The sequence below is a fragment of the Cupressus sempervirens genome, chromosome 2, assembly GCF_028749045.1.
Source record: "Cupressus sempervirens isolate cs-2001-9-10 chromosome 2, ASM2874904v1, whole genome shotgun sequence".
Classification (NCBI taxonomy): Eukaryota; Viridiplantae; Streptophyta; class Pinopsida; order Cupressales; family Cupressaceae; genus Cupressus; species Cupressus sempervirens.
The window spans coordinates 757691756-757835934 of NC_143119.1; the positions used below are offsets into that span (position 1 = coordinate 757691756).

General features: G+C 35.7%; 1 protein-coding gene across 1 annotated transcript; it reads left to right on the forward strand.

Annotated features, from left to right (window-relative positions):
- Positions 1-14620: 14620 nt before the first annotated feature.
- Positions 14621-101191, forward strand: LOC149575635 (uncharacterized). The gene is made up of 13 exons (XM_089815401.1): positions 14621-14843; positions 17533-17947; positions 19083-19329; positions 35350-35462; positions 56739-56818; positions 68852-68993; positions 69109-69189; positions 69737-69841; positions 91470-91652; positions 92729-92821; positions 100383-100522; positions 100621-100687; positions 100774-101191. The coding sequence occupies exons 2-13, from the start codon at positions 17555-17557 to the stop codon at positions 100891-100893; spliced, it is 1764 nt and encodes a 587-aa protein (XP_089671527.1). The 5' UTR covers positions 14621-14843; positions 17533-17554; the 3' UTR covers positions 100894-101191.
- The last annotated feature ends 42988 nt before the right edge of the window (positions 101192-144179 follow it).

Here is a 144179-nt window from a genome sequence, read left to right on the forward strand (position 1 = left end):
CAAACTATGGGTTGTCTTTTTCAACCCTTTAACTGAACCTCTCAATGTGCATCCAATGTGGGTTTGTCTTCCCAACCTTCTCCTTCAGACTTAATTTGTGGATTATGAGGGCCTCTCATTCAATGTCATTAGTGCTTCTCTACATGTCATCTGACAACTAATTATTCTCTCTTGCTAAATAAGAGCACTACCTCTTGGTGGAAGGATGCTAATGATTAACATTTGATTGTCTAAGCTTCTAATTCTTCCTTTAATGATGCATCACAAATTGATGAAGACTCTCTTAAGGATGATGCTCCTGCTGCAAATTTCCAAGTGAAGCTCATGATGAAAATTTGGCCTCTATAGCCCTTGTGCCCTCTCCTACTTGTACAATTGGCTCTGGCCCCATCAACCTTTCTTTGTCTGCTACTATCACCCTGATCCAATCTTAAGTTGACAATGTACAACCTTATAAGCACTTTGTCCCTTGTGGTGACATCCTTTCTAATGGGGTTTCATCACTTCCTCCTTGTGGCAAGATTGTTTAGGTGTCTCTAAAATTGCGAGAGTCGATTTGCATCATTCTCCCCTTCTTTTTTAAAAATTTGAACCTGTTAGTTCAAAGCTCATTTACATGAAAGAAAATTTCAACAATTAAGTAACCTAATTGTTATATTTGTTTTATGACATGGGTTTGATGTCTATCCCAAGATGCTACCACATCAAACGTCTAGGAAAGAGTTTGGAGTAGACGATAAACTATTCTTATGACTTTATAAATAAAGTCACAATGTTCCTTCCTCCAATTCAGACATCTCTTAAATCCTTACATTTTCCCTTCTTCTGCTTTCAACCACTTATTGGAATAGAGATCCTCCTCCCTTGCCAAATGGTCTTCTTCCTTTCTTTTCTAGCTCCTCAAAAGACTAACAATCCTCCATTGGAAAGCATTCTCTTTGTAGAACTTGTGCAAGATACTCTTATACCTGCAAAAAAATCACTAAAAATAGAGATAAAGGGAATAAGAACCCCTTGCATATTCTTTCTCCCCTTCTCCACTATACTATTTAGGCGTGTGTTCTATTTCATTTATTATGAGGTGGCTTTTGTTTCTTAACTCAATTAGATATTTCCAAGAGATAAATCCTTTTGGGCATTTCCCTTTATACCATAATTGTTCATATCTTTATTCAAACTCTTTGTCATTCACATTTCCATCCCATGAAGGTGATGATCTTCTATTCCTTTTTCATCATTAACAAGCTTCATAGGACAATCCTCGGGCTGCTTCTTGTAAGGTGTGTTCTCTAAAAGAGATAAATCTTCATCATGTATGGGGTTCCCAATGGTCTCCATCTCTATTGAAAATTCCTCTCTAATCTGGATTGTTTTTGTAAGAATTAATGAAAAATAAATCTTCTAAGCCCAAGAAACTTGCATGCAAAAAACCTATCACAGAGAAGGAGAGATAAGAAAAGTACAAAGAATTTGTTCTGATAATATCCAAAATTGAATAATCAGCCAAAAGAATGAATGAAATATATAATTGATCAATTCATAGAAGTAGATCGTAAAATCTAAAAGGGAAACCCAAAGAGATAAACATTTAATAATTAATATTTAATTAATAAATTGGAATGCATCTGCATAAAGGGAAATCTTAAGAAGAGAGTAAAGGTAATTTAATAAAATTAAATTAAATCAATCCTTTACTTTAACAACCCCCCCTTAAGATGAGCAACAATGCATGAACAAATGAGGAAACTACAATGGTGAAAACTTAAATGGGTCTCGACAACATGCCCTGATGAGGTACCAATCACAACCAAATCTGTGAAAAATGGAGAAATAGGGAAAACCACGTGGGAAAAACCCTACTCCAAAAGGAGATAGAAGAATGCTAAAAGCAAAAGAAGGAAGGAAGAACTCATCACCGAGACCCTCCAAGGACAACTTCCTTCACCCCAAGCATAGAACACAACTGAAATTATTGCAGAGATGCAAAAGGTTTAGTGAAGATGTCTATAACCTGCTCAGTAGTGGGAATATACTCCAAGCTAAGAGAGTCATCCTAAATAAAATGCCTGATGAAGTGCATATTGACGCAGTGCAAGGCAGGAGAATCCCCAAAGGAGATGTCCTAGCCCCCTGCTATAAAACCATGCAGCGAAAACACAACAACGAGAAGTAACAATGCAAGATCTGATACAAAATCATAATAATATATTCATAAAATATAACTGATTACATGCAATGTGCTGGGCTGTGAGGCCTTCCTGGTTATGGCCAAATACAAAGCAAGTAATAGTTCTACAAGATCCCTCAAGATCAAATCTCAAACCCTAGCTAGTCCAGATCTACACTCTAGTAGAAACCTACAAGGAAGATCTCAACTTGTGCTCGCAAGCCCACCAAGCAATCTCCTTATTTTCCAAGCCGCAACTACTAGCACTTCTCCAAATTCGCTCTTCCAAGCTCCTCCACTTCTCCACGATGGATGAATAATGCCTAAAGACTTTCCCACAACCCCTACTTATACCAATCTAAGCCATAGGTCGGCCTAGAACACAAATTAAATACAAATACATAAATTAAATGCCAAAGTCGGCCTCCTACAACAATTAAATTCCAAAATTGATGTCTTGGTAAAATAGCGATATCTCCTAGCTTCGAATGAATTAGAACTCGATCTTCAAACTGTAGTTAGAAATCTAGGCCCTCTTCTATCCTTGAAATTTTCAACCTCTGACTCATTACAGAAAATGAATTACATGACTTGCAACAGGAACCAAATTTCCAAACCCTAATACCTAAACCTTTGAGCCTCCTCCCATGACCTCCAAAGTAGTCACTGAGCAAAACCAAGATGCTCCTGCATCACATATGAAGCTCAATGTGCTTGGTTCGTTGATGCTCAATTGGGTTGTAGGAAATGTGTATAATACTTTGATTATCACACCAAAGAAAGGTGGAACTATCAGGGGGAAATCCAAACTTTGCCATCAACTGTCAAAGCCGTAAAACCTCCTAACTAGCTAGCACAACTTCCCTGTATTCTACCTATGTCAATGATAATGCGTGAGCATGCTGCTTCTTACAAGACCATGTGATAGGACCAAATCCAAGAAAAATAAATAAGGCCATAAGTAGACTTTTCATCATTAATATCACCAGTTCAATCTGAGTCTATATAACCAAAAATGCGAGGATCCCCTATGTAATGACCCTTACTATTAAGGCCACTAAAACCCTCAAACTGAACTGAGACAATTTGTCAAACACTTGGCATGTAACTAAATAGAGCTATGAATAGGGCTAATTGTTGTGCAACGAAACCACAGAGTACAATGCCAATATCGAAATGTAATGTAATGAACAATAACAGTACCAATAACAATATTCAGAATATGGAAACTCTCAGATTTGATACTTTTAGAATATAAGGACTGTGGTGTCTAATACATATGCATATGAATATAGATTGATGACAACATATAAACCTTCATATTCAATCCTATCAATGCATGCAAATCTAATTACAACTGATTATAATGGACTGAGCTGTGCATCTACATTAATGACTGATTTTACAATATCAGATTTAGGGGACTGTCACAACTATGCACTTCTAATACATCAAACCCTTGACAATGCAATGCTATGACATGACAATAACCTAGTTCAGATTATATGATAGATGACTGGTTTACAACAGCAACTAATAACTGGAGATAACCAACAATGCAATGACAGTGCTGACTGTTCAACTATTTGTATGCAACACCGTTGACAATCAAAAACCTCAATATGTGCACCTGGTATTGCTGCTGGAGATGTCTGATGTAAACCGCTGCCAAAGACACTAAATCCTCCACAAATTGCCCCCAAACGAACCCCCAAATTGCTGCTGTTGATTCTACTGGCAAGGTCGTACCCAGGCCAGCATGTACGACCCCTATATAAAAATAATGCTGGGGTTTTGGGACCCCCAAATGCAAGGAATATGGGTGCCTAGGGTTAGGTAGTAACCCTACCAAACCATAAAAAATAACTCCAAGGGGTTGAGAAGATATGAGCAATTATGTGGTTCCAAACCCTGATTTGACAATTCTGAAAATGCACAAATTTTGTCTTCAAACCCCTGCCAAACGCTTCACCAATGCTAGGGTAAATCTGAAACCCTTATTCCAACCAAAATAAACCCTTCAAACAATTTCTCAATGAAGTTCCAATGAGATGGTTGAATACCAACTCCAATTATGCAACCCTTCAGTAGATATTTCACTACCTCAGTTATGCCAATCTAGGGGAGTGATTCATTCCCAAAGATCGAATAATATTTGCAGACCCAAGAGACTACAAATTGCTCCACAATGGAAGAAGTAGAAGAAATCTCAAATCCAAGCATGTCCAAAATGAGAGGCCCAACCCTCTATTTATTCACTTTTCTAAGAAGTTTCTAGAACTTCTAGAAACATCCTTTATAAAATCTCATTATAATGCACTTTTTATAATAAAGTAATTTTATAAAATAAAAAGTGCAACTCAACTTACAATTATAACATGTAGGCCCCAATAACACATAATAATAAAATATAACCTCTTAACACTTCTTCAAGAGCAAGATATGACCATCTGATCCGCAGAATTGACTCTCTCTCCACACCATTTGCCTACGAGAGTCTGGAATAGGCAAAATCCATGATCAATGTCATGTTGAACTAAAGAGGGGACATTACACCCTAATGTATAGTGAATGTCATAACATGCAGTACCCTGAATGTACCTCAAAATATGTTTGACAACTTGCCAATGACTCTCATGAGGATCATGTGAGAATCAAGAGACAAAACCAATCACAAAGGAAAGATCAGGACATGTGTGCATCAAGTACAACGAGCTACCCACAAGTTATCTATATGAAGTGGAATCTGTTGTAGGAGTAGAAAAAGTGGTAGATAAAACAACATCCAATTGAAAAGGTGTGGGAGCAGGCTTTCAATCAAACATGTTCAATCTTTGAAGCATATCAAGAGCATACTTCTGTTGGAGTATGGCTATCCCTTCTGAAGACTAAATAACCTATAGGCTTGAAAAGTACTGCAGAAGTCCAAGGTCTGTCATCTCAAAATGCTCTCTCAAAGCTTACTAGACACTCTGAATCATGGAGGGTGGGCTACCATAATGAGATCATCAACATACAACACAAGTATCAATAGATCATCCCCGTGACATTTAAAGCACATTTTAGGATTTGAATGACAACGTGTGAAGTGTGATGCAAGTAAGAAGGAATCCATCTTCTCATACCAAGCTCAAGGGGCTTGTTTGAGACCATACAAGGACCTCCAAAGTCTGCACACCATAGAAGTCTCTTGCACAAAATCCTAAGGTTGCTCCATATAGATATGCTCATGTAGCTCTCCATGCAAAAAAACACTCTTCACATCCATCTGAAATATTGTGCATCCCTAAGAAACTGCAAGAGAGAGTACAAGGCAAATAGAATTCATCTTAAGGACACGAGGAAAAAAATCACCCTTCGCAACAGGACATGCCTTATACCTATCAATGGAACCATTTGCAACATACTTGGTATGGTACACCCATCTACACTGAAAAAACTTTCTTCCTTTCGGAAGAGGAAAAAGATGCCAAGTGTAGTTCTTCATCAAAGAACAATACTCCTCATCCATAACACTGTCCCAATCTAAGTCTTATGTTGCCTGTGGATCATCTGAAATGACATGACTCAAAATTCTAGTACCAGATGTACGAGCACGAGTGCGACAAGAATCTTAAGGATCTCCTTTTGTAGGTCCAACTGCATCAATAGTATCATGATCCCATTTGGGTAGTCATGAAATATTAGGGGGAGGGGGGGAAGGTGGATCATTGTCAAGATCTTCCTCAAAGGATAAAGAATCCTGTAGAGAAGAAGAGGAAGTACTAGTTATTGAGGGAGAAGCTAATAATGGAGGCCCCATTAGAGGATAATGCTCATCAAGTTGGACATCTAGCCGAAACAAGACCTCTCTAAGAATTAGGATCAAACAACTTGTACATCTTCACATCCTAATAGTAGCCAACAAATATGAGTGATTGACTCTTCCTCTCCGTGGCTTTCCTCTATGCATCTAGAATAAATGGCTAAGCTTGGCTACCAAAAATACAAAATGTAAAAACATCAGGCTTGATGTGAGTCTAAGTCTCTTTGGGAGTCAAATGTTTCAATGCCTTGTGAGGCATATGATTATGAATATAGTTGGCATAATTGATAGCCTTAGCCCAAAAAGAAGGACTTGTATCTTGAGACTGTATCATGCAATTGGCCATCTCTCATAATGTTTTGTTCTTTCTCTTAGCAGCCCCATTATGCTGAGGGGTATGGGGAATCATGAATTGATGATGTAAAACCATGCTTAGTGAAAAAATCTTTGAAATATTGGTTCGCATATTCCATGCCATTGCCAATACGTATACGCCTGATACAAAGACTAGACTACTTCTCCACGAATGTCTTAAATATTTGAAATGAATCAAAGACATCAGACTTGTACTTCAAAAAGTACACCCATGTGCATGTAGAGAAGTCATCTATGAAGTGGGGAATGACACAAGATCATTCTGTATCGATTCTAATGGTGCCTTAGCATGTGTGGATCTAACTACCAGAAAAGGATCTCTATGATGTTTTCCAAGTGCACAAGCTCGATAAACACCGTCTGTACAAGAGATTTGAGGTAGCCTAGTCACTAGCTCCTATGTACTCATCTGCTATAGATATTTGTAGTTGACATGGCCAAAATGCTCATGCCAAAGTTTTCTCAGTGTGTTTGCATGAGAAACACCTCTAGAATCAGAGTTCTTGAAGCCATCAAACTGATATAAGTGAGTGTAAATCAACACTCCCAGTAGCAACAACCAAATTAGAATCATGGAGGTCTTGAATAACCATATCATGTGATGAGAACTCAACTGTCTTACCAGAGCTAGAATGACAAATCTAATAGACAGGCAAGAGGTTCGTAGAAATGGCCAAAACCAATAGAACATCCTGTAGGGAACCACCCTCCAAAGAGATAGTGCTAGAACCTAAAACTAAAAGTTGTGCAGAGTCACCAATTGCAATCTATGTAGTAACACTCTGAGCAAGTGAGGTAACTAAACTAGGTGAGAGTGTCAGATGGTGCGAATCACCTAAATTAATGATCCAAGTAGTAGAAGAAGACAAAGCTCATGTAGAAAGAGCATGGCCTTTCCCTGAAGGAGGAGGTGGTTGTTGGAGAAGCAATATTGTGTTGTTGCATGGCCTCCTTTAAAGCCTCAAGAGGTTTCCAACACCTGGAAACTGGATCTCCTTCCTTACCACAAAAACTGCAAGGATCACATGTAAACTTCTGAGTCTTGGAGGAAGACTCACCAAACATAGAAGATTTACCCCTCAGAGTGGATTTTCATGAATTTGATCTAGGAGATGGCTTAGAGAAACTCTTATTGCTAGCTAGACCTATTTCGAGCTTCCATTTTCGTTTCTACTTTAGCTTCCTCATAGATATCCGAGTAACCGATGCTTGGTTCTTTGATGCTATTTAAGAGTCCATCTACATGTAAGCTTGGCCTACTCTCTAGTCAAATCATCACATAATAACTCAAATTTGAGCATGGTAAATCTAGGACCAAAAGCATCTATAGTGGAATGGAAGGTATAAGATAAAATCTAAAAATTTCATTGAAGCTTCAACAAAATTAGATAAATGCACTCATTATCAATATTTACTTTCCCACAATCGTGTGACAAGGATCTTTATTGTTTAAACTTCATGAAAAATTCCTTAATGGAGGGAAAATCATCAAGTACAAGTGATGTAAGATCTACCTCTATTTAAGGTGCCCTAAACTTATTGATTGTACCAAATAAGCCTTCTAGCTTAGTCCCCATATCTCGAGGAGTAGTGCACCCATTGAGATGAACTTGCAAACTGTTGGATATCTACAAACAAATCAACCCCATTGCCTCATCCATCTTGTTCCTATGCTACATGACCTCAAAGGCCCTCTATAAAATTGGTTGCATGCATCTAAACAAGATCACAATCCTTTTGAACGAAGAAGCCATGTCATCAGGGTTTTCCACGTGTGATAGTTATGTGGGGTCAGAAGTGCTAGACAAGAAGGGATTTCGACCATTTATTTAGAAGGTGTTTGTTTTGACATAATTCAAATTTACTGATGTAAATTATAAAAACAAGAATAAAAAAACACCTTCCATAATGCAAAAAATTGAATCCCAGATGCTAGAAGGAAAGTTTATACAATGAGAAGAGAAAAAAACTTCAAATGAGTATCATGTGTACCTTTGAAAAAAATCTGATGAAAATAACAAAGAATATAAAGAGCTCAAAGAGACCTTTTTGACGCTTCTTCCAGATTGAAAAATGGAGCAAAATTGAACAAGTTATGCCCCTACAATGCAAAAACAATGATCTGGCTTTGATTGCAAAAATAGGTACCCTACTAAATAAATTCACTAGTAAAATCTACACTAATGTATCCATCTTGGAATCAACTTTTTGACGATATCTCATTTGCCCAATTTTGATATCGTATGCTCAAGATATTGTAAAAAAAGATAGGTAGGTATAGGAGGCAAAAATAATCATAAACCCCCTTGAGTAAAAAAAAACTATAGCCCCCTAGTCGCAATAGGACCATCCATTGGGCAAAGAGGGGATTGGGAGCCCTTGAGTGGTGCGACAATGAAGATATGGGTGGAGGTGGTCGCAGAGCAATGCTCAAGTAGAGGTTAGGCGGTGCACCGGTGGGCAGAGGATAGGTGGCGTGGTGGTGGGCGTAGCTCCCAGGAGAGACACATTTTATAAAACACATTGCATTTAAAACACACATTTTTAATAAAAATTTTGCATCAAATGTGTGCCAAGGGTCGTACAACCTTTGTATGCAATTTTTTTCCCTCTTTTTTCCCTCCCTATCAACTGCAGCCAAAATCAAAGTGCTTTATATGAAAATAATGGTTTTGACATCCTCTTAATCCAACCATGAGGTTTGTTTGGACTCAAAGTGCTTTGAATTTCAAAGACCCCCCCTTTTCCACAATAGATGCTTGAAAAATATCAGATCTAATCTAACAAACCCTTGATCTCTATCCCTTCAAAAATTTTGAGCAAGTTGTAGCATATCTAACTCTAATACCATGTAAGATTTGATGAAAAGCAAATCTTCTAATCCCGAGAAACTTGCATGCAAAAAACTTGTCGTAGAGAAGGAGAGAGAAGAAAAGTATAAGGAATTTTCTCTAATAATATCTAAGATTGAATAATCAGCCAAAAGAATGAATGAAATATATAATTAATCAATCCTTATAGAAGAAGATCGTAAAACCTAAAAGGGAAACTCTAAGAGATAAATGACATTTAATAATTAATATTTATTTAATAAATGAGAATGCATGTGCATAAAGGGAAATCTTAAGAAGGGAGTAAAGGTATTTTAATAAAATGAAATGAAATTAATCCTTTACTCTAATAGTTTCAATTGCCACAACATTTTGATCCTCCTCTTGTAATAAGTTGCTTTCTTTTCTATTGTAGTGTTCCAACTCTTCTCTTTGTGCATTATAATATTCAATGGTTTCCCCCTATTTAGAGTAACACAATTGAATAGTTTTCTCAAAATCTATTATCTCCTCATCTTCTCCCATTCATTTATTTCTTCATTGTGTGACTCTTGGAAGATTTCATCCAAGGGTCTTTTGCCAACCACTGATTATGCCAACTCTTCAATGTATTCTTTCTTTCCTTGTTCTAATAGTTCCACTCCTTTTCTAATCCTTGACTAAATGGTTTTTCTCTAAGAATGACTCTTGCCCATGAGGTGAATAATTTATTTCATAATTTTTTTACCATCTCATATCTTTTCAACATCTTTACTTTAGATTTCTTTTTCTTTTCTTGTTCATGATTCATAATCATATTCCTCTAATAGACACCATAACTCTTCCACTTCAATCTCTAATTTTTGCAACTCCTTCAATTGATCATTTGTTAGTTTCATTTTGTCTTAACCTTTTTTCTTTTTTCCAACATAGTTATCTTCTTTCACATCTTGATATAGATCAATAGGTATATTTTCCAACCCCAAAACAAAGTAAGAACTATATTCTCTTCGCTTCTAAATAAATAATCTAGTAACTACATGTCAACTTGCTTTTACTTCTCTTTATCCCCTCAAATAAAGTAACAAAATTTTGAAGGACAAAATGACAAATAAATATTTTGCAGACTTGTAATAGATAACTATAACCTCTTTGAAATCTTCAACTTAGACAACTACATTGAAACACTAATACCCATGGCTTAAAATAATAATAAAAGGCCTCATAAAGTCCACTTCTTACCATTAATACCCTTTAATAGCCACAAGTTACATACTAGTAGTTGTTATAGTTTACAAATTATTATAATCATGAGATTTGTCTACACTCTTCGCAAATCAATGCTACTTAACTTCTTTGTTAACTTAATAGCTTAGAAAAATGTAGTTAGGCATAGAAATTTCATCTTGCTCTTAATATACACAATCATATGAAAATAATTTTCTACCCTTATCTAATAAATACTTCAATGCGATTTCAAGTTTGATTGTCACAGAAGCTTGGAGTTAGAACAATTGTTCTACATAGAGTAAACAAGCAATCATGGACACACCTGAACTGGTTTGATGGCAATATAAATTCAATAGAAAATAAACAATTAAATGAACATTCTTCTCACTAATACCAAAAAGTCCTTCCTCCTCTTACCAATCACACTAATAGATTTATTACGCTCAAACTAGATACAACAACAAAAAGATTGCAAGATATTGACATAACACAATCAACTTATGTTATTTTGAGTATTTTCCTAACTAATAAAATTCCTCCCAAAAAATTCCATCCCCAACATTCTGAAATACTCTGATACCAAACTAATGTAGATAATCAACACTACAACTCAATCAATTCCAACATAAGGAAACAAACTTAGGTGCACAAACAACCAATAACAAAATTGTGATCATATACAAAACTCTGTAACAATATAATTACATATATAGAAGCTTGCGTGGGCTTAAACTAATGCAGAGACTCAACATCACAACTCAACTTAATCAATTGCACCACTAAGAAACAAACTCAAATACACAACCAACCAATAAAATTATGATAAGATATACCACACTATAACAACTTAAGTACATGCACATAAGCTTACATGGGCTTTTGTCTCTTCATACCGTAAAGCTTCACCCCTCTTGTTCTAATTCCCTAGACTAATATATTTTATTTTCTCACAAAAAGCCACATTCCCAGCTGAAAAACAACTCTCTACATTTATTTATCACATGTCAAGTGTTGGAATTATAGATGGAGTAACTAAGAGGGGGGGTGAATCAGTTACCACAAAAACAAATCCACAGATCCCTTAGATGTCAAACAAGTTACTTACTGCTGTCACTCGGTAAACATTCACAAAAATGTTGTAACTTGGTAGATTAACTTGTTACTGATCTTTAAGCATTCACAATTATTAACATGCATGCAACAGTAAATAACATGAACACAAGAGACACCAGATTTAACATGGAAACCCAATATGGGAAAAACCACCAAGTAACTAGCTACCAATTTTCACTCTTCTAAAGTGAGCCCTGTTAGGAGCCAACCCTGTTAAAGGTTACAAAACACACTGTTAGGTGTGACCTTGTTAGAGGATTTAATCACCCTACTAGGAGTGGCCTTGCTAGAGGTCTTTAGAACAATTCAACTGAACTGTCCACCTTGTTAGAGGATTTACAAAATGACTGTTAAACCAACTTTGTTAAGAGATTTAGGAAATATTGTTACAATGGTGAGAAAGTAACAATAAGTGACCTGAATGAGATGCAATTGAACTTTGCTAATACAAATCTCTCCTTTGCTTCAATAGATCCTCGCTGATCAAATACAACTCTGCTTCTTGTCAAGGATATCTGATCCTTCTGTAAAATTCACTTGCACTGCCTCTTCACACAATCAACTCATTGCATACTCGTTTCTTACAATTAGAATCCACAACTTGACCTTTTATTTATACATTACAAATTGTCAAGTTGGCTCAGTTACAAGTTACATTTACCAATAAACCATACATCAATCGGCTACAAATATTACATTAAACAAATAAACTTTATTTTCCGAAACAATAAAAACCTTCATTGGCCAACCCTGCTTAGTAAACACTGCTCTAGAAATAATTTCCTAAGCTAACCATCTCAACTCGGTTAATACTGCAAATTCTGCGAAATCCTTTGGTTGTCGAGTGAACTCAGTAAGAACTGAATCTCCTTCGTTGACCATGAGAACTCAGTAAGAATTGTTCTCTGCCATATTTTCCTTTGATGACCGAGTAAGCTCGATAGACACTAAATTTCCTTTGCTAACCTTGAAATCTCAGTAACAACTGTCTGCATAAGGTAAAGTCTAAGAACGCTCGATAGATGCTGTAAATCTTCTTTGCTAACCTTCTAAGCTCGATAAACTCTGTCTTTTGCCTTGCTGACCAACTGAGCTCAATAGACTCTAACTGATAATTGATATGACATTTGTGTAACATCAAAGACAACACACAATTGAACAATTGTATCCAACAGTCAAGTACTCCCCACTAGTTTGTGTAAATACCAACTATTACTAAACATAACAATTGTGGTTACACTTTTCACCTAAATCTAGGGAATTGGTTAGATTGTGTCCCCTAAATTACAAGAGTTGGTTTGCATCACTTGCATTTAACACTCTAATTGAGCAAGCAATTAGGCATCTTTAAAGTAGTGAAGGAGTGATATGAAATCAAACATTCGAGTTAGCATCCATGATCAAGACTATCTATTTCTTCCATGAGTGAAGACATGCATAAACCTCCACCTAGCAAATCAACCTTTCATGAATCTTCAAGGCAAGAAGATCATAATTAAGGCATAATTTGTTAATTGAATATTTGTTTTAGGTTTTCAACCTTCGCCTATTCAAAGACACATTGTCTTTTTAATCAATATTATTGTAGTGAAGGTTAATTCCTACTTAGGGTTTGGCTTAGGCAAGCCCCTATACAAACCAATACATTTTCCCTCTTTTGTGTGTGTGTGTGTGTGTGTGTGTGTGTGTGTGTGTGTGTGTGTGTGTGTGTGTGTAGATTCTAGATCTAATGATAATGGGTTGTGTATCAGGACTTGAGTAGAATGAGAAAAATAGTTCTAAACTTTGAACAAGTGAAAAACCTTGGTCGATGTTAATCTACTCTAGTAAGTGACTCTTTTTCCCTAAAAGTTTAGGAGGATGATCAACAAAGCATCTTGGGCTATAATTCACTTACAAATTTTGCACAAACACATAAATAGGTTAATAGAGCTTATTGTTATACTTTGACATTTTTAGACTCAAATTGTAGACAAGGGTTCCTTTTCGAGTCCAACATTTGGATTTGTCTTTGAAATTTCTGTCTTTGTTCTATAGCTTATTATTTATGTTATTTTGGTCAACTTTCTAGTATTCTACTTATGGTTCTTGCATTATTTCTTGTCATAGCATATTCAATCATATTAACCCATGAAAAGAGAACAATGTAGCCATTTGCTCAACTCCCACAAGGGACTAAATTTAGGCCCAATTAATCATTCTAAGATGAAACTCACAGGGTCCTAAATTCCACCTATTTCAACTGCACATCCTTTTTGACAATGTTTGGACAAAATTTCGAGCTTCAAATAATCATTTATTAGGGGCAACTTCATTATTGTTATAGTGAGAATGAAATCACCATAGAGATTTTAGAACCTCGCTCGACTGAGAATTAGTAATTTCACTTTGTTTTATTATTTAGGTTATTTACAAGAGCTATACCTATTGAAAGTGGTTGCTTCAATAAGTTATGATTTCTTGATGCTTTATGAATCCTAAAGGGAACACTTTTAGGACCTAAACAATGTGTATTTTCTCATTACCTCACGTTTATTAACTAATGTGAATCTTGAGTTTAAGATATCAAGTATACATGAATATTTCAAATCTAACTTTTTGTTTCAAGATTTAGATTTGAAGTACACATGAAATACAAAATGCATGATGCATAATTTACTATTGGTAATGTAAAGTGTATTAGTTTTAGTTGTCTATAACACTCTCATGATACTTGCCACTGAATGCTACTAGATACAACAAATGATTGATTGTAAGTGATATTAGACACATATTTGAATATACCACTTTAGGTGTTGATTCAAAAGAATTCATACCCAATATTATAACAACAATCCAATTTTAAATACAAATTGACTCAAAAAAAAAAAAAAAATTTCAAATAGAATTAATAAAATCATAATAAGATATCCAAAAAAATTTGAAATTGAAATTAGATCTAAATTAAAAAATAAATTTGATAATTTATATCATTAAATTTACCAAATCAAACCCAAAATCAACATACCTTGTGATAAAACCTAAAATATATAACATATTTTTTAATAAATAAATTTAAAATGTTCACAACATCACATACACACACTTTTTTTTTATACAATCAGAAACCTTCTTTTCTACAATTTTGTTGGAAGGATACGAACATATGTAAGAGCTCCGTGAGCTATAATTTTTCCATAAACATTAAAGGCGATATCGTCTTGTTTCCTCGAACAAACGTTTAATTTCCATTCTTTAATCTTTCATAAATACAGAGGGAGCGGCACTTGTACTTCCACAGATCTGGTCTCTGCCTCAGCAATTCTTCTGGAGAGGCAGCTGTTTTGCCACATCCATCTGTGGGGTAAGTAATTCTATGGTTATTTTCGTTTTCACTTTCAATTATTATGTTTTTTGCAGAGCTACACAATTACAGAGCGAACGGAGACTTGAAAAAGATAAAAATGTTACTGGATCAAATATTTTATAGATGGAAACATCCAGGATGTGTACGTGTTGATTGATTCATCTTAATTATTAACAGACAGGAAGATTTGTTTGAGACTTCGGGTCTCTGCGTAAAACCCTAAAACGGAGATGAATGGGAATTGACACTTGCCAAATGTCTTATTGAAAAAAATGTGCCTGTGGAAACCCCGCCGATGATATTGAAATGTAGCCATACAAATGTAGGAAGAGAATAGCGATTTTTATAAGTAATTCGAACACAAATCGAGGAATCCTAGTCGACAGAGGATTGTTTTCTTGTTTCGTTAAAAAAAGATAATAGTAGTCCGGGACTATGGATCAACTGAATTAGTTAACAGTATTCAAGATACAGTATTTTCGGAGTAGCTAATAATTGCACACAGGGTTGTTGTCCAGTTAGTGAGTAATCCTTGCTCACGAGTTTCCCATCATGTTTTACTTCCCGTTGGCATCAGTGGGTGACTTTGATAAACTGGATTCCCTCCAGCGTGGTCTACGGGTAAATAAAATGTGCTCCGCATAATTTAATTGGATAACTAATCGCGACTGCTGGGTAGTTTTGATGGAGGGAATTGAGTAACTTTGATGTAGGTAATTGGATAATTTTGATGACGAGGACTTCTTTTATGCAAACTCAAAGCGTAGAGAACATATTTTTCCCTTAAAGACAAACTTGCTGACAAGATGCCTGGGTATCTTATAGATGAAGTATATTCCCTTTGTTGTAGCCTAGAATAGGTTTGCAATTTTTCTATGTTAAAAATAGTAGGCAATATTGTCACTCAGTCAAAAGTACATTTATGATGCATTGATTAAGAAGATCTTATTAAATTTACTAGCATGCTTGGAGAAGAAAAACATCTGGAGGATGTTAAGGGACAATATTTTAAGCACGTCCTTTGATGCAGCTTGGAGAAATGGAGGAAACAGTTAATGGTTAATGTAGTTTTACTTGAAACTAGGGCAGTTAATCCCAAGATATCTTGTTATATAATTTGATGCACAATGGAAATACCATATTGATATCAGGAAATAGTTCTGTTTTTCTGTGGGTGGGAATTCTTTCTTCAATTTGAACTTGTTACAAGACTTGAATGATATGACTTACGAGAAAAGTTGATTTCTAATAAATGTCTCTTAAGGATGTCCACGCTTCAGGGAGTCTAAAGATTAAGACGATGAAGATAAATACAACAATGATTAAAGTACTTATGGACATCGGTTGCCAGTTTTCTTCAATTATTGCTTATTTCAAGTGCTATCCAAACTTTAGGCTTGGTTATATTTCTTGCAAACCTTGTGCAACACTAGTTTCTGTATTTTCTTATCAGAAAATAATGACTTTTCTTTATTATTGTTTCTAGGTTATGGTAGAGATACTTCACAAGTTAGAAGATATTAACTTACTCGTATCAATTAAAACAGTAATGGTCTAAGAAACAATAATTTAGTAAAATATCTCAGAAATTTATGAATTGTAAGTTAATTTTGTAAGATCTAGCAAATACTTAGAAGACAAGATCATGGAATGACCACAATTGTAATTCTAAGATTAAGTGCTGAATCTTTTCCTATCAATTTCAAAAAATGGAGTGTTACTCGGGAGCGTCCTTCTGACATAATTTGACCCTTACTGGAAATGCAGACATCCCTGAAACTTGGAAACTTCTGGAAACCCATCCCCTTAATGTTTCAGTTTTGATAATTTGTTTGTCTTCCACTCTCATGTGAACTCTAAACTTTAATATTTAACACAAACATTATATGTTAAGCTTCTATGAATCTATAGTGTATATAGTATACTAATATAAGCATGCTTTATCCATGTTTTCATAAAAATATATAAAATTTCCCTATTTTTATATAACTTGTCCCATTGACCCTTGCTATCCCCTACTCTGGGAAAAAAATTTAAAATATCCGTCCCAGAAACCTGCTTCCCTGTCCTCCCGTCCCCCCATCCCAGAAACCTGGGGTAACATAGGAAAACTGACTAATATTTTTTTTATGGTCACTTTCACTACTTTTATGAACAATTCCTGGCGAATTGAACAAGTTGAATAGCATCTACTTCTACATAGTCTGTCTTTGTCTGTGGTGGCATTCTGTGGTGGAGGTAAATGACCTCGAGCCAAGATCTGAAGATGTGAATTGGAAGCGTAATTTAAACAGGAAAGTCTTTTCTGGATGATAATGGTCAGAGTAATAACAGTTTTGGTAGATTAATTAAAAAAAAATACAATTGAATAATAAAGTCTGTTTAAACATTATGACATGTAAACATGCTGATGCGTAGTAGTAACAATGTTTCTTTGGATCAACATTTATTTTTGAAGCTTTATCGAAATTACATTTATTATCTAAATGCGAAACTATGGAACACCTTACTGGTAAATGATGTTAATAATTTCTTTGATCAGCATAGTGTTCCTTCTTTGTAGTACGGAGTAATGATTAATCTATAATCTCCGGAATATATTTGTAAGTTATTCTTATCAGTTTATGCTAGTCAATCAGACTGTTGCACATATTTCTAATTTTAGTTTGAACGGTTGTTATTCCAGCTTGTCAAATCAGGGCAAGAAAATGGCCATGCTTGATGAGCCACTTTATCCAATTGCCATTCTTATTGATGAATTAAAAAATGAGGACATTCAGCTACGGCTTAATTCTATTCGAAGGCTTTCAACAATTGCCCGTGCTCTTGGAGAAGAACGAACAAGAAAAGAATTGATCCCTTTTCTAAGTGAAAACAACGATGACGATGATGAGGTTTTGCTTGCAATGGCTGAAGAACTGGGAGTGTTCATTCCTTATGTTGGCGGGGTGGACTATGCCCATGTTCTACTACCTCCTCTGGAAACTCTTTGCACAGTTGAGGAAACTTGTGTGAGGGATAAGGCTGTGGAATCATTATGTCGAATTGGATCACAAATGAAGGAAACTGATCTGGTTGACTGGTTCATTCCACTTGTTAAGGTGAATCTTTTTCTTGAAGTTTGCAGCATTAGAATTTGTAATAAATATATTGTTTCCATGCAGGTGCAGTTTAGGCGTGTCAGGTTCCTCGATTGCATATCCTTGAAATGTAAATTAAAAAAATGTGCATAACATTCTGAAGGTCAAGTTTTCTGTTTGATTTAGTTACAAATGTGATGGGTATTTAAATTTATTAATAGTACCTAAAATTGGAATATCTATATATGTTCATTCTATGAATACTCACACTTTGAATTGTTTTTAGCTTTAATTTAGGTGAGCGCGTTCATAATTGTCTTCTGGATGACTGACCTTTGAGTATTTTATCTTCAATGTTGTTCATTGGTGTTTATGTTGAAAACTGATTTGGAATTATGATGTGGTTGATTTGTAGAGACATAAAGAAACATTAAAATTTGTCAATACCTCAGTCACTTACATTATGTTTAATGTATGTATGGCCAAATAATTTTAAGTGATCAGAGAAAATATAGTCTCTGTATCTCCCAGAAATATTTTCAAAATGCTATCCAGTGCCTTTAAGAAATTAAAAATAGCCAACTTCAATAAAAAATTGCTTGTGATTTCTGTTTGTTTTCTCCCTTTATTTGTAACTTTTGAGTAGTTCTTTCTGTACACCATCTAGTACTCACCTTGGAATTTTTCATTAATGTGACTTTTACTTTTGTCATTCAATGCTTTGTATAATATAAAATGTTCCTACAAAATTCATCTTATATTTGGCTGTATTTAATTTTCATTTTGTTTTAGATTTCAATGATTTGGAAGAGCATTCACTGACATGGTAACACCATTGTGGTTCACCGAAATCAATAGGATTTTCCATATCTGCTGGTTTCATGATAGTTTGAATTTTTGAGGGTTATACATTTTTATTTACCAACTATGATATAGTTTAGCAATGCCGATTATTTCTGTTACAATGAATGAAGGTTTACTCATTACTGTTATATATGCAATTTGATAAAAAATTGAGAAGCTGCTAGTGCAAGTTTCTTTAGGTCGTGGAATGTTGTACCCTTCAACTATGCTAGTTATGAATATGACTAGGATATGGTATTTGTTGGGTTTACTTACATGATTCTGTTCTAATGTTAGGTTTCCTTGTATCCAGAGGCTTGCTGCAGGCGAATGGTTTACAGCAAGGGTTTCTGCATGTGGACTTTTTCATATTGCTTATTTGAGTGCACCTGATCTTCTAAGAACTGAGTTGCGATCTATATATGGTCAACTCTGCCAGGATGATATGCCAATGGTTAGAAGATCTGCAGCAACAAATTTAGGGAAGTTTGCCACAACAGTTGAACCACAACACCTGAAGACAGACATTATGTCATTTTTTGAGGATCTTACGCATGATGGTATTATATTTTCCCAAAATGGCCAAGACCTTTATTTCCTTTTCTTCTGTTCCTACGTAGTATTCTTATAGATATTCTTATGGTTAACTACCTACTAAAGCTCTATTGAAATATTTCATGCTTTATTTGAAATATTGTAGATATTCTATTGCCTGCCCATTATGGGGATCCAACAAACCTCTAAAGGATGTCCTCACTGACTTTGACAACTTGATTTAAAAGTCATCATTATCTCAAACATTTTGGATTAATTGTGAAGTAAATCCACTTATGTTGTTTCACCAGCAGTTTGGTTGCTCTTATAATGAGGCTAACAGAAACTAATAATTTGAAGAGCAAGGTTTATCCCAGTTGTGAGATAATGCATTTACAAATGTATTAGTTCTATAGTTATCCACGTCTACAGGCATTGCATTACATGTTTCTGTACCTCATTACACACGGTCATAGGTCATAATAAGATCCGTTGTCAACCGAAATCCCAATTTGGCTTCAAATCCAGTCCTGATCAATTTTCAAATCATAACCTGATAGTTCCAAGTTGAGGACTTAACTACCCAGTAAAAGGTGTTTGTTTCTTTTAGGTTTGAACTCTAATTCATTACTTCTGTTGTTTATTAAACAATCAGCTTATAATAAAATTAAAAACTTGCTACAATCAGCTTATAATAAAACTAAAAACTTGCTACTTAGCAGATTTCCTTTAATTTACCAGCGAGTTCCCAAATCTTTGCTAGCTGTGAAAGCTAGTGAGAAGAGATTGCCTATGTTATCGGTCCTTGTACAGGGATAGGTTTGAGGCTCAAGTATGCCACTACAGCATTATTTTTCTTCCTTGGGTATTGGCACCAGTTGTATATACAAGTATACATGTATATACATGTGTGTGTATGAATATATGTATATGTGTGTGTACATATGTGTACATATATGTATCTATATAAATATATGAATATTTATATAATAAACCAATACACATGGTCATAGCTCGTAATAGGATCCGATGTCAACCAAAATGAAATATCTGTAGCTAAATTTTTACTGAACTATTGAGATGATTTAATTCACAATTTCATGGAGTAATTAAAATCTGTTGCATTAATATTGAAGTCTGAATTACAAACATTGTGTGCACCTGTAAGAGTACTCAGAAAATATATTTGGATCAAAGGGAGCTCCACACAATTAAACAGAGCAATCAATTGTGTAATCTCCTCATGATGTTGATCACTCACTGGTGGTCATGGAAGGTGATGGGTATGAATGTCTTTTGCAACAAATTCCTCTGTTTATGATCCTGTGACTTTCTTGTCTCCAATTTACTGATTGTGGTAGCAATGGTGTCTCACGGTCTGGTGGAGATCTCTGATCTCCTGTGCTATGCTCCCAGTGGTCCTGAAACTTGCTGATTGCCCACTGCGATCTCTTGCTTGTTTCTGATTATTGCAACCTAATGATTCATCCACCTCTAATTCATTCACATCCTAATCAATATGTCCTTGCCACTCTATATCACTCTGATGGTCTTCACTGAAGAATCTCTCAATGGCCTTTGTTTATTTAGAAGGGGACATGACACAAATCTAATTTAGCTTCAAAACCAATTCTCGTCAATTTATAAACTATAATTTGAAAATTCCAAGTTGAGGAGTTTGAGTTCCCAGTAAAATGTGTTTGTTATTTTAGGCTTAAAACTCTTATTCATTATTTTTGTTGTCTGCAAAACAATCGGCTTATAATAAAACTAAAAACTTGCTACCTGGCAGATTTCCTCTAATTCATCAGTGAGTTTTGAAGTCTTTGCTAGCTATATGGAAGGTAGTGAGAACAAATTGTCTAAGCTGTTGATCCTTGTATGGGTACAGGTTTGAGGTTCGGATATGCCACTACAGCATTATATTTTATTTCTCTGGGTATTGGTACGAGTTTGTGCACAAATGTATATCTACATTACTGGGTCCCTTAGTGGAGCCGCCTACTTCTTTTTCCCGGTCTGAACTGGGTCAGGGTCTAGTTTCAGTTCACAATGGGTTTGGATAGGGTCTGGCCATGCTGAACCTGAGAAACAGAATTTGGGTGTCTGCTGGCAGACCCAACAGTATTTTGAAGTTTCTAAAAATAATTTTTAGAACTTTTAAAAACTTTTTTATTTGCCTAAATGGTCAATTCGACTCCTAAACCCTAATTTGAACGCTAAAAACATGAACAAGCTCAAACCTATTTCGTCTGTGCACATTAGAATGTAAACACAGCCATTTTTCTCCATTGCTGAAATTACACTTTTGCTTGCCATTGCTCTAAGCAAGTTGAAGATTGATTATAGCATGTTTTTAGCTAGTTCTTGTGCTATTCCTACGTGGATGCTAGTGTTGATTTGTTCTCAAAAACATTGAAGAGGAAGATACAAACAAAAGAGGTAGTTTTTTGTCATTAATTTTGCTTTACATTGTTTTTAACAAATTTTTAATGTTACCGGGTTCGGACCTTGGAGCTCGGGTCTAGATCCGGATTCGAGCTCGGGTCCGCTATGGGTCTGAGTAGGGTCCCTGTTTGGGATTGTGGGTCCGCCCGGGTTTGTGCATACAGGGACCTGGGCAGACCCACAGTCCCAAATAGGGATCCTTCCCGGACCCACCGTGGACCTGGGCGAATCCGGGAGGACCCGTGGCTTGTGGGGCCATAAAGTGGTCAAAAAACCATTAAAAAATGAGTTTTTTTATAATTTTTTTCTTAAAACCCTAAAGGAAGGCATATTAGATACTTTTCATTCATCTAATCTCTCATTCGCTTTCTCATTTTGCTCTCTCATTTTGGTGTGGCCATTTTGCAAGTTTGAAGAGAAGGTTGTAGAGATTGTTTGTGGAGTCTCAAATCCTTCAAATAATCAGTGCCGAGTGTTCCAAGTATGCATTTGCTCCTTCCTTTTGCTTTTTTCATAGTTTGCTTTTAGTTTTTTTAGTGTTCTAATTTTTTATCAAGTTTTGTATAAGTTCTGAAATATATATATATGTTTTTTTAATAGATTGCAAGAATCATAGAATGAGTAGTCAGAGTTTAGTGGGTGGGGAGGGATCCCAAATATTTAAAATTGATAAAAGCTCTCCTTTGTGGAAGTATACAACAACAATTGAGCAATGTGTTGGAGGGGGAGGGTATATATGGAAATGCAATTTTTGCCAAAGCCAATATAGAAGCTCATATTATTGGGTTAAACATTATTTGATAGGCCCAACAGGTCAAGGGATTAGCACGTGTGAGGGGCCCCCAAAGGGAGGTAAAAAGGGGTTGTCGGCTTCTCAAATAGTAGGCATGTTAAAAGAACAACAAGAGGCTGATAGGTTAGTGTCAAAGGCGAAAAAAGATAGATCAAAGCAAAAGCCACCAACACCACCCTCTCAAACAACCACTAGAACACATCCCTTCCTACCTACTCCATCTATGGATGCAGATGAAATAGAAACACCCCCATCCCACAAGAGAGGCCAATTAGATAAGGCATTTCAAAATGAAAAGAGAGAAATTGCTGACATAAAGGTTGGGTGTTGCCTCATTACAAATGGTGTTTCATTCAACTTAGTGAGACCACCTTATTGGAGAGAGATGGTGCAAGCAATAAATGAAGCACCTCGTGGTTATCAAGCCCCTGGATATGAAAAGTTGAGAACCACCATATTGCATAATGAGAGAAAGAATGTAGAAAACCTCCTCAAATCAATAAAAGATTCTTGGATCCAAACGGGGTTGAGTATTGTCTCTGATGGATGGAAAGATTGCAAAAACTGTCCATTAATAAATGTGATTGCTGTTTGGCCCACATGGACAATGTTTTTGAGGGCAATTGATTGTGAAGGGCAGGTAAAGGATGCAAATTTTATTGCCAAACTTCTCATTGAATCCATAGAGACCGTGGGAGTTGAAATGTTGTCCAAGTAATAACGAATAATGCTAAAGTTTGTAAGGCTGCAGGTGCTTTGGTAGAAGCACGATATGAGCATATATTTTGTACACCATGCACCGTCCACTCCTTGAACTTGGTGATGAAAGCAATTGGCACCCAAATTGAATGGGTGAAAAAATGAGGAGGGTGAGGAGATCCAAATGTTTGTGACAAACCACCATATGTCACAAGCAATTTTCAGAACTTTCTCCCGCTTGGAATTGTTGAAGGTAAATTTTAAATTTTATTTAGCTTCATTTATCATTTTGTGTGATACTTTACATAATTGAATACATATTTTTTTGTGTTGTTTACATATTTGATATTTGAAATGTGTTATTATATTAACTTACAATTTGAATTGACATAGTAATAGGTTGCTGAAACAAGGTTTGCTTCACACACAATTGTCCTTAAACGACTTGTGAGGGTGAAAGAAGCATTTTATCAAATGGTTATTAGCAACAAATGGGGTGGATGGAAGCAAGCCGATACAAAAAGGGCTAAAACTGTAAAGGATATGATTTTGAGTGATGATTTTTGGAATAGGGTGGAATATGTATTAGAACTCAGTGAGCCCATCATGTCTATGCTTCGGTTTGCCGACACTGATGAGCCTTGTTTGGGGGACATATGATGCCATGGACTCCATGCTAGAAAGAATGAAATCGGTAAGTTTAAATTTTTATACAATACTTTATCCTTGTTTATTGAGAGATTTTTATTTTTTATTTTAATTAAGTTATTAACACTACATCAAGATAACTTAGATGTACATCATTTGACATCCCAGGTTATTAAGAGGAGAGAGCAGAATCCTGATGATACCTTGCACAATAAGGTGAAGAAAATTGTTCTACATTGCTGGAAAAGATGACTACAATTTTACACCTCCTGGCATTTGCACTTTTTCCCAAGTATTATAGCGGTGAGATGCTTTCTGTTCTTGGAAGAGTGGCACCATACAGAGATCCTGAGGTTGCTATTGGGTAAAAGAGGGCATTTAGCAGGCTCTTTAGTGATCTTGATGTGGCATCGAATGTTAGGAGAGAGTTTGTAGATTTTGTCTTAGGCAAAAATGCAGACCTTGATGCAATCAATGGCCAAAGTAGAATGGATGCCATTGGATGGTGGTACTTACATGGGCAAAGTTATATGTACCTCCAATGTCTTGCCATTAAGATCTTGTCACAAGTATGTTTTAAAGTTTTTTTCCCTTTTCTTATGGCCACTTAGCTTGTCGAATTAGCACTCTTCAATTCCTATTGTATTGTAAAAGTATAATTTTTAAATTTTGTTAAATTGTGTTGGTTGTCTCTCTAGGTTACGAGCTCTTCTGCTGCTGAGCAGAATTGGAGTACATACTCCTTTATCCACTTAGTGAAGCGTAACCAGTTGGGTTTGAAGAAAGCAAAGGACTTGGTATTTATTCACAACAACTGGCGCCTCCTATCACACAAGGATCCAAGATATAAGAAGGGGCCAGAGAAGTTGTAGGATGTACTACTTGAGACTTCAAACTTGGATATGACCATCTAGGATATATCTAGAATTGCCTTGCTAGATGTTGAGGAGGACGAGGAGGAGGATGTGGTTGCATTTGGGGCTATTGGAACCAGTTTGGGTTCCAATGATGAGGATGAAGCCATTGATCCCTCATACTTTGATGACCCATTTGAACCCTGAAGGGTATTTGCATCTTTGATACTATGAGTCTATGATCATTGATAAACTATTAAACATTTGTCATTGACTCATTTATCACCATTTTTCAAACTTTATTAAATTAAATTATTATCTATCAATCTGATGAAGTAGTCTATGTTTTGAAATTCCATTTTGCATTTTAGTAATTCATTGTATGATTTTATTTACAACATTAACATAGATTAATGAGTGAGTATTTAATGTTTATCTTTGACATTTGACATTGATCAATAATCAAGTAACATTGATATATTCATACTATGAAATGCCTTAGTGAGTTAGTTTTACAACTATGCGAGTTTCTTTTTTTTTGCATATATATATATTATATATATACATTCACGAACCCACCCATGAACCCAAATGGGATTTTTTTTTTGCCTGAATCCGTCCTCGAATCCGAATCTGTCCCCGAACCCGAATCGACAACTTAGAAATTTTATTGTTCATTTTGATTTGTGGCTCTGCGCCTATCCAAAATGTTTATACAATAGCAAGTGCTTCTTAATTTGGGAACCAGCCCTAGAGTAGAACATGTTGAAAGGGTGCAACAACTTCCAGGTGGAGGAGGCTTCACTTGGATTTGTAATCATTGCAAAAAAAGAAATATAAGAACTCATATAGTAGGGTGAAAGCACATTTGTGCTTTATCCCTCAACATTGTTCTTTCATTGCCAGCCTTTTTCACAAGACCTTTTTTATGTCAGTTGCTCCTTCATTGCCAGCCTTATCACAGTCATTTGATGTCGGATCCACGATTGATCTCATATTTATGGGGATTTAGAAAATTGTTTCTTAGATGGGGCCTTTTCCCCAAATTTAGCTGTGTCATGCATATCCTCTGACATCTTGGCAGTCTTACATATATCAATAAATAGTAAAATTGTCATTTCATTTCAATTCTATCTACCATGTTAAGTTGTTTTTGTTGATGTTTGGTAGCTTTAGTTGGATAAGCTATGAGACTAAAGTGAAGATATATAAATATATATTATATATGTGTGAGATATAATATATATCTATATATTAATTAAATAATATAGTATTATGTGAGATATTATTATTTGTTATAATATTAATGCCTAATTATCGAATAGACCTGCCCCATGAAAGGACATGTCTCTTCTTAGCCTTTGCTCATTATAAATTAGAGGTTGCTGCCATTTGAAACACACATACCAAAAAATGGCAGTGCTATTACATTTGCAGCAATCCTCCAAAAAATAACATGGTATTAGAGCACTAGGATGCAAATGTAAAAAAGAAAGAGGAGCGCTGCCATTTGAAATACACATACCAAAACATGGCAGTGCTATTACATTTGCAGCAATCCTTCGAAAAATAACATGGTATCAGAGCACTAGGATGCAAATGCAAAAATAGAAAGAGGAGCGCTGCCATTTGAAACACACATACCAAAACATGGCAGTGCCATTACATTTGCAGCAATCCTCCGAAAAATAATATGGTATGAAGAGCACTAGGCTGCCAGTGTAAAATTAGAAAGAGGAGCAGAAAATTGTAAAAATAATTGCTAAGGGACATGGTTGTCCGCATCAAGGATTAACGAAGAAAATTCACAGCGTGACAACACATTTGAAAGAGGATACTGTGTATTTAAAATACAGATCGGTATTTGAAATGGACTTTTAATTATAATATTATGTTGCCAACGCATTTAAAAATGGTAATGATAGTTCCGTGAGAAGACAAGCAGACGGTTGGTGGTTGGGCATTAGATGCCAATTACCTCAAGCTACAATCTGCACCATGAGTCATTCTCTAAAATATCTTTGAGGGACAATCTTTAAATTACTGACTTAAGAAATATTGCAAGAAGCCGTGTTAATATGAAGCTGGACGTGTGCAGTTGGCTTCCCAGGTTTTAAAAGGCTAGAGAATCTTTTCCTTCTTATCTGCATCTATTTTATTTCATCCCAGATTAATTAGCTGAAATCATTCTTTAAATTTCAATCCATTATTTCACTGCCTTTCATCCGCAGATGACTGGGTTGTGTCAACACTTTCTGCACAGAATCAATGCCCAAAAAAGTTGTGTCTAGTGTTGGATATGGATTACAGGGAGAAGTGGAAGTCTGCAGTTGCATCGGGACAAATTTGTTCGTTAATTTAGTAAAACTGAAAATTGTTAGCTGAAGTTGTGCTGTATTGGATTCTTGAATAGTTGTGTGGAAACAAATAGTAGTAATTAAGAGCTGGTTAGATTTCACATGCATAAGTGCTTTTGAGAGTAATTTTCTTAGTCGAGTGTCTAACGTGGATAATGCACCAAAGTCAATATCATATCCTATGTGGCGATGTTACTGATTATTCGATTGTCCTTGCCTTGATGTTAAATATACTCAGGGTGAATCGCATGGTGGGACTTGGGAAGTAGTCGATGCATGTAGCCGTCTCCATCTTCAAAGTCGCAGATGTAACAAACGAATTTTCATAACCAATTCAAGACATCTTAAGATCTATATCTTCTAACAATTAAAAAGTAACTGATTCCAGTAACATGACAAAGACTTAAGGAAATAACTGTATTAATATTTGGTTGAACGACTATTACTAATCTTTTCATGTTCAGCTGATAAAATGAAAAACATATTCATTGTAAACAATTTAATCATTCCTAACTGATAACATATTCAGCTGAGAAATAAAGCAATGACTATCGTCCTTAACTGAAATCATGCTTAACTAAAAGTATACATATTCTTATTCAAATTTAGATGGCAATTATCTACTCTAATTGAAATAAAAAGACTATCTAATATTCATGCTAAATGATTAACAAGTAAAAGAGCGAAAAGAAACATACAGTAATAACGGAGGATCCTTTTTCTGGTTGTGCAAGCTTTGGCATTGGTCAGAGGAGAAGCATTGATATAGGCTTAATGTCCCAACCTCGGACCATACTTATTCCCACATATCCTAACATATTAGAATGGCCCTCATGACCTCGAGATTGGGCTTGGTATGTTCTTTAGTTCAGCCATCCGAGGTACCAGATGGTTTTGAGTGCCCAATCAGTTATACTTATATAATTGATGTCTATGGACATCAAGTGATCATAGAATGACACATATGCCTATAAACTACCTTGGCCAAGGATTTCCATTTGGGTTCAATGATCCGATCACCACCTCTCGACTTGACAATAGATTCCATTACAGGGACAACATGAGCTATTAAGTGTTTCATTACATAGTTATTCATATCTTATTTCATTCTTGATTCTTGCAGGTCAACTCCATCTCTTCACCATTTCAATTGCTTTTTTGCTGGTGAGTCCTAGGTGCCTGAAAGATTATGATCATTCGGTTTTATTTACACCTCTTCACCATTCCAATGGTTTCATCGCTAGTGAATCCTAGGTGTTTGAGAATCTAAGAGTACTTTGATCTTTGTTTCAGAAATTATGATAGCATGGTTATTGATGTTGGTTCATATAATCATTTAAGTTTCTACAACTACCATTCAAATTCATAAATGATGTTTAATCAGAAAGATATTCTACAAAGATCTTTAATGAACTCTAGGTAATGCAAGGGACCAACAACAAGGTATTGTAAATTAATCTCAGTCTAACAATGCATAGTCGGCTATAGTCGGATATTCTAATCAGATAAGGAAGAAGTTATGAATATGAAAACATATATTGCAGTCCTAGCAATATATAGCCAACTGCAGTCGGACATATACTTAGAAAAAGAAGGAATTTATGAAATGTGATTGTGTATATTCATGACCTGTGATTGGACTTGGATGTGGCTTCTCTCATACTTGGTCGGAACTTCTGTTGGCTATTTGTTCACCCGCTAGTTGAGACTTGATTATAGATTCCAAATGCCGGTAGAGTAAGGGAGAACAAGGTAATCTTGGTTGAATAGTTGGAAAGAAAGTTTTGGCTGAAAGTGATAATGCTTGGCTTGCAATGGGAATGTAGCAGATAATGAAAAGGAGAGAGAGTGATACTGCCTTGGTCGATTCATAGCTTTTTAAAGGCTAGCCGAGACTCCTCAACTTCTATCGGTTTCCAAGATGTCCATTCGAATTCAAAAACATTAATTCGATTTGAAAAAAAAGAAAATAAAGAGGAAAAAGAAATAAGGAAGAAAAAGGAGTTGAAGAGTTATAATTTTTATTTTATTATTATAATATGTTCTTATATACTTTCACATAAGTATATTGATGAGGTGACATCATTACATCATATTATTATAATTAATTGGTGCCATTTCATTTTTATATTTATGTGTTTGTATGTAAGTGTTTATTGTAATGATATGATAAAAATTAATAAACAATCTCTTAAGGTATGTATTATATTTTAAATTAAATTATTTTATGTTTTTTATATTGTTTCCTTAATAGCTCATGCGGGTCCCATAATGTAGCCTGTGGACATGTCATCATATCCCTTCTAAGGAAGTCTAAGTTCATACCTGCCGATCCTGATGACTGAACCAAATGAACATGTCATTCCAATGATCTCGTTTAGCAATGCTTCCCCTCTCTTCAATCTTCTCCTGCAATCAACCATGTAAAACATTCTCGCCAAAATATTAATTCCATAGTAACTCAAAATAGAACATATTAATTGCTAATTTAAATCAACTGCTGCTAATCATCTAATAACAGTTATAGGTTATTAACCATTTCATCACCAGTTAGTACAACGTATATAAATAACTAACTCATTTCACATGATCATGAAAAGAATAATTCATTACTGGCCATATCATCAACAGTTAGTACAACGTATATAAATAACTAACTCATTTCACATGATCATGAAAAGAATAATTCATTACCAACCATATCATTAATAGTTAGTACAATGTATATAAATAACTAACTCATTTCATATGATCATGAAAATAAATAATTCATTAAACCAATAGTTATGATCAAATTAAAAATTGGGGAAAAATTTGGGATGTAATAGCAGAGACAAAAAACTTAAGATACAGTCAAGCAGCGTAGAGAAGACAAGACTCGCATGAAACAAAGACTAGGATACTTTGTGAAGACGTCTGACATGGACCCAATAGAATATAAGGATATTATTGCCTTTACTAAAAGCCCTTTTCATACTGAAATCATGTTTTATCTTCATTAAGAAAAGAAGCGGTTAAGGAGGGCTGCCTAAATTAAAAGAAATATATTACATTGAGAAAACTTAAACATTATGGTAGCATGGAAGGTACATTAATTTAAAGTGGGGATAACAAATAATAAAAGTTTTTTTTTAGGATAAAATTTGTAAAGTGGGAAATAAGGGAGATATCACTTAGCAATAATATCTTCATGAAGCATGAGAAAAGTATAAACATTGACAATAAGAATATATATCTATGAGTTACTAATGGATGGAATAAAAAAAAATCATACATGTAATCGATAAAGGAGAGGAGTCTTCTATTAAAGATGGCAATAGGATAGTGGACATCGAGTGCAAGATTATACAATTCTATGGGTATTGTATTTCATCAAAGTAGATGACTTACAATACCCGACGCCAATGGATAGGTAAATGTGAATGCACATGAGGTGCATACATTTTTATAAGGGATATTGAAATCAATTAAGTATTATTTCTAATAGTATATGAACTTGAAATATATTGTTGAATAAAAATGTCATTTTGAATAGAGTAATTATGTTGCACTATAATGATTATTACGAATATTTGATTATTCCTAATATTATTATTATCCTTGAGCATTTTCAATATACTATTAAGAGCTATTGGTCTTGATCTTTTCTGAGATTATTATTGCAGGGAAAGGGAGATTGATTTTAGACTCAGAGGGGGTTTGACACTTTTTAAAGGCAATTTTGAATGAGGAATTTAAATGATTTATATTCAGAGGGAGTTCCAAAGTCTGTGTGCACCATGCAAAGTATAATCTATAATGATTTGCATAGACATCATAAAATATCCATCTTAATAGAAAATTAAGTTATTGTAAGATCGTCACCTTTTAATAACTTCTGCAAATACAAGTGATGATCATTTGGAAGTCGTCACTTCCTCATGATGTACACAGGGGGTAGGCCCATTAAAACCATATAGTCTTCAATGCTTATATGGTAAGCATTATGAGAATCTGTGTGCACATACCTTATAAACATTTTTTGAGTACATGGTGAAAAATTGATGTTCTAGAGGGCCATTACAGAGAGTACTTGGTGAATATCATGCGACTTGATGTTTTGGAGGCCATTACTTACAATGCTTGGTGAATATTTTGCATCTCAACATTCTGGGAGGCCATTCCTCAAAGATTATTTGGTGAATATCATGTGTTGATATTCTGGAAGACTAATACACATGATATTAGATGTGATATCAAACTTATTTGAGTACCTGTTTAATATCATGTATTGATATTTTGGAAGTCCAATACTCATGATATCAAACTCTATTTGAGTACTTGGTGAATATCATGTGTTGATATTTTGGAGGACCAATACTTTTGATATCAAATGTGATATCAAAATGTTACTTAGAGTATTTGGTGAATATCATATGTTGATATTATGGAAGACCAATATTCATGATATCAAATGTGATAGCAAAATGGTGGATTTCTTCTGATCAAAGATACCCTTGAAATTTGTCCTTACTAATATTACCAATGGTGTAATATCTGTCGTGTGTTTATTCCTCCCTAGCTAAGAGGGAGTGTTGATGTTTGGTAGCTTCAGTTGGATAAACTATGAGAGTAAAGTGAAGATATATAAATATATATTATATATATGTGTGAGATCTAATATATATCTATATATTAATTAAATAATATATTATTATTATTACGATAGTAGATAGTTTCTATTATCTTTGTTTAGTATCTAATGTTTATCTAGTGTAATCTTCTATAAATATTAGAATGTTTCTAATATTTAGTTTTCTGTTTCTAGAATAGAATGTTTCTATTCTTTGTGATTGTTTTATTAAGGAAACAATGTTCAGTCTCTTGTATAAATTGATTTCTTGATCATTGTTAATAATAAGCAAATATTTTCCAAATATGGTATCAGAGCCAATACTCTAAATATATTTGAAAATAATTATAATTTCTTGGTTGAAATTATCTGCCTTTTATTTTCGAAATTATTTGCATGCATATTTGCTTCCAACACTCTCTATAATCCGACTAGAGTTTCCATTTTGAGAGAGCTGAATCCGCTGACTTCTGGTTTGGTTTTGCAACCCATTTCTATCCAGATATTTTTTTTTGGCCATTTTTTGTGGTTTTCTCGTAGCAGGGCCGTTTTTGTTCAAAACCCTAATTTTTGAGTTTGATTTTTTTTTTTTTGGATTCTAGATTCTTTGTGGGTTTTTTGAGAGTTCAATTAGGTTGTTAGATTTTTCTAGGTGCGTCTGTTTTTGTGCCTTAATTTTCAAGGCAGCCAATCTAGAAATCGACAATATATTCTTTTTGGGTTTTTCAAGCTGTCTTCTGGGTCACCCTTAATTTTTCTGGGTAGAGTCTACTTTTTGAGGGTTGCATGTACTTGCATGTTGTTTGCGTTTGCTACTTTACCATGCAAAGTCTTGTGTTTTACCTCCCTTAAAAATTCTGGTGGGTTTTTATAATTTTTTTCCTCAAAAAAAAGAAATTTCTGATGGGTTTTTCATATTTTTTTTCAAATTGTTTTTTTATGGGTTTCTATGAATTTTCCCTTAAAAATTTTCGATTTTGTAATTTGCAAAGTTCTATGAGATCACTTTGTGGGTTCGTAATTTTTTACTCAAAAATTATTTGTTGGGTTTTACCGTTTTTCCTAAAATAAAATGAAGCTTTGTAATGTTGGGTTTTGATTGATTTTTCACCCCAAAAATCATGTTGGGCTTCGAATGATTTTTCACCTCAAAAATTGTATTGGTTTTTGATTGTTTTTTCACCTCAAAAATCATGTTGGGTTTTGATTGTTTTTTCACTACAAAAATCATGTTGGGTTTTGATTGATTTTTCACTTCAAAAATCATGGCTTTTTGCAATTTTTATTGGAGCATTATGCTTATTTGCAAAGTTTTTGAGCGTTATCCAAAGTACTATTAGCAGTCTTCTTAGCAGACATCCTCTGATCTAGATTCAGAAGGCTCCTAGAAGAAGAACATTCAGTGCAACTATTGCCACAAGTTTGGTCACATGAAAGTTGAATGTCGGAAGCGCTTAGCTACCCTATCTAAGCAATCTGGTTCGCAGTCCATAGCGAACAGCGCGGAGCCCCTTGAGCAGAGAAAATTTGCCTTGTACGCTTTTTGATAGCTTCGTGCTCTGGATAGACTAACCATTAAGGGAGGGTATTACAATAATAGATAGTTTCTATTATCTTTGTTTAGTATCTAATGGTTATCCATTGTAATCTTCTATAAATATTAGAATGTTTCTAATATTTAGTTTTCTGTTTCCATAATAGAATGTTTCTATTCTTTATGATTGTTTCTTAAGGAAACATCGTTCAGTCTCTCGTATAAATTGATCTCTTGATCATTGTTAATAACAAGCAAATATTTTCCAATTACTTCGTAATAATTATGTGAGATTATTATTTGTTATTATATAAATATCTAGTTATTGAATAAACATGTCACTGTCTCTTTTTAGCCTTTGCTCATTATAAATTAGAGGTTGCTGCCATTTGGAACACACATACCAAAACATGGTAGTGCTATTACATTTGCAGTGATCCTTTGAGAAATAACAATTTTGACAATTTAATCAATTTATAATTATACAAATTATATAAGGTGGTTTTAAAATCGAACCTTGTGACTTAGCTCCAAATACATAGAGGTGAATTGGGCTATTTTAAATTAGTTACTTGTTTGAAATGATGTCCCTAAAGCCCTCCTTAGGGACCATCCTTTATATGCATGTGTTAAGGCCATCCATAATCTCTTCATTTAACATTTATGAATCAAAGAAGAAAATATTTGGATGGAAGAATGCAACAGCATGAATGTGTTGGTAGTTGTTTGTTCCACCTCCAATCAATAATGTGATAAATATGTTCATACTTTCATGTTTGACCCATACGAATGAGATGGCTTCCTCGGTCTTGTCCATGGCTTCATAGAGGTTACCAACATGAGTATTTTCTCTATCCGTCAACTATATAACCTTGGCCAAAAGTTTTGACACCTAGAACATAAAAGTTTTGAAAAGAATAATATTAAGAAATTTACTTTGAATGTTTGTGTCAATAAAAAAAATTGAAAATGCGAAAATACACAAGAACTTTAAAAACTAAGCAACCTGAATTACATCTTCTTCTGTTTGATCTTGGTTACCACTGTGAATCAATAGTTTTAAATTTAACTACCATAGATGTTTTGTTTCCTTTGTTAGTTTCAGAAATTGCTTTCATGATTGTTGACAATATAAGAATACAAATTCAGGCTTCTATTTTAGCATTTTCTTCAGTTTTCAAGTTAGATTTAAATATAGTTCTGAATGCTGGATTTTGAATGTTGAATGTAATAGATTTTGATGATATTTGAATTTCACTTCAGCACTTAGAATAGTTAATGATGTTTGGCAGTTTACCAATTCAATTTTTTTCAATTGAACAGCTATAAATTTCGTTTTAAATTTTTTCACATATTTTAATAGGTATATATCATTTGCTGCTCCCTGCTATCTCAAAACTCCAGAAATTATTTTCATCCACTTGGAAACACTTCCTCACATTTCACATCACTTCCCTGCATTTCCCTTTTATCCATGGCTTTTTGTTCTGTGCATAAACTTCTTGCTTGATGTCACTTTGCAATTCGCCAGTTATAGAACTGACATCAAAGTTTCAAGCCAGTCTAGCCATGTATGATGTTTTGCGCCAGGTGCAAGAGATAATTCACTCAAGTGGGTTAGTCTAGTTGTGAAAAGTTATAAGGTTATGGCATGCCAATTTGTGGTATAACATACTTGAGTTAATAGATTTATTTGAGAACTGCAAGAGTATTACAGTGTATTTCATGTTGTCTCAGCATTATGCTGACCATTCAGTCCTTCAGCAGAACTTGATATTGTGCACACTTATCAATTCTGATATCAATATCAAAAGTTGACTTGCTGTGGAAAATTATCTTCTACTTATCAATTGTGTACACTATTTAGGGAAGTAAGATTTGAGAATCTTGAAATTTGTTTTCAGATGTGTTATAACATATATAATATTCCACATTGATGATTCTGTAAGGGGCTTGATTGTGGTGCCAATGTTTATTTAATACATTATCTGGTAAATCAGTGTTAAAGCAATATATTTGGAGAAGATTTTTGTTTTAACAAATTTTATGGCTTATTCTAACAAGTCCATCCTTTGTTTTCTGGAATAATATTTTCTTACAGACCAGGATTCAGTGAGGCTTTTAGCTGTTGAGGGTTGTGCATCCCTTGGTAAACTGTTGGAACCCCAGGATTGTGTAACACATATTCTTCCAGTTATTATATCATTTTCTCAGGTGAAAAAATATTATCAGCCTTTTATATCTTTATTTTCATTCGAATGTTAATGCACCAAGCATCTTGAGACTCTTAATTTTTTCGTCCAAAATTAGGTTAATTAATTTGTCTCATTTCACTCTTACTAGATTAATTCATTTTTTGATTTATTTTTGCTTTTGATTTTTAGGATATAGGAGAGCATTCATCTGTAAGTAGAGTTAAAATTTATTCGAAGTTGCCTGTTCAGATTTGGGTTTAGGTTCAAGTTCGTGTTTGGGGATTCTGTTTGCCCATTCGATGTAAAAATCATATGTTTATATTTATAAAACCTAGAAGTATGAATTAAGATTAGAATATTAAATAGAATCATATAAACAACAAGAGTACCATAAACTTAAATGTCATTTAAATTTTGGAATTAAGATTAGAATATTAAATATAATCATATAAACAACAAGAGTACCATAAACTTAAATGTCATTTAAATTTTGCATGATAAATATTTTTGGTTCAAACTTCAATTTCAATATCAATATAAAAATATCGAAATCAAGCTCCAATGGACTCTCTAAATCATCATCCTTAATAACATCATCATCATCATTATCCACATTAGATGATATAAGAACATTAGATGAACCACAAGCAATGCCAGTGCCACTTGCACTAATAGTGTGCTCGCTTTTGTAGTCCTCAAATGTAAAACGCTGAGAGATTGAAGCTATTATGCAGGTAATTGGTAAAATAATGAATGAATTAAATGAATGATAAGATGGTCATTTATAGAGGTACAAAAGATAATGTCTCTATAAAGAAACAATTGTGAAATGGAAAGTTATAATATCTACATAAGTTACAACATTGACCATTAAATAAGAAATATTAAAGATATTATGAAGAGATCATTGTAATACCCTCCCTTAATGGTCAATCTATCAATGACATCAAATTTCCCCCTGAATCTTACAAACTTTTTCGAGCTCAGAGACTTAGTGAGAATATCTGCTGTCTGATATGTAGTGTGAACATATAGTAATTGAACTGAACCATCTTCAACTAGTTGCCGAATTAAATGAGAATGAAGGTCAGCATCCTTGGTTCTTTCACGGAATTCCTGACTCTTGGGCAGTTTGAGCACCCCTTGATTGTTACAGTAAAGGAGAGTAGGATCTATTTGAGACATCTGCATGTCTGAAAAGGATCCTTTGAAGCCAAACTGCATCACAAGCTGCCTTAACTGCTTCTCAATACTCAGCTTTTGCCAAGGATAGAGCCACCACCTAATATTTCTTGTTAGTCCATATGATTGCACCTGGTCCCAAATTGAAAACATTCCTAGATGTTAATTTTCTGTCATCAATGAACCTCCTAAATTTGAGTATGTAAAAACCTAAGTTGCCGGTTCAGATTCCGCTACAGATGCAGTTTCTAGATTTGGGTTCAAAATTCATCCGATTTTTTTTTTTGGGGTTGGGTTCGGATTCATTTTGGGTTTATCTGTACAAAGACATGTTTTTTTAAAATATGTATGTGGGTGACAGTATATATATGCAGCAACAAGCAAGTCCATACATCACTATGCTAATAGTAAATCAACATTGTAAAATACACCACCATATTCATGTTTCAGTTCATTAGGATATTAATTGCATCATTTAGCCATACATACAACATGATACACTTGCTTGGTCACATGCATGAGACATATTTGCATTTCAAGGGGACAATTTGAGAATGACCTGAATCTTACAAACTTTTTTGAGCTCAGAGACTTAGTGAGAATATCTGCTGTCTGATATGTAGTGTGAACATATAGTAATTGAACTGAACCGTCTTCAAGTAGTTGTCGAATGAAATGAGAATGAAGGTCAGCATCCTTGGTTCTTTCACGGAAGTCCTGACTCTTGGGCAGTTTGAGCACCCCTTGATTGTTACAGTAAAGGAGAGTAGGATCTATTTGAGACATCTGCATGTCTGAAAAGGATCCTTTGAAGCCAAACTGTGTCACAAGCTGCCTTAACTGCTTCTCAATACTCAGCTTTTGTCAAAGATAGAGCCACCACCTAATATTTCTTGTTAGTCCATGTGATCGCACCTGGTCCCAAATTGAGAACATTCCTAGATGTTAATTTTCTGTCATCAATGAACCTCCTAAATTTGAGTATGTAAAAACCTAAGTTGCCGGTTCAGATTCCGCTACAGATGCGGTTTCTAGATTTGGGTTCCAAATTCATCCGATTTTTTTTTTTGGGGGTTGGGTTCGGATTCATTTTGGGTTTATCTGTACAAAGACATGTTTTTTTAAAATATGTATGTGGGTGACAGTATATATATGCAGCAACAAGCAAGTCCATACATCACTATGCTAATAGTAAATCAACATAGTAAAATACACCACCATATTCATGTTTCAGTTCATTAGGATATTAATTGCATCATTTAGCCATACATACAGCATGATACACTTGCTTGGTCACATGCATGGGACATATTTGCATTTCAAGGGGACAATTTGAGAATGAAAGGAATTATCAAAAGATTAGTGCAATTATTTGAATTTATATTTTGTATTGATTATAGGATTTCTAACCATGCTAGATCAAAAGTTTGAGATTCAAATTTTATGCACTGGATTCAAAGATATCATATCTTTTTTATGGACATTCCTCTATAATTGTCAATTTGGATGTCACCTATTATCGATTTGGATTTCCTCTATAAGCAAGTTCTCATTTTCATTTGCAAATGCATAAATGACATATAAACCATCTTGTTGGGTCTTTTTAGTGGTCACTTTAGGGTTGGGGTGATCAAATAGACCAAATTAGGCAAAAATAAACACTTTAAAAAAGTCTAAAAAATGTTTTCAGACCAAATTCAGCCTAGGTTTGGCCAGTGGTTTCAAAATTCGCTGCAAATTCTGTCCAGGTTCCTCTGACAGAATTTGCAGCAAATTCTTAGTTCTGCAAGAGATTTCAGGGAGAATTTGACAAGGACCACAATTTGTACAGAGTTGAACCAGAGTTTCAGGGTTGCTGTAGAGAATCTGTTAACTTAGTGTAAAACCATTAAGTCTAGGATTGTGACTTTTGCCGTACAAAAGACCAAATTAGAAGTGCCCTTCACATAATGCATCACACGCTTTGTTTCTGCCCAATGATCAGCCTTGGGGGCTATCATGAAGTGTGAAATATAGCTTAATGCAGAACTGAGCAAGCCTAGTAGCAGTAAGGTAGATAAGACTGCAGTAAGGTAGATAAGGCTGCCCACTTTAACCTTTTCTCCATAAGTGTTGATGTAGGTTTGTAGTCTTGCATCCCAAATGTGTCCAGCAGACTGCAGGCATATGTAGATTGAAATAAGAAGATGTTACCTTCATTTTGCTAAACTTCAACGCGTAAGCAATAGTGAAGTTCAAAGTGTGTCATGTCAAAGGATTGGCACAAACTGTTTTAGATCCAATGATAATAAGGCCATCAACATAGACAAGAAGAACAAGAATATCATCACTAGTGTTTTTGACATACATATTAGAATCAGATTGACTCCTTTGAAAACTATTATTTGAAACAAACTTGTCAATTTTTATGTACCAAGCCTGAGGAGTTTGTTTCAGACCATAAAGTGTTGCACAACAAATGTTCTTTTCTAGCAACCTTGAAAATAGGTGTCTGCATTCTTCTTGCAACTCACTGTTGAGGAAGACATTTAGCTTCGTTTGATGGACTTCCCAACCAAATAGAGTTGTTAAGGAAAGGACAAGCCCTATGGTACTCATTTTTGCTATAGGAGCAAGGTCTCCTTGTAGTCAATGCCTTCTTTTAGGGAGAACCCCTAGCAACAAGACAAGCTTTGTATTGTTAAGGGTTCTGTTAGCTTTGTACACAACGTTTAGACCCATTTGCAGCTAATGGGCTTCTTCCTTGGAGTGAGATAAATAAGGCCCAAATGTTGTTCTTTAAAAGACTATGATGTTGGCTTCCAAAGCTTTGTACCACTTAGGAATCCCTTTAACCTTACTATATGTTTGAGGCTAAAAAATACTATGAATTTTTGACCCTGAGAGCAAAGTTGACTGTATTTTGCTGCTTCCTCTTGCATCTAGAAGATCTACCCTCAATGAGCTCATCAAGATGAAGATCATTGATGGTTTTAGCCCACATTTAAGCCGAAGAGTAGAAGAGCCAACATCAAATATAGGAGGAATAGTTGGAACATGTTCAATAGGAGAAGCACCATCCGAAGGAAATTCATGTAGTGCATCATCAAACTTAGAGTTTTCATCATCCTTCTTATCAGGTAAACCAAGTGGAAGATAAACACCCAAATCATTAGCCCTCAAAGATTGATTCCCAACATTTTGCACAGACAAGGAAAACTGAAGAACTCCTATTTCTTTATCAAAGACAACATCACGACCGAAGATAAGAAAATCAACTTCTACATTAATCAACCAGCAAGCCTTGTGGTTGTCACTGTACCCCATGAACATAAGTTTCCAACTCTTCGAATCCAACTTAGAGCAATTGGCATATGGAATCCAAACATATGCTAAAGGGCCAAAAACTCTTAGATGATTGATCCTTCAAACTTCCTTAGGAATTTTCCCCTTAACAACCTGTGTGGGAGGCCAATCAAGGAGATAGATTGCTGTGAATATTGCTTCTGTTCAAATTTTTTAAGAACATTCCCATGCTCCATCATTGACCTAAGCATTTCAGTTGTAGTGCAGTTTCAACGTTCAACAATGTCGTTATGTTGTTGAATGCAAGGTGTGTTTAATTGGCATTTGATGCCGTGTGTATCACAGAATGCAGAGAAAGCAGAAAAGCATAACTCCCCCCATCAACCGACCTAAGAGTGACTATAGGACAATTTGACTCATTTTCTACAAAGGCCTTAAATATTTGGAATGCCGTAAACACATTTGATTTCTATATAAGAAAGTACACCCACATTTTACGACTGAAATCATCAACAAAAGTCAAGAAATATCTGGCACAAGTGACATAAGATGCATTCATTGGAACACATTTATGCGAACCAACAACGATACCTTTTAGGCTCGCCATGAGTCACCATCCTTGAATGGTGTCTTGTGTTGCTTCACAACCTGACAAGCTCCGCAAACTTGGTGGCACTGAGTTTGAATCCCAGGTAAGCCAAGAACTAGATCCTCCCGAACAAGCTGAGCAAGATTGTGAATCTTCAAATGGCTATGTAGCTGATGAAAGATGATTTAGTTGCAAATGCATGCTCAAGAGAATCACCTGAATCCACAAGCCCTACAAATCACGATCCTCGATGCTAACAACCATAGTAGTGCTTGTCGCACAATCAATTATCAAACACGTGCGTGAATTGAAGACCACATCAAGCTGAGGAGAATGCCACATAACTTGGTTCACAAAGAGAAGATTCAATTCCGTAATAGGAACATATTGTATGAAAAATATGAGATTCCAACCTCTAGACTATATCTACACATTGCACTTGTCGACAACAATATACTTTTCTCCACAAAAAATGACCAAATCAGTGAAAGGTGAGAAGTCTGTGACCCATTCATGCCAATGAGTTAAGTGTCGATAACCACTAGATTCTATATGCCAAGTACAAGACTTCACATGATTTGGAGGGCTTTTCACCATGGAAGTATAAATTACATATTCTTTTTGCTCTGGGTGTTGTGTGATATTGACATTAGATCGAGACCTTCCTTGCTTCCACTATTTGGAAGCAAGCTGATCTCGATAGTCTTTTATCAAGTGACCAAATTTGTGGCAGTAGTTACACAATTCTTATCTTCTTTGAGCTATCTAGAGGTTAATTGGAGCCTTTTTGATGAGCAGAGTAAGATTTGCCTTTATCCTTGTGAAAGGATTTAGTTTGAGGGCTTGTTCTTGTTAATGTCTTCCCTAGAATAATGAACAATGATGAATAAAATGAAACCTAAGTTCAGAGACACAAGACATTTATTCTAGGAAAACCCTTCAACTTGAAGGGAAAACCCTAGCCACACCAGAAAAATACATCTTTTATTGATAATAATAAATGTTCAAGTACAATGCTTTTACTTGATGCGATACAACCATTACACTAAGTAATCACATATATAAATTAAGTGAGAGAGACTTCATATTACACTTGAAGGTTCTTCAATTTCCAAAAACAGGTCTCTTCATATTTCCAAACACATGCCTCTTTGTTTGACATGTCTCTACATATAATATTATCTTGAATATAATCATAAATATCTTTGTTTGTTGAAGATGACCGTAACGGTCATATTTCTATTTCATAAAATTAGAGACAAAGATCTCTATCGCAACTACAATCTTCAACACTCCTTAGCAAGAGAGAGATGTTTAGTATGGAAGACACACATAGCTACAACAAAGATGTCAATGATAAATCACATAAAACCTGTTATCTCAGTATAACATAATTTACCATGGTTACTTCATAAGCACATAAAATTAAAGTCATGGAGTTTTCACCATGTCTGCTCATAGAGGGTGGTCCACCATACCTACTCGTAGAGGGTGGAAGGAGGGTTTTCACCTTAGACTTTTACTAGAGAAGAATGCGTTTCCAGCATGCCTACTTCTAGAGGGTGATCCACCATACCCACTCGTAGAAGATGGAACAAGGGCTTTCACCTTAAACTTCTCCCAGAGAAGAATGCAATTCCAAGGGATTGCAACTTGGACAATACGTGTAAGGATGGTTGAGATTAACTGAGACCCCCTCTTAGCAGGGACAACTTTGATCGCTAAAATAATATAGTTGGTTCCAATTGTTTTACTATCACACAAGCTTTCAAAGGGATTGACATTTGCCTTTGTCACGTAACCTCCCTCGGAAGCTAAATATACTTCCTTTGAGTTTTCCAGTATCATCAATTCAATCCCATGGCTACATATGACATCCTCATCTTCATAAATCTCTCATCATTTCATCGATGCATCGTGCAACAGGGAGAGATCAATAATAATTCATAAGATAAATTTATCATTAAGAGACACATGAGATTAATGCTCAAGGAAAACACTATTCATAGTTTCATTAACAAAAATTTAAGATCAATACTTATCTCTTTGTAGTCAGATATATGATATAAAAATTGCTGCCTTTCAAAAACTTTCAACAAATAAGCATCCAACTCTTATCATACTGATGCAAGCATCACCTTTCATACACAATCTTTAAAGCCAATGACTCCAAACAGTTTGCCTGGTGTTCTTGGTCATAAGGCTGTATTTTTACTCACATCAAAAACAAACTCTAAATTTGAATTTATAGTCGAATTCAAAGTAGTAGACACATATGAAGGAACAACCAAATGTGGACCATTTGAATACAAGGGGGTTTATCAAAAGTAGTGCCTATCTTTATCCACTCCTCAAAATTGAATTTAAGACATTCCTTTTGTTCACCCTAGTGGGTAAAAGGAACTAGTGCATAGATACAGAACAAGGTATTCGATACAAGAAATGTAGAGAACTCAGAAGCAACTTATATATTCATTAATCATCGAACACAAGGTTACATTTGCAATGCACAACATGCCTTTTCTTATGAAGAAGGTACATTCATATCGTATCCGAGGGGGTGCAAGGTGAATTGTCGCACCTGTGTAACTGCCTCAGTTATGCCAAAATGCCTAACTACCAAAGTTTCTTGACAACATCATCCCCCCCAAAAAAGAAAGTCGTCTCCGAACGACATCCAAAAATGTTCAGGACAGAAACGCAAAATGGGAACGATACAATTACAAAACATGAAGTAAGAAGAAGAAGGCATAGAAAGCGTCCCTAGAGTTGGTTGTGATGCAGAAGATGGCAAGATCTTCCAAAGCTGGTATACTTGTTGGGTCCAAATATCCAAACTTTCCTGGATCTCGTAGTTTGCCTTGACTACTTACTTTAATATGAGGGCAACATCCTGCAGTTCAGCCTCCTTTTTGTCAGATGCTTCCTTGGCTTCGGCTAACTGGGTCCCTTCTATGAACTTCTCCTGTGTAACTGCTGCCACCTGTGTTTCTGCCAGACACTTCTCCTGTGTAACTACTGCCAATTGTGCCTCTACCAGACACTTCCTGCTAGCTTTGTCTCTACCAATCTCCTTACCTTGTGTGTTTGCCTCTAACTATGCTATAAGTGTTGCGTGCTCCTGTGCCCAAGTCGCTTGCTGAATGGCTAGCTGGGTAGCCATCTCCTCCCTAGATTGCTCTGCATATACCTTAGCTCTACCTAGCCTCCACTTCATGCCATGCCACAAACGCACCCTACACAATGTGCTTGCCTCTATCCACCACAACAATAAGATTGCCAATATATCTCTGAAGATCTTCGTCCAATGTATCATGTGCTGGCTCTTCCTCTTCTTCTGTCATTTGTACCCCAACCTCAACTAGTGCCTCACTTGGAAGGCATCCCTCCTGAGCGACGTTAATTACACCCTGTAGGGGTCATTTGTTCACCACCTCTGGTGCCCTCCAACTTCACTATCAGAACGCTTGGTGCTGCACTATCCAACCTCATCTTATCGGAATGGAGGTCCTTGCGTATGAGAGACTAGATAGAAGCACCTCAAGTTAGTGATACAATCTAAAACCATCACAACAAATAATCACTAGCACACCCCACTGTGGGGGTATGTGTCCCTTTCTCTGTGTGAAAGGCTCTTTGATCTGTTCAGCCATATCCACCAGGTCAACCAATAATGCTATATCAACTATTACTACAACATTCAACCCCACTATATCAAGTCTGACTTGGGATTTCTGTGACATGCTATCGCCTATCTCCTGAGTCTCCATCACCTCAACCATTTCAATCATCGCTTTGGATGGTGACTGGCGTGACTCTGTAACTCCTCCTAAAGTTATTTTAGGTGCTACTACTGGAGCTTCCTCCATGATAGGTGCTACTACTAGAGCTTCCTCCATGATAGGTAGTACCTCTTGGGGTCTCTCCATGGTCACTACAGGCTGAATCACTACTGGTGGAGTCATAATCACGAGGGCCTTAACTTGGCCAAATGTTGGAACGAGGATAGTACTGGCAACAGGTGTCAAGTGTGTCACGGAAGACAACATCTAGGCAACAGGTGTCAAGTGTGTCACGGAAGACAGCATCGGTCGTGCAAATAATGACTGGGACTCCAACACTACCTCCTCATCATGTCGACTGCTAGCTATGACACTCTTACTCTCAAAAGTATCCTGGTGGCAGCGATTAGTGTCCCTATGTTCCAAGCTTGGACCTAGTTCCTATCGAGCTCCTTTTTGTCTTGGTCCTACTTTTTGCTACCAGGCGTGTCTAAGTACTGCCCTCTCATAATAGGAGGATCACTAGGTGCCAATTGTCGTATCCGAATCTCTTTTGGCAGAAGGTTATGCAGTATTCGTTCCACCATGGCATCCAACAATAATCTTATGGCGTAATGTGGCATATAGAAAGTCCTATGCTGGAGATTCATAAACTCATACATCCGCTTTGCCAATCTGGTAGCCTAATCATACATCATGCTGCTTAGTAGGTGGTTCATCAAAGAGACCTGTGAAAGGAGATATTAGAGGCGCGGTTGGAACTTGTCAGTCGGCTATTTACGACATCCATGAGACACCTCCAATGGCCTTCTTGGATGAACGTCTTCTTGATTCCTTTGTTGTGGGACAACCTTTGAAGGGACTCCTCTGTAGTAGTGAGGTCCTCTTTGCAACCAAACTAATATGAAAATCTTTTTTCTCGTGGGTCATTTTTTGGGGCTTCAAATTAAGCTTGACCCCCTTTGTTGGCAACTTGAACACCCTTTGGAATTCTAGCGTTGTGAAGGAAATTGTTACCAAGTGGTTTATATATGTTACTATGCTCTTCTTTGAAAATTTGTCAGAGGATTCAGTTATCGCCCTCAACAGACCTTCAAAATCCTTAATAGAATAGATGGACACTTGAATAACCCATTGCACTTGTGCTCTCCGTAAGTTATCTTTGACAAGTAGATTATTTGGATTATTATCACTCTTAAACCACCATCTTCTACAACCCAAACCGTTCAGGACTTCAAAAGTGATGGTCTAGATCGTGACAAACTCTCTCTGAGAACTTGCTGATGCCATTCCAATTCCTTTTCCCAGTTTCCTGCATAATTGTTTCGCCCTTTGTTGTTGATGCAAGAAACGGTTAGGGCTTAGCCCTCCCTGTACGGTTGCAACCCCTTAGCTAGGTGCGCAACTCTTATCGTGTGCCTCTAAATTGATTTCATTCCTATGACGACTTTGCCTTGTGATTTCGTGCCTTCCCTTCTAATGCCATTTTAAACTTGACATCCAAATATTTCCTTCGTCTTGGTGTTTGCAACCCTCCAATGTTTGCTCACCCTTGCTTGATGAGATCCTCTTCGCTCACTGTTCTTCTCCGCTTGATGTAATGGCTTTCAATCACATGACTTTGGTTTTCCAACAATAGCCTCATAGTGATGCATATCACTTCATTCATTGGCTGTAATGAGGTTGTGAGCTTGCCTTGAATCTTCTTGCTGTGGTGCCTGTGTGCGATTTAATGTTCCCATGCACTAGTTACGGTGTCTCTCCAGTTTCCCCTCGAGTGTTTGTAATGGAGCTGCTTAAGTCGTATGGTGTTGTATTTATGTTTTCCGCCTATATGGTTGTAGGAGTCCAAACTTATAGTCCCTGTTGCTATCGTTTGGTATCGATTAACTACCCATGCGTAACCCTTGCTATGTGTGGAGAGTGTCGTGATCTTCAAATCTGTCAAGTGCTTTGGTGGTCGTAGGTTTTATTGCGAGTGTATTACAGTGAAATCCCTCATTTATTCATGTGTTGGCAAACTTGTGTGACTTACGACCTTGCAGTGCAATGCTTTGCTTCCTTTAGGATTTTAGTGGTCCCTACTGCCGTATGCCATCTGGTCACGGTGCTTTATGTGTTGGAAAACTTGTTTGCCGTACAACCTTGCGGTGGCATGCTTTGCTTCCTTTAGGATTTCAGTGGTCCCTACTGCCGTATGTCATTTTCATGGTGCTTTATGTGTGGCAATGACACATAAGGGCTTCGATTTGACTTTGACTTGCAACTTACTCTTCATGCACGGAGATATTGGCCATCCCATTGAGTTTGATCCCATACGACGTGGCAATGTTTCACATGGTAGTCAAGTTGTATATGGCCGTACGGCCATGCGAGTTCCTCGTGTTTGTGTTGTCAACCCTCCGAAATTAGTTTCTAGAGGCCGTACAGTGACTTCCGTGTGCCCATACAGTCTCTTTCTCTATTTATTTATATTTTTTTTCTATTTAAAAAAAATTGTTCCAAGTCTAAATCATTTAGACTTGTCGGGTCCTCATGTCTTTGATGTTAAATCTTTAACCTCAAACCATTAATTTGGTCCGTTATCTTGTGTCCATCGAGAGTCCACAACTTGATTGACCCATTATCACCAACATCTTGAATTTTGTATGGTCCCAACCATTTCAATGTGAACTTACCAGGTTAAATCTCGTTATAACCATTGTACTTGAGCATTGATTGTCCCGGTTGAAATCTTGTCTACTTCAAATGTTTATCGTGCCATGCTTTAACAATGAGTTTGTGCCACTTCTGTTGCCCATTGCACCATTTGTCTTTGCTCATCCAACTTGTTCAAATTTTATAACGTTTCCCAAAGGCTTTCTATATCGCCAAGTCTATTCTCGATTGCTATCCAGAGGCTCGGAACCACAAACTCTGCCAGAACTATCGCTTGTTGTCCGAACATGAATTGGAATGGCATTTGTCCAGTTGTCACCTTATAACTTGTTCGGTAAGCCCATATTGCTGATGACAACTTTTCTTCCTAGTTGACCTACTCTACCTTGCACGACTTGAAAATTATTGATACAAGAATCTTATTTGTTGCTTTGCTTGGCCATTAATTCACAGGTAGTACAAACTTGAGAGAGGGTAAGATTTTAAATTTAGTTGTAAGTAGTCGGGTGACATGATTTACAAAGTGACCTCCCCTATCACTAGTCAATTGGATAAGGATGCCATAACATGTGATGATTTGCTCGTAAATAAATTGTCATACTTATGGCCGAGTTGTCTGGTAATGCCCACGCTTCCACACATTTAGTGAGATACTCTGTTGCTACGACCACATACTGACATCTTCCAGTCCTGCTCACGTTTAGTGGTCCAACAAAGTCCAAGCCCCATTGTTCAAACAGTTCTTGGGCTTGGTGTGGGGTAAAGTGGCATACAATCTTGTTCTAGTGGTTTGCTCGCTCGTTGGCTAGTGTCAGAACTGATCACCCATGCCCTGGCAACACTATATAGTGTAGGCCACCATAGTCCTGCTAGGACTTTCTATGTTGTTGTGTCTTGTCCCATATGTCCCCTTGTTGGACCGTAATGTGCTTCCCAGAAGACATTGTGCACTTCCTCTTCCATCACGCACCTTTGTAGTACTTGGTCTGGGCCCATTTTGTATAGGAGTCCGTTAATCAATTGGAATGTTCTACTTTTAGCACAAGCTTTTGTTGCTCTCCTGCCGACATCTCCCTCAAAAATTGTGAAGTCGACATATATTCCCCAATACTTTTGTACCACTCAGGAAGGATGGCAATGCGAAATAGATGTGTATTAGGGAAGTCATCATTGTGTAATAACCCCCTATTGACATGCAACATCTATAAACATATGAAACATCCATTACTTTACATGTAAACAGATATATATTCTAACCATTACTTTGATTTCCTATAGCAATTAATAACAATATTAGATTTATTTATACTATTCAAATGATATATATTCAAAAGGAGACATTCAATCCTAATACATTGGTATATTAATATAAAATAATAATAGTCATTAAAAGATCAAATAATGAAATTATTGAATTAACTATAGAATAAATATTTATATGACTAAACATAATATATATATTCGCTACCCATAGACAAGGGGTCGCGAGGTGGCAGTTCCACCACATATTAATAGTCAAAGACATTGGAGGAATCAAGGGCAGGATGGAAGGTGGACACACAAAGTAAAAGGAAGGACAATGAAGGACGCCATTAGCATAGCCACTTGGGAAGGACTGCATTGCAATCACCCCAGAGTACGAACATTTAACAAAGGGTTGACGTGGAGTTGCAGACTTTAGACATTGCTGATGGGACATATAGTTTAATAAGGTCTCAAGTGAAGGCATTAGACCCTACCAATGGAATAGGATGGTATTACACGAAACCGGTGGGAATCATGTGTACACAAATATGTTGTGTTTTATTTCATTATTGTTATGTTAGTAAAGTAATGTTTTCTTATATTATTATCAAATCTACATTACATTGATATTAAGATGTCAAATACATGATTATATATATATATATATATATATATATATATATATAGTGATAAATAAACATATTGGCAAGGTACTCTAGGAATGGTATATCGAAATATAATTTAATTATTGGGTCTAATTATTGTCTTAACGAAATGATTAGGAGAATAATAGTGTCAACATAAGGACATCACACATCTCTATATAAATGGCTTTGTGCTAGTATAGGTGTTGGGGGATTGTCTCTATATAAATGGCTAGGTTGGAATTCACAAAAAATATCATAGTGCCAATGCATGAGATGTGTCCTCTCATATAAATGGCCTATGGTGCTAGTGTGAGAAGTAACTATACCCCATGTATAAATGGCTAAATGAGTAATGAATATTATAGTGCCAATGTAGGAAGTGAGATCCTCATATAAATAGCTATCGCGCTAGTGCGAGAGATGAGTAACCCTATATAAATGGCTAGATGAGAATGAGATGATGACCAAAATAAGGGGTAGAAGAATATATTTAAACTTGTTAATATTCAAATCTAACATTTATTTTTGCAGGTAATAATGTTCCAATCTAAACCTAATTAGTGGGGACATTACACATTGATACCTTCTGCCCGACTTAATTCAAGAGAGTTAGTCCGTGATGAGATGGCTCTTCCTCGGCCTTATGTCAATGGTGCAAGTAAATTCCTATAGTAGTAGCAACCATCTGTTTACCTTGCCTTGTATAATATGTTTGTTCACCAAGTACATCAATGCCTGGTGGTCCACGTCAAATGTGAATGGTGTGGCCAACAAGTAGTGTCTGAACTTTTGTATTGCGTATACCATTCCTAGGCCTTCTCGCTTCCCTGTGCTGTAGTTCTTCTTAGCCTTGTACAACAACATGCTTGCGAAATAGATAAGATGATCCAGGTCGTGATCGCTTGTTTGTGCAAGAGTTGCACCAATTGCAAAATTCAATGCATTTGCATACATGTGAAATTCTTTGTCCTTGTTTGGACATGCCAAGATCGGTGCTCCTAGCAATCGGGTCTTCAACTCCTTAAAAGAAGTCTCCTACACAGTACCCCAAAAATAGGGTTTTCCCTTTTCTTGTCAATTTGTCGAGAGGAAAGGAAACTTGGGCGATATTCTTTATGAATCGTCTGTAATAGCTGATATGCCCAAGGAAGGATTTAACTTTGCTCACGTCAGTCGGAGCCTCCATTTCAACTATCACGCGTACCTTATATGGATCTTTTTTTTCCTATCATGCACACGATGTGCCCCAACAGCTTGCCCCAAGGGACCATGAATCAACACCTCTTCGGGGTAATTGCTAGCTTGGCCCATTGACACCTTTCCATACACTCGCCCACTATTGCTAAATGAGTATCTTGCCCGTAGAAAATAAATCAATCGTCTAGAAATGCTAGAAAGTTCCCCACAGATCTTTTGTCAAAGATATGGAGAATTATTCTCTGGAAGGTTGATGGAGCGTTGCACAATCTGAAGGGCATCCGGTTATACGCGTAGACTTCGTCTTCTACCACGAATGTAGTTTTCATCATTTGCAATCGATATCTGGTTATAACCAGAAAACCTGTCCATAAATGAATACATTTTGTGCCTAGCAATCTCTTCTAATAATGTGTTTGTTAACAAGATCGAGGAGGGATCCTTTATAGTGATCATGTTCAAGCACTGAAAATCGACATAGATTCGGATTTGGTTTGCGTCCTTTTTTAATGATATTACAATGGGCGAGACCCATTAACTTGATTGGACCTTGAATATGATCCTTGCCTTGAGCATACTTTGGATCTCTTCACCCACCTTGGCAGCATAATTTTTATTCATTTTGTATGGTCTTTTCTGTACAGGTACGCTTCCCAGTACTAGAGGTATGTGGTGTACACATATGTCTAGCGGTATGCCCTTTAGATCCTTGTAAGTCCAAGCGGACTTATCTTTATATTTTGTGGAGATTTTAAATATTGTCGCTTCAAATACATGATCCCAATCATCACCAACCGATAGATTGCGCAGGTTCTTCGTGTCGCCTAGATTAGTAACCTGTATTGATGGTTCCTCATACTTGATTGGCCTTTGACATCAAATTTGTGAGGGAGACTTTCATTTACCCAAACTTCCCCTTTATATTCTCCGAATTCTAGCAGAAACACATCCTTCTCAACACCTTGGTCAAATTCCTCTACCACTAGCATATAGCTATGAAAAAGTTCATTGTCCTCCATTTGCAGCAATGGAAGAGTTAACTTACATCATCCTCACATTGAACTTACATCATCCCTTGAGCATTCTTCCAGTTCCAATATGCCCTTGTTGTTGGGCTCCATCTGGTTTCTTGCTTCCTCTGTCCTGCCATGCTCTATGTCTGACTCGCTCATCATTTGTGTACAAAGGTCAATAACGATCTTCTCTCTGCCACTTTCCATCGATAGGATATTCTTCTTCTAATTGTGATTTGCATTCACTGTCACTAGCCATCCTTTGTTGAGAATGGCGTCATACCCCTTCTTCAACTGGATCACGACAAAGTCCATGAGTGTCTTGAGGGGTTTTTTCCCTGCTGATCTGCACCAAGTAGGTTGAAGGTGGGGGGCCATAGGGTTGGGCTTCCCAACCTTTTTCCTTGTCTCCTTCGGCAAGATATTTACTCCCAACTCACCGTCAACTATGGTATCCATCAGAATAGTTCCTAGAATCTCCATGTCAACTGCAACTGGGTGTTGGCCATTGTTTATTACTAGTAGCATGGGGTCCATTGCCAACCCTCCTGGAACGTAGGTTTGTTGTGCTGGACTGGTTTAAGAAGTGGTACTTGGTTGTCTGGCACTGGTATTTGATAGTGCCATCTTTAGTTGAGGCACAGTTTGGAGGAGGTCTTGTATGTTGACTGGCACCTCTGTTTGTAACATTTGTCGCAGTATGTTGTTTTCAACCTCTGTTTGCTTGGAGGTACTTGCGGCCACATGTGTATCCTTCCTTCCTTTCATGGCCTTCTTGATTTCTTCTTTTGCTTCGCATACCCTTTGCTTCTCTGTACGGGGATCCGGGTACACGACTTGTTTTGCCTGTTTTGGATTGTACACGACTTGAGATACCCAAAAAAGAATATACAATTGGAGGAGAATAAACGCAACCATGACTCAAGATGACTCAAAGAGGCCAGTCTAAGTGTCAACACACATGCCATGACAAAAATAACAAAGAGTTTCCAGCATGAATACAACACATGCATGGTGCAAAGGCAGTGACATGGAAAATATTACCAAAATTAAATAATACACTGATGACAATAAGTCATCATAATTATGAAGCTAGAACAAATTGAAAAAACAAAATGAAACGACAAATATGAACGGTCTGTTATTAATTAAATTATATGCCAGAAAATGAATGTCGAAGAGAACTCACAATTCCAACATCACAAACTTATGATCACCGCTAGACATGATGAGGACTTTCGGCAATATCAAAGTGACACAAAGACCCACAGGCAGCAGACGTGACAAGTCATAAGCAAAGACTCTGGGTGTGTCAAGAAGAGACAAAGCCAGGTAGGAAGCACACAAGCTTAAAAAAGAAAGGCAGAAGAGCTGACAACGGGCATTATTTTGAGCACACAATGTCAGAGAAGCAAAACATAGGCAGATAACAAATGACTCTGAGACTGAACCGAAAACGAACTCATCAAAGGAGTACTCAAAGATAGTCATCATCCGCTGCTTCCACATATTATAATTTTTGTTGTTTAATTGCTGATTACCTTCTAACATTATGTTGGTCAAAGATGCCATCTGCACATTTTCCAATGTACAAAAAGTGAGAAACACTGAAGAGGCAACAAAAATAGAGTGTAGAACCAAGGTACAGATCCTCATGTACAAAGGCAAATTCAAGTACAGTAGGTTTAGCACAAATCTCGAGTTGCAGACACAAAAAATTATGACAAAGACCCAGATATCTTCTCAAAAAATCTTTATGGAATATGTAGGCTAAAAGTAAATTTGATTGAAAAATCAATGGATTTTTGGAAAACCCTAGTCGTCTTAAGAGAAGGTTTGCAAATACTAAGAAATTGAATCACTGGCCAAGAAAAAACCCTTGGATAATTGCTCTGCAAATCATGAAATACTGTGGGAATTGGAAACCAAAAGACCGGGGTATTTAGAAAAAATGCATGACAGATTTTCCCTCCAGAACTTGAAATATGTCTGCCTCTGCAGGGATACAAGCTAGAACTCATGTTGCAGCCTTATGAGAGCAGAAAATGATCATGGAAATGTCGTTTGTGCCAGAGTAGCAAGAATACAAGCTGTTATTTGTAGGAAAACAATCTAGAGAGAGTTGCAAGGAAAGATTGGAGCCATTTGCAGGTGATTTTGTAGAGAAAACACTTTTTTATACAACATGATAGATCCTTCAAACAGAGATAAAATCAATTGAGTTTCAGAAGAAAGCAACATGAAATTGTGTTTATCCTAGGTTGGCATTGCTGAAAAAATCTTTATTTGCAAAAATGGCTTTGAAAAACCAAAAAATCTTTATTTGCTTCCATATAGACCATTTTGGCTAATCATTATGTTAGAAAGTGCCTCTTTAAATTTCACAAGCCGACTCAAAATGATTGTGTTGGAGGCAAAATGGGTCTTCACAGCCTATATAGAAATGAAAGACAAAATGATTAAACTATAAGAACAAACAGTAAAAAATAATTTATTACAATTTAAAATTAAATAATGAAAATTAGAAAATGTAAAGTAAAACATTATATCATTTCTCTTACCATTTATAGCTCCAGTTTAGAAAATGATCTAAAATTTCTTTGAGACATGGGGTGTTTGATGTTGAAGATTTAGATTTCCTTGGCCTTTGCATACCTATCTTTGATTCATTTAATTTTATTTCCAATCTTTCGTTGTATAAAATTTGGCGAGTGAACTGCACAAGGTGTCCAAAAGATATGTTGATATCTTTCCTCAGCTGACTACCCAGTAGCTCCTACAATTCTTTTCTTTGTTTGTTATAACTTGAACAATGTTATGGTGTCCCATTGTCCTAATGAGAGAGATGAGAATTTCAGGAACAGACTGTCCATCTTTTACCTACCTCTCACAATGCATGACTTTCAAACACATTGCCCCTTCAAAACAGTGGACACACCTCTCTAAAATCCATGAATCCGTTATGGGCTCCAATGCATCTTCAACACGCTTAACCACTCTTCCCAACACAGTGCCACACACCTTCTCTTAACCTGGACCCTTGTACCCTTGTGGAGATCCATTAACTCTTTTCAACATCTCTTTTCAATATGTGAAGCAAACAACATTGAAAAACGACGCATTTGCATAAATACAGCTTGTTACGTGTTGGTCAACAATTTCTTGACTCACATTTTGAAATGCAGTTTCCAAGGGTCCCTTTGGTCTTTTGTGTATAGTGGATTGTTCACTTTCGACATCAGTTGTGCTAAAAAATGGGTGGTTTTCTACCGTAATAGCACAATTAGATGGGGGCTGCATTCTCTTTGATGTTTTTGGAACAGGCTGATTTAATCTAGGTACTCCTTGCTCATTTGCTTCTCTCTGCTCCATAATCTATTTTAACACTCTTTTGGTAGGTACACTATCTTTTCCAAGGCAATGTTTCAAACCTTCATAGTCATATATGATTTCTGAATGTCGCATATGATCATCATTGTATCATATTAATAATGGCGGAGATTATCATTAGATTCATTACATATTGAAATTTGAAATCCAAAAATATATAGTTTGATGCTAAATTGCTGATATGCAAGCAAAAAACTGAACTGTAAATAAAAATCAGAATCTATCTAGTATCTAGTATGATGATAATCCTATGTTTTAAATTAATTTTTGAGGCAGAGATGCACGGGAGACTCCTTTTTTTTGGTTTGGAGACGCGGGGACTTTCAGAGACTCCATCATGAAGTCTCTCTCTCTTTTCAAAGTCTCTGGAAAATTCTCTAGTCTTGGATATGTGTCTTCATCTCCAAGATGCGTCTCAGAGAGGGGGAGATGCGTCTCCTGGTAACACTGAATCTAACTAAAAAATACGAACTAGATAATTTTTTATCACATCCATTGCATTTCCAAATGTATCCCCCACCTCTTGGAACTGGCTGTGTCATATCAACATGTTTCCATAGAGGAGAATCTAGATCTGTTTTGAATTTTGGTTGTTGACTTGTGGAGGTGGAACTTGTTCAGAGTCTAATTTCTACTGGCAAGATTGTTTTGAATACATTTAATACAAAATAGATGAATGGATCAACTAAACAAATGATTTGTTTCATTTATGCAATACAAAATTGGAAAAAGAGAAAAAAACATCATCTCTTACAACAAATGGAGGGTTGCAATTGCTAGGAATGAGGGTGCAGCAAGTTAATATTCTCCCAGCCTGTAGGAACAAATTTTCTATTTGCAAAAGAAATGAGCAAAAATAGGGTTCTTTTGCTTGTTGAAGTGTTTGAATTGTCAGTTTTAGCTACTGAGGTGTTGAATTCAAACCAAATGTCAACAAAACATTAAAATCGCAAAATTTTGTGTTTCTGGGTGGCTGGGTATCTGGGTTTTCTTAGGCAAAACCTATCTGCGTTTGTGTGAACCCTGTTGACAACCAAAGGCAAACTGAACCTGGATTCAGCTGTTCTGGGAGAAAATATTTAATTTAGGTATAAGAGGTAAACTATGCAAATGATTTCTTCAGCCAGATTCTTCTGTCAGTTAATCTATTTGATATTTTGTGAATGCTATCATAAATACTGGCACTTGAATAGATTCATATTTTGATGTTTACTTCTATTTTCTAAAAATCTAAAAATGCATAATGTCATTTGTAATCATGTTAAAAGTCTCATTGATGACTTATAAACGAATAACTATCATAATATTTTTGTTGGGGATCAGATATGATTGGTGGTACAAATGTATGAAGTCAATCTATTGCTTCATTTCCCTTTCAATGACAGATTGCATCCTCAGCAATTCATTAACTTCATGACGTATTCTTGATTTCATTTGTCATAAAATCTACTTACCTACAAGGCTACAAGGTTACCCCAAGTTTCTGGGATGGGCAAGAGTGGAGATGAGTGGATGAGTTTTGGGGATGATATTTTTGTGGCCAATTTTGGCATGGCTATGGGACAGCAAAGGGAACAGATATATAACAGGAGGAAAAATTAAAATGTGTAAAGAAATTTAAAATATTGATATGAAACATAGGTAATGCATGCACTTATACATAATAGAATCTTAAAAATATAAGTATTAGCAGAACTCAAATTTGTGTTATTTTGAGAGTCAAAATTAAATTTTCTCCATAAGTCAAAAGTCAAAATCCACCGTCCCTGGGATGTTTTCAGGACAGGTATGCCTGAAAATAAACTGGGGACACTTCTTTGGGTAACATTGATCCCGTAATATGAATTGGGGAAGTTCTCTCACTCTAAATGTTGTTAATAAAAAGAAGACATTTAACAGAAACTTAAATACAACTTTACGTCACATGTAAGTTACATACATATTGAATCTTTAAAGTTTAAAGGCACAAGTAATTGTAACAGGAGCATATCTTCATGTTATTGGGGGGTTCATGGGTTAATGCTGTGCTGGAAACTAAAAATCTGTTTTAAATTTTTCCAATTGATTTTTTGGGACTGATAGTACAGTCAGATATTTTTTCATCTAAATTTAGATGCTATTTGTGTGGCTTTCCTCCATAGATTTGATTTGGCTAATAATGCATTTTACTTGTGCTCTTTATTGCTTATAGAATGGCCTTTCAGATATAAAGTGATTTAACTTCAAAATTTTGAAAACGATTCCCATTGTGTTCAAACTCTTAAGAAATATTATTCATCCATTATAATATTATTATTGGTTTAACAGGATAAGTCTTGGCGAGTTCGTTATATGGTGGCAAATCAATTGTATGAACTTTGTGAGGCAGTTGGCCCAGAGCCTACAAGGTAACTTATTTTTTGCTTTGATACAATGCATGCATATATTTGCTAGTACTTTTGCAATCTGTAAATTGAGAATTTGGGTCTTATCATTGATAATAAAGAATTTTAGTAAAATATTAAGGAATTTGACATCTGTTTTTGAAGATTCATGCTTTGTCCCATTTTGAGGAGTGCAGGCTGTCGTCTCTTCCTCCATATAAAGAGTGAAGTAGCAATCTATCTGGTACAAGGATTTCTAGAAGCTTCACAAGATCTGATGATTTAGAAACTGAACTTAAAATGGGAGGGGGAGAGAGATCAGACAGGAATAAAACCTGTCAAAGTTGTAGAGGGCATGTAGCTAATGGAAATTTCAAATTAGGTTACTTTGGAGCATCATGCTGCCTGTCTAACTCTGTATATGTTGGTTGGTTATGAATCACTTGGGCAGTATGTTCTGTACTTTTAGATATTATATTCATTTTTTAGATATCATTTAAAATTTTTGAAAAATAAGTGATTTGCATCCGCTGGTGATTCTGTTAGGGCTTACTATTCAAAAATATGAAAAAATAGTTATTATTTAAGATTTTTCTGGTCATAAGATTTACTGCTACGTGGTTTGAAAATCTGTTATTTGAATTTTGGGGCGCTTTGCTGGTGTTTGATTGTACTGGACTAGGGTGCTGGGTGCCATTTCTGCTTTATGCCAGAATTTCTCTACTGCTGCTGCTGCCTTTTGTTGGGTGCCATTCAAACTTAACTGCATTTGGCTGCTGTTGTGTTTTTCCCCTGTTCTGTGTCTTTGTCAAGTGGCAGCATATTTTTATTCTGACCTCTAGCTATGCATTAATTATTAGATTTTACAAGCTTATCTTTTTTTCCAGATTTTTTTGGGATCAATTAATGCAGGTTAAATAAGAGCCCACTCTTCAAATAAATAAGAGCCCACTCTTCAAATAACTAAAAAACATACAACAGAAAGGTGCAATAGTTAAACTAATGTCAAAGGAGCTACACTGCACAAAATGCATGGTTGAATTGATGCTATATACAATAGAACTTTAGAAAAACGCATAAAACAGGGACTAAAGATGAAGGCCTTATATCAAAACTACATAGCCATCCCTAACCTTTGATCTAATGACATATACCATATAAAAGAAACACAAAACAGGGCTTCAAGATGAATGACCTGTATTCGAACAAACGGACCTCTAGCTCTGAAAAGGCATCAAGAGGCACTACTAATTTTGCACAAAGAGAGTGGAGGGTCAGGGCGGGGAGGGAGAGGAGGGCGGCAGGATTAGGGGGTGGTAGTGGTAGTTAAAATTCAATTTCACAAAATCTTCCTTCGGTAGAATCCAGTTAAAATTACTTGCAGCTATAGATTCATAATTTATCAACAGCTAAAATTTTCCTTAGATTTAAATTTATTATTGTTAGTAAGTTATTTGTTTTATTCAACTTCAATTTCTATTTCATTTATTTTTTATATTCCAAATTTAAATTCTTTTTGCATATTCTGGTATCGTTGATCTTTTAATATAATTAGACTATTTCAATAGAACTCTAATTTTATTTTTCTAAATATAATTAGTATTAAATTTCAGGATTTTGATTTTTTATCTCTACGATTTTGAAATTATTAATAGTTAATAAAAAATTATGATTTAATGTTAAATAGTTTTTAACATTATACATTTTGTATTCAATTTAAAATTGATCATATTATTTTTTATTACATTTTAAATTTCAAGGTTTTTTAAAAATCTCACTTTAATTTTAGTTTCTATTGTTTGGACATTATTTAAGTAACAATGTTTAAAACTTTAAACTTTTCTATTGTTTCTTTATTATTTGAAATTTTTATTAGCTTTTTAAAATGAAAGATCTCATATTTGTTATTTATTGAATCTTTATTGGTGGAGACTAACTAAACTGTATTTCCAGACTGCTACACTAAACAGAGCAGTATTTAATTCTGTGTCTTAATTCTGATCTGAGTTACTTTAATTCTTTTATATTCTTTGTACTGATGAACAATGATTCTGATATGTGCAGAGCTCCCTTCAAACTGTACTGAGGCAACTCTGATTATGAATGCAAACCTTCAATCAGACTGTTCTAATACTGATTTGACTTGTTATATATGTGATTTCGTATTCCTTGCTGAGATCGATATTGCCAGTTGTAGTTGATATCAAACTGCAGTTTGGTGCACGGCATATAAGTATATCTTGAGGCATGGCCATGTAGGGGCATGACCCTACGTGGCTCATGCCACGTAGAGTCATGACCCTATGTGGACATGTCTCAACTATATCGTTTCAAAACTCACCCGATAGTCAATACTATTCGGTATTCTTTAAACAGAACTAACACACCCGATTATGACTTGATTGATATTAATTGTTTTGTAGACAGAAGTTGATTATATTATATATGTATTATATGTGAACATATTAAATCAACTTCCATAATTAGATTCTCATCAACATTAGCATATATTATTTTGCTTTAATTTATTATAATGCTAACATTCTCAACACTCCCTTTTTAACAAGAAGGGAGTTGAAGAAATTTACATACAAGATTAAACAACACCTTACGTGTGGTGGTGTCCGGCAAGATCCGGCCCAAAGAACCATAACAAATTGATTTTCATGATGTCCGGCAAAATCCGGCTTGAAGAACCATGATAACACTTTGCTCCAACACATTTTGGTGTTAGGAGATAGATCAATTATTGATAACGTCGTCACCTTACAATAGTGACCTTACATATATGAAGGATCGTCACCTTTGATAACAGAAGTTTGCAAATTATCTAATTTTCAATTATTCATGAATATATTAACTTACAAATGTATTTACAAATTTGTCATATGAAGTTTACCTTTGAAGTACTCTATTTTCAACCTTGCAAGAGGCTTGGTGAAAATGTCAGCATTTTGCTCATTAGTGCTGATATAAATCAGATTGATAACATTTTAGTCAACCATGCTCTTATGTAATAGTAAGGAGTCTCGATCTGCTTTGATCGATTGTGGAAGATAGGATTAGTAGAAAGTTTGATGCAGCTCTTCTTATCAGAATGAATCACTGTGGGACTTAGTTGCTTTCCAAAGAATCCAAATAATAGCTTTCTCAGCCATACTACTCCGTGAGCTCCCATGGAGGCTACTATATATTCAACTTTGGTGGAACTCAAGGCAACTGTTGGTTGTTCTCTACTCAGTGAGGATATCATTGCTGATCCAAGACTGAAGCAACACCCTGTAGTACTTTTGCAGTTTATGGAACAACCAACCCAATCAGAATCAGTATATCCTTCAAGTTTAATCTCAACATTTTTGTACTTCAAATTAAGACCAATAGTGCCATGTAGATATCTCAAGATATGATTAACAACCATCAAATGAATCTTGTTTGGTTCACATATGAAATGACTTAAAACATTGGTGGCATAGCAGATATCTAGCCTAGTATTTACTAGATACATAAGCGATCCAAAGATCTATCTGTAGAGAGTGGGGTCAATAGACTCTAAATTCACACCTTTTTTTTAGTTTGCGTAGATTTGTTTCCATTGAAGTTGCTAGAGATTTGCTGTCCATCATGCCAAATCTAGTCAAGATGTCATGGTGTACTTCCCTTGATTTATAAAGATATGATCTTTCTTTTGACATACTTCTAGACCCAAAAAATAGTGTAGTAGGCCTAGATCCTTCATTTCAAATTCAGATATAAGATCTTGTTTGCATCTTTCAATTAAGTGATCTTCATCTGTTATCAGTAGGTCATTAACATATAAAACAAGTATTAACATGTCACCATTAGATATTTTGAAATATATGTTAGGATCAACTTCATTTTTGGAGTATCCTAGTTTGGAGAAGTAGCTATCTATCCTTTCATACCAAGCTTGTGGTGCTTGTTTGAGGCCATAAAGAGCTTTCTTTAGTTTACATACATATAGAATCTTATCTTTTATAACAAAACCTTCAGGTTATTCGATATATACTTCTTCATTAATGACACCATTTAGAAATGCGGTCTTGACATCCATTTGATGTATCTTCCATCCTTTGGATGTTGCAATTGCAATAATTGTCCTTATTGAAGTGTATCGAGCAACTGGAGCAAAGGTTTCCTCATAATCAATACATTCCTTTTGGGAAAAACCTCGAGCAACAAATCTTGCTTTTTTTCAATACTGCCGTTTGAAGCATATTTGATTTTGTATAACCACTTTGATGAAACAACTGATTTGTCTATTGGCCTAGGTACAATATCCCAAACACCATTTTGTAATATGGATTGGTATTCTTCGACCATAGCATCTTTCCATGCTTGACAAGATAGGTCTTCTTGAACATTTGATGGTTCAAATTTTGTAAGCTCAGTTACTAGTGCAGTGTAACAAGATTTATTTTTGGACTCTGGAGATTTCATTTGGTCCAACATTATTTTCTTCAATCATTTTCCTTGCTCGCCTTTTCTTGATATTAGAGATGTCTCTATTTTCAGTGTCTGATAGTAGTTCATTTTCTCCTAATATGTTCTCCCTCTGATTTTTAGTTTGCAAATTTTCATCTAATTCTGTGATGGGCTCATCTTCTGTACTAGTGGATAGTTTTAAAATTTTAAAGCAATGTTTTCTTCAAATTTGACTTCTCTGCTAATTTCAACGGAACACTGCCTAGGTATATAGACTCTATACCCTTTGGTGTTTTCACTGTACCCAACAAATATTCCTTTCTTCCGGGATGGTTCTAACTTGGTTCTCTTTTCTTTAGGTATGTGATTGTGAACAGGGCAGCCAAACATTTAGAGATGACTTAGGTCAGGTTTAATTCCTATAAAGACTTCTTCAGGAGTTATGTTTTCTAGGATTGAGTGTGGGCATCTGTTTTGAATATATATAGCAGTATTAGTTGCCTCTGCCCAGAATAAGAAGTGTAAATTTTGATCATGCATCATGGCTTTTGCTACTTCAACAATGGTTTTGTTTTATCTTTTTGCCACCCCATTCTGTTGAGGATTATAAGGTACAGTATACTCCATCTTAATCCCAACAGAGGTACAAAAGTCTTTGAAATTTTCAGAGGTATATTCACCCGCATTGTCTGATCTCAAAATTTTTATTCTTTTTGACATTTGATTTTCCACAATTGCTTTGAACTCTTTAAATTTTAATAGAACCTCATTTGACTCTTTGACCTTTAGAAAATAGATCCAGGTTTTCCTAGAAAAATCATCAATAAGATTATGTAGTATGAGAATCCTTCTAGAGAAAGTGTTGGCATAGGTCCACATAAATCAGTGTGGACTATGTTGTGAGGTTTTCACACCATCGCCTCAAAATTTTGGGGACCCACTTTTTTTTTTATCGCCTCGGTAAATTTTTGGATTTTCCAACAATTTTGAGAATTTCACGCCTTGGCACCTTTAGGGCCAGTAGGGAGAGGCGTAGCTTTTTTTCACCTAGTTTCAACTTGATTTTTCAGAGCCACCAATTTCATCCTTAGGTCGAGCAAATTTTAAAAGAGCAACACTTGGCAGGATAAAATTGTAAATTTTGTACTTAGACATTTTCTTTTGAAAATTTGGATAATTTTCAAAAAATGAAAATTTTGTTAAATCTGGTCTTTTGGAAAATCTTGATTATTTTTGGTGAAAAGGATTAATTTTTGTGATGGTGAAATAAAATTGCAAAAATTGATTTTTGGCTCTAGAAGCAATTTTATTTTATTTTTGTCAAAAAATTTATAATTGGCATAGCAAAATCGATTTGAGAAAAATTGCAAAAAATTGGCTTTAATAGATTAAAACTGCCTTGAAATCTTTTTGCCTTTAATGAAATTGGTAATTTAATATTGAAAAATGATTTTTGGTTAGCCAAAATACAATTTTAATGATGTATTAATTACTAAATCCTCATTAAATGGAAATATTTAACATCTCCAAGGCACCATTTAATTTCTTTTTGCAATTTAGAACTAATTGGCAATTTTAAAAATTAATTTTCATCATGGAAAAATTAATTTTGGTTAAGTATTTAATTGTGGGCCATAATTTTGCATTAATTATTTGTTTTTCTTTCTCCTAGGGTCCAAGAAGAAAGTTGGGTATAAGAGGAGGCCTCTCTCCCATTTCTTCCTCACTTCTCACTTCTCCTTTTCAAGGTGTTGGTGATTTTGCAAGAGCAGATCTGCACTCTTCTTGATTGGCGAATTTTGTGGAAGGCGAAATTTGTGGGAGCCGAAATTTGTGGAAGATAAAATTCTGATTTTTTCAAGAGGCTGCGATTTTTGCCCTAGGTTGGGTAATTTTATTTGGAGGTGAATTGCATGATAAATTTCTGATTTGCAAAGGGATTTGAAATTCTTGAAAGTCATATCCTAGGTTCCGAAAAGTCGCTGTAAGATTATTGGTTAAGGTGAATTTTCATCCTCTAGAGTTGCAAGGGGTGCTTAAGCTGACATCCATCTTTTGTTCTAGTCTAAGGATTGCTCCGCTTGGTTCTTCTTGCCTTCTGGTCCACCACTCTACCATCCTGTAATAGGGCGACGAGCATGGAGGATGTTAGTACAAGTAAGAATTCCAAGCGGGCAAACACTAAGAAAGACAAAGAGGATATGATGCCCAAAACTTCCTTCTCGAAAATGAAGAGAATAACCGACACCAATATCGCTACAATGGACATGATACAGATGAAGGACAGACTAAAGGAAGGACAATCCCCCTTGGCTATAGGTACAGGTAATTTCAAATCATTTAGAGTTGCAAGGGGTCCTTAAGCTGACATCTGTCTTTCTCTCTAGTCTAAGGATTGATTCTCTTGGTTCTTCTTGCCTTCTGGTCCACCACTCTACCATCCCGTAATAGGGTGACGAGCATGGAGGATGGTAGTGCAAGTAAGAATCCCAAGCGGGCAAACACTGAGAAAGACAAAGAGGATATGATGCCCAAAACACCCTTCTTGAAAATGAGGCGAATAATCGATACCAATGGTGGTACAATAAAATGATATACAAAAGGTAGTTGCACATCACAACCCAAGCGTCGACACTTCCATTTCAACCATGATGAGCAACGTTGAGGTGGCACTTGATTTTGAAGATATCAGAGAAGAGGATGTCAATGAAACAGATTTTGGATCGAGGTTGGATGAGTTTGGGAAGGTTGCTATCAAGAAGAAGCATTTGGGCACCCTTTTCTCTCTCAATGCTTTTATTGGATTTGAGAAAGAATTTGAGAAGGATCACGAAAGGATACTACAAGCGGCAAGTGGCGTGGCAAAGTCAGCGGAACTCAGGGGGAAGCACACACCTTGTCCTCCTATGGAAGAAGTTAACGAAAGGCTAGCTAAGTTCATTGCCTTAGCTAAGAAGATGAAAGAAAATGGAAGATTTATATTAGAAGATCATTTGATGTAAGCCCAAGTGGCAATTTCCCTTTCTTCTAGAATAGGACAAGTGTCTATTTTTGATTGGCCACCATTTTGGTGCCTTTTCATTGGTTGCCACTTTTTGCACTTTTTTCATTGGTCCATTGATGAGGTGGCAGCTTCTCATTGGCCGATGGGGTGGCAACCCTAATTAGGGTTTTGAGGATCCAATCTGGATTGTTGATCTTGTTTTGATCTCCACCATCCGTTGTATTTTTGGCCCCTATAAAAGGCCATTTGCTCTCATTTGTAAAGGGGTCGGAGAAATTGTTGCGAAGATAATACCAAAATTGTTCTCTTTTTCATTGTTGCGATTGGCATGTTGATTAAGAACATTGGGTGTTATTGCATGTTTTCTACTTCCACTTACTTAGATTTCTTTTCAAGTTGTTAAAGTTGGTTTCATTTCAAGTTGTTTAAGTGAGAGTAAAGTAGATGGGTAGTTGTATGGTAGCATTGGTAAATGTTTGACGGAGATCAATACTAGGCCGCTAGCATCCTAGCGGATCTAGGTTTTCCTAGAAAAATCATCAATAAGATTATGTAGTATGAGAATCCTCCTAGAGAAAGTGTTGGCATAGGTCCACATAAATCAGTGTGGACTAGTTCCAGAACTGATTTAGACTTGTGTTCGATAGGAGGAAAAGGTCTTTTTACATTCTTTCCTAGAGCACATCCTTTACAAATACCTATATGGTTTGAATTTAAGTTAGGTGTTCCAGTGGTGATTTTTTCTATATTTGGTAGTGTACTGAATCCAATATGTTTGAGCCTTTTATGCTATATTTCATTAGGATTTGTCACTTCAGGACTTAGGGATTGCTTTTGAATGTCACACAGTTTATATAGGGTTCCATCTCAAGTCCCTATGGTGATAAAATTCTTGAGGTTAGTATTTTTAGGCTTGTACAAAACTTTATTAAGGGTGACTTGATACCCCTCATCAACAAGTCCAGAGATGGATACTAGATTCGTTTTTATGTCAAGTACGAAAAGAACATCTTTCAAGTTTAGAGTAACCCTAGTTTTTAGTTGTATAGACCAAGTCCCAATTCTTTTTACTGGATAAGTGGAGTTATCTCCAACAATGACTCCTTCAGTGGTATATTCCAAAAGTTTCAAACTTATCTTTGAATCCTATTATGTGACGGGATGCACCACTGTCTATTATCCACATATTTTTGTTGGATTTCATCTCACTTGATAGAGCTGAGTAGAATAATAAATTTTCTTCCTTTTTTGTTTTAGCTAAGGAGGCTAGAATTTTTTTCCTTTCTGGACAAAGTCTAAAGGTATGTCTGAATTTCTCACACTTGTAACATTGAACTTTGGAGAAGTCATTTCTTTTGTAATTATTGTTTCCTTTTCGTTTATCATTTTTCTTTCCTTTGAATTTTCTTTTCTTCCCTTTGTTCTTAGACACTGAGAAAAGAGCTTGATTTTCTCCCTCTTGATTTTAAGTGATCCCTCTAGATATTAGTCTTGATTCTTTTGAGGTGCAATCATTTTTAAGTTGATCAAAAACTGGTGTTGACAGTCTGCTGACGACTTGGATGAATGCTTCCCAAGATATAGGTAATCCTCTTAAGTGCTATTATGGATAATTCTTGATCTTCTACTTTGTTTCCAATAGAAGATAATTGATTTTTTATTTTGAAAATTCTTCCAAAGTAGGATGAGATTGACTCTCCTTTATTCATTTTTATATTCATAAGTTGATTTTTTAATTAAAGCAATCTACTTGAGTTGTTGATCTCAAATGTATTCTTAATTGTTTTAAATACTTCAAATGCTTTCTCGAGGTTTGATATGGAAGGAAGAATATGATCTTTTATTGAATCAACAATGATCTTCCTGGCTTTGTTATTTCGCCTTTTCCAAGTGGCCTTTTCTACCTCATCTTTAGGTATTGAAATGTCTGTTTCAATGAATGATTCTAATTCTAATTCTTTGAGGATTGTTGTAATTCGAATTTTCCATGAGAAGAAGTTCGTTGCTCCTTCAAGCCTATCCTTGACTCTTAACATTGTTTGTCATGATGCCACTTTTTAATTTAAGAAATTTGTTTAGCAATCTCTCTACCAAACTGGCTCTGATACCATGTTATATATTGGATCTTTATTGGTGGAGACTAACTAAACTGTATTTCCAGACTGCTACACTAAATAGAGCAGTATTAATTTCTGTGTCTTAATTCTGATCTGAGTTACTTCAACTCTTTTATATTCTTTGTACTGATGAACAATGCTTCTGATATGTGTAGAGCTCCCTTCAAACTGTACTGAGGTAACTCTGATTATGAATGCAAACCTTCAATCAGACTGTTCTAATACAGATTTGACTTGTCCTCACTGATATCGAACTGCAGTTTGGTGCATGGCATATATGAATATCTTGAGGCATGGCCATGTAGAGGCATGATCCTATGTGTCTCATGCCATGTAGAGTCATGACCCTATGTGGTCGTCTCATTTATATTGTTTCAAAAATCACCCGATAGTCAATACTAATCAGTATTCTTTTAATAGAACTAACACACCCGATTATGACTTGATCGATATTAACTGTTTTGTAGACAGAAGTTGATGATTTTACACACACACGCACGCGTGTGTAATATATAAATTTTATGTGAACATATTAAATCAACTTCCATAATGTGTAATATATAAATTTTATGTGAACATATTAAATCAACTTCCATAATTAGATTCATATCAACATTAGCATATATTATTTTGCTTCAATTTACTATAATGCTAACATTCTCAACAATATTTTTATAAATAATTATAGTTTTTAAGTCAAATAATGGTTTATAAGCATGAACATCTTTTTGTATAGCTTTCAACTGTATAAAAAAAAAAAATTGCAAGAGATTTTTTTTTTTAATTTAAAAATTTCATTTATTTCTAGAATTTAATTATTAGAAATTATTTTGAATTTGAAAGTTGAAACACAAACACAAACACAAACAAGAAACTCGTGACATAAAACAAACTTACACATGATGTTCATGGATTGTATGTTATGATTAACAAGTTCAAAATATATATCAGTCAAGAACTAGAGCAAATCATGTTCTTGTTCTCCTTTGAGAGCATCAACGACATTCAAGAGGTTATTATTTTTAGTTGTAATGGGGGTAGTGCTGCAGTGCTTAGGTGCACCATGTGGCTCTTTATTGCCTGGCCTATTTGAGATTTAAAAATGGAGGAGGGGCAATGGTAGCAATAGAAGCATCCAAGTTGGCTGGCTTGCATTGCCTCTACATCCCAAAGAATGGTCGATCCTTTTGTAGTTTGCATTCTTGCATAGTAGGAATCATTAATTGTGCAGTCACTGATTCTTTGACCAGATTTGCTACCAACTCATTGCATTTAATTGTGTGCATTTAACAGTAATTTAGAGGGCATACATATAAAATTGACTCTTATAGCAACATTTTATATGTTTTTTAGCATCTTGACCACAGGGGCAATCATGTAAGGCATGCCATATTTGTGATGAGGAACTAATTGTGTTCACTGTTGCCTTGTGAAGCTACAAGAATCCCAAAATCCTTTTGGATACAATGTGAGGTATAATTGAAATTTCTGCTAAATCCCATCTTATATCATCTACACTTCAATACTATCTAACTTTGCAAATAGTTTAGTCAAGTTACCTAGATGCCTCTACTTTTTAACGTCTTTCATGGCATCTCTTGCATGCTTTCTTCCAATTTTTATTGCGAAAAGTGATCCTATAATATAATTGATTCATGTAGGAGTGGTCTTTCTTTTGTAAATATGAGTCATGACTATGGCTATGATGGGCTCTATAAAGCTGAATGTCTAGTCAAACTCGGAACACAGTGCATTGTTATAACTCTCTTAATGTTTGATCTCCTCTACATAATCCAGTAGTTGTTGATAATGCTGTTTCTTTTGGCTTAATTGTGTGTCATGTGAGTCTTACTTGTGCAATTATAGAGAATTAAAATAAGAAATATATTTGAAAAAATGAAATAATAAAACATGGTTCTATTCTAGAACCGCTGCTTTATTTTTAAAGATTTTTGTATTTTAAATGTAGTAGATAATGTAATATATGTATCATCTACCTCTGAAATTGTAAAAAATATTATTATTATCATCTACTTGGGAAGTTGTTAAAAGAAAGAGCAGAATGGGGCTGGCCTGAAGTCCCTGAGAAGGATGAGGGACATTGGGGACAGGAGGCCAACCCTAGAATGCTGCTAAAAAGGGTAACATTATTGATTTTTCTGCAATTTTGGGGTGGATGGGGAAAGAATCTTTAAGGAACCCTTTTGTAGTAGACAATTACCTGAAGATTTTGTGTTGGCATTAAATGCCATAATGCCAGTTATACACACCAGTGCACTTATTATTTGGGGATGCTTCAGTCACCATCTTCTATGCTTTCTTCTTAGGTTAATATTTAATGGCGGGAAGTTTTAAAAGGAAATCTGGGGCTAGTTGTGGGGTATGGATGAGCATAAGATTGAGGGATTTCAAAAGTTAATTTTCTGTGTGGTTGCAGTTTGAAATTACAATGATATTTGTCTTAATTTGACTTGGCCTGTTTATAAAATGAAGGGCGGACTTGGTGCCTGCATACGTTCGGCTGTTACGGGATAATGAAGCAGAAGTACGTATTGCAGCTGCAGGAAAGGTGACCAAGTTTTGTAGAATATTGAATCCTCAGCTTGCAATCCAGCACATACTTCCTTGTGTGAAGGTAAATCTATATGCTTGTTTTAAACATTTATAGAGAATTTTAACACCACAAAGTATTTTAACTGTCAGTTTCACTTATATTGTAATTGTTTATGAAGCTAGATTTGTCTTGACAGGACTTGTCAACAGATTCTTCACAGCATGTCCGTTCTGCCTTGGCTTCTGTTATTATGGGCATGGCTCCTGTTTTGGGGAAGGTAAACTTTGATGTGGTAGATGGTATCTTATATTAATCTTTCCATGCTCTTTAATTGCTATAAAACATTTTGTATAGTATGCTTTAGTATGTTGTGGTAAACAACATTAATTTCAAAGTTTTGTTATTTCTTGTTACCTTATTGTTCGTCCACCATAGAGCCACAGTCCTGTGAGTATGGGAAAATGAGTTCTTTGACGACTTTAGCCAATGGCAGCCAGTGACCATAAATTTTCTGTCGCAGCAGTATTTAGATAGTGGTTACACAGTTTTCTTATTTCCAAGGACCTGTGCTTATTCCATGTTAGAATTGTGTGCTGGCAGAAATCCATATGACCATCTTATTGGTTATCAGCTCTGACCTAGAGATACATTGGAAAATTTAACCACGAGGGATTATTTAGACCTAGTCATGTTTTACATTTTCGTGGTTTTGCACTGCCCAGTTATATATTACTCATTTCTTTAATATTATTATGGTATTGATGATGTGCACTGCTTTGCTTTTGGACATTCTCTCATGCGGTGCACTTTTTTACGGCTTGCAGGAGGCAACAATTGAACAATTACTTCCGATATTTCTTGCACTCCTAAAAGATGAATTTCCAGATGTCCGGCTTAACATCATAAGTAAGCTGGATCAAGTTAATCAGGTATCTTATTTGTTTTAGCAATCAAACTTTTTGTAGTGGGATGATACCTATTTTTAAAAATTATGCTAGTCAACTAAGAATGAGAACTTAAGAAAGAACTTATGTCTGAACATTTATCAAATAACTACCATTACTGGAATAAAAGCAAGAGACATGAATTCGTATGGGGTTCAACTATTAATGTACTGTTAAAGTATCCGGGGATTCCTATATGATGGACTGTTTGACTAATGCATACTCTTTCAGTTCCCTAGTCTTTCAGTTGTCAGCATTTCAATATGTTACCAGATAAAATTTAGAGTTGACACGATGTCCGCTATCCCTTTCAACAAAATCTGACCTAGAAATTCCTATATGCCCACAAGGCTTCATTCTCATGATAGATTTTTATTTTTAATTTTTTCTGCAGTAATCTCTCTTATAAATGCCATTTACTGCACTCTAAAAAAAACTGTAACAGTGGATCCATGTCTTAAAGCTAGCAGGGTGAGAAACACAATGCTTGCATATGATGAGATCCTCAATCCCCATCATATTTGAGTTGAGTGAGCAGTGTCAGTTGTTAATACTTCCATCATTTTTAATGGTTGCCTTATCTCTGCTATCAGTCATGACGAATTTAATTTTTCTTAGCTTTGCAATCATTTCTTAATATGCTTGAAGATTTGGCCATCTCTCGAAATTAGTTTTATGATTATAGTTTCTAGTTGGATGCCTTCATTTAAAAGTTGATCGGCCAACTTATTTTCTTATTTATAGAATTGATTAATGGAAAATGTTGCGAGACTGTCTAGTATTGCCCAAGCTTATTTAGTATGTTTAGGATCCTCAAATTTGTCAAGTATTTGTTCATATGTGAAGATTGATGACCGTCACATGTTGCTGAGGATGGAATTCTTACAAGTATTAATCCAAGGTGCAGAGTTTCAGCCTTGCATTGTTGTTCTCTCCAAGTCTAAGTTTATGGGCAGTAAATTTGATCATATTGCTTTAAGACATGCAGTTAAATTATGACTTCCACCAGCCTTCTGGAGGTGGCTTCCACTTGATTTTTGAGTGATCAATCGAGGCGAGGAGAGCCTTTGGGATCCATCAATGAGACCAGCACACTTTCTTGATTTCTTATCTTTTCAGTTTTATACTTAAAATTGTTTTATTTGAAGGTTTTTTATTATGTTTCTCTCCTTTTCCTTTTTCTTACAAGAAATCTCCAATATATGCTTTTCTTGGTCGTGACATTTTTTGGTGGTTTTCTTAGACTAGCCACTAGAACTTGTCTAGTTTATTAGGTGCAGTCTCTTGTGGGTGGAGATACGTCTCTACCGAGTCCACTTGGGTTCAACTGGTTAAGCTCTGTAGTGTGCCCGGCAGAATCCAGGTGAGCCTCTTCATTCCTCAGGGCAAACCCTTGGAAAACTGGGCACCAGCTTTTGCTTCTGTTCTTCCTACCAATGGTATCATGGCAGATAGGAAGCTTAGAAGAATGCAGTGGATGTGTAAAAATAATGGTCTTATTTATTTTTGATTGGTAAGAGGTCAAAGGCAAGATTAATTATCATTATGTGTTATTATTATTTATTAAGCTCGAGTGGACAAGAACCCAATACCTTCCAAATAAGAGGCTCACAGTTTACTGCTGTGTTGTAGGCTCTTGCTTAAAATGATGGTGTTATTATTATTGGCAACTAATCTGTTTTAAGTTTGTATGCTGCTTTTTCAATTGAAAAAATATAAGTAATTGAGAACTTTTACAGCTGCTGTTGGTTTTAATCTTGTATGACTTGTCTTTTTGGGTAAGTGTTGCAGTTTTATGTGTTGCATTTTTCTTTAAAAACTAAAATCACTGTTTTCATGGTAATTACTAATAAGAACATCACCTGTTTTATTTTTAGCATCTTATATGTCCACCACATTTATGTTGTGCATTACATGAATTCAAAGGCACCAAATTTTAATTACATATAATGCTTTACATGTAACAATTTATTTGTCTTTAAAGTTTTAATGTACATTTATTTACTTTTAAATTTTTTTTTTAACAAATAGTTAACCTTCAATATATGCTTTACCATATAAATGCATACAATTTAAAGGCACAAAATGTTAAACTATATATAATGCTTTACATGGAATTATTTATGTCTTTTAAAGTGGTAATCTACATTTATTAGCTTTTGTTTATTTTAACATACATTTAGCCTTCAATATATGCTTCATATATAAATGTATACAGTATCTGCAGTGTTACCTCAAGTTTCCGTGACATGAATGACAAGTTTCTGGGACTGCAAGGGGATGACTTGATAAATTTAGGGAAGTTTGCATGTTTACATTACATTAACATGAAAACATGGATAAAGCATGCCATTTAAACATCATAGAACCTTAACATACAACATTTCAACAGTGGAACTCAATTCTCAATATGCATCCATAATTTGGAATTCATTGTCAATATGCATGCAATATTAAAATAGTAACATACAAAATTGAAATACACCTGGTAACGTTGTAGCTTCAGTTGGATTGATTCGATCTGAGATACATTATTGTTATTGGTAAATCATCATTTCCTATATTTACTTATCCATGTTCAACAATATATATATATATTATACATATTATTATTTTTGTTAATATATTATTATATAGCAAATGATGATTAAACCATAGAGACATGTCTCCTATCATATTTATATGAGATTCAAATCTGCATTTGGAACACACCTATAACAATGACAATGTTAGTACATTTGCAGAATACAATCTTTAAACAGCAACATGGTATGAGAGCCAAACTGCAAATGTACCATGAGAAATGAAGACAAATAATTGGATAGATGGAAGAAACAAAAAGGCATATGATTCCAACAAAATATATCAAGCAGATAGTAGTCACGAAAGAGCAGGAGGAAGTGTTGGGAGTCATATGGAAGGAATTATAGTGTTGGAAACCTTTTGCCATATACAAACAAGCATCATTGTCATCAGCATTATAGTTAGGAAGGAGGCATCAATCAAGTAGAATAGACCACCAAAAATAAAATTCAATAATGGAGGGGAGAAAAGAAAAGAACTCAGGAATCTCTTCATCGGCATTAGAGGAAAGATCCAAACCTCCAGGTATTTATTCTCAATTAGAGACTGACCAAGTTTTTAACAATGTGGCATGAGCTCTGGGTCAGTTCCTATGCCTTCAGGGGGTAGGCCTGCTCTTATGCCGATGTGTTGCATTCGAGGCGGGTCTTCATGTTGTTGTTTGAGTTGCTCATTCCGAGCCTTCTCATCCCCGTGAAGTTTCCCCTGTAAGTGTTTCAAACCCTAAAAGGGTACTTTTGGACTTTGATACAGTCAATGATATTTTTGGTATAGCAGATGACCTCTCTGCCTTTGTTGCTATTTTTCGATTTCGAGGTTTTTGGCCCTCTCTTGCTAATCTTCATGCTTGGATTTCTAAGCATTGGGAACCAATCTTAGATCATGAAGTACACATCTTTCCAATGGCTAAAGGATTTTTCATAGTAAAGTTTAAATCTATTGAAGACATGAAGACTATTTTGTGCAATACTAGTTTTTCATGGGAGGATAGATTTCCACTTATGGCCAAATCGTGGCATATGGATTTCGATCTGCTTACTGAATCCTTTAACAGGGTTCCTATCTAGGTTTGGATCGCGAATCTCCCGATGCATCTCTGGCTAGATTTTGTTAATGAAGCTATTGGGGATGCCATTGGTGATTTTTTGTATGTGGACTCAGACACTTGGGATATTCTCCATTCGACGTATGCTCAATTTCTTGTTGAGATGGATATTTCTAAGGGCCTCCCTGAGAAGGTTTGTTTGGAATCCTCGCGAGGCTCTTGGACCTTAACTTTGGATTATGAAGGTATCCCTTTTTGTTGTAGAAAATGTCATAAGACAGGTCACATTGCTGCTCGCTGTGCTGTTGGGAAGTCTAAATCAAGGCGACCACCTTCTTGGTGGTTTGGGGCCTCTTCTGAACACTACACAATGGTTAAGTCCATGGATGCGCCTTTGGATTCAGTGGTTGTCTTTGCGGATGATTCCTCTATCGATGATCTTTTGGTAGAGGAGTTTATTCCCCTCGTTCCTTCTCTCGCCCCTGTACTGGATGTCCCTCTTGGTCCTGTTGGGGACCAGGACCCTGTACCCTCTCCTGTGCCCGCCCTTGTATCAGACTTTCCTCCTGGTTCAGTGGGGGGCCAGATGGCTACGGACACTTCTAGGGAGATTGCTGTTGTTTCGAATTCCGCTGGGCTACATTGTTCTGTTTCTTTAGGGGATTGGATTGCTGAGGTAGCTAAGGTGGAGGATGGTTGGACTGCGGTAAAAAGAAAGAAAACTAGGCCATCTGCTCCTCCTTTAGAAATGAATCTCCGATCATGCAAGGGAGGCTCTAAAGCAAAGGGCAAAACGTGATGTATTTTGCTCTGCCTCCTTGCTGGATCTTTACATTCGGTTGGTGATAGGATTTTTGTCACCTTGGTTACCCTCTGTTTGGGGGGTGATGAGTATCGCGTTGGTTTGATGTACTTTTTGTATATGCACTTATCGAAAATCTTTAGACTTGTACAGGGTTTCAGGCACCCTTCAAAACCTATTTTACTTAATCAAAAACAATGTGGCACAAGCTGACAAAGAAGGATATTCAGATTTGACATATTCAACGAGTAGATGACTAAAGGCATCAATGAAGACAAGAACAGAGGAGGCGGGATACAGTCATCAAATGGGGATTATACATCAGTTAAGAACTACAGTCAGCACCTACAATTATAATACATGTATCGAGCACTTTTCTGCTGTTACCAGTGATAATAAAGAATATGGTTGTCATTAATAGGAATCATCATAACGGGAGCAAGAAGAGAAGACTGACATTGTTAAAAAAAAAGAAATCCAACTCAGTAAACATATGCTGATTCAAGATACAGGGAACACCATAAGAGGATATAATCTAAAAATCATTTGAGCGCCATGAGACAATAAACTATGTTCAGCTAATCACCGAGTAGGAGAAGAGGAGAGTGGAATCATCGAATTAGCACTTTGACATGGACAGTTAGTAGATAATTTCTCTAGCCTGGCATTTTGTTAGTCAATGGCATGAGTGAGAATATGGCTAGCATATAAGATCACAACACTATCTACAATGATTACAAATACTACAAGTTAGTTCCTTTAAAATGGCTTCATTGAGCAAATGTTATGACCATTTCCTTGGTATAAGAGAGAATGGGAAGTTTAGCCATGAATGAATAAACAATAACACTCAACATGAATGAGCAGATACAACCAGTGAATCAGTCAAGAATCCGGAGTCTTGATAATACATGAAAATCATTCTCGTTGGAAGGTTTGAGAGAATAGCTTCAAGGGATCACTAAACACATTGATCTTTGGAGGAATATATTTTAATCAATCTATAATAGAGATAGATTGTTGGAGTAGGGAATTATATATATTAAACAGTAAGATATATCATAGTTATAAAGATGAGGCCAAGGGGTTTAGCTCGGTTGAAGCAATGAGTTCTCATTGTGGATACCCTGGTTCAAATCACAAGAGGGACATCTTTGTGGAGTTCTAAGTTGTGACTCTTGGTCTTCCAATTGTTGTCTCTAGTGTGATTGCTCGAAAGGAGCTTGAATAAGTTGTAATTGTTGCTCTTAAAGAGCATCCGATATGTAAATGATCTTAATACAGTGGTTATAAAGATGACACATGACATCAAGTAATACTTCACTGTATACATAGATTGGGCAGAATCAAACAATTTATTCTTATTCACATATCAGTGAAGGAAATAGTACTGAAATATAATGAAGGAACATCAGAACTCATTGGGTATTTAGATTGAAATCAGAAACAACAATAGAGAACTTCAGATTGGCTGTAATATCAAGACTGATTTAAGCACATTTGGGTCATCATAACTTCCAAAAATGACCGTTCAAGATTGTTTGAGCTCAAGTAGGGAACAAAGACATAAGAGGTAGTGATAGCAAATTAGATAAGAAGAGGGAGGGAGATATAACTGATGAGTATTATGCATCTACACATATGAGGGATGTTATCAATCCTAAAGGCATCGACTAGAATTATAACTAGTTGACTATATTAATCAATATCTTTGCCATAGATTCATTAACGACAATAGATTAGAAATCTATATATTAGATATCAATTAATGTTGGCAAATAGAAATATCTAAGAAGGATGAGACATGCTCACACAAATAAGAGGCAGTCATTTTAAGAGCTAGTGGAATGCCATTACACATGCTTGTCAAACTATCAATATTTTGCTTGTGGGTTGAAGCTTTGCTTCGACACCATCGAAAACCTGTTTACACAATAAATTTTTTCTTGAACACCATCAATACCCTCTATTAGATAGTGAGACTGCTAAATATGTTCAAATGTGCTAAATCGAGGCCTGCGACTACTAGTTATAAGGATTTCGCTACGGATTGGAAGCTACTCCCATTGCATGGGTAGAAAGTTATCAATATTTTTGTCTGTTTGAATGATTGTCAATGAAAATAAAAACAGGGCTGCTACCTTCTCCGAAGGCATTAGAAAGTTGTGCCCTTCCCTCCACACAACTTCCTAGTACAACTATTCTACCGAGCATTATGAACAAACGGTGGCATGCAATGGAAATTTCAATGCCCATGTCTTCACATCAAGACTAACACATGGAGCAATTGATTAACATTATTCTCATTTGAAGAGATGTTGATGATCCAAACCCATGTTTAGTAATGTTTGCATTCCAGTGTACAAGGTTGATTGAATTGCCACAACATCAGACACACACGATAGTGCAATCATGGACCTTGTATATTATTCTATATGTACGCAGGAATATAATAGAGTTGTTCCGGAATACCTGCCAAATACACACAATAGACAAAGATTGAATTAAACTAGATTAGACATGGTATATAATGTGATCCATATTGATATCCTCGCCTACAATAATGCAAAGGCAACTCATGATGAATTGCGTGAAGTGGGTCACCATAAATTGTGGGTGTTAAAAGGAAGATATCAAATAATTCAAGTTTTGATAACACCTGTGAGAATATATTCCTTAATCAGAAGATTATAATTGGTGAATTACATACTTAGTGCTCTTCATTTGAAGGATAGGGAAGCATGTGACTAATACATGAGCTTAGAATGACATTTGAAGATATAGTCTAGAGGCATTGGAAATAATAAGAATTCATAACTCCCCACTTTGACAAAATGGTGCAGTTGTTGCAAAGACTCGTGCAAAGTTAAATTAATCAAGAGATGATCCAGAACATTCTTGTAGCCACATGGAAATCTAGAGTAGGAACTTCACATTGTGGGGAGGGAAAATGATAAACAATGTTCCATTCCCACTAAACCATCTTTAGAGGGGAGATGTTTCATCTATGTGCAGATAAGTATTTCATATCTTTGAGTATTACATTTATCTATTTGTGTTTCTATACATACTATTAAGAGCTATTTGCCTTGATCTTTTCCTTTATGTTTGAGGATGTTCTTGCAGGAAAAGAAGGTTGGTACTCTACACATGTGATGCAGGAGCATCTTGCATGGAAAAATTATTGAAAAAAAAAAAAAACAAAAAAAAAAAAATCTAGAGGAGAGAGATAGTGACGAAAATTAGAGGAGAAATAAAATAAAAAAATAAAAAGGGGAAAAAAGGAGAAAAGAAAGGAAAAGGGTATTTCTATTTTCGTGGTGCATAGGTGGCATAGTAGAAAAAATAAAAAATAAATGGTTGTCATTCCATTTATCGAGGTGTGTGGGAAGAATTCTAAAAAGTTATGAATATTGTAGAAAGTTGTGGATATTGTAGAAGGTTATGGAAGTTGTAGAAGGTTGTGGATATTGTGTAGGTAGAATTCTAGAAGGTTGTGGATAAGTCATGCATTGGGTGGTAAGTGCCTATTTAAGCAAGGCATATGAGCATTTCTAAATCAAGCTCGAGGAGTAGAAGCTCGAGAAGGAGAAGCTCGAGAAGGAGTAACTTGGGAAGTAGAAGCTGTGGAAGGTGAAGCTTGGAAAGGTGAAAGCTTTGGAAGGAAAAGCTTGAATGTGTGAAAGTTGGAAGGTGTGAAGGCTTCAAGGTGTGAAAGAGAAGGAGAAAGTGAAGAGTGAGTTTTCCTTAGTCTGTGGACAGAGCGCCAAATGTGAGGCAGTTTACAGCGGGATTGTAGTAGAGTTGTGAGTGTGTAGACAGAGCGCCGAATGTGAGGCAGTTTACACTTGGATCTTGGATAAAGTTGGAGAAGAGCTAGTGGCTGCAATTTAGAAACAAGGAGGTTGTTTGGTGGCTTGCGAGCACAAGTTGAGATTTTGGAGGTTTCTACTAGAGTGTGGATCTGGACTAGCTTGGGCTTGGATTGGATCTTGAGAGACCTTGCAAAATTGTTATTGTAATTACTATTTGATTTTCAAGTATAATAAAATTGTCTTCATATTGTTGCATTCTTGGTTGTGAGTTAGTAAGGGTGGTGTGGCCCTTCATCAAGTGGTATTAGAGCGTACCTTCATCAAGTGGTATCAGAGCAGTACTACATCAAGTGGTATCAGAGCAGGAGTTCCTGAGTGTACAAGCAGATTGCCGAAGTGTGAGGCAGTTTGTACCAGGACCTTGGTTGGGTGAAGTTTATTAGAGTGGGAGTTCTTGAGTGTGTAAATAGATCGCCGAAGCTGAGGCAGTTTACACTAAGACCTTGGGAGGACATGCAGATTGATTGATGGATGCAAAGATGAAAGTTTGAACTTGTTGAGGCATGATCGTAGAGAGCTTGTGGATTGCAAATCCGTTGTCCTAGACTTGTGATGTGGTTCCTGATTGTTCGTGCGAGGTGGCAAGTTACGATCTGACTTGCAAACAATTTGGTTGTCACAAGGAGCGTCGGAAGGATTTGTTGTAGAGGGTTTACAAAGATCTTGGGAGATGGCTCCAAGAGGATTAGACCCTAAGATGATTGCGAAAATCCATGATATAGTGGAGAGGAATTTTTCTAAGATGATTTCTCGGTTGGATGCTAGATTGGCTGATCAAGCTAAGAAGGTCAAGGTGGCAGAGGATGGTTTTGCTGATCAGTTTGTGGAGCCTGATGCAGAACCTGTAGAGCAAATAGAGGTTGTTGCTGAGGATATTCCTAACCTTGTTGATGTTGGGATGGAGATTGGTTTTAGTGATCAGTTGGTTGAGTCTGACATGGAGACTACAGAGCATTTGGTCGTGGATGATCTAGTTGATGTTGGTGGTGACTTGTATGTTGCAGAGCACTTGGTCGTGGATGATCTGGTTGTTGTTGGAGGTGAGTTATGTATTGCAGAGCATCTTGTTGTGATCAATGATATTGCTAGTTTGGCATGTATTAATGGAGATCTACATGTTGGTGCTGATATGGAGTTTGTTGTTGCTGATGTGGGGTTTGTTGCTACTGGTGTGGATTCACTAGTTGCTGATGTGAATGAGGGTTTGTTGATGAAGAATTATGTTCAGTTTGTTCCTAGGAGTGAGCATGCTAATTGGATGGTTGAGATTCTGGTGTTTGATAGAGTAATGTAGATGTGGAAGATTTGTATGGTGGTTTTGTTGTCCCTGTTGAGGTGGAAACCTTTGGTGAAGATGAAGATGGTTGTAGACCTTTCTTTTTGGCGTCAAAGTGTGGGACACACTTTTCTATCTACCGGGGGAGTCTGATGCAGGAGCATCTTGCATGGAAAAATTATTGAAAAAAAAAAAAAAATTTGGAAAAAAAAAAAAAAAAAATCTGGAGGAGAGAGAAAGTGACGAAAATTAGAGGAGAAATAATAAAAAAAATAAAAAGGGGAAAAAAGGAGAAAATGGAAAAGGGGATTTCTATTTTCGAGGTGCATAGGTGGCATAATAGAAAAAATAAAAAATAAATGGTTGTCATTCCATTTATCAAGGTGTGGGAAGAATTCTAGAAAGTTATGAATATTGTAGAAAGTTGTGGATATTGTAGAAGGTTATGGAAGTTGTAGAAGGTTGTGGATATTGTGTAGGTGGAATTCTAGAAGGTCGTGGATAAGTCATGCATTGGGTGGTAAGTGCCTATTTAAGCAAGGCATATGAGCATTTCTAAATCAAGCTCGAGGAGTAGAAGCTCGAGAAGGAGAAGCTCGAGAAGGAGTAGCTTGGGAAGTAGAAGCTGTGGAAGGTGAAGCTTGGAAAGGTGAAAGCTTTGGAAGGAAAAGCTTGAATGTGTGAAGGCTTCAAGGCGTGAAAGAGAAGGAGAAAGTGATAATTGAGTTTTCCTTGTCTGTGGACAGAGTGCCGAATGTGAGGTAGTTTACAGCGGGATTGTATAGAGTTGTGAGTGTGTAGACAGAGCGCCGAATGTGAGGCAGTTTACACTTGGATCTTGGATAAAGTTGGAGAAGAGCTAGTGGCTGCGGTTTAGAAACAAGGAGGTTGCTTGGTGGCTTGCGAGCACAAGTTGAGATCTTGGAGGTTTCTACCATAGTGTGGATCTGGACTAGCTTGGGCTTGGATTGGATCTTGAGAGACCTTGCAAAAATGTTATTGTAATTACTATTTGATTTTCAAGTATAATAAAATTGTCTTCATATTGTTGTATTCTTGGTTGTGAGTTGGTAGGGTGGTGTGGCCTTCATCAATGGTATTAGAGTCGTACCATCATTAGCTACCAAAATATTGTGTAGACTCAATCTTATGACAATAGCTCGAAAGAAGCTATGATCTAGAATTCATTAGTTATCTGATGACCAAATTGGATAAAGAGAGGCTCTTGAAGCGAATATTCTTGATGATTGAGATTTTGAGTATTCTTCTACATTAAGAGGGAGTATGACACTTCTTCAAAGGCAATGCAGGAGCTTAGAAGATTGATACTCAAGGGGGGTCTAGAAATACATGTGTGTGACTGCTTGAGATTATGAGCCTACTCCTGTGTACATCATGAGGAAGCAATGACTTATCACTAGAAAGTTAGGAAGATCGATATCAGAGTCGAAGTGAGTTCGACAGGCATCCTTAGGTGAAGAGAGCTCTAAGGGAGTAACTAAAGGACTTGACTTCCCAGGATTGTTGTTCAGAGGGAGAAATTTGAAGTGTGATCTCTCTATAAGGGAAAAGTTCGAAGTGAAATTCCTTGTAATGCATTTTTCTTTGTGAGAGAGAATTGAGGTAAAAACCCTTGTTCCACCCTTGGACTTGGTTCACGATGGTTACTATTTCACATATGATATGTAATGGAAGGTGATGATCTTTCTTGACATATATAAACATAAGGTAACTTTTGTAAGGTGATGATCTTATAAATGATAGACTTGTTATCATGACAAACTTCATTAAGTTGTTGTCCTAGAGTGCTAGAAATCATGATAACGAATGTATCATGATCAGACTTGATTAAGTTGTTTTGGAATGTCGAAGATCATGAAATTTGTCATGATAGAGACCATGACATTGTGATTTCTTGTTAAGTTGTTGTCCTAGAGTGCTGGAAATCAGATAACTCATATCCTTCTAGGATATAACATATAACATATTCTTTTGGTAGGTGTCAAGGATTTGATGCTAGTGCACATACCAAAAGAGTATACATATGATGAATATCATATGATTGATATTTCTTGTTGAATCATACTTCAGATTATATTGAAAGATAACATTCAAGTTGATGGATTTATGTTGATATCCTTAAATATGCCATTCTAGGAATATCATACTGAGATGATGTCTCTTCATATACTTGAGAGCATAATGTGTTTAACAAATCCTCCCTAGCTAAGAGGGAGTGTTAAGGTTGTAGCTTCAGTCAGATTGATTCGATTTGAGACACATTATTGATATTGGTAAATCATCATTTCCTATAATCCATGTTAAATAATATACATTATTGTATATAATATATATATTATATTATATATATACTATACATATCATTTTTGTTAATATATTATTGTTAGTTAAATGATGATTAAACCATAGAGACATGCTCTTCATGATTCATGTCTCCTCTCATATTTATATGAGATTCAAATCTGCATTTGGAACACATATAACAATGGCAATGTTAGTACATTTGCAGAATGCGATCTTTAAACATCAACATATTATTTGGAATTCATTGTCAATACCAACAAAACAATAGCTAGCCTTCCAAATCAAAACACACGACGATCATTTAACTTTCAAACTACACGTCCAGCTCATCATTAGTGGACTGATATTAATATGAACAGGTCTTCTGTACAGTTTATATCATGATATAGGTCTGTTATAGCAAGATAGCACTTTGATGCAACCTCGAATATTCACCAAATCTTGCACAAAGGACTCAATTCAACCCAAAACCAACCCAGTGCTGATATATTGCCATAAAATGACAAAAATGCATGTTCTTGGTTTGTGATGCACTTTTTAGACTTTCCCAACACCTCACAAACAGTCTTCTATATGATTCTAAGTCTGTAGCATGTGTGTAACAACATTCTTAATATAACTTTGCCAAAGACTAATTAGTGGACCCCAAATAGTAGGAATTAATTACTAAACAGTAATGAGCATGTTAGGGCTAACTTGGAAGGAGGCACCCACTTAACATTAGAAAAGAAAGAATTTTGAAAAAGAAAATTTGTTTTTTAAGAGCCAATGTTGCTATCCCATTAGGGATGCCCATCCATCTTGGGGACTTCCTCGGCATCCCCAAGATGTCCTTGGGATGTATGGTTGACCCGCAAAAATTGATAGATGTCCCCAAGTTTCTGAGACGACCCCTGCAAAATTTTGAAAAAAAGGAATGGGAAGGGAACTTCCCCTAGCCATCTCGCCGTCTCGGAAATATCCCCGGTATGGGGACTAGAGTTTTTAGGCCTAGGACACATCCCCGACTAACACTGAGTATCTGGTTTTATTAATACGCTTTTATTTGTTTTTCCTACTTTTGAGATTACAACTATATTTTTGGGGTAATTTGCAGTCAAATACGTACATACGTTCTTATATATGTGTTTGTGCATGCTATTAGCATACTATATGCATGTGAGGTGGTTTTTTGAATTTGATTCCTATTTTGAGGTTTATGATTTTGATATGTTTTTTCAGTGGATGTATCCAAAGTGAAAGCTGTTGGGTGGATATTTTGCAACCGATAGTTTGTTAAAATTCAATTGCAAAATAGTTAGACCAGCCATAGCGTATGAGACAAGGTCTCTCATACCTTTAAGGTAAGGCTCCCCCTCCTCACAGCTCCTTGGATCCTAAGTCATAGGATACCATCGAATTTCATCTATGAAATTCAGATTTCAACGAATTTTTACCCTTTATGAACTTCATCCAAATTTTATGATATTTAATATAATATTATTTTACTTTAAAATAATATTGAATTGTTTAGTTTAACTATTTAGCAATGTCAAACTATTTTGACTATTTGTGAATGTATTACTTATATTTAAATATAAATAAATTTATATAAAGTAAACTTAATGGCGATTTTATTTTTCAAATTTTTACCCTTACTGTATTCCATCCAAATTTTATGATCAACGAACTCGAAATTGAATTCGAACCTTGTGACATAGCTTGGATTGTTAAAATACTAACCTAAATAATCCTACAGGTTTGACAGTACAGACTGTACCTCTTTTAATGTTAATATATCTAGAGATTGGCATCTAATATTTATACTTGTTTCTCCTATAGGTGCCGGCGACTTCCATAGAGTTGTTTGACTAAACTAATGTTTAGTTAATTACTAAACTAAGTCTCTTGAAATTGCCGACTTAGGAAGAGGTATAATTAATGTCAAGGGTTATGTCCCTTGAGGGACACACCCTCTAGCAAGATATATATTCGGATGTGGATGCAGATTAAAGGACACACAATACACAACAGTTTGCATCTCACTTCCAGCAAATAATAAGTCTGAAACATTCTATATTATCAAATTGATAATAGAACATTGGATCTACATTCAAGACAAGTTATACCTTCGACAAACAATCTGAATATTGATAATATTAAGATCATTCTCAGCCATTCAAATTGAATTAAAAGTCTGATACAAATAACAACGAATTAGCAGAATATTTACATGGTATCAGAGCCAAGTTATTAAATTTAGGGCTTTGCAAATTCAGTCATCAGACTTTACATATACTTGGTAATCTTCTCCTATCTTCAATGGTATATACAATCAGGCCCAAAGATAGTTTTGACGGGAAGGAACACTTTGAAGTCTGGAAATTCAGAATCTTAATGATTCTTGAAGAGAACAATGTAAAATAGTTCGTTGATGGAGCATCCAAACAAACCCCAGTTGAACCTCACAAATCCATATGGACCAATGGAAATAGAAAAGCTATTCAAGTCATCTTGGATGGAGTTAAAAATGATATCATACCTATGCTTACGAAACATCAAACTGCCTACAATATGATGAATGCATATGAAGTAAACAATGCAACTAGGGTCCTTGCACTAAAAAGACAATTGAATCACATCCAAATAAAGAAAGGAGAATCGATAAACTCTTATTTCGTAAGAGTTGCTGGCATTAGAGATGAATTATCAAGCATAGGAACCATCATTAATGACACCGAACTAACGCTCATGGCCATAGATGGACTGCCAGAATCATGGGAAACATTCGCACAAGGAATAAGTGCTAGAGATCAGCTTCCGGACTTTAACAGAGTCAAGAATGATCGTCTTCAAGAAGAGTCAAGAAAACTAAAGAAAGGAGGAAAACCAAAAGTAGAAGATGAAGAACTTCACGTTCTTTATGCAAACTCCTATAAAGGCAAGAAAAAGCACTTCAAGAAGAAAAGGGGAAATCAGAAAAATGGAAAGCCCAAGAAAGATCTATCTAAAATAAAGTGTTTCAAATGTGAAAAATTTAGACACTAGATCTAATTGTCCGAAAAATTCCAAACAACAGGCAAATTGTACAAATGTCATTAGAGAAGAAGAGACGTATGATCCGGAGAACCATGTTTTGTATTCCTCTCTATCAAATGAAATCTCAAACAAGGCATGGGTAATTGATGGTGGATCTTCTAGACATATAACGAGATACAAAGAAATTCTAAATTCCTTATCAAAGAAAGTTAATGGTGAAGTTACTATTGGTGATAACTTTGTACACTCAGTTGAAGGAATTGGAAACTGCACTTTGAAACTAAAAACAGGAAACACTCTTCTTCTTAAAGGCGTACTCTATGTATCAGGGATTAAAAGAAACTTAATCTCAATAACAACACTTGAAGATAATGAACACAATGTTGCGTTCGTGGATGACAAAGTATTAACTTGGGCTAAGAACTCTTCCATCAAGAAAGCTAAATTAATTGGTCAAAGAAAGGGATATTTGTATAAATTGAATACAAAATCCAATCGATCCATTCAAGCCCTAGTTCACAAAGCTAAATATTCAAACGAAATATGACACAGAAGATTAGGGCATCTAAACTTTAAAACTTTATCAACTATGGAAAAGATGGTTACTGGATTACCAAAATTAAATAAAGATCACCCTAGTATTTGCAAAGGGTGTGCTCTGGGTAAAAGTACTAGAAGTCCTTTTCATGATAGTACTAGAAAAACAAATAATGTACTAGAATTAATTCATTCAGATTTATGTGGACCTATGTCCGTTCCCTCTCTTGGAGGATTCTGGTATTATATCTTGTTCATAGATGACTTCTCTAGGAAAACATGGATTTATTTTTTAAAATGCAAAGAATCAGAAGAAATCCTACAAAGATTTAAAGAATTCAAAGCATTAACCGAAATTTTTTCAGGACATAAAATTAAAACCCTTAGAACAGATAATGGAAGAGAATATACCTCAGACTTATTTAAAAGTTTTTGTAAAGAATCAGGGATCAAGAGGGAGTACACTTTTCCTTTTAACCTAGAACAAAACGGGGTAGTTGAAAGAAAGAATAGGACAATTATAGACGCTGCTAAGGCTATGATTTTTGACCAAAATTTAGAATACTATCTTTGGGCAGAAGCCTTTTGTATTGCTGTATACATTCAAAACAGAAGCCCTCACTCCTATCTTAAAGATAAAACCCCTAAAGAACTATTTACTAAAGTAAAACCCAATATAAGTCATCTCTGAAGTTTTGGATGTCCTATATACATTCATGTTCCAAAAGAAAAGAGAACCAAATTAGAACCATCTGGGAGGAAAGGTATCCTTGTAGGGTATAGCGAAACTTCTAAAGCATATAGAATTTTCATATCTAAAGATTGGCATCTAATATTTATACTTGTTTCTCCTATAGGTGTTGGCGACTTACATAGAGTTGTTTGACTAAACTAATGTTTAGTTAGTTAATTACTAAACTAAGTCTCTTGAAATCGCCGACTTAGGAAGAGGTATAATTAATGTCAAGGGTTATGTCCCTTGCGGGACACACCCTCTAGCAAGATATATATTCGGTTGTGGATGCAGATTAAAGGACACACAATACACAACAGTCTGCTCCTATAAGCATCTCACTTCCAGCAAATAATAAGTCTGAAACATTCTGTATTATTAGATTGATAATAGAACATTGGATCTGCATTCAAGATAAGTTATACCTTCAACAAACAATCTGAATATTGATAATATTAAGAAAATCATTCTCAGCCATTCAAACTGAATTAAAAGTCTGATACAAATAACAATGAATTAGCAGAATATTTACATGGATCAACTCAAGGTAAGCAAGAAGTTAAGAGATTTTGAAAGGTGTTACCAATATTCTTTCCTCTTAACTTTCAAGAAAGAATCCACTTATCTGCAGAGCGAGTAATGGGCAAGATGAAATCTCTAACTACACTTCTATCTAATAGTTGGAAACGGTGACACCGATAAACCAATGCCAACTCAAAGGCTGGTTGAAAGTGTACTGATTTGGCTCTAAGTATTGTTTTAATCTATTCTATAAGAATAACCCCTACCATTGGGGCACAAAGACTTCTAGAAGTAGAGAATTCTGACTATATTTGTGAATTGAGAAGGTAATACAAGCTACAGTCAAAGCCTCTAGTTTGTATAACCATAGTCGCTCTCAGTCAAAGCTTCAACTTTGATTGCTTCTTAACTTGTTTATGCTCAATTATTTAAAACATACAACAATAACATCAATCAAAGATAACAAATGCAAACCATAGTCAAAGCTTCTAATTTGCACTATGACAATTGCACTCAATCAAAGTTTCAGAGCTCCAATTGATTCTTTGTATTCATTTTTCTTCAAAATAATACTACACACGCAAAGTTATGATTGCACAATTCTTCAGAGCTTTCTTGTATACAATAAACGATGATTTTTACAATGAGGAAAACACTTCTTATATAGGCAAAGAAGTGAGAAAAAGGAGGAAAAAGTGGGAGCAACTCAACCACTTTGACCTGGTAAAACTAGGTGAGAAGAATTATTGGATTATAGGTCATGCGGACATGCAATCGAATTATATGTAATTGCATCGCATGCAATTCATCTTCTACAACTACAAAGGTGAAAACACTGAAGGAAATGTTGAAGCAGTTGATTCTAAATGAATCAATCCTATAGACTATCTACAAAAACTTTGTTCTTTGTAATGATCGTGGGATCCGGGATTTGTGTAATCTACACCTGTGCATTCTCTTTGATGAGTTTCTAGTTGTCATTTGAAAATTTGACGTGATCAAGCTTTTTCTCGTTCGAGTTGTCGTGAATTCTCATTTGTAGATTGGCACATTTTGGTGTTTGACACTTTGAAAACCTTCTCGATGGAGTCTAGATGTAAACTCAATACAACTTTTTGAAGTGCTTGACGCATTCCCACATGAACTCAGGTTCTTGGACATCCATTGGGAAAATGGAGACCAAATGAATTACTGCTTCTTTTGATTTGAAGCATGCCTTCTTTACTGGATGTCTCCATTCTTTGTAAAAATTCTGACATATCTTGACTTACTGCAACATGAAAGTTTCAATGTGATTGAATCCATACAAGCTTTGGGATTTTGAGTGTTGATGACGGTTCTATGAAATGCAAGTGTTTATAGTATGGATTAGATACTTATTAAACACAATTGGTGGCTAGAAATGAATGAGGCAGCATGTATTTTGGGCAAAAATTGCCAAAACTGAGTTTAGGAGGGTGGATTGGATGTGGGCAAACAAAGGGCTTTTTGTTGGGATGACTAAGAAGGCAAGTTGGAAGCATATGAATATGGGAAAAATGATGATTTTGGTATTTAAAAGAGTGGCCTTTCACCAAAATCAGGCTCTCTAGATGCAATTACATGTAGTAAACATGTATTCAGGTTCGAAGGATGTAATTGCATGTGTTGGAAGATGGATGAAGTATGGATTGACATGAAAGGTTAAGGCATGTAGATGCACTTGCATTCTTGGATAGAATTCTTCAACTTTCTTCTAAAAAAGAAACCAAACAAGCAACCAAACAAACAAGCAAACCTAAGAACAAAACAAAAACATACTTCTTGTTATTGAGCCAAACATGACAAACTTTGAGATGTTCTTCTACATGCAATTTTGCTTTTGGAGTTTGGAGGATTTTCAAGCATTTGCAATGAGAAGATTTGAAATTATTTAGAGAAAAAATGCAAAAAATATGGCATGCATTTGAACAAATGGACAAAGATGATCCAAATAATGCAACATGATAGCAAAGTAAGTAAGAAATACAAGCAAAGTTGAAATCTTCTACTTGGAGCTCAATGAACCAAAAATGGAGGAAAGAGAAGTTGAAATGAACAAGTCTTCTTCAAACTCGGATTTTCCAAGTGCAAATGCATGCAATAACGTAATAGCTTTTAACCAATTCAAAGTTGCAGTGGTAATCTCCATGTTCAAATACTTGGGCATTTTTTCATGTAGAAGGCAAAATACAAGTTAGAAAACCCATGTAATGCAAAACGTTTTTTAGAAGAATGGGCAAAAACGGGATTCTCAAATGCCAAAATATGCATTCAAATGCAAAAACTTGCCCTCCTTGATGAATCGCTTGGGCTGGAAATGCAAATTTTTGGGCGTTTTTGGTCAAAACCTGCCCTTGAAATGCCAATGCATGAGCCGTTTTTGGCTTTGGAATGCAAAAATGTGCTCTCCAATACCATTTGCATGCATTTAAACTTCTAAACACCTACTCTAAATGCAAACACATGGGCTGGAAATGCAAATTTCTGTGTGTTTTTGGTCAAAACGTGCCCTTAGAATGCATATGTATGAAGCGTTTTTGGTGAAAAACAGCAAAAACGTGGTCTATAATAGCATTTGGATGCATACAAATGCTTTGTTGGACTCTAGGAGCTCGTTTGCATATTTAAAATACATGTAAATGTGGGCTGGAATTGCAAATCACACTCTCATGGAGGCATTACATGTAATGTTGAGTTGAAAATGCACATTGCACATTTAAAATATGCAATAGATGTTATGCCTTGGACGTTTTTAGCTTTGGAGTGCAAAAACGGGGCCTTGAGATGTCATTACATGTGGTTGTAGTGCAAAATCAGACTCTACAAGGCCCATTACATATTACATGTTTGGCTGGAAATGCATTTTACATGCAAATCGGACTCTAGGATGGCGATTGCATGTTTAAAAATACACTTCTTTATTTGCTCAAGTCAACAACTACGTTTCCTAGAGCAAAGCGCACTCTCCTAGTGCTATTACATGTAACATCTTTTGCATGTAGAAGTGAGTTTTCATGTAAATCAGACTCTTAGACATGTGCATTTGCATGTAAACACGTAAAAAAAGACACATTGTTGAGTTGCATAACTTAAGTGACCAATTTAGCACATGTCTAATTGTTTTTTGAGTTAATATCACTTAAAGGGGTCAAAAATAATACTTCCACTATATAGTTTTGTATCATGTGCAAATATTATTCAAAAGTGATATCTAACTTAGATGTTTAAAATAAAACATAAAGTAAAACTCAACATTAAATTAGAACTATATAGTGATAAAGTTAAGTGAAAAATTAGAAAAGCAACTTAACATGAAAATATAACATAAAGTGCACTACAGTCACTTAAGTGATAAATTTAATTGATAAAGTAACTTAAAAACATAACATAAAGTGAATTTATGTTATATTTTTCAAAAAGTGAATGTCAACATTAAAATATAACATCTATATTTAAAATATGCGATTGCGCTTGAAGAGTCCAATTTTTGGGCACTTAAATGGTCATATCTTTTGACTACTAAGTCCGATTAAGCCTTGAGATATACTGAATCGAAGGGAAAACTGAAAGCAATAGATTGGACAATGAAAAGACTAAATCAACTAAACACACTCAGAAATGCAAGAAAGGATGTTGAAGGCTTCAAAAATCAAGTATAGGCCTAATAAAATGAAAAACGGAAAGGACTTGACGAAAGCCTTCAGTAAAATGATTCACTGTACAAATTGGGGTCGATTAATTGATCAATGTTGGCTAATTAAATAATGAATAATCTCAGAGAAATGCAAAACTCAGTTGAAAAAGTTTCGTACTGCTACTTCCATTTTGTGGCGACAAAATGCAAGACAACAAAAGCAACCCTTAAGACATTTGTCATCTTTAAGCTGGCATTCTAGTGCATGCTTCAGGACTGATATCCTTTGCATTGAGTATTTGGACTTGTATTTTGAAAGTCTCAAATAATAGGTTTCTATGTACCGCTGATCTGCAAAACACATCTTTAAGCCATTCAGGTGTAAGCTTATGCTTTTACTACTAGTTTCCAGTTTCCCATCCCTTGTTTTTCCGCGAGTTCTATGCAGTTGATGACTTTTGTCGAGAAATTATAATTAAAATGCTACTGGATAGGAGATGTTTTGTTAGACCTTTTAATTTTCTTGTTCTTGGAAAGAGTAAACCAGCCATTTTATTCAAGGTCTAAAAGATGTGGATACATGTGGTTCGACCTTATGCATAATAATGGTCTGACATAGTAGTAGCAACACAGGAGATAATTACTAATTTACAAAATGGTTGTCTGGTTCTATTCGCAAATGTCACTTCCTTTAATTGTAGGGATGCTGTGGTATTTTTGTTTACTTAATTTGTTTTTCAATTCACTTAAATTCAGCAAGAGTGGATATGGCTTCCTGATTTAAATTTAACTAAGGCCATCAATTATCATGTGAACTTTTGTATTGATCTCCTGCCATGTTTGTAGCTATAAAGCTAGCATGAGATATTCATGTACCTAGTCAACTGCTTGGGCCTTGGCACAGATTTTAAAAGTAATGCGTAATTATTGGAAACTTTGTCCAACCTCAATACCGAAATTACATTTTGTGGTTATTGTGGGTGTGTATCTTGTTATCTTTTCCTTTCCCTGGGTTCTGTTAGGTTACTTGGTGCTTTTATAAGATGTCTTTGATGGCTTGTCTTTTTAATCTTGGTCATTTCCCCTTTTAATTAAAAAAATCTTTACTATCTTTGTAGTCCTGAAAACATTACTATTCTAGGATGTGTAGAATAAAAATTTCTTTCATTTTTATCCTGAAAATATCAGTTGTGAGTTTTTAATTTTATTCCACAACCTTCTGTAATGAAATGCTATTTGCAGGTAATTGGAATTGATTTACTGTCACAGTCTCTTTTGCCGGCCATTGTGGAGCTTGCGGAAGACAAGCATTGGAGAGTTCGTCTTGCTATAATAGAATACATTCCTCTGCTTGCAAGTCAATTGGGGGTAGAATTCTTCGATGATAAGTTGGGTTCACTCTGCATGCACTGGCTTGGTGACAAGGTTGTTTCTCAATCTAGATGGAATATACACTTAAAGCTGAATCTCTGAGATTTGTGTGCCTTACCAGTTTCTTCATTTCATATTATACTATAATTGTGCTGTTTTTCTGTGATTTTCTTCCATTTCTATTTACAAAAATGTAAGGCATGTTGTGAACTTTTTTCACTATAATTCACAAGAGAATGCCTTTAGTATGTGACTTAACCTTTTGTCTTGATATAAAAATGAAGTTCTGAATTTTTTTATATTTTTAGCCAAAAATAGGTGTTTAGGGGGACCTTAGAATATAGGTGAAAATTAAGTGTTCCTTAAGCTTAGTTCCTTTGAAAAGAATGAGAGAATATGCTACACTCTATAGAATCCTATTTTGAGATTTTGGGAGTTCGAATATAGGTGAAAATGGGCTGTTTCTTAAGCTTACTTTTGTCATAAAAAACTTGAAGAATATAGGTGAAAATATAGGTGAAATTAACTGTTCCTTAAGCTTATTTTTTTCATAAAGAATTTGAGCAAACTGTCATGTTCTTTAGAACATTCTATAAGACTTGTATTATTCTGTGTATACATAAGGTGCCATAATACTTACTGACAATCAAATATCTAGTGTTTGAAACACTAGCATTTTCTTTGATAGTGCAAAAATGTTAATTCTAGAGAATACCCAAGACTTGAAGCTGTTTAAAAGAGGAAAGTTAAAGATGCAGGAGAGCATTGTGCTTTATACATATACAAGGTGCCATAATACTCATTAACAATCAAGTCTCTAGTGTATGTAACAATAGAAGTTTCTTTGATAGTGCAAAAATGCTAGCCTCTAGAGACTGCCAGAGATAAGAAGCTATTTAATTAAGAGGAAAGTTGAAGATACAGGAGAGCATTATGCATTGTTTGCAAGTGGAAAATGACCATTTCTGTTTAAAACCTGATAATTTTCAGTAGTTAAAACACTTATTTTGACCGTTTGGTGAATTGATATTCCCTTCATTCCGTCTTTTTTCTAGATTAAGGCTACAGAGAATGGAAGAATTAAGGATTTGAATCTACTTATGTTTAGATGGGATCTCGATATTGTGCAGGTGTTCTCAATTCGTGATGCTGCAGCCAATAATTTGAAGCGACTTGCTGAAGAGTTTGGCCCAGAGTGGGCAATGCTGCATATTGTTCCACAGGTTAATATGTTCATCCAGAACATGTATTTTAAGAATAATGACTGCTGATAGTGATAAGTAATGCAAGAAATGTGAACAGATGTGTATGAGCTAAATATAATTATTACGTATGGTCAGAAAATGAAAGAAATTCTTTGTTTATGAGAGAGAATGAAAGGGTTTGAGGTTTCATGATCAGGAATATAATCAGTGTAAACACTAATGGAATATAGGCACAAAAATATCTGAAATTTAATGCACAGACAATGTTGCTTTAGGTTGTTAAAGCTATCCTATAAGGAAAATTCAAAATACAATAAACCTATGCAGGAGATGTAAATGCGAGTATTCCAGGCAAAAAACTATCTGGAATTTATTGCACAGCAAGTACAGATTAGGTTATTAAAGCTATTAGTATTTATAAAGAAACTTTAAAATACCAGTAAAGCTTTGCAGGTTAAACCATGCTTACACAATCTTTAATGCATCAGAAGGCAATAATGGCACTCTCATAGTATAACAAGGGAATTTACCTTGGGAAATTCTCTGAGGAGAAAAATCAATAAAAAATTGCACTCACTGTATTAGCTCAATCTTTCATTATATGATATACTATTTTTAATCGAGTTAAACTCTAATCCATTTGTGAGAATTTATTATTGTAGTTTGTGGGATTGCCCCTCAAAAAAACTATAAGTTTTGGGATGCCGCAAAAATGTCTCCCCAAGGTGGGGGACGTTTCTTTGTTTGGGGACCCTAGGAATGGCCTTGATGTCCCTGTTACGTCTCAGGGATATTAGGCAGACATCATATTTCAACAGAAAAATCAAATTAAAAAATGCATTAAAAAAATATCCTAATGTTGTATGAGGGGGCTGGTCTCAAGGCTCCCCAACATAAACTGATTGTAATTCTACTTCCAAATAACTTCACTTATCATTTCTCAATTTCATCCTTTGTCATTTGCATTTTACAATTTACTTTTGCAAGCAAGAAGTAAAATTTGAGAGGGAGTTAACTGTTATAATAACAACGACACTTTATATTTTCTTTATTGTTTTTAATGGCAACCTTGGAGATGTGTCTCCAGTACTAGAGACAACTCCGGAAACTTCCTGATGCATAAGGTTCTTTTGGCTGTCATCTCCTCCCATCTCTGAAGTATCGCAACCAGAAATTGCAGTCTCCTGCGAGAAAATTTATGGGAAGACATGTTAAAAGGCATAAAAGGAAGGCAAATAAATAAAGTCAGTCTGCAGAGATGTTTCATGCTGATATTTTGGATGATACAGAAATTCATGCAAGGCCATACCGTCATAGTGATCGGATCTACTGATAGCGTAGAAATTTGGAGAGGGACATAACCACTTGTATGACTGATTTCCTATCATTGTAATAGTCTAAAGAGAAATTGTGTTTACTATTTCCTGTTCTTGTACAATTGATTCCCATAATAATTAATAATGATAGAACTAATCATTAGATGATATGATTAAGAGTCTAAATCAAGTAGATTTGAAGCCCTGGCCTCCTCTTTCAACTATTGTTGACATTTTGACCAGCTGCTCCTTTTGCTGCTCCTCCTTTGTGCATGTGGAAATGAATTTCTTTACATTGGGTTTTGGTATTGTTGAATGTAGTTTGATTTCCTTATGGGCCGGCCAAAGCGGTTCCCACTCTGATACCACAATACTAGAAAAAACTGGATTCATTGTATTAACAATACAAGAAATATATAGAGTTTACAGACGCTATAAAATAGAAAAGATCAAGACAATTCAATAGTAGAGCCTAAATGACCGCTAAACTAAGTCTAAATCACAAGCAAAAAATAGCAAGAATCTAAGGTACTAAAAATAGTCTAATATTTGCCAACTTTTTTTGCAAATTTAAAATGGTGTTATTTTCTAGAACTAGCCATCTAAAAATGGCTTGTGTCATAGGTGATGACTAGAGGTCTGTAGGATGGCTAGGGGACACCTAGGAGTCCCCTAGCCATCATGGGAACTTCTGACAGTCCCCTATTTCCCGACCATTTTCATAGCTGTTTTGAGGATTGCTTTCAAATTTTGCAGAAAACCGTATGAAAGGGGGTTGTGAAAATGACAACCTTGTGTCCCCGTACCGTACCTAGGACAAAAACGGATCAGAAAATCTAGAGGACGTGTCCCCATGGAGCACTGCTATTTAGTAATCAATATCCAGGATGCCAATTCAGGTTTGGGTTCAAGCTCAGGTACAAAGGACTGGTTCACTGGTACAACAAAAATTTGAAAAGGGGTTTGGGTTTGTTAGTACAAAAACATGAAGAAATTATACACATAAATATATACACACGCGTGCGCGCGCACACATGAAACCTAGAAACATGAGTTAAAATTAGGTCACATGGTATCATAAAAACATTTGAACTACAAAAGCACTATAAACTTGTGATCATAGTATCATGAATCATGATCATACCATCATAGCATCATATACTTCAAGTTCAACATCAAAGATTCAAAACATTAAAATGTCAATTGTCAAGTGATAAATCATAGCATCAAGTTCAAGTATCATTGTTTCAAGTTTAACTAATGGATTAAAAATTTATTGATACTCTTCTTCTCCATCTTATTTTCCTCTTCCATCATCATCTTCTTCATTGGCACTATTGACTAGCAAACAAAGTTAAGGCCAATGTGATTAGCTGCACCAATAATATTATTGGTGTCAAGATCTTCAAATTCATCATGTGCAAGCCGAGAAGTGGAAGCATCCAAGTCTGCAAGCTTTGCAGATATATCGCACCTGTTCGTCTCCCCTTCGGTGTATTCTTTACTTGTGTGAGACTAGACATAAGTTGTAATGCACAAATACGAAGTTCTTCACACTTTTTGATTGCAGTCTATTGCATTTCACTAAGTGGATGAAAGAATATGTGCTCCAATTTCTGGCTAATACAAATGAAGTAATGACTTATGAAGACAAAACAAAGTAAACAATTAAAATAAAATTATTAATTTTATAAAATAAAAATCAATAGCAATTCATGAAGATAAAGGAAACTAATTTTAAATTTTTTTTTTTTTCATAATTTTGATTGCAAGGGGCTGCAGAATTTGAAATCTTTGGCCATGGAGCTACCGCCAACTATGAGCATCTTCCTAGATCGATGACGAAGAGCATCATTACTTAGACCTTTTGTAGTCACAAACTTTGAACTTATTCGTAATCAAATCTCGCATATCCTCAGACATTTCCAAATCTCTATATGGTGGGTAGGTTTCCGGGTAGATAAGTATAGTGGATGCTATAATGTTTGGACGTCAATGCATAGGCAAGCAAATGTAGGAGTGCTCATTTTCTTCCATTGTTCTACAACAATTGCTTGCAATTGTTTGAAGAAGGTCTCCTAAGGTTCTCTGTCTTTTTCATTTACAATTTGCTTGATCTTCTCAAGCATTGAGTCCATGCCATCATGGATCTCTCCAAGGAAAGTACTATCCATGTCAGTATATTGAAGCATGCTCATAATTAGTTTGGTGAACTTAATGAGATATTCCACACGTTCCCACCATAAGTCATCCGATATCCTTTGTTTTATTTTGGTTGCCCTCTTGCTGTTGCTTTGCCTCCATATAGATCAATTGTTGTTAATTGCCATATTGCAAATGCCTCTTTCACTTGCACAAGTCATCTCAAGATGATTAAATTTGATGCAAAACGGGTTTTAGAAGCCTATAATTTAAATTAGAGGGAAAAAATACAATGATTAGAGACATGCTTTGAAAAAGAACACACATTACACAATCTTAATATGAAATCAGAATTGTAAGATTCTACTTTTTTTTATTAATTAAATTACGAACTTGAGTTCAAGTTCACTTCAATAGCTCCAAATGTGAGAATATTCTGAATATTCCTTGGGTCATGTGGTGGTTTGTGACGAACATCTCGATGTCCTTAGCCTCTTCATACACCTCTCCAATCCAAACAATTTTGCTCCTAATCTTTTGTAGCATAAGATTGAGTGAATAGACCACACAAAGTGTCCAAAAGATATGTTGATATCGCTCTTCAACCAACAAGCCAACAACTCTACAATTCTTTGCGTTATCCTTTATGACTTGGACAATATTTTTAGTACCCACTTGTTCAATGGCAGAGATGAGAATATAAGAAAGAAATGGCCCATCTTTTACTTGCCTCTCACAATCAATGAATTTCAAAATTATTACCCCTTTAGGGGACATTGCCATCATTGATCAAGGGACGATTTCTTGCATTTTTCCACCCCTATGAAACAATTAATACCCTTGTCTCAGTCCATGAATCCCTTATGGTCTTGAATTGACTGTCAATCCCCTTGACCTCTTCATCCAACAAGTTGGTTTGTTATTTCCCATAATCGGGGCCCTTATACTCTCTTGGAGCTTCATTTGCACTTTTAAACATCTTGTTCTAGCATGGAGAGCGAACAACACTAAAAGAGGTCTATTTGCAAACAAACATCTTGTCACATCAATGTTGGGAGTTTCATAACTTTCATTTCGAAATGTAGTTTCTGGTGGTCCCTTTCTTTTGTAAGGTGTGCTTCATATCCAATATCAAGGCTAACTAAGGTAGTATAAGAGGGGTTGTCTTCTATCACAACATTTGTAGAGGGGGATTGCATTCCCTTTGTTTTTCTTTAACTTTTATTGCCAATGGTTGTATTTTGCCTACGCTCTTATCTCTCTTCTACTACCTCATGCTCTACAATATATTTTAATACTATTGCATTTGGTGTAGGTGCATTTTCTCCATTGCATTTTGTGACTCTTTTTCCAGGTATTGCACACAAATGGTGTACCACACCATAATATGAACTATATTCCTTTCTACATCACACCATGTCCTAGAAGGGGTCTTACAATTTCAACATACTACAACAAAGGAGAAATTGAAGGGGGTATTATTCTTTGTTAAATATTGCCTACGGAGGAAGAGGAAGATTCCATTGTAGTTCTTTTTCCTCTGGCAAGAAATTGTATACATAATCAATATAAAAGAAACAGAATGAAAACTTCTAAAAAACTAGTTAGATCTTACGGATAATGAAAAAGAAATGAAAAACAAAACAAAAGAAAATGGAACAAGAATATACCTTTTCCACTTATTGTAAGCTTGCAAAGGTCTAGTAATGAGGCACAAACACTCGAAGAAGATCCACAAATCAATCTTCCAACTTCCTGCAAAACCAAACTCTTGTTCAATCAACTTTTTGCTCTAGCTCAAGACAAAATAACCTATTTGCACTCCTCAAATGAGAAAAGTCAACATAAACCTTTCAAATCCATTGTTTAGGGTTGTGGATGTCAAAAAATTATTAAATTTGCAAAAAAAAAAAAACCACTTGGCTACTGTTTATTGGCCCTCGTTCGCATGTGTTCCATGTCAGTTCACCGGATTCGGAGGTGGCCCATCTGGTTCTGTCTAGCCCGTTGTCTTGTTCGACCTAGACTTTGTGTGGCATGGACCCTGTTTGGACCCACAAGCAGACCAGACCAGTACTATGCACCAGTTCGAACTGTGGCAGGTCCAGCATCCAGTTTAGACAAATAAGACATCCTAGATTGATATCAATGGTGTGAAATCCCACACGATATAATGAATTGATTGCTTTTTATGATTTAAAATGCTGTCACATTGTCAAATCCTAGTTACACTCATGCCAAATTTTTGGCTTGAGGAAATCCACAATTGGGTTAGATGATTTACCCCTAATTTAGAAATTCTCACAGAGACATATAATCATAGAAATAATTGCCATTTGAATCCTCTTTTGTGATTTATGAAAAATATGGCATCTAACTAACAAATTGTACTTGCAAAAATTGAAACCCTAAACAACTCTTTGATACTTACAACCCTTGCAAGCAACAAAATGATGAACCCTCTATAAACTTGCACCCTTCTATTTCCCCCTACCACCTACTCTGGCCCTACCCCTCCTCCCTACCACTAGCCCCTACACTAGCACTAGCTCCTAGCCCACCCTGCATGTTACTTACGTATTGTACCAACAACACAGATCAAGGAGTACTGACCAGCCCTGCATTCATTCTTTCTGGACTGGCCCAACCCCCTCATTATAGAGAGGTGCTCTCTTGTAGGCCAACCCCAGGCCGGTGGTGGCAAACTGAGCACTCAGTCTTTACAAACTTGGTTATAAACCACTGGATCACAAGGACAAGTGTTGGTGGTCGAGAATGCTGTCTCTATACATTTGAGGTTATGAATCTCCTGAATGATAGTGCCAAACAGTGCTGGGGTGTAGGTGGCATTTCTTAGTCTACTGGTGGGGATTTCTTATTCACCTGCACATTATGATTGTAAAAAATGTTGTGAAGGTCCAGAGTGTGGGGATTTGGTAAACCACGCATTAGGATGTGAAGGACTACTATATTTGAGTGAATGCGAGAGATGAAGTGCAGGATTTGGGTATTTGGGGATATAAGTACAGTTAAAGCAACTTACTTCCACAATAACTGAAACTTCCTACACATTAAAGTAGCATAGTTGAAAACTCGCACATAATTTCAACTTGCCAGGTTGTCTGTGCTGTTTCCTGAGATTTAAGAATAATTGTCTGATATTCTTTTATACAACCTCTCTTTTGGAGCTCATTTTTACAGCAAGACCAAAAATCACAGTCCACATGTAGACTAAACAAATTATGTTAAAGCATTAAGGAATTTCAACATTCTTGAAGTTTTATTTCGGTTAGAATTTTTGTACAGATCACATTTTTAACCATAATGAGGATTTTCTCTCAAATTCAAATTGTACACTAATAACTAATAAGGTTTAGCTAAAAACATAAGGCTACCCCTAAAATGATTCGCAATATTGCATAATTGAATGTTCTATTTTTAGGATCAATGTTTTTCTTTTTTCACAAGTTGAATAAATTGTGTAGCACAGGACAAAATCCTGTGCAAATTTCCATGGTCAGTATTTAAATTGTTTATAAGACATTATGTCTGATTTTATCTATTAATGCTATATCTGACATGAATTAGCAAAAATATTATTTCTCTATTTATATAACATTTATTTTGAGCTCCCAAGTTCTTGCCAAATTTTTCCTGCATTAACAAACCCTGGTAATTGAATTGAATTTCTATTTTTCTCATGTTGTCGATGCTGTGTAAATGGAAAGCATGCCACCTCGAGATTTGGAGTACGAGTTTTCAATATTTTTATCTAGACATTATTTTGGAGAAACAAAGTGTTATCTCCAAAGTAGTATCGCTGGGATTCATATCTTAAAACTGATATGGATCTTAGAGAGGTGCTTGAGTAGGGTTTAAGTGCCAGACACACGGAGGACTTATACGAGTGTACTGTATATTAACAGGCTATGATCTATCAACTAATCAGTCAGTAATCTAAAAGGGCTGATGGTGCTCAACGCAGAAATGTAGCACATGTTCTGAAGGAGTTTTGGTTGTTAGCAATAAATTATAGGACATCCATTTCTATACTTAATAGCAAATATGCTTTACATTGGGATTTAGTTTTAATTTAACAAGTTTTATGTACAACGAAGCAGGTTCTGGAGATGATCAACAATCCTCACTACTTGTATCGCATGACAATATTGCACGCTATTTCACTTCTAGCACCAGTGATGGGGCAAGAAATTACATGTGAAAGAATGTTGCCTGTTGTCATCAATGCATCGAAGGACAGGTAAATCTTCATGTGAAAGACAAAAGTTCCATCATATCACATTCAGTGTGAGGTAGAAGTACTTTAAACTAATGTGCAACATAATATTTTGTATGCAGGGTTCCAAACATTAAGTTCAATGTAGCAAAGGTTCTGCAATCATTGATTCCTATTGTTGATCACTCGGTAATTTTTGATTTTATTTTATGGATGATGAATTAATTTATTAGCTTAAGTGGTTTTAATTACTCACGTGGTATTTACCTTTGCAGGTGGTGGAACAGACTATTCGCCCTTGTCTTGTTGAACTAAGTGAAGACCCAGATGTTGATGTACGATACTTTGCTAGTCAAGCACTCCAGGCCTGTGATCAGGTCATGATGTCATCTTGATTGATACAATCTCAGAAATTGACTAAACTCTGATTTTTCAAGAGAGTGCGGTTAAGTTGCCGCAATACATCTTACAAGTTTTCTGAAGTTGTATGTAAAAATGGCTTGTTTTCTTTTTCCACAGATGATACTAGCTGGGAAAAACATAAGCAATGCATTTATTGAAACAATTATCTGGTTATTTGTTAGGTCATCACAGAACTTCCTTTGAATTAGTGATTCAAAAGGTTGTAGATATAACTATATTTATCCTTCATTTCTCTTTTAGAATTGGATTCGTCTCTTCATTTCTAGATCACACCTTGTTTGCTTGACTAGTATTTTTGACCCATTATACATGTCTCAATAATGTCGTCTCATCATTACACCTTTAGAATTGGATTCGTCTCTTCTTCATTACTTCTCTTTCATTTTAGATCACATCTTGTTTGCATGACTATTTTTTTTGACCCATTATACATTCCTCAATAATTATCTGCCTGGTATATATTTACAGTGGAGAAATATTTCACAATTTTTCGAGATAAGGGGAGATGGCAAATGAAAGATAATGTAACACACGATATAGAAAACTTCAGCCTGCAATAATGAACCAGAAAGATTGCTTTCTATGTAAAAGTGATGCTGGCATATGATTTTTATTTTACAGAGATAACAAGATGGCAAAACCAAATCTGGTGTGGGCGTTTCCGCAAGTTTGAGATTTAAAATATGTACGATTTTTGATGCATAGAGCGTACAACTCTCAATTTAATAATATAAAAAGTTTACTATTATTTACCCTCAAATTTGTATCGAAGGGAGCATATGCCCATCTACAAATTGCTATGCCATGGGTATGCTGCTGCTTTTAAAAAGAAGCCTTAAGATTTGATAACAACGTGATTTGTCTATAATAATATGAGATTCGCAATTATAGTGTGAACTATCTGGTTGAGTTCCAAATTTTACATGGTCTTAATTCGTAAGCCTTAATAAACAGAGTAAATGAAAATGATTGACTAGTATTCCTACACCAGCCTCAAGTTTGAATCAAAGACAACACATACCCATCTAAACTGTCATGCTATGTACATCTTATCTCGAAGAAGTTCATAATAACGTTTATTGTCCATAATAATGGCGTGATTTACACGTATTTGGAATTAATTCAGTTTACAGGCAGGGCCTGATATTAATGCAAGAATCTTGTTGCTTTATTATTTCATTAGCTTCATTTACGTGGTTTTATATTAGCAATTATAACAATTAGATATGGATGAAGTTCTAAGGTGCTCTACTTCCTATTAATTTTAATAGGATTCTTAGAAAAGAAAGCTTGAACAGCTGAGATGTTAAATAAAATATCCTGGTGCACATATGCACGTTAAGATCGATCAGCAAATCCATGTAAAATCGGGTACGAAAATAAGAAAAATATCCATTATTCACTTCAATTTGAATGGAAAGAAGAGAAACTGACAATTCAAAACTCAACATCTCAAGTATAGATGAATGCAGATCCCCTCATTGCGTCCCTAGCATATTCACCAAGAAATCTGCCACCTCAAATTTCTTAAAAAAGCAGCACATCTATATAACCTTTTAACATCTATTTTAGATTTTATATGAATTATTTATAAAAAATAAGGCGACAATATTGTAGCAGTAATGATTTTTTTGCATGTACAAAATTAGATATGTAATGTAGAGATTTTGCAAAGAATATGTTAAATTAGAATTAAAGCTCTTTGTGCATTAGTTTTTAGTTATTAATTTGGAGTTGATTAACAATTATAATAATTAAATTAAATTTATAAAAACATATAAATTGGAATCTGTCCAACCAATTAGGTGAATTATTATGTTTGGGAAAGCATTCAACTGTGATAAAATTATATAATATTTAATAATATATATATTATTGTAAATTCAATTAAATTTAGTAATATACAATAATAATTAATATTTATTTATATATGACCTTACCTCAAAAGATTGACTAAAAATTTATTCCATTGAATCAATCAAGACTCCTCTTAAGACTCCCTTCTTGTGAAGAAGCCCCCAACACATCAATTCAGAGAAATGGTATTTTGATAATGCATTGGACTGATGCCAACCCAAGCAGGCTGCAACCTCAATTTTACCTTGGAGATACTCAAATGTGTCCTTTGCCGAAGGTTTTGTAAAAATATCAACAATTTGTTCCTTAGTAGGCACAATCTAATCTCACTTCCTTCTCATTGACTTTATCACTCAAGAATCGATAGTAGAAATATGCTTAGTTCTTGAATGTTGCAAAAGATTCTTTGAAATATTTATAGCAATTGAATTATCAAAGTAAATGATAATAGGTTCATCACTATTATCCTCAAATGTTAAAACATTTGCTTCATCCAAATGACATATACAAATATTAGTAACAACAACATACTCGACTTCAACAATAGATTGAGAAATAGAATCCCGCTTCTTACTAGTTCAAGAGATTAATTTCTTACCCAAGAAGAATGCACCACCACCACTACTCTTTGTATCATCCACATAACATGTCCAATCAACATTAGTGTATGCGCAAAGTGTCAAATCATTGTCTTTATTAAATCATTAACCACAATCAGTCATTTACATGCGACTTTTTCAAACAAGTTTGACATCTTGCTATAACAAAAATAACATTCTTGTATCGGATATAGTCTATCATGTAAAACAATCCATTGATCATTGATTTGTCTCTAGTTTGATTTGCATAAGGGGATTCATCATCTTTAGTCAATTTGCAACCAATTACTATAGGAGTACCAAAAGGTTTTGAATCTTCCAAACTGAATTTCTTCAAAAGTTCTTTGACATAATTGAGTAATTTGCAATTCAAAAAAGAATTTCATCTTATCTATCATAGACATCTCAAGTTCTTTTAGCATCTCATCAACAAAAACTTAATTTATCATCACCACTAAATATAATATCGTCAACGATAACTTCAACAATCAAGATATTGTCATTTGTTGCTTTCAAATATAAATGACTATCAACAATTTTTTAATTAAATCCAATCTTATCAAATGCATGCCCAATCTGTCATATCGAGCTCTAAGAACTTTTTTCAATCCATACAAAGCTTTCCACAATTTACAAACCATATCTCCTTCATGAGTTAGAGAAAATCTATTATGTTGTTCTACGTAAACACATTCCTCTAACTCACCAATTAGAAATGCAGGATTAACATCCATCTACTAAGTAAATTGTATAAGCAAGAACTAATCTAACAACTTTAATTCTAGCAATAGGAGAAAAAGTCTCATTAAAACCAATACCTTCGATTTACGAATATCTTTTGCATACCAATCTAGCTTTGTTTTGAACCACTTTACCTTGTTCATCCAACTTGTTTTTGAATACCCACTTAGTCCCGATCACATTTGTGTTTGAAGGTCTAGGAATAAGAATCCAAGTCTTGTTCTTGATCTAATCAAGTTCCTCTCTCATTTTTTTTATCGAACTACCATCACTACAAGTGTCTTTAACATCTTCAAACTCAAATTCAGATATCAATCACGTTTCATCTCTAGAAATCCCTTCTCTAGTCTAAACTCCTCTACTTTTATCACCAATAGTAGCATCTTCAAATTGATTAACTTTTGCATATCATGGTGTCTTCATAGTAGGCTTTGTAGCAGACCCTTCAGTATTAACTTCTTCATCCACAACATGTTCATTATGTTCTACCAGACCATTCAACAACTCAATCTGATTTTGTAATTCCACAAACTAATTGTCTTCCTGCTTTACGACATATCAGTAATTATTTTTTGATCTTTGCACATTTTTTTAATTATCAAGTCTAATATTTGTACTTTCAACAATTTTATTTAGTCTATGGTTATAACATTTGTATGTTTTACTTTTTGTAGAATAACCAAGAAATATGCATGTATTGAGGAGTCTGTCTCCCATCTGTTCTTCCATTGCTCCTATTCTACTCAGATATGGCACCTTTGGTGGAGCGCTTGGGGTTGCTCTTGTCGGCATGCTTCCTCTTTGCCTGAGTTCTGGGCCCGCTTGGGTACTGCTCCCTCCAAGTCTTCTTTTCTCCATGCTGCTTGGATTGCTGGCCCATCTTTCATGCTTTGGCATATCTGGTTGGAGAGGACTCGTCGCATATTTCAAGATGTTCGGCTTGGTGTTTTGCATCTTTGGTGGAAAATATCACATTCTCTTCAGGAAACTATTCTTGTGAAGTGTGAGCTTGATGGGGGTATGGATCCGGTTGATCTTGCTATATGTAATCGCCTCAATTTTCATCTGCAGGATGGGGCTGCAGATCATAGGTTTCCTTCTATGTCCAGGCAGCTTCACCATCAAAGGAAGGGTCGGGTTAACTGGGATGGGCACTGGACTCCTCCTCCCTGTGGAGTTTTGAAAATTAACGCTGATGGTTCTTCCCGTGGGAATCCTGGTCCGGCTGGTATTGGTAGAGTGGCTCGTTGTAGTTTTGGGGATGTTAAATTTTTCTTCTTAGTTCATAAGGGTGATTATACTAACAATCTCATGGAAGCTCAGGCTATTTTATATGTTGTGGAATAGTGTTGCTTGCGGGGATGGAGTAAGATTATTTGTGAGTCTGATTCCCAGGTGGTGGTGAACATGCTTTCTTCGCAAGAGCTTGAGGATGTTAGTTGGCAACTGGCCACTGTTGTTAAGAAGATTCTTTTCTTCTCTTCCTCTTTTCAGTTCATTAGGTTCACGTATATTCCTCGTGAATGGAATAGAACTGCTGATTGTTTAGCCAAATGGGCATCTAGTCATGATCCGGGTTAGAATATTAGGGATAGGAGGCAACTGTCCTTTGAGATGGTGCAAGAATTTGATGATCTTGTTGCTCAAGATCGAGCTCCTTGTTGTATTCCTTTTTGTCTTAATAAATTTTTACCCCTCTTTTTGTAGAAAAGAAATATGGATGTATCACTTCTAGGATCAAAATTTTCAATGTCTTCATCTTTCTTAATATAGCATTTACTCCCAATAGTTTAAAAGATTCAATTCTATATGACCATACCAAAGTTCATAAGTTGTCTTACCGATTTCTTGCTTTGTCTGCACTTTGCTAAAGGTGTATACCACGGTGCTCACTGCTTATCTCTAGTAGATTATTAGAACATTTCCTTCAATCATCATGAATGTAGTTGTGTCTAGAATAGACCCATTTCTTCGCTCAATAACCCCATGTTAAACATAACATATTGGTGTTGGCATTGATTGTCATTGGTTTCAAAGCATCCATACTAACACTATGTTGCTATTAATTGTTATGTGACATATTTTGGTGTATGTCACTATGATTGGTGATAGTATGATTACCCTGGAAAAAACATTTCTTAGAATGAAGACATCACACATCTTCTATTTAGTTCAGTTCTTGTGTATTCGGTTTCCTGTATCCATTCTCATAATACAAATTCTAGATACAATTCGGACAGTTATCGACAAGTATACACGAAAAGAATATCCTACATTTTGTGTTGTTCATTTCCTCTCTCTACTGTGTAGGTTTGAAGGGAAAATTCCAGGAAAATAGGAGTTTGACACTGATAAAAAATTCAAGTACGCATTTGGTTGATTATATTTTTCTTATTAACACACTTGTTGGTTTCTGGTTGGTTGATTAGGCACTCATGTTTAGATCAATGCTTTGTTCCTTTTGGTTGGCTACAATTGTTCTTAGTTCCTAGTTTCATTAGCATATTACCTAGGGTTGTTGATTCATTCAACGATCTTTAGATTTTCATCTTTTGGACTTGGTTGTGGTGTTTATGCGGTGCCAACAACTGTGTTATTTTATGTGTGATCTACTTTAAATATTATAACACGGTTCTAGGTTTAGGCAAGATGCTTATAATTAAATGTATCGACGAAATCAATGGTCAATTGCAAGCAACTATTATTAATTAGAATAAGAGTTTTCCAATATTGAAGAAAATGTGAGAGAAAGTTTTCATAGTTAAATATGTTGTTTTTTGTAAACTTGGCTTGGTACTCTTTTTCTACAATTTTGGTAGTGTTCATCCCTTTTCCATTATGGACAAGATGTTTTTTAGTGCGAAACAAAAAGATATCATCTACTTAGGAGGGGTTCTTCGAAATTTAGTTTTCAAATATTCCTTTTTTATTTGTGGAAGTTTTGCCATAAAGGCCAAGGGGGGATATTGTTAGACATGGCATATTGGTGGTGGCATTGATTGTCATTGATGTCAAAACATTCATATCAATACTCTGTTGGTAATGCCTATTGTGTGACATGTTTTGATGCATGTCACTCTGATTGGTGACAAGATGACCATCCTAACATAAGCATTGCTTATAATGTAGACATTACACATCTTTTGTTCAATTCAGTTCTTGTGTATTCAATTTTTTTGTGTGTTGGTTCTCTTGGTACATATTCTGGATACAATTCAATTGGTCATCAATGAGAGTACACATGACAAGAATATCCCACATTTCCTATTGTTGGTGGATTCATGTACTTGGTTGTTCTGGCTATCGTTATCCCTACACTTATTGGTTCTTGATTGGTTGATTGCGCACTCATGTTTAGATCGATGTTGATCAACAATTTTGTTCATCTTGTTTGACCAAAGTTGTTCTTAGTTCTTAATTTCATTAATGTATTACCTAGGGTCTTCGATTCATACAATGAGCTTTAAGTTTTCGTCTTTTGGACTTGGTTGTGGCATCGACAACTGTGCTATCTTATTTGTGCCCTATTTTTGTAATAATATAATGGAATCAATGCATTGAAGGTTTCACACATTTTGTTATTGGTGGCCAACATAACTAATCTTGAATACTATATATATATATATATATATATATATATATATATATATATATATATATATATATATATATATATCAAGTAGTGTGCATTAGTGTGAATAAATGCAGTGCGTTGAAAATGCAAGTATCTATTGTGAGTAGCAATGGTGTGTCTATTTGGGTGCATGTATTGGTCTTGGTCATGAAAGTGTGAATGACTCAGTCAAGTTGATCACGAAGATGCAAAGAGTTCACAACTAGATTTTGCAGAGGCCTGACACTATGGTTTGGTTTACTCCTATTTGTGTGAATGACTCATTCAAGTTGATCAGGGAGATGCAAAGAGTTCACAACTAGATTTTACAGAGGCCTGACACTATAGTTTGGTTTACTCCTATCTTCATTTGGTAGTGAGCCTTTATTTTGGTAGTGATTCCTTTTGTATTTCAAGTGCACCTATTCAAGAAGTTAGCATACCAACAATACCCCTTCTTCTTTTTGGTCATTAGCGTTGTTGTATCAAATCACCAAATTGGTTTCACCTTAATTAGTGTTGTTTATTTCATGAGAATTGGTTTCTCAGTGATTTTTCTTGGTTTGGGTTTCTACGCCATATCTAGTGTTTATTATATTGGTGTACTTGTATTCTTAATGTTTATCATTTGGTGGTATTACTACGCATTAACTAAAATATATTTAGAAGCAATAGATTTATGTTTTTCTATAACTAACATTTTGAAAAGTTTGTAAGATTGTGTAAATTAATTAATTGACCCCCCTCACAATTATTTGGCCTATTCAACATACCATTTTATTGTGGGGTTACGAAGTAGAAGTCATTTTCTTTATCCCTTGTTCCTCACAAAAAACATAAAATTCACCAAACTCAAACTCTCCTCCTATGTATGATCTTAAGCACTTTATTCTTTTCTCGAATTCTATTTCAACCCTCTTCTTAAAGATTTGAAACTTCTAAAAGGATTTTGATTTATCTCTTAGAAATGTAACCCAAATCATTCTTGTATAGTCATTAATAAAAAGCATAAATTTGTACGATCTTAAATTGGACACACACCAATTTAATGAAGGTTTAACACCTATTTAATGCGAGATCATCAATCATCTTGTGCCTTTCATTCCTTCTTCCCTTTTCTGTCCTTTCTCCTAGGTGGCATTGGGGTAAAACCTAATAGATCCTCTTTAGAGCTCCTAGTTTCATAGTGTTAATCTCAAGGTAGGCTCTATCCTCCCAGGTCCTCCCTTCCCTTCACCTATCCACTTGGAATCTACTCCTTACACCATAACGACTATATCTCAAACTCTGTACTTGATTGCTAAGATTCAGGACCAGTTTTGGGATCCCAAAGGGATCTTGGAGGTTTTGAGGTCTGGTTGTTAGGGGTTCAGTACACCCCTAATTGGGACCTATTCTGGGTCTCCTCTTCGGGTCCTGTGCCCGAGTACATTCTGGGTGTTAATTGCTAGGTAGGTCGGCTTGTGGGAGTTGGTCAATTTTGAGCTCTATAAACCATTCCATTTCACCCCTGAAGATCCAATTTGCCCCTGACAGATATTTGAATGATTTATGGGTCTATCCATCTCATATATTTTGACCTAGATCTCGGGTTAAAACATCTTTTGACATAATTCGACAATAGATTTTTCAAGTTTTTATTTTACAAGGCATACCATCTTTTCCTTTCTATTTCCATACCTTACATTATATCATCACTTTATGTACCTTTTTACTTAAATCCTCTTAAGGTGGGGTTGAGAAGGAAATAAATCCGAGTTATTCTTTCTTCTTGATAATAGATTTGGATTGATACTTCCCCTAGTTTTAATCCAATCTAATAGAAAGGGGTGGATCTTAGTTTCCCCCCTTTCATTTATGTATGGTTGGACCGCTTCCATTTTGCAACCATACATAAATTAGTGACCCCGACTTGTATCTTCTTTTCTTGGAGTTAGATCGGTCTATCCTTCTTGTTCATCTTATTCCTTATTGGTGAACAAGATTTAGATTTTTCTTTTGGTTTGCTTATGTCTTGCATTATGAAGATCTTTTGGTGTATGGTTATCTTTTCAATATTCTTCTTATAACATTTATGATGTTTATGAGAGCTTTATGCATTCCATTGTGTTTATGGCTCTTCATGCTCTTCTTGCTTATACTATTATGAAGTTGACAAATACATATTTTCCTTCTTTTAATATTGTGATTGGGCTTTATGTGGTTGACTTATTTCTTCTTTGGATTGTGTGAGAACCTTAGTTGAGGATGCTCCTAATCATCCTCCTAACCCTCTTAATTGTTCGAATAACCCTCCTAATCCTCCTTCTCCTTCTTTGTCTCCTAGCACTTCTCAAACATATGTTCAAGCTCAAACCTTAAAACGTATTGCATGGTTGTTAAAAAAGGTTATATACGCTGAGGAGTTGGTATTAATGAGCGAGATCTTAAAACTATATTCATGTGTCTACTAAGGTTGATAAACATGGTATTGGATATTTGTTATCCCCAATTGATAATGTAACTAAAAATATTATTATTGTATGTAAAAGAGTGATATTAGTTGTTATGTTTTCATTGGTGTCAAGCCTTAGTTGGGTAGACATTATACTAATTCAATATAGTACCATATCATTTGATTGATGAAGAGGATTTGAAGAAAGTATGATGATGACAATGTTGGTAAGTATTGGTATTCATTGGATACTTGATTGAATTGGACTATGATAGTATAATGTCGGTTTGATTTTTTACAATCATGTTGTGTTGTGATTAAGATCATAACTAGTGAGTCAGTGAAAGAAGGATGAAAATATTAACCAAGTGATTACATTTGTCACCGAGTGTTTGGAAAAACAAAGTTAAAGTTTAGTGTTAACCTAGTAATGCTAGTGTTAACCAAGTGTTGTGTTGCCTAAGTGAAGTTACAATGTTCATCGAGTGAAGAATAAAAGAAAAGATTAATTTGTGGCCAACAAATGATGAAAATTGAGAATGTTCGAGAAGCATAAATGATAAGGACGAAGTTTGGTATGAGATCAAATGATGGAATAATTCAAAGATGATCATATAGAGAAGATTTTCTATTTTAAGATCGAGCACAAAATTTGAGGTGAACTAGTATTAACTGAATGACTAGATGCAATGAATATGAGATCCATGATTTTAATTAAGTGGCAAAATTTGGAAGGATTTGGAAGGAAAAAGTTAACTATTTAAGGAGATGATTGAGAGTATTTTTAGTTTTTGATTGTTTGCTGATATTGTTGATAAAGTGCGAAATATTGAAGGAGAAAGAAGAACAAGGTGAATCGAGAAAAATATAAGAAGAAAGATCAAGAAGAGGAGGTAGAAGGTGAAAGAGAAAGAGTGTGAATTAGCTAGAAAGAGATTAGAAGGTAGAAACTGAGCAGAGTAGAGATTTGAACAAGCAAGGTAGTGCTAAATCTAACAAATCATTTGACTCTTACTTTCTTACCATTGTAGAAGATAAAATCTCTTAACCGAGTGGACCTAACAAGTTTGTGAAATCACATATGGTAACATTGATTAATGATGTTTGTAAGTCCTTTAGAGTGATAAGGTCTAGATGATCTTTGGCTAAAATCCTAACCAAGTTGCACTAAAAATGTGCACGTAAAACTTTAACAAGGTTGGCTCCTAGTAGAGCTCACTTCAAAAGAGTGAAATTTTTGGGTTTCTGGCTCTCGGGTTCTTTTTCCCTTTACACGGTTTCCACGTTAAATATCTGTGTCAAAATGTGTGAATGCTTATGTATTGTAGGTTGATTTTCATGTTATTTACATGTTGCCACAACTTGGTATGAGCTAAGGTAATACTTTGATACTCAGTAAAGTAAAGAACAATGAGATAACAATTTGAAGTAAAGTTAACATAAGTTTCATTTGAGATGTTAAATGTGGTTGCTGAGTTATTGTTGTGACAGTTTATGAAGTTTGAATCGGTACTAAATTGTTTGAAAGGCCTATAGGATAAAGTTGGATAAAACTGATTCATCCCCCCCTCCCAGTTATCTAACAATATTCTCCTTGTGACACAGTGCAAGAGTATTCTGGATGACCCCCTCTTCATCTTCTCTTACCTTCACCTAATCTTGATTATCCCAGTACTCATAGAGATTTGGCTTTAAAGGTTTATACTCAAGTAGTTGTTAAATCGAAGAAATTTAGCATACCACTTGAAGATTATCTTTTTGTATATTCATTTCCTTTTCGTAACGATAATTCTCATAAGATTGCCAATTGTTTTCATTTTCTCTTGTATGCTAAGGAAAAGGCGTCAATGGGTATTATTCCTTATACATGTGAGGTGTTACAATTCATACATAATTCTCACCTCTTGTATTAAATTCCCCTTTATCTTGTATAATGTATCTTTGGAATCTCCCAATAGGTTTTTTCTTCTTGTTCCTTCTCACTGGGGGGCAAGGATTTCCTCTTTTCTTTTTAGAAATCCTTTATTTTTCCTATACATGAGCTTTTTTTTCTGAAATCTTATGTGGGAAGAAGGCTTGGTCATCTCTCCTTGATTTCCAGTTATTTTATCTTATTGAACAATCCATCATCTCTATGTTCTCTAGATGTTATAGTGACATCTTTTCTTCATTCTCCTATAGATTGATATTGTTTATGGAAAATTTTCATTTGTAGGTATATTTTTCCTTTGTGACATGCATAATTGTGTGCCTTTTTCTTACAAAGTATAATTCATATGTATTGTCTTAATGCTTCTCATATAATGATCTTCTATAGTTGTCTTTCATCTATTTTATCTTTTCTAGCATTCCCATATTTCTTAGAATTGATTACCTTCTCTATAGTATGGCATCGTATTTCTCTTGTTGGATATAGGATGTTTGCGTTTTGTGCATGGCTATCAATTTTTTCTTACAACTCATCCTTATATTCTTAAAGATTTGGTTGTATTATCTACTATATATTTCTTTTCTTGTCTCACTCTTGGGGACAAAAGCCTTTGTACATTCTTTGTTTTTTTCCTATGGATTTACGTCCTTCAAGCTCATGAGGAACCTTTTTACTACGTGACATTGTTTTTTTCTTTATGAAGAATTGTATCTTGACTATGAATTCTCTCTCTTGTAAGAGGTGTATATCTTAGGTCATCACCTCTTCTTTATCAAGTAAAGCTATGTCCATTATACACTCTTTCCCTCATTTGGAGATTATTATCCTTCATCCAAGGATCCATATTCCTTCTATATTGGGGGCTGAATAGGTGCATCTTTGTTCTAATTTACCCTCTTCTAGGAGATGTTATCTTAATCAAGTAATCCTCTTATGTGGATGTCTTGTCATTAATATTTCTCCTTGTTGATGACCCTCTTTCCATGAGTGATATATATTATTCACGATTGTTTATGTTCTTAGATTGTAAGAGTCACGAATCTTTGCTATGAATATAGTCCACATTGTTTCTATACGGATATCTCCTTGTTGAGTAAAGTGGGTATCCTCTTTCTCTTCCTTCTCATGTCTAGTGTCTAGAGATGATAAGGAGGGGGTCATACATACATCCTCCTTGTACATAGTTTTTACTCTCATGGGGTAGAAAATACATATTCTGAGCATAGCTTAGAGTACTTTAGCCCTAGATGCTAGGTATGCTTTCTAACTTATTCTCCAATCTATGCATTGTTACTTCATCTCTCTTTTGTACACACAAACACATATGCTAAACCTCATTATGAGTAATATAGAAAATTTGCTTAATCTCATTCATGGGTAACACATCCATACACATATATGCTAAATCTTATATTTGGGTAACACATAACAACTTGCTAAGTCCCAATATAGGTAACACCTTCAAGTTACAACATGCTAAGTCCCATAAAATGGTAACACATTTTTACATAGGACTATGCCATGGTGATACAAATGAATGTTGATCTATGGATGGAACTTTGGTGGGTTGACTAGTGAGTTACCACCCCATTAGACCATTCAACACCATCTTTTGCAACAACTCTCTTGGTGATTCACAGTGGCATGGGAGCTCTATTGGGTGAGGTAATCACTTTTTACTCTCTCTTCTCTCTCATTTTCTTTAATGCTATTAGATATTGATCTAGAAGCTATGTTATTAATGATTTTTCTCTTGAATTTATTATGTCATCACTTATGCTCTTGTAATGACTTTCCAAATATGATATTGGTGGGTGAGATGTTTCTTCAGTTGAGGTCTTTGTCACTAATTGATTTGGGATTATTTTAGTACCAACCCCTTTGTTAACTACACCCTTGTGCATGGATGTGGAGTTAGGACCCTTGGTCTTGGGGACTTGTTCTCTTTGACTAAGTGATGTTCTATCTTTTTGCAACTAGCCGAATTCTTCTCTTCTTCTTCTTCTCTCTACTTTGCCACAAGTGTGGGTTGATACACACTTTTGATAAACTGGGAGCTAAATGTACCATCTTAAATTGGATGTACTCCAATTTGATGAAGGTTTAGCACCTATCAATGAGATATTATCAATATTATTGTGCCTTTCATTCCTTCTTTCCTTTTCTAAGCTTTCTCCTAGGTGGAATTGGGGTAAAACCTAATAGGTCCTCTTTAAAGATCCTATTTTCATAGCATTAAGCTCAAGGTAGTAGCTATCCTCCTAGGTAATCCCTCCCCTTCATCTATCCACTTGGAATCTACTCCTTGCACCATAACAACTATATCTCAAACTCTATACCTTATTTCTAGAGATCAAGACTTGTTTTGGGATCCTGGAGGTTCCATGACATGGTTGTACTGGGTGTAGTGTGCCCCTGATTGGGATCCATTTCACCTCAATTTCTAGGTTTCTTTTTCCTCACAGATTTCAACCTTGGTCTCAGGCTATAATAAATTTTGAATTATTCAATAACATATATTCAGGTTTGTTTCTTACAAAGTATATCATTGTCTCCTTTCTATTTCCACACCTTCTATTGCAACATGAATTTATTTACCTTTTTACTTAAATCCTCTTTGGGGGGGGGGCTGGTGAGGGAGATAAATCCGAGTTATTAATTCATATTTATTTTATATTTGAATTAATATTTCCCTTGGTTTTAATCCAATCTAATCAAAATGGGTGGATCTTGGTCTTCCCCTCTTCATTTATGTATGGTTGGACCGGTTCCATTTTTTGACCATACAAAAGTATCGATCTCCGTAGTAGCTTCTTGTCTTAATAGGATCACATAGATTTGTATACACCAAATATAAAAAACCATTTGAAGTATATGACTTATTATTAAAGAATATATAGTCAGTTATTCCAAATGATACTCTTTACACGTGTTATTAGGATTTATCAGTTTTGGTAGATCTCTAACAACATTAGTAGAACTAACCTTCACCATGTTATCAAAGTTCCCATAGAAAAATATTCTATTCCATAGATAACTATCATGAAATTTAGTAATCAATAATATATTCTTAATATACTTCAATTGAGATAGATCATCTTTAGTCTGTTTACTAGATACAATTAACTGTCCATTATTTCCAAGGATTCTGTGCATGTCATTCATGAATTCCAACCTACAACCCTTAGAGAATAGTAGTCCAACACTCAACAAGTTATCTTTCAATCTTTCTACCTATAGAAAATCATCCATATTAGTCTTGCCATTAGGAGTAATAGACCCTCTTTATGTTACTAAACATGGAGTATTGTTACTTAATCTAACAACATCACCATGGTGATCTTCAAGCTTTACAATCTTAATCTCATTACCAATCATATGATGTGAACATCCATTGTCAATGACCCATTCATTCCTCTTATCAACATGTGAAACCAAAATATCTTTATTAGGGAGATATTCTTTAATAGAAATAAATACAATCTCATCATCACTAGTACAAGACTCTTCACCAGTCACATCATCTTAAAAAACATAGTAACTTCTATGTCCTTAGGTATGAATTTCTTAAATATCTACTTAGATTTCTTAGTAACTTTCTGAGAACATATAGATGAAATATGACCAATATTATTACACTTAAATAATTTCAAAGGAAAATTTCCTTCATATTGACAATAGTTAGGTAGCCTCCTAGCAATCAAGGCTTCTAACTCATCCAACTTTATTTCATCTTCTTCAATTTCTTTCCAATCTTTAGCATATCTTCCAAATCTTGCAAAACTAGAAGAACCTCCAAGACTTTCATACTCGACCATTCTCTTATCCTTGCAAACAATAGTTTTAAAAGTTATCTCAAGTTTTGAAAGTTTCTTGTTAAGAATAATCATCTCATAGGAACACAACTTTCCAGTCAAAGCTTCTATGAAAATGTCTCTTATTGTTCTCATTTCCCCAGTAAATGTCACTTTCTCATTTAATACTTCAATAAAGATCTCAAGATTTTGTCAACAACTTCACTATCACTCAAGGTAATACCATCACATATAATTGCACAAACCAAATAATTTACTGTCTACGTATAGGATGCAATAGTCTTATTTTCATTCATATTCATGTCTTCATATTTTCTCTCAAGTCCATGTAGCTTAGCTTGCTTGGCATACTTTCCACTTTCAAAATCAATATCCAATTTAGTCCATACCTAATGTGTTGTTCTCAATCCATAGATGTGTGAATATTTTGTATCAGATAAGGTTCTATTCAATGCTTCTCTTTCTAACATATTCTCCTTGAATTACCTCTTCTCATCGGTTGTAGATTTTTTATAGATCATTTAGAATAACACAAGGTTTTAATGTCATATCCCAATATTAATCTGTCATACATATCATATAGCTAGTCATTTGGTCCTTCCATATCAGATAGTTTGTTCCATCAAAATTTAGACTGCGTTTCCTCTAACTTTCCATGTACGATCTACTGGAAATCTAATAGGAAAGCAAGATGTTGGGAGAGGGGGGGGGGTAGGTGGGGGTGAATTAGGATCTCCAAAAACTTTTATCACTTCAAACATGAACCATACTAAACATAATTCACTAGTTCCTCATTGACCTTAATTATACAACATAATGTAATAACATCTACTAGCATGAACCATAACACATAAACAAGTAAAAAAATCTTGACACAAGATTTGGTAATGCAAATACCCTCCAAGGTGAAGGTAAAATTGTGGTGGGAATGACACCCACAAAATCTTTACTAATGTAGTAACAAAGTGCTTGTTAGGGATACAATTTTGATCACTTCTAATGATCTTCCCTGTGAGGGGTCTTCTCTATTAAAAAAATAGAAGACTATTAAGTCTACTTTTACAAAAGGATTTGAACTTCACAATTAAGTGAGTACTCTATTTGGATATTTACAATAGGCCTATAAAGACCACTCTATTAAGAGATTCACCTCGTACACTAATTATAATGTAACAATACCTTGATCCTTCAATTTGCACTAATTTTTGATAACATATATTCTCTATCCAATATGTAATCACCTCAATGTGACTGATCTACAATATCTCCTCATACACTACTTGGTCTCCTTTAGTCCTTCAAAACTCACAGATTCTCCTTCAACTTCACATACATGCATTCCTTTGACTCACAAAAATACTCTCTAAATTCATTCATGAAACCCTACTTCAATAGCCACTTAAGTAACTTCTAGATCATAATAAATGATCCCCATTCATCCAATTTTATGCTTAAACTTTCCAAATTTCTAATTGCTTATTCTTACTGCATAGGGATTAGTGATGTGGAATTATAGGCACAATTACCTCCATGTTCTTCACCTCGATCAAAGAAACACATTTCATGCTTGAAAAAATGGTTTACATAGGTTTTTGTGCTATTCCAAACTCATATACTCTAATAGTATAACTCGGTACATACAACCTTTGATGCTCAGTCGTGCTTGGTTTTTCCTGTTGATCCTTGCCATGTACTACACTCAGCTTAAGCTATTTTCTCTTTGAATTTTTTGACTCATATAGAACTCAAATTAAATGATTTGTTTCCTTGTGGATAGCTCAAAAAATATTGTATGCTTGACGACTATTGACTTCTTAGCACGTATTAAACTTATGCACTTCTCTTTATAGCTCAACCTTCATTGGAACTCGATCATAGTGTTGACCAACCAACTCTGCCTTATGAATGATTAAGTATTTTTCAATAATAGACAATACTAAGATATCCTTTAGGGTCACCAATCTTCCCCTTGGCATTAGTGGAAAAAACACTTGTCATGATCAAAATATGACAAAAAAACTTCAAAAATTCTACTCCCTGTTAGGGTGTACTCCATACCAATAGCTCAATCATTTTCAAAATATTTTCCAAAATATTTTTGTTCAGCATAAGATGAATAGAACCAATAAATGTTATCTCCTTCTTACTCCATTCCCACTCGTGTTTCAATCATCATTTACATTTCCTCCTTTCAAGATCTTCATGCTTGATCATATAAACATTTCCCCCTTGTTTTTGTCACTTACGTTGAGTAGCGACATTCAATTGTGAACCAAGGATTATTCATTCAAAAAAAGGTGGTGTTATCTCAAGACAATGACCATTGTTTTCCCAAATTCTTGAGTGTCTCAAAAACTTGTCTTTCTATCTCCAATCTGGCTATGAGATCCACCATATTGTTAGCTATAGACAATTGTTGACTTTGAATAACGTCCTTGGAAATGTGTAAATTCCTTTGCATCACCTCCAAATAAGGTAATAAAATTTCTTAAATAGACATTACTTCTAATTTGATGTTACATTCCTGATGCAATAATTCTGATTGATTACCTTGCAAAAATATGATCTTTGAAATATTTACTGAACTGGAGCTTGGATCCATGTTCAAATCTTTACTAGTCTTCTATAGATTTGCATCAGTTTTTTCCATCTTCTCCCTGATTTGATTTGTAAATGCTAGAAAATCACATTTTTTTGGAAAATAATGTATTTGCATTATTCACTTATTGTTCCAAATCAACAACAAGAGTGGAGAGTTCAACCTTCTTGAGTGCAATTTCACTTGAAACTTTCTCCAATACTCCATTCTCAAACTTCCTTTCTGAGTACTGCATGAATTTTTCTTGAATATCTATGTTAGGGTTATTAAGCTTCTCAACAATCTTGATCAACTATTCTATTATAGAGGCCTTTTCATCTAGGTTATCTACATCAACCATCTCAAGAAATATATCTTTAATATCATATAATATGTATATTTTTTGATGCTCTTTCACCATCTCCTCTTCCTTTTTCTTCCTTTCTAGCAAGTCACTAAGTGTTCTCATTTTTTCATCACTTATTTCAGATGTGTCCCAATTAGGAATCACAATCTCTTCATCAAGAGTAATTGGTTTACCCTTCATGGTCTGTAGAGATTGCTTCATTTTTTTCTTCAATCTCTCTCCTTTGGAATTTGGAGTGCTGGAACTTAGAAATATTTATTGTAGTCCTTGTATAAGGACTTCCAGATTCATCCTTTGTGTCTTCTCTTGTGTCTCTTTGGCCCAAGGCTCTTCATCTTTCTTTTTTTCCTCAGGCTTATTCTCCTCACTACCCAACTGATGTAGAGACTCACTTTTCTTTATGTGGTCATCTTGAATATTGATTTCACTAGTGAAACTATTTTGTCCAGCCTCATTTTCTCCCCCACTCAGAGGTCATGAGGCAATTGGTCTTTCACTAGTAGTAGATTGATCTACTTTATGATCTTAATTCTTTCTATCTTTCTCAGTATATGTATTGTCCTCATTCTTGCCTTCTTTGGCATCATCCTTTTGTTCTTGTATTTGGGTGTTTTCACCTTCATTAGCTAGCTGAATCTATTGCTCGACTTGAATAACATTGTTCAACATCAAATTCAATAAAATTTAGGCCAAGTGAAATAGTAGGGATAGTAGAAATAATAGTTGCCGAGTCTACCTGTTGTGTACTCACCTATGTATCAATCTTTGGATAATCTTTCACTTGTTCCACCACATGGTTTGTATTCAACAATATTTCATGTGCTGACTTGGATGATGGAGCTTCCTCCTTCTTTGGCTCAGTCAAAATATCACTCTTGATTTTAGGTTCAACCATGACATTTTCATCTTTTGACTAATCCTTTGCTGGACTGACCTCTAGTTCATCTTCAATTACAACTGTGTCAGTTTGCCCTTCACTTTGTTGAACAAAATTGTGTATTGCGTTTTCTAGATCATCATTGATATCCTTTGTAGTATCCAATTCTACCTTTTTAGGTTCATCTTTCTCATCCTCCTCCTTCTTCTCATCATCCATCATTAGTCCATAAATTTTCTTCTCTATGATCTTTCTTTCTTCTACTACATTTTCCACTTTGCTCTTCAGAATTAGAAATGCTCCTCTTTGGAATAAATTCATTAAACATTTATAAAATTTATTTAATAAATTCATTCATTTTTTGTGTGACTGGTTTATTCTTTCTCCATGTAACGTCTCATATGGTAGGGAAAGAATTTTGAACATAGAAGAAAATACAAACAAGTAACGAACCAAACTTACACACATTTTTCTTTCCCTTCTTGATACTGTCCAGGTTCTAACTACTTCAATTGTAGGTCAGAAAGATCATGATTATGATTCCTTTTTTACAATCTTCCATGCAATGTCCAAAGCTACACAAGGAACATTGTTTAATCGGCTAGATTGATAAAATTTTTGTGCAATAACCCTAACAAAAAAATTAATCTCCACATTTGTAATGGGTGAAATTGTCATTTCACGTTTCTTCCATATTGCCAATGTATTCTCCATAATAACATCCTTACTCTGGAAACAAATGGTTATAACCTTGTTCATAATAGGATAGCTAGTGACTTAGTAAATAATATGCCTTGTTATCTCAATTGGTTCAGCTTCCAACCAAAACTTCATATCATGAACTTGGCTTAGTACAATCTTAATCCAATCAATCTTTAAAACCCTAGGAAAGTTCATGGCATGTGCAAGCCCTTTCTTGGCAGTATGCTTGTGTTCATCCTTTAATCTCCCATCTACACACACCTTCTCATATGCACTTCTCAATTCAAAATCTCCAACCTTTCCAATCTTACACATATAACATAATCGTGCATCATGGATCAAAATAACTCTCGACAGGATCAATGATAAGGCTCCAAAAGAATTTCACTCTAAATAATCTCAAGAAATGCCTTGAATTTTAGTGTTTTACACACTTTATTTCTAACCAATTTAACATTACTAACATCTTCTTCTTTGCAATAGATGAGTTGGATGCCATAATGTCACTTAGGGTTTGATCATGAAACTCTACTTCAATTGGCCGCAACAAAAATGCTCACAAATATACTTCTAATGTTGATGACACACACTTAGATCTTCATGGGATCACTCAACCATGCACAGAGAGCACTTAGGTTCAATTCTCTCTTGAAATTTCTAACACAATGTGATCAAAATGAATGATAAAATTTTCTATATAGGTCAAAAATGCAATTTTAGGGCCTCATTAATGGTCCATACCTATAGTGGGTGCAATACAGGTTGTGTCAACCACTAATATGAAACTGGGCAGTATCACTTAACACTGTACAATCTTCAACTCGACCATTACTGACTTCGCAACTCAGTATCCAAACACATTCACTTGGTTGATACTCCAAATCTATCCTTATACATATGATCTTATGCTAATTTGGAATTTTATGCTTTCAATCTTAGGAACTAATGTATCATTTGACAATTTGAAATATTGTTCCATATTTACTTCTTTATCTTAGTTTGAGGTGTTGGAATCAACTGATCATTTGGATTAGGTGATCACAATTGCTTCATTTGAACTGTTGATTCCTTCATATTTCTTCTTCCAAGTTTGATTCATCTGGCTTCTTACTTCTTCAACACTAACTTATGCTTTTCCTTTGTTCTCTTCATCATTGGGTTTCGGTGCTCGGTTCCTACAGTCTCTACTTAGGTGACTGACCTTTTGATAGTGACAGAATACTCGTCACAGTTTTCTAATTTCCTGATCTACCTTTGAAATGTGTTCTTGCACAATTTTTTGCAATATGTCCATGCTTTCCACATAACTAACAAGCAACCCAAGTATTGTTGTCCCAATTTTTTGCATTACCTTGCCTAGTTGCATTGCCTTGACTTTTAAGTGTCCAACTATGTTTTGAATTAGATTTGAAATCTTGTGCCTTGTGACCATACTTTTGACATGTATAGAAATAACCTTCAAATACAGATATAGTTGGTGTCTTACTAATATTTGATCTACACTCATATGCTTGGTTTTCATACATGTTGCAATTGAATCAATAACCTTAAAATTTAGGTTTAGGATTAAACATACTAGTTCCACTCCTAGGGGTATTTGTTGTATGTGTATACCAAAAATTAGGCACACTTGTATAAAACGTTATTCTTGAGAATACCCATGATGAAGAGTACCTCAAGAGGTGACTTATAGCTTCCTATCTATGATGTGAAAAGCCTATGATATGATGGCTTTCAAATGAACCTAGCTTATTCAACCCTTGCAAGGTGCACCATAGAATGGAAGATTCAAAGATGGGAGCAAGAGTGATTGCATCCAAGAATCACAATGCAAGTGCAATGCAATGCAAGCTATACTAACATGAGATGGAAGATGAAAAATTAAGTTAGCAAGATAAAAGTATTACAAATCCTTCTATTTAGACTAGGTGAGCTATTCTAAGACATAACTTGAAAACTAAGCTATAGGCAAGTAAGGCATGATGAAAGTATGTAGGATGCAAGTGTGTGAATGCATGATGAAAGTATGTTGGATGCAAGTGTGTGAATGCAAGTGCAAGAATGCTCCAAGTTCTCCAAATCTCCAAAGTCAACTAGAAATCCTATAGCATAACATTAGTACAAAGAATATGAGATCATAATGAGGAGAGAACCCTCCTTTTAAAAGAAAATGGGTGGTTGAGATTAAAAGCCAAGAGAGGCTTAATCAAGAGTAGAGGATGCATCTTGAGTGATCCATGTGCACAAGAATCTCACATAATCAAGATCAATGATGAAGTTCAAGAAGGAGAGAGATGTGTGGAGGAGAATGAAGATTCCACCCACCTTGAAAAGTGTGCACCTCATGTGAGACAAAAATTCTTTTTCTTTTATTTTTAAAATATGAATAATTATTTATGTGTGCACACTTAGGATAAGTGGGAAGTGAGGATTTTTATTTAATTAAAAAGGAGCATGTTCTTTTAATTAAATAGGAAACTTAGGATAAGGTGGTCAAACCATAGGTTATAATCAAATAAGTAGATTTTTGATGATTTGATCAAGAATAAGAAATGGATAAATTATGCAAAAATGATAGAAAGGAGGCTCATAATATAGATGATCATTTTTTGGTGATTACAATATGACTTGGTTTTCCATAGTGATATCATGTAGGCTTCTTGCTCTTTGATTTTGAATTCCTTTGTTCTCCATGCTTTGATTACTCAACTTGCTTGGCAGATGGTATGAACTCGGTATAGCCTAATCCAATAGTATCATGAGGTCTTCTTTGTACTTTTAATTGATCATCAAGTTTTCTCATGGCCTTTGTAGATCTATTCATTCTTTAAATAATTTATTTTTTTATCTCTCAATTAAACTTTCAATTAATTATTCTCTGATCTCAGATCTATAATCTCTTCCACCTTTCTAGAAATTTCATGATTGGAACTTAATAACTAATTGACCATGTTAAATTGATTGTGTTTCAATATTTGTACTTCAGTGATCATATCTATTTGTCTCTTATCTCCATCATCCATTTCCTTATCATCTTCAACTTTTTTCTTTTGTTCCATGACTTGACATAGTCTTACTGAGTGCATTTCATGTTATCTCTTCAGTGCTCTCTTTTCTTCATTCAAATTGTTGTTCTCCAATAAATCTTCTATTGCCACATCAAATTTACTAGATTTTCCTTCATCACATAATTACTCAATTCTTTCTTCATGGTATTGTGTGTCATTTTTTTGGATTTCCATCCCCTTCCCTCTTTTCAATGTGAATTGGATAAAATATGGGAGCTTTTAATAATACATCTAATATTCCACACTATTCATTTGTACTTTTGAATTGAAATTGAATAAGTAATGTGAATCTGGAAATACTTAAAATTAAACAAGATAAGATACATACCTCATGATGGAATTAATTTGGAAATACCTATTTTTTTATGTTTGTGCATAGTTTTTGGGAATTTTGCAACCTGCTTTGGATCTTGAAATGCCGAGATAAAGGAAACCTAGAAAATGTTTGTCATTTTGAAAGTAAGTCAAACTTGACCCAGATAGTGGGACACAATCTTACCCCAAGGCACAATCATACCCCTCACTAAAGGTTGTCCCTAAACCAAAAAGTTGCACTACTTTGACAAAAATTCTATTCAAAAATCTCAAAAATTTTCTAAAAAGGGTATCCAAATATGTACTTTGATTCTTAGAACAATGACTGTATATATCTAAAAAAGGTGTTTTGGGGTGGCTATATAGAGTTTTTCCTTAGTCAAACCCCTATTTGGTGATCTCTACCTCTACTAATAGTTGATTGTAATAGAATATGTGTGTATATTGAATATGTAATGCCAAGATCTAATCCTCTAGATTGAAACCCTAGCATGAATATGTATGAGAAAGAAATGCATGGATTTGAATAAGATAAGAAATCATACCAAGTCCCCAAGGCTAAATTACCCCTACCAAACTCATAATTCATAATTGCCACCCCATGATTATATCCTTGAATGCTTGAATATTGATAATGGTGGATCAAGGAAGATAAGATCTCTCTTGCTCCAAATAGATGTTTACAATGGTGTGTTCACCAAAAATGCTTGATATTAGTAATGGCTTGATCTTTCTATATCATCCTCTTTCAATCTTGCATCTTCATTTCACTATCACTTGCCTACTTTTCATGACTTCCTATTAGTAAATAGATGTAAATGATAGTCATTATATAGAGGTTTCAAGGTGAGGCTTTGAGAGTAATGTGAGGACCCATAATTCAAATTTCACCTTGAATTATGGTCCAATAAAAATAACCATATAAGGAGGGAAAATAAATAAATTAATTTCAAATTAAAATACTTCCACATTCAGATATGAAAGCCCAACATTGATTTTGTGGCCCTCCGAGACCAAAATTTGAAAAGGAGGATCAAATCCCAAAGGAGGTCAAGGATGAACTCAACCCTAACCTAGATCAAGGCCAACCACAACCTTGATCTAGGTTAGGGTCGACCTCAACCTAGACCTAGGGGTCCATATCTAATCAGAATTGGAAACAAGAGGTCCCGAGGATGTGAAGAGACTTAAAAATGATATCAGAATAAGGAAGAGTGCTAGAAATAGGCACAAAATCCTATGTTGATTATGATGAAGGCTAGGAGGACCTATTTCTAAGTCCTACCTATAAAATAAATCCATAGAAGAGGGAAATTAAGGAGAATCCTTGAGATCCTAGCCCTAATTTCACCTAAAATGAAGGAATCAAGTGTAGAATGTATCCTAAACACAAGTCTATCATGATAAATGCATTAGAAGAGGTGCTAAACCTATCAAAATGGAAGTGCTTCTATTTTAAGATGATACATTTAGCCCCCACTTTAGCATAGATATGAAACTACATGAATATGCACACTAAATTAAGAAAAAATCATAGTAAATAAAAAGGCTATAGCCAAGTCCTCGATGTAGAGATCTTGCAAAAAATCTATTAGAATTTGCAACACACAAGGTTAATGAATATCCATAAATCACCTAAAGCTTAGTAAGTGACATTTGAGAAGTGATAAAGCCCCTTATTCCCCCCAATTTTGGCTTTCTACTTTTGAAGGATGAAACAAAGTGATAAGGATAACTCTATGTACTAGATATGCAATTTGTTAAAAGGTTATTTACCAAAACAATTAGAAGGATTCATACCATTCCAAAAATGATTCAATGAGTTAGGTATCTAAATCATGATTCCAATGCCACTAATGACACTGAAAATAGAGTTACTGAACTCAAGTTATGATGAAAAGAGTGAATGTCTATCTAAATGCTCAAAAAGGGGAATCCGAGTTTACCATGAGTAAACCCTAAAAGAAACCCTAGTGTTAACTATAAATAAGGAAAAATAAATTATATTTAATATTTCTTACCATTTTTAGATTCAAAAAGAGGAAACAAGATGTTGAGGAGAGAAGAAATTTGAGCAACACACATGGAGGTTCTGAGACAGTGCCTGGCTACTAGATGATCACTTCCTGAGGTGTGTTTGTTTTGTCTATTCCTGTACTTTACAAATTCATTATTTTTCCCTTAAAGGTTGACCCTAACCCAAAAATGTCAACCTTGACCCAAGAAGGTCGACATGGACTAGAAGGTGTCCACCTATTCTTGGATGAGGTTGACCTTGACCCAAAAAGGTTGACCCATACCCAGGAAGGTTGACCTTGACCTAGGAAGGTCAACCTTGATCTTGACCTAGTCTAGTTGGATTTATAGATTTGATGATGCAAAATATTGATATGATAACTATTTGTGATTATAAGACATGGTCTATCTCTGAGAGCATCCCTTTGGAGATTTGCTAGAGACGATTAAAGAGAGAATGTTTGAGCTCAATGAAGATGAGATAAAACTACTAAGAGAGATAGGACTATATTGGGTAGCAATCCTTCCATAGATTAGGTTGTATTGAGCCATGCTATCAACTCTGATAGAGAGATGGGATGAGGATACATGCTTCTTCCATCTTCCCTCAAGAGAGATTATAGTGGCATTGGAGAATACCTATAGGATCTTGTGGCTTCTAGTACGAGGTGAGACTATCAGATCTAGAACACAACAAGTTTGTGAGGAGATCCTTGTAGATAAAGAGTATTTCTTAGGACGGGTTCCACATATGCAAACCTAATCAGATCAAGTATTTTTTCATCCATAATGTCATGCCCTACACCTTTGGTACAAAGAGTGATGCTTGGTATAGTATCCTTGGTTGTGTTATCCAAATCAAAGGGTACCATATTTTCATGGGGTCGCAACACATTAGCCTAGCTATACCATGAGGTATGTTAGGTAGTGAGATACTAGAGAGAGAGTCTTTCGATATGCACACTCTTACAAATTTTGTTGTTTGAGCATTTCACAGGTACATGTCCACAGGGTGTTCTAGTGATGGTAGATGCAAGTACACCAAGAGTCTTTGCTTATCCTCTAAGAAATGCCTGGTAGTTTGGAGATATCCTCTATTAGAGGGTATGTCTAGATCGCATTCCAAGCATAGATGTGATATGGAGACCCTACTGCCAGAAGATAGAGTGGCTATATACATGATTCTAGATGAGATACTTATAGTGGTAAAAGCTACATGAGAGTCATTATAATTATATAGTGATTCCATACTATTATGATCAGGGGATGAGACAGTTCGACCTATTGCAAGGAGTCCCTAGAGTAGTGCCTCTCTATGTAAATTCAATGAGGTACTATTAGAGACCCGATGCCATACATTGACCATTGATAGTAAACATAGAGAAAAATGATGAAGATGAGACAAAGGATATAGAGGTACCATCAGATGTGACCTATTCATGCATGAGCCAAGATTATATCAGGTACTAGAGTCTGCAAGGGACCCACCCCATCTTCCCTAAGGATTATCCTTTAGGTGATCCAAGTCTTTCAAAGAGGACACACCAAGATAGTGGTACATCGACGAGGAGGAACATCCCATGGAGGAGGATAGAGTAGAGGAGAGAGTAGAGGAGAAATCCCTAGTTAGTGATATTGGTGCAAATGTACATATTTTTCATGTATCATCACTGAGATCATGACAACCTCCATGCGCCCACAAAGAGACACCACCAGTGAGGCCTAGGCATAGTGAGCATGGAGAGAGTAGTCACTTCATGTCCCCACCATCTAGACCTTTTGGTCACATCGAGGAGGGAGACCTAGATATGAAATATGAGATTATATTAAATATGTAATTTGATGTGAAAAAGTACTAAATTAATAAATGTGATCTTCATTCTACAACTAGCATAGAGGAGTGGAGGAGCTTTGTATCCAAGATAATAAAAGATACATGCATATCCTACTGACTACCAGTGAGCAAGTGAGTATCCTCTCTTCGCTATAGAGATCCTGATAGGCTTGTCGATATCTTTTCATGTGTCCAATGAGAGCCAAGGATGCAGAGAAAGGGAGGAGAAGTTGATAGCTGAGCTATAGAGTGACGAAGAGTGTTTGCATGGCATGAGCATATCAAGAAGCCACACACAGACATACAGATCTACATATTCCTATTATAGTCCAGAGAGATTTGGAAGCCATCAACCATCAGAGCATAGTGATAGACATAGTGATAAATAGGGCCATTGGCCACATATGTATAAATTTTTTTAATATATTTGATGAATGGAAAAATTTCTCTGCTAATTAGTTCTATGTTTGATTAATATAATGCTTAACAGAAAGAAAGAAGGTGCATAAATATATTCAACATGTAATTATGCTAGAACTACATAACCTATAAAATAAATTTTATAAGGAATACATAAATAAACAAGAAATAAAGAATGTACTTAAGGATAATAATGTTTGAGATACGTAATATTAATAGGTTCCTTAAACAAAACACCATCTATATCAGCAAGTTTATAAGTACTTGAGCCAAAAGTCCTCAATGACAACAAACGGTCCAAGCCAATTAGGGCTAAACTTTCCTTTTCCACTAGGTAAAGCATTCACATTTTGCTGAATCTCATATATGATTAAATCACCAACTAAAAATTTTCATTCAATTACCTTATGATTATATTATTTTTGTATATATTTATGATATGCTTTTATATGTTCTAACACATGTATTTTTTGTTCATCCAACATATCTAACTCTTGTAAATGTTGTTCTCAAAAAGTATCTTCATCAATTATCACATGAAATAAAACATGTAAAGAAGGTATTTGTAATTAGAAAGGCATAATAGGATCAATACCATAAACAAGATTGTAAGGAGAAGTACCTGTGGCAATACAAATACTTATCCTATAAGCCCACAAAGTATAGGTTAGTTAAGTATGCCAATATTTTGTATGTTTGTTAATTATTTTTCTCAGAATTTGTTCAATGATTTTATTTGATGCTTCAACTTGACCATTAGATTGAGGATAATAAGGAGTTTAAAATCTTTGTTGAATTTGACATTTCTCCAAGAATTTTGTGACTTCCTGGTTTTTAAAAGAGGTACCATTATCCGAAACTATCATTGAAGGTATAACAAAATCATGCTATTGTATTATTAAGGATGAAATCAAAAATAACATCCACAATTTTTGAACAAAGAAGGACAACTTCAATTCACTTCATGAAGTAATCCGTAGCAATCAAAATGTAAGCATGTCCTTGAGAAGAGGCTGGTGAGATTTTTCCAATAAGGTCAAAATCCCAAATACTAAAAGGCCATGGAAAAACTTGACAATGAAGCTCACGAGCAGAAGCATGAATCAAATTACAATGTTGTTGACATTTAGAAAATTTCTTAACAAACATGAAAGAATCTTGCTCCATCATTTTCCAATAATATCCCGTTCTAAGTAATTTATTAACCAAAGATTTTCCACCAAAATTCCCTCCACAAGAATGAAAATGAGCTTTTTCCAAAGCTACCAAGATTTCTATTCTATTAAGACATCATAATAATAATCCTTTATAGGAGCATTTGTAAAGCCTATCTCCTAAAATGATTAACACACTGCAAGATTCCTAATACGATTACACATGTTTCTTGTTGCTGATTTAGGAAAAGTATCTTTCAAAAAATGAAAAATATGAGAATACCATTCATCCAAATGCAAATTAAAATAATAAGAGGTAATCTGTTTAGAAACTATAGGGGTTTTAAGAGTTTTTATAATAAATTGGAAGTTTTTAGCATTATTCTCAACACACACCAAAAAAGTTGTGCTTTCCATGGTGTCTGCATGTTGATTATCTTTCCTAGGTAAGATTTGAATTGTATAAGAAAAGAATTGTGAAAGAACATCAAGAGAAAAATCTCTATTTTATGTCATTTTATCATTCTTAGTATGACAACCTCCTTTTATTTGTTCAAAAATCAATTGCAAATATCCATATATTTGCAAGTGTTTGATGTTCAGGGATGAAGTTTCTCATAGGCCAGCTATAAGAGCTTCATACTCTACAATGTTATTAGTACAAGGAAAGGTTAATTTGTATGATAAAGGGATTGGCTTTTTAATAGGAGGAGTTAAAATAATACCAACACCAAAACCTGTCTTACATTTAGATCCATAAAATACAATTCCCAAATATCATCTTGTTGAATAGCTAAAATATTATCACCAATAAATTCTATTGAAGTATAATGTGTATCTAAATGATGACAAGGAGCTTTAGCTAAATAATCTATTAAAGTTTGTCCCTTAATAGACTTCTAAGAAATGAAATTAAGATCAAATTTTGTAAGTAACATCACCCACTTTTCCAAACGGCTAGAGAGATCAGTTTATGAGAAAAGATATTTCAAAGGATCAAACTTGAGAGTTACATCGACTTCAACATTTATAATATAATGCTTAATTTTTTGACATGCATAAACTACAACTAGACATTGTCTTTTCAAATCTATTTATCTTGTTTCATAATTAAGTAAAGTTTGAATAATGTAATACACCTCTTTCCTTACCATTATTATCATTTTGAACTAACAAGACACTAATGACCTTCGAAGTTGTTGAAGCATACAGATGAGATGGCTTATCAAATTTAGTTGGCTGCAAAATAGGAGGATTTGCAAGGTACTCTAAATTTCTCAAAGATTTTTTTTACATTCATCATTCCAAGAGAAAGTAGTATCCTTTCTAAGTGAGTAAGTAAAAGGAATAGTCTGATCAACTAAATTAGAAACAAAGTGATGAATAGCTTATATTTTTCCTTGTAAACTCCTTAGCTGAGAAATATTCTTAGGAGGAGGTATATTAACAACAACATCAATCTTTTTAGTATCTACTTTTGTGCCTCTATTAGAGATTATAAATCCTAACAATTTACTAGAATCTACTCCAAGAACACATTTCTTAGGATTCAATCTCATGTCGTAACTTCTAAACCTTTCAAATATTTGTCATAAAATACTAACATGATCTTCTCTTGTATAGATTTTGCTAAAATATCATCCACATATTCTTCAAGAATCTTGTGAATGCAATCATGAAAAATCAAAGTCATAGCTTGTCGATAAGTTGCTCTTGCATTTTTTAATCCAAAAGACATCATGACCCAACAAAACATTCCCCAAGGTGTGATAAATGCAATCTTATATTGATCTTCAGGAGGAATAAATATTTGATTATATCCAAAAAAACCATCCATAAAAGATAACAAGGCATGACCCGCTATTGAAACCATAATCATATCAATATTGGGTAATAGGAAATTATCCTTTCAGGATGCCTTATTTAAATCTCTAAAATCTATACACATCCTTATTTTATTTTCTCCTTTTGAAACAAACACAATTTTTGAAATCCAAGAACAGATAAATCTAGAATCCAATAATTTTTCAATTTCACTTTTAACTAATGAAGCAATTTGTGGATTCACCATTCAAATTTTCTACTTCACAGGTTTCATAAATGGTTTTAAAATAATATTATGAGTAATAATCTTAGAATCGATACTCGACATATCTAAATATGTCCACGAAAAAATATCCTTGGGTTCAAGTAAAAGGGAAACCAACTGATCATGTTTATCTTAATTCAAACATTTTCCAATCTTTATCATATTTTCAGGATTATTCTCATCCATTTGAATATCAATAGTCTTAGTTATTAACAAATCACATCATATCAGAGAATCCATCAGTAAAGGAAGAATATCTCGATTATCATGTTCTCCAAAATAAGCATCAATACTTAAACAATAAAGCTTCTGTCATTTGTGATGGAACTTAGGTAAATCTTCATAAACCCCTAAAAATTCCATTAAAGTTTTATCTTTAGGAAAAAAATCCAAATTACACACTTGATTGATATCAATAAGGAGTGGGTTAACCAATTTCAATTGTCCACCACATATATGATTAACATTAAGAGGAAAAATTGGTGTTTGTTTATAAGGATAAAATCCTAATCCATACATATGATCATAAATATCATTATCCAAAGGTACTTCTATACCTTGCTCATATTTACCACATCCTTTCCCATTAAATCCTAATTTCTTAAGAAAATGATAACTAGAACCATACTGATCAGCCATATCAGATTGAGTCCAAGGAGTGGCATATGTCACAATGTTAGAAAAATCAAGTTTTATCATTTCAATTGTTTCATTAATTGAAGTGGCAACAAAATTACTTTTTAATTCCTCAAAAAGTGATGAAGGAATAAAAACTTGTTTCTCAAATTCACTTTGTTGCTTCATGAATTCCAATGAAAGTAGGATTACAATCCAACATCCCCCAATCATCCTTAGTCAAAGAAGAAGATGGAGCTTCTAGTTGTTGAATCTCAGGTTTAGCATATTTTACATTTAGACAAGGATTTAGGACGTTATCTGCATGTAATGTATACATTAATTTGTTATAAATGAATGTAACCTTGCGATGAAGAGTATAAGGAACCACATTCATAGTATGTAACCATGGTCTTCCTAAATGAAGGTTATAATTCAGAGGTCTAGGCATAACATGAATAGGCGTATTTAGAATAACTGGATCGAATTAATCGGTAAGGTAATAATGCCCAAAGTTCTCTTCCCAATATTGTCAAATTCACATATAGGGACATTATCGGGTTGAATAGTGGTGAGATCAGCCTTAATTTATTTAAGCATATCCATGCTAAAAACATTAAGTCCAGATCCATTATCAATTAATATTCTTCAAATGATACTTTGATTAATAGAGACAACAACCATAAGAGCATCATATTGATTCTGCACCTAAAGAGAAGGTAAATCTTTATCAGAAAACACAATAGAAGGTATAGAAGGCATAGTATGCATGCAATCTAAAATAGAATGAATGTTCTCTTGATTGGGAGGAAAAGCAAAAAGAGTAGATAAATCTTTTTGCAATGCCTCATGATATGTTAGGGAAGTTTGAAGTAATTCCCATAAAGATATCTTAGTAGGAGTAGCACGTAATTGCTCAACTAAGTCATACTCCTCAAAAGTAGAAGAAAACCTAGGAGCTTGAGGAAGCATAGGTTTAGAAGACGGTAAAGAAACTAGAATAGTAGGTTGAGGGTTATTATGTGTGTGACAAGCATGTGAAACAAAATCAGTGTTATCAAAGAAATCCAAAGGATCTCTAGGTTTACCCTTAATTGTTATTCGAGGACATACTTTTACCATCATCAAAGGTGTATGATATATCATTTTAGGTTTATCATTGTTGCATCTAGTGGGACATGAAGGCAACCATGTACACACCCTATGGTAAAGGTCAATTAGAGAGGTTGCAGAGGAGAGTGAAATAGGAATTGGATTAATGGAGATCTCATCCAAACCATTTTCATCCTCGCTACCATGTGTAGAACCAGAATTAGTATGCAAAGAACATTAACAAATGAAGTAAACATTCACAAACCAAAAACTAAATTCACATATATGCTTAGACTAAGAAAGAAAATAAGAAGTGCAAACCTCACAAGAGAAAACACTCCATGCTTTCTTGATTCTGTAGATGTGTCCTTTTGCTGTGGATGTATGCTCAAGATGCTCAAAAGCTACTTCAATGGAGATGGGTAATGGCAAATTGGTAGCTTTGTGAGCTCTCAATTTGACATTATAAGGGTATGGTTGATGGCTTTGGTTCTCAAAATAGCATGGTAACTTTAGCTCAAAGATTGTTGATGAAATGGCTTGGGATGGGATTCAATTTATAGGCTAAGGGGTAGAGGGATGGAGGGCTTAGATGCAAGGATGGATGAAGGATTAAGGAGGGCTAAGATGCACTCAAAGGGGAGCACATGGATTGTGCTTGTTTAGCACCAATGGGAAGGTGACACTTGTCACAAGGAGGATGAGTGTGAGAGGGTAGGGTTAAGGGTTGGTTAAAGTCATGATGAGTGGGGTTGAGTATGTAAGAGGGATGTAAGAGGAATGAGTGTGGAAGAGGGAAGAGTGTGTAAGATGGATGTAAGAGTCATGAGTGGGCTTGTAAGAGTCTTTATGTTTTGTAAGAGCACTCATGACTTAGTGGTTGGGTTCTTTTGAGGGGAGACTTTGGTTTGGATTAGGAAAGTGTTAAACTTGTTTAAGGAATGTGACAACATTAGGGGGTGGATTAGGCTTGGGTTTAGGATTAGATTAGGGATGTTAGAGATGTGCAAGTGGATGACATTAATGAGGGTGGGTGAGTTAGTGGCTAAGCTTGGTTAGTATGGGTGGATGGGGTGGATTAGGCTAAATGGAGGATTAGAAATAGGTTAGGGGTTTTTGAATTTGAGGATTTCATTTATCAAATAGATTTATTTAATAAATGGGGATTTTTGGAATTAGATAGAAGAATAGGATTTAATTGATAAATAATAGATTATTTGATTTATCAATTAGGACTATATATGATTAATTAAATTAATCAAATAGGGGATGACAAAGGATTAATTAAATAGAAATTTAATTAATAATGCCTTTTTAGATAACTAATTAGGATTACTAAAATAGTGTAATCAAATTTAGGTGTCTACATTTTGCCCCTCTTTGACATAGTGTTGAGACAACACTATTTCAAAGAAGTTCGAATGAAGACGACACGAAGAAAATGTTTTAGCAACAAGGTTGCCCCAGTCTCAGATAAGAAGAGGAGAGACTAGACTTAGATGATGCCCCCTCAAGAAGGCGGCGAGGAGAGAAATGAGGCTCGATGACTTCTTGAAAAGTACAAGAAATTGAGACGAGCTGAGACGCAGGTTGGCGAAGAGAAGGGGCTGAATTAGCTCAAACTCTCACTATGGGAGAATGATAAAGGGAAATCAGAGGCACAATAGTAAAGTAAGCTTAAGACTTTCCAAGATTGGGGGGGGGGAGATGGAGGAGCGGAACACTATAAAAGGAATCCATTAAAGCTTTTTGAGGGGGGGGATACTTCAAAGAGAAGTACCACCATGTAGTTGAGCACCAGATTTTCTATAGGACTGTTGGTTAATTGCTAAGGTTACCAAGAACATCAAGGTCTTTTCACCAACTGTCCAGAGGACTGACGAACTGACTCAAAACAAACACACAAGGATTGCCCCAGTATCACACATGAATCCCAGAGGAAGCAGCGTGGAAATGACACTAGGTAACCCACAAGCAGAAAAAGAAAACAAGCAAAAGACCTGATCAAGACCTTACGCTCTCATTGCCCCATTCGCAGCATACCATGATATGGAAGATCATGGCAACCTTGAGGAGGGAACAAGGAGATTGCTTGGAAAAGATATTTCAAGACCCAAAAGGGAAGATCCCAAATCAAAAGAAAGTGAAAATCCAAAAGAGAACTATTTGCCAACGAGATGGGTAGGACGAGGTACTAACGGACCAAGATCAGACATGAGGAAAGCTATATCCTGCAAAAATCTATCAGAGAGCACCTAAGTTGATGGATCTGGATGAGTGATGCATTTGGCAAGCTGAACTAAGAAGGATAACACTTTGGTGATAGGAGATCTAGCTAAAGGATGCATTGGAATATCTAACCAAGGTGTGCGATGTGTGCAAGATGTTGACCAAGGATGAACTAACATGAAAGCCGGATAGATACAATGATACTAAGCTAAAGAGGATGTATAAGCTGACAGACCAAGATATGTTACAAATGTACAAGTTTGTTCATGTTTTGGTTTTTTGTGAGATGGAAATTTTTGTGAAGGATGGGATGTCTATAATAGTTGATAGGTGGACAGGTAGATGGTTTGTGAAAAGCTTAAGGAAAATGGGATTCTGTGTGTGCATGTGATAGGATACGGGCTAGGGTACAAGATTATTTACAAGCTGGAATATGGTACAAGCTTTGGACAAGATTTGGATATATACAAGGTATGGTACAAGATTTACAAGGTATAATACAAGCTTTGGTACAAGATTTACAAGCTGTATAGGAGGTATTGACAAGCTCCATCAGATTTTGGATATTTGATTGGAACACCAAGGGAACAACTAGGTGTTTTATGGGATGGTGGGTGGATGGATGAGGGATAGGATAGTGATAGATAATGGATTAGTCTCTAGCACACAAGGCGCCTGAATTACCAGGTTTTTACCAAGGTACCTATCCAAGGCGCTTGAATTGCCAAGTTTTCACCATTGGACGCTTATTTCTCTTTACTATTTTTTTTTGTATTTTTTCAAAAGCTGGGTATACCAAGGATCTTCAAGCATAGAACTTCTTGAGGTGAATGATGTTAGTGGGATCATTCAAGAGTTCTCCTTCTGGTGTAGATAATTGATAGGCTCCGGAGCCAAAGGAGGCAGTAACCACATAGGGACCAAGCCATGTAGGTTCAAACTTGCCTTTCTTTTCTCGATCTGCTTGGACTTTCATATTTTCTTTGAGGACCATGTCACCTGGCTAAAAGTGTCGTGGGAGCACCTTCTTGTTGAAATTCCTTTTGAGATGAGTTTGATAGACTGTGAGATGGTCATAGGCTTGTTGTCTCTTCTCGTCTAAGAGATCTAGCTGGGTGAGTCGAGCTACTCTGTATTCTTCATCTGAGATTTGCCCTCGCAAAGATATGCGTAGTGAGGGAAGTTCAACTTCTATAGGTAATACCGCTTTGGCACCATAGACTAGGGAGTATGGAGTTGTGCCTGTGGATGTACGGAAGGAAGTTCGATAGGCCCATAGAGCCGGATTTATTTGAAGGTGCCAATCACGGCCGGAATCATTGACAACTTTCTTTAGGATTTTGAGGAGGGTTTTATTAGTTGCCTCTGCCTGGCCGTTACCTTGTGGGAAATATGGGCTAGAAAAGCGGTGATGGATGCGGAGGGAAGTGCATAATTCTTCCATGTTGAGATTTTCAAAATTACCTCCATGGTCAGTGAAGATGGTGGATGGGATGCCGAAGCGACAAACAATGTGGTACAAGATGAACTTGGAGACTTGAACTCCTGTAGCTGAGACTAGGGGGACTACTTCCACCCACTTAGTGAAATAGTCTGTAGCTGTTATTATCCATTTATGTCCATCAGATGAGAGAGGGGTGATAGTTCCAACTAGATCAAGGCCCCAACAAGCGAAAGGCCAAGGTGGTGCAATAGGCTATAGATCCTATGCTGGAGCGTGCACAAGATTTGCATGCTGCTGACATGGGAGACACTTTCTGACAAAGTCACAAGAGTCTTCTTCAATGGTAGGCCAATAGTAGCCTGCTCTAAGGATTTGTCGTGCTAGGACAATACCACTCGTGTGGGCACCGCAAAGTTCGGAATGTACTTCTTTTAATGCCATCGCGGCCTCATTTTCATCTAAACATCGAGAGAGAGTATCGTGATAACCCTGACGATATAGGGTATTGGCTATGATAACATAGCGGGATGATTTTCGGATGAGGTTCTGGCGTTGGGTACGTGTGAGGTGAGGGGATATGATACCATCATTAAGGTAAGCGTGAATTTCATGGTACCAAGGGGATTGGGGACCAACCAAGATACAAACACGGTTTGAATCCTCATTCACATAGGCAGGTGTGAGGAGCTGCTCAACTAAAAACTCATACTGTGTAGCTTCTTGGGGAATTTCCAAGAGCGAGCCGATAGTGGCCATGGCATCTGCTGCCTTGTTCTGCATTCGAGGCACTTGTGTAAACTGAAGCTTTGTAAAATGTTGGGTCAGCTGATCAACTAGCTCTTTGTAGGGTAATAGCTTTTCATCTTTGGTTTGATATTCATTTAAGACTTGTTTGATGATGAGTTGGGAATCACCAAAGACTTGTAACTTGGTGATATTCCATTCTGCAGCTATCTTTAATCCTGCTACAAGAGCTTCATATTCTGCTATATTGTTGGTGCTAGGGAATTGTAGCTTGAAGGCTTTTGGAATGTAATCTCCTTGAGGTGTAACTAATAATATTCCTGCCCCTGATCCATGAGAGGTGTATGAGCCATCAAAATAAAGCTTCCATGGGGGCTGTTCTTCAATTAGGCAAATATGCTCATCTGGAAATTCTGTGAGCAAAGGATATGCATCTACTAGAGGTGCATCAGCTAGGTGATCTGCTATAGCTTGCCCTTTGATTGCCTTTCTGTCCACATACTGGATGTCAAACTCACTTAGTAGCATAACCCATTTGGCCAAACGGCCTGTAAGTGCTGTTCTGGAGAGCATATACTTGAGAGGGTCAATCTTGGAGACTAGTTGGATGGTATGACTTAGCATGTAGTGGCGAAGCTTTTGAGTTGAGAAAACAACTGCCAAACAAGCTTTTTCCATAGGAGTGTAATTGAGTTCATAACCAACTAGGGTTCTACTGATATAGTAGATGGCTCTCTCTCTGCTATAATCATCATGTTGTGCTAGAAGTGCCCCTAGAGCAGTAGGTGTTGCTGATATATACAAGATCAAGGGACGACCAGGAACTGGTGGAACCAAGATAGGGGGATTGGTGAGATACTGCTTGAGCTGATCGAAGCTGCGCTGACATAAAAGATCCCACTTGAAGTTCTCATTCTTCTTTAGCAAGTGTGAAAATGGTGTACACTTATCTGCAAGTTGGGAGATGAAGCGCCGGACAGATTGAAGTTTTCCCTAAAGAGAGCGAAGCTGTCGCAGTGTCTGGGGAGGAGGCATGTTTAAGATAGCCTTGACCTTTTTGGGGTCGATCTCTATACCTCGTTTAGAAACTATGAAGCCTAGAAGCTTGCCAGATGTGACCCCAAAGACACACTTCTTGGGATTTAGCATGAGATGATATTGGGCCAACCTATCAAAGACTTTCTCCAGGTCAGCAAGATGATCCATGAAGGTGTGAGATTTGACTAGGATATCGTCCACATAATCCTCCAAAATGCTATGGATAAGATCATGGAAAATGGCTGTCATAGCTCTTTGATAGGTAGCCCCAGCATTCTTTAGGCCAAAAGGCATCATGGTGTAGCAAAAGGTTCCCCAAGGGGTAGTGAATGCTGTCTTATGCTGGTCCTCTTCTGCAATCTTGATCTGATTATACCCAGAAAATCCATCCATAAGGGACAGGATTTCATGTCCAGCTGTAAGATCTACAATCATATCTATGTTGGGCAAGGGAAAATCATCCTTTGGACAAGCTTTGTTAAGATCTCTAAAATCAGTACAGATTCTGATGTCACCGGAAGGCTTAGTGACAGGGACCATGTTGGAGATCCATTCTGAGTAGTCGATAGGTCGGATAACCTTAGCAGCTAACATTCTTTCTAGTTCAGCTTTGACTAGTAATGCCACCTTGGGGTGCATTTTCCTAAGCTTTTGTCTGACGGGCTTGATCTTTGGATCGACTGCAAGATGATGAACTACAAGCTTTGGATCGAGTCCTGGCATGTCCTGATATGACCATGCAAATCGGCCAATGTTCTCTCGTAAAACCTCAAAGAGGAGGTCAGCTTGGTCTTGTGATAGGGATGCAGCAATGTGAACAATTCTAGGGATCTTTGAAGAACCAATGTTGACTTCTCTAGTATCCTCTATTAGAATAGAAGACACCTCTGGTCGATTATCTTGAGGAGGCAATACTAAATCCTCATGTTCTGCTTGTGGCTCTGGATTTTCTTGCTGAGGGGTTCTCTTCGCTGCCTTAGCTAGTCCCAGATTTACCTTAGTTCCAGTTTTGGGTGTATCGAAACTAGGTTGGGGATTTTCTCCAAAATACCCCTTGGGATCTAGCTTGTAGATGTAGGCAGAATCTGGCTTTGTCTTCTTATGAGGAGTTTGAGCTCCCATGAATCTTAGAAGTGCTTCCTCTGATGCGAACTCATCAATATGTATGACACTTGGTTGGTCCCAATCTATGAGTTGTGGATGAGCAAGTGGTAGGTCAATGAGATGGATGGATAGTTCTCGGAGAACAGAGTCTCCTAGGAAGATTTGGTCTGGGATATCATCGTAGGCTCTCTTTTCAACTTCCTCAGGAATGTCTTCAATTTCAACAAGGTCGTGGTGGATGTTCGAAAAAGCGTGACCATTCTCGTTGGTGCCCCCAGTTGTGGGTATGCCAAAGCCAAGACCTGACTTTATTTCCCAATCATATGCTTCGATGGGACATTGCATGCCCCTTTCTTCTAGTCCTAGTCCACCTCCTTGATAGTTCCACTTTTCAGTGACGAGCTTATGTTGTTGGGGATACTTTTGGCTGAAGTGATCAAGGCGTGCTTGATTTCTTGGAGGTGCATCCTTATGTAGCCAATTGTTGATATCTGGAGTGAGCTCCTCATGAAGAGGGGTTTTTGAGGACACAAAGGTGGTTGGGCCAAACTGTTTGTATCGAGCAGGTGGAATCTCTTTAGCTTTGTGATATGTTGGCCGTCCATGGGTATGTGGATCAAGTGGGATTGCCCCGACAGCAAATGCATCTGATAGACTATATTCTCCACATCCTTTGTTGTTGATCTTTACAGTAGATAGGGTAGAGGCAAGGATGGTTTCTGCGTCATTACAAGTGTGGGATGAGCTGGCGATGGCTGTGCCGATGTCTATTCCAGGGCAATGGTTTGTATATGAAGCTTCAACTGCATTGCAGTAAGCAAAGGGTTCTGGATCGGCATGGATGGTTACCTCAGTGCCTTGATGCGGAAATTTGATGCACTGATGGTAGGTGGATGGAACGGCCTTCATAGCATGAATCCATGGGCGACCGAGGAGGATGTTAAATGGTAGGTTTAGATCAACAACATGGCAAACTATCTCTTGAATGACTGGCCCGACCTTGATTGGTAGCAAAATAGTCCCTTCTGTGGTCCTTTCCAAGTTGTCATAAGCTTTGATGGTGATAACCTCACTGATCATATCTGCCTCAGTATACCCAGCTTGTTTTATGAATTTTAGGGTGCAAATGTTCAAGGCTGATCCATTATCTATCATTACTCTTTTCACAGCAAAATTGGGTACCATGATGGCTATGCGAAGTGGAAGGGTGTGATCTGGCTCAACCGCGGGTATGTCGGTGGGTTTGAAAGATAGGGCACATGAGGATGAAAGGTGTCCAACAAGATTACGAAAATCAGTAGCATTGATATCAGAAGGGACACGGGATTCTATGAGAGCACTGTCAAGGATGTCTTTGTACACAGGACTAGTGCGGAGAAGGTCTAAAATGGATATTTGGGCTGGCATGTTCCCAAGGTGTTCCAAGATATTGTACCGGCTTTTTGATGGAGCTGATGGTGTTGATGAAACTGGTGGGCCTGCGATGTTAAATCGCGCTCTTCGAGTGGTGACCGCACACTCATTGTTTGGTCCTTGGATATTGATAACATTGACTGAAGGCTCTTTCTCAGATATACAACCTATAAGGCTACCATAGTCTATATAGGATGAAGTGTGGTCATTGTTCTTCCCATGCTGTTGGTTTGGCTGGCGGTTGTTGGTGTTGTTTTGGATAGGTGCTTTTCCAAGATTTTGGTTGTTGTGTGGAGGAAAAGCATTTTGATAAATTTGTAAGCCTGCATTGGGAGATTTTTGGGCACCAACAGTGATTTCCTTCTGATCAATGAGGTCTTGCACATAGTCTTTCAGTTTCATGCATCTGAGGGTGGTGTGACCATTTACCCTATGGAACTTGCAATACTCATTGTCCTTGTACCATGCAGCTTTGGATTGGCTTGGATCAATTTGCTGGGTAGGAGGAAATTTGATAAGGTTTTCCTTAGCCAATTTCTCAAAAATAACATCCAATGGCTCACCAAGGGGTGTATAGTTTCTAGGTGCAGGTTGGAATCTGGGCTTTTGCCCTACAGCTACATTGATGGCATTAGCTTGATTGTTAGACCCTTGAAAGTTGGGTCTTGTATTATGGTTTTGATAGCTTTGGTTATTTCGTTGTTGGTAATTGGTAGCTTGTTGGTTGTTTGTTTGATATGGTGGGTTAGACTGGTTTCGAGAAGGACCAATGATATTCACATGTCTGGTGTCAGTAACCCCATCTGTTGCAACATGCTTGTTTTTGTTCCAATACCTAGACTTGTCATTGGAATGTGATTGATTTTGGTTGGCCTCTTTGTAAATCTTTACCACACCATCTTTGATGAGTCCTTGCTCAAGGATCATTCCTTTCTCTTTGATATCCTTATAGGTCTGCAAACAGGTCATGGTCATGTGGTGAGCCAAGCTGGGATGTGCATTATCAATAAACATTTTTACCACATGGCATTCTGGCAAGGTGCAGGATATGCGGGTGGTAAGGGTTTGCCATCTTTGCAGGTATTCGGCAAGGCTTTCTCCACCTTTTTGCTTGGTGTGGACAAGATCAACTATTGATAGCTCTGTTTCAACAAGATGGGCATATTGGGCTACAAATGCCTCAGATAATTCAGCAAAGTTTTTAATTGTGCCATAGGGGATTCTATAAAACCATTCAAGAGCTGGTCCAGCCAAGCTTTTGGGAAAAAGGCGCAAGAGGAAGACATCATTGTATGCCACGTCCTGGCAATGCATGTAAAATTCTTTGATATGTGTGACAGGGTCTCCTTTTCCTCTGAACTTGTCAAATTTAGGTACCTCAAAGTGTTTGGGAAATGGTGTCGTGGTAATGGCTCTGTCAAATGGGTAAGGACACACATTCTCAAACTTGAATGTCTTTGGATCATTCCCTTCTTGGATGGCTTTCAGAGCTATCTTCATTTGCTCCCACTCTGAATTGATAGGTGATGGTTGGGGTGCCCCCAATGTAGGAGTGCCTTGAGGTAGGTATGTGCTGGATGGGGCCACTGAATATGGATGGCTGTGAGGGATTTGCTGATAGGGATTGTACATTGTTTGGGCAGCTGCATGGTGGATGACGGGTTGTTGAGGGGGAGGTGGCACATATTGTTGCATGTGCTGTGAGGCTTGCTGTTGATATGGGATTTGAGGTTGGGATTGAGGAACATAAGTTGGCTGTGGGATAAATGGATTGCTTTGTGGAGGTAAGGTATACGATGGTTGTGAGGCTTGGGGAAAGGATCGGAGGGCTTGTGGGGTTTGACCAATGTATGTGGGTTGTGCCCCCATTTGGGATGGCATCTGCAAATAATTGGTGGTTGGATGGGGTGGTAGATTACCTCCTAGAAGTGGCATTGAAAAGTAGTTGGTAATTGGAGGTAATGGATTAGTTGGTGGTGGAGGTGGTGGGAATTGAAAGATTGGGAATGGAACTGATGGGGTTTGATAGCTTTGTGGCTGGATTTGGAAGCTTGGTAGAGGGGTGGTGGGAGCTAGGGTCACTTGGGAGCTTGGTAGAAGATTGGTAGTAGCTTGTGGGTTTTGATAGCTTTGTGGAGTGAAGGTAGTAGCTTGTGGATTTGTGGCTGGTGGTATTGAGCTCCCAAGACCTAATGGAAATGATGGGATTGTGCTTTGGGCTGTGGTGAACAAGCTGGGGGCGATGAAAGGTTGATTACTTGGCCCCATGGGTGGCATCCCTATTGTATATTGCTGAGGTTGGCCAAAGATGCTAGCACTGATTTGGGAGATGGGTGGATTGGGAAGGCTAGGTTCGGGAGCAGCAGCAATAGTGAAGGGGGTGAATGGTGAGGTGTTTTGGGTGAAGGGGGTTTGGAGCGAAGAGGTATGAACCAAGGATGGAGTGGTGGTGGCTGGGTTGGCTTGCGGCATGGAGATTTCAACTTGGGTGGATGATGGTATGTTTGGGTCTGTTGGGTCATATGGATTGGCTGGAGGCTCTTCTTTTGGAATATATTGAGGATAATTTGGATCATAAGAGCCTATGGGTGGTGGCAGCTGCCCAAACAATGGGTGAGATGGATCTGATAATGGAGGGGGTCTTCCAAAGTCAAAGGTTCCTACATTGTCCCTTCGAAAATTAGCCATGATTGTCTCTTTGTTTTTGTCTATAATGGCGTTTACCAATACTGCATTTCCTGGTTGGTTCATGAAAGCTTCAATGTCAGTAGGTGATGGTATAGCTGGCTCTGGGTTGAAGGATGGCTGAGTGCTCAAGGGGGGTGAGGCTGTTCGATCCAAATGATAGGGCTCCATTGTTTCTTTCTTCTTGGCTAAGCGAGTGACGGGTGGCATGAAAAATGCTCCTAAGGATGAGATGCAATAATGCTGATGGATGCAAAAGGGGGAAGGCTTTTCTATGCAAATGATTTCCTAGGTTGAGGCAAAGCTATATGACAAAACCTAAGGAGGATTGGGTTGGGGATTCTAACTTCAAAGATATGTTGTCAAAGTACAAAAGGTCTGCTTTCCTATGTGGAAGCTTGGTGGTGATTGTGTCAACTTAAGGATAGACTAATGATCCTTTAGGAAGAACACGAGATTGACCACTTGTGAATCCCAACCTTTAG

Coding starts and splice junctions, on each gene's coding strand:
- LOC149575635 (XM_089815401.1), top strand. CDS start 17,555: ATGGCCATGCTTGATGAGCCACTTTATCCAATTGCCATTCTTATTGAT. Junction 91,653..92,728: donor TGCACTGGCTTGGTGACAAG/GTTGTTTCTCAA, acceptor GATATTGTGCAG/GTGTTCTCAATTCGTGATGC. Junction 100,688..100,773: donor TTCCTATTGTTGATCACTCG/GTAATTTTTGAT, acceptor TTACCTTTGCAG/GTGGTGGAACAGACTATTCG.